This window comes from Mytilus californianus, unplaced genomic scaffold, assembly GCF_021869535.1.
Source record: "Mytilus californianus isolate M0D057914Y unplaced genomic scaffold, xbMytCali1.0.p SCAF_5, whole genome shotgun sequence".
NCBI classification, from domain to species: domain Eukaryota; kingdom Metazoa; phylum Mollusca; class Bivalvia; order Mytilida; family Mytilidae; genus Mytilus; species Mytilus californianus.
In genome coordinates, this window is record NW_026262701.1 from 37,089,450 (window position 1) to 37,206,826 (window position 117,377).

The following is a 117,377-nucleotide window of genomic DNA, read 5'->3' on the forward strand; positions in this document are numbered from 1 at the left end:
AATAATACAAAGGTTTGATACCAGCTTCAATACAAAAGAGACTCGGTCTTTATAATTCACCAACAGGAACGCTCTTAACATAAAAGCGTGAAATACCATCAACGTGTAAATATAGAAGAAGGTACAAATTGATACAGAAAAAAAAAATTACCTGTACAATCTACTCCAACAGCTTCATCGTTGCAAGTTTCCTTGTCTAGGTAAGCCTTGCAATATCCAATGTTATTTTCCTGTCCTTGACAACGTAAGGATCCTATCGAAATTGCAGACTTATTTCGTGGACTTGAAAAGGCTTTTCCCTCTGTGTGGCTAAGAAAAAAGATCAATTTAATTGTATTTCATTTTCATTGCATCATTTTTTTTTTTGGTATGAAGCTGGCCTAATTTCTCTGTTTTAATTGAGTAAACCCTGGACAACATTTTAAAAGAAAACCTTTGAAAAACAAAACGAAAATTAAAAGTATTTTATGCATCATGATCATATTTACTTAGAAAACTTCTTTTTCTTAATGTTCTCTTCAAACAAACAAACAGTTTGCTCAGTGACTTTATTGAAGCATATCCCATTTGCCTTACGGTTGAACTGTAGAAATATTTACACTTCTGCTGGTGTAAGGTATATACACAAAACTAATCGTTTGCTTAAAAACAAGAAGATGTTATTGCAAATGAGACAAATATCTACCAGACACCAAAAGGACGAGGATGTAAACTCTTTACCTGTATCTCAGCATTTGACACAACACCTTTGTATTTTGCTCATTCCATCGCCTCCAACAAAAAGATCCCCATCGATTATTATATTTTATTTCCAATTTGCCCATTCCTGGGTATTTACCATCAATAAGCCGAATATTTGAAAGATCTGAAAAGGAAGTTTGATTGCTTGAAGTAAACACCATTCAACAAATTCTAGTACCGTTAGAAGCGCAATTTTTGTGGAGAAATTGGGATACTTGTTGCTTGATTCAACGATTAAAAATATTCGAAATGTTAAATCACATGAATTTAAATTATTTTACAAAACAAACTTTTTCAATCAAACTGTGAAGCGATGCAAATGATGAACATGACACTTATATTAAAATTTCGCGTCCGAAGCGCTTTTCTGGATTAACCTTCAACAGGAACGCTTTAACCCAAACTATTTAAAAGCCATGAACGTATAAAAATGTAGACCCGTTGGGAGGTACATGACAAACATAGACCTAAAATAATAGCCAAACAAAGCTAATATCAACTTTGCCGGAGGGAGTTTGAACCTAATTTTTTTAGTATTTTTTTTTTTATTTATCAAGGGGGAATTTTGAATCAGAAAACTTTTTGACGATAGCGTTCAAAACAAGCGGAAACAGAAAAGGTACTTTGATTCATGGCATAATATTATACAAACAATCATAAACAAGATCCTCCTTGGTGGTTGTCTAATGTCATATTGAAATGCTCTTCAGATGTTGATCTATTGGAAGTGCCGGTTGGTTGTTTATGTCCGTGCGCGTTCTCCTTTCACTGAGTTCATTCCATCATATCATAATTAAGCATCGTTTAACTACCTTTTCATACAAATATAAACGTATGATTGATTTCACGAACAAACATTATTCCCCTGAATTGACAAAAGGGAAATTTACCTTATTCCAAACATATCGATTAGCATTATTAGTTTCAGATGTACTTGGATGAATCATAGAAATTATAAACAATGTATAGTGATATATGCCAGCTCATGTATTTCTATTTTCAATAAAGTTCTGGCTGCAGTTGGTTAACAATTGATTGACTGTATTCATCAATGATGAAGACAGAGTCCCATGAACTATTGTTATTTGATCCGGCTTTCAGTTACAGAGAACATATTTAGTATCTGCTATGAAAACTTCGACTACGATTTTAATAATCCATCCCTACTGAAAATGAAAGGACAAACCATTATATATTAGATTCAATAATATATTGATATATATTTCTATGTTAATATCAATAAAATTGAATCATAAATTGCAATATTTCAAGTAATCATTGCAAATATTTACCGATTGGCGTAGTAGTGCATTGTATACCAGCATCATGGGCATGGGAACATGTTTGTTCATTCCATGTCTTGCCTAGTGGACAAAAGGATATTTTAGTTTCGATTCCTGCACATTGTGGTCTTAAGTCCCGAGAAGTTCCGTTTCCAGTTCCAAACCATGAACTTGAAAACGAACGTGCAGTTGACGACCTATAATGAACAAAATCTGTACAAATTATGCTATTTATATGTGCTTCGCAATGAACTTAATTTCTTTCTAATAGTTTCATCGCTCCATGAAAGAATATATCTTGTATACGTCAACATTTGATGAATAATATTGTTTTCCTTCATCATCAACCGATGATTTTCTACTAAGGACGTGACATTTTAGAGTTAGAGTAATATTTTTGGTCGGCACGCAGTCAGTAAAATATGTCCGGGTACAAGGATTTCATATCTTTTAAAATTATATTCACGTTTTGAATCTAAAAATAAAACTTTAAATTCAAAACTTCATCGGAAAATTTCAAGTTAGAAGGAAGCAGTATCAGTCCAGGTAAAATCAATTATAATAAAGTAAAACAAGCACTGTATTTGAAGAATTGCCATTGTGAATTCGGGATTTAATGGCCGCAAATGCAGGTTTACATGTACTGGTGACGCAGAGCTGAGTCGGTAAAACGGAAATTGGCGACCGTCAAATTCAAAATTGACGATGACAACTTTATCACAAATATACCAGATTTTATACCTATCTTAAGGAAATTCTATTTAACAATATATAAATTGTTTTGTCCGAAGTGGTGTCTTAACTGTACTTAAAAATATTGAATTGAACTCGATTGACTAAAAATGTAAGTAAAAGTAGGGACAATACCTTACCGAATCTTAAACTGTAATCGAACTAGTCTTAGTTGTACCTCACCAGATCTTAATCGTGCAAGTTTTGAACGTACTCTGTCTAGATTGTAATTTACTATAACTTTAATCAGATAGAAAATAGAACAATATATGGATTTGGTCTAATATTGGTCTAGTACAGTCAAAATTGGTCTAACAGTTCACATTAGACTGCAGTACAACTTATTACTGTAAGGTTTGAAGAGACATAGGTCGAGACAAAGTGAATAAAATACAGACTTTTTGTTAAAACTTGTCAAATACAATAAAGTAGAACTAAATGCAATATTGTCCAGGTTCTTCCTGTTCTTTTTTTTTTTTTACTTCAAATGACATAAACATACCAGTATCCTAGTTCCCTGCAGATAACTCGTGCTTCTTCATTTCCAAATTCAGTATCACAGAGAGTATCCCAGTTTCCATTCACGTTGACACTCACTGTTCCGGCTGTTATATTGTTTGGACCAGATAATTTAACCTGTTCGTTCACTAAAGCGAGAGAAAAAAACAAGTCTAAATACACATATGATTCGTTCAAATTCATGGCTATAGGAGACCCAATCATTTTAAACGATGAATAAATACAAATTACACATATTTGATATACGACACACACAAAAAAAAAGAAATCAAATAAAGAAAAATTAGGATACAAATAAATGAAAAAGAAGAAACTTAATTTTTGGACGCTACTTTAAAAAAAAAAAGTTTATATCATATAAGATACCTTTTGTCAATTTTAGATACGTATTATCTGATGATGATTATCCTTATAATTTGTAGTGTTAAGGGTGGTGGTCGAGGGTTTGTTTTTAGAAATTGTAATGAACTTTGTGGAAATTGTAATTAACTGATTTTTTTTAGCAGAAATCATCTGTCGACGTGAACCGTACCTACATTATGCCAAGGGGACATTCAAAATTCTAACAGCAAAGGGGAACTGACACCTCCATAGCAAAACAATCCAAAAGACGATAAAAAAAAATAAACAAGTTCACAAAAAACTATATAGCACAAAACAATGAGCAACACGAACCCAATCAAGTTGGAGACAGTACTCAAAATCAAGTAAAGTTTCTGATTTTAAAGATGTAAGCCTATATAGGACAACGATTTATATTTGAGATCTCTTTTAATTTTAGGGTTCAGCCTGTAAGGAGGGACACATATCATTATATAAAATTGAGGAGGTTTAATTTCCTCAATAATCAAGTCTAAATCTCAATAATAAAACAACGTCCAATATATAAAAAAGAGGTGCGCATATGAACAAAAGTCTTCAACCTTAAAGTTGAAAAAAGATATCATTCTCGATTTTGTGTGCTTTCCCTGAAATTATGCGTAATTCCCCTTTGGATTTTAACCAAAACTTGAATAATTGTTTATTATTGTATACAAATACTTAAAACGGTATTTCTAGGTGACCAGAGAGAGAGAGAGAGAGAGAGAGAGAGAGAGAGAGAGAGAGAGATTTCAAAATGGACAGACTTGACTAAGAAAGATAAGCAAGCATCAAGATTCCCGATTTGGAATATATACAATATTTGTACAGTGTAGGAAAATATAAAATGTACCTGACTAGCTTTAGAAACAGAGACAAAAGCGAGGATTACCGGGCTTTACTCCAGTTTCGTAGCGAGTACAAATAAATTTCATATTTTTCTACTTTGTAAGAATAATGTTTTGGTCCTGCAATTTAGCATTGATATTAAACATATAGTTGTTTTTTCCATCCAATTCGTTGAATTTGTTTTTAAATAAAATCGGCAAGACTAAAACGCGGACCGCGATGAAGACCAAAAATCGAACTGTTATGTAAACAGTAATATGACCATAACCGTTCGCTTGCAACAGAAGCAAGATACCAAGAGACTATAAACGTACACTATACGTTTATCATTTCATGCTATCTGTCAACCTGTATTTGTATAGTAGGGAGGTCGATTCCAGTATAAATACGCATAAAGAAGGGTTGCAAGTACTCAGCCTTCCACATATAATCTATATCACTGACATATCAACAGGCACAGATGAAAACTTAAAAAAATGACTTGAAAAGGCAACTTAAAAGTCTTTAATTTTATTTATATATTGTTTTTTTTTAAGATAAAATTGTATTTTACGTTAAAAACCATGGTCTACATCAATAAATATTTGTAATTGTGATAAACGGTTTACTGATAAATTGATGGCCATGTCACTCACTCGGGATAAGCTTACCCCGCGCCATTATGACTTGGATTAAAGTTGCAGAAAAACTGCATCAAACATAACCACGAATATAATCCATCTGTCTTATCAGCGATCATATCTTTTTTTCTATAAGTTACTAAAAGCAAATTTTACTTATCACAACATGTACTTGACTTGAGCAATATGACATGCTCCATAAGTGTAAAAAGAATTTATATAACGCCCGAGTTCATCGTTATAGTATTTGATGGTTTTTGTGTTTTGATTTTGCTCTCAACTATAATTTCGAGTTTTCTGTTTCTGTTTGCCTTTTCATATTTTATTTTGAATTTTAAATGCTTACTTGGCAACTTCTAACCTCTTAGTCATATTTTCAGTAATGAATATCTACCCTCAATAACGTACCGGTATACGCTGTGTTTGAAAAGACGTGCACGTAAAGCTAACTTCGACTGCCTTAGTTAAAAAATGACTTACAGATACATGACGCTCCTGCTTCATTCGAATGATCACAAGTTGGAATCGTGACTTCTTTGAGTGAACAGTGCATCACATCAATTTCTGTTCCATTACACTTAACTCGAGAGTATGCAATTTTTCCATGTCCAGGACCAAAGAAGCTGTTGCGAAAGGCTTTACCAGTGACACTCCTATACGAACATATAAACTAATTTCAATTCAGAGATCAATCGACGCACTGTTAAGAATGTATTTATATTTTTGTTCGAGAAGATCAAACTACAATTTTGATATGATTATATTACGATTTTTCCTAAAATTTAGTTAAAATACACAATCAAAAACTGTAATTGGTATTATTTTATTTCTTCCAGTAAGAAACCTTTAACAATAAAACATGCATTTTTGGTAATTTATTAAACAGTGATTTTATGAAAAATTATTTTGCATGAGACAGTTGACTACAAACTACTAAGTCAATAATAGTAATCAGTAATCGCTATAAATAGTAACGAGAAGCTTGATGCACATAACTGTATGTGCAGTAGCTTTCGCTGAAATTCATAACTTTTTCGTAAAGGCAATTGGACAGGCTTTACGCCGATAACATAAAATATAGAACGGCCAATTTGAATGAAAAAATAAAAAGTTACCAAGGATACAACGTTCGGATGTAACTGGGTTGTAGGACATATTCTTACCTACCTGTCAAAAGGATATCCTGCAAGAGTTTTGCACACTACAGTTGCTTCTATATTATCCCAGTCATCATCGCATATAGCAGACCACATGCCATTTACCAGAAGTTCTACTCTTCCTTCCATATTATGACTTCCTCCAGTTAAACGAAGATTCGATTCACCTAAAAAATCGAACGTTTAAGACCGTTATTCGGATATGTTGGATGGACCAACAAATAATTTGTAGCAAATTTGAAAACAGCTAACACAGTACATTTACAATCATAAACTTTTAGGCAAACAAGTTGATTTGTGAGCTATGATGACTCACTACTAATACACCCACTATAAGCTTCCAGTTAATAGGATGTAAATGATTAATGTATTTCAAAACTTACCACACGGTAAAGCATGGTCATAAGGTACCGTTCAATATTTACAGATGGATGGGCCGGTGCAAAATGCGGCTGGGCAAGCACTTATTTTGTGGAAATATTTGGATGGGCGAGAACTTTTTTTTTACATGTATAGTGGATGGGCCAGAACTTATTTTATAGGAAACATTTTGCTATCAATTTTATCGGTGTGTAGGAAATTTCTTTTGCAGGCACACAAAACATAAAAGGCATGGTCTCAACAAACTGGTAGCTTGGTTCATTTCTGTCAATTTTAATGATTTAATTAAAGAATACAAAAGCTAGAACTTTCTATTCAGACTAATTTCAGATAGTCACTTTTAAAAGTTTATATAAATTTTCAAAACTACTTGGATTTTCATATCAATTGCATTTTGACCTTATAGAATACCAGGTTGTTTGATAGTTTGGTGTATTGCTGTCAAATTTATGGATTTTATTAATAAGTAAGAAAAAAAAAGCTAAAATTTTCAGTTTGGGCTAAATTCAGATAGTCACCTTTAAATTTTTTTATACTTTTTCAATTCAACTTGGATTTTCATAAAACTCTACATCTATCTCATTCATATATTGATCTTACAGAATGCCAGGTTGTTTAGGAGTTTAGTGTATTGCTGTCATTTTTATGGATTTAATAAATAGGTTAAAAAAAAGCTTAAATTTTCAGTTTAGGTTAATACTAGATAGTCATCTTTAAAAAATTTTATAACATTTTCAAATCAACTTGGATTTTCATATAACTCTACTGCTATTTCATTAACATATTGATCTTACAGAATGCTAGGTTGTTTGGTACTTTGGTTTATTGCTGTCATTTTTTATGGATTTAGTTAATAGGTTAAAAAAGCTACAATTTTCAGTTTAGGCTAAATTCAGATAGTCACCTTTAAATTTTTATATAACTTTTTCAAATCAACTTAGATTCTCATATAACTCTACAGCTATCTCATTTATATGTTGATCTTACAGAATGCCAGGTTGTTTGGTAGTTTTGGTGTATTGCTGTCATTTTTATAGATTTAATAAATAGGTTAAAAAAAGCTTAAATGTTAAATTTAGACTAAATTCAGATAGTCATCTTTACAAATTGGTATAAAGTTTTCAAATCAACTTGGATTTTTATATAGCTCTACAACTGTCTCATTAACATATTGATCTTACAGAATACCAGGTTGTTTGTTACTTTGGTTTATTGTTCAATTTGTTGTCATTTTTATGGATTTAGTTAATAGGTAAAAGAAGCTACAATTTTCAGCTTAGGCTAAATTCAGATAGTCATCTTTAAAAATTGGTGTAACGGTTCCATATCAACTTTGATTTTCATAAAACTCTACAGCAATCTCATTTATATATTGATCATACAGAATGCCAAGTTGTTTGGTAGTTTGGTGTACATGTATTGCTGACAAATTTAGGGATTCAGTGGCGGATCCAGAAATTTTCATAAGAGGGGCCCACTGACTGCCTAAGAGGGGGCCCGCTCCAGTCATGCTTCAGTGAATTCCTATATAAGCAACTCAATTTTTCCCACAAAAAGGGGGGCCCGGGCCCCCTGCCCCCTCCCCCTAAATCCGTCTTTGGGATTTAATTAATAGGTAAAAAAAGCTGCACCAAAGTCAAAAACATGTCTGCCTAAATTACTTTAAAAAGACCATAATTTCTTTCTTGAAAAGTAGAATAGATAAAGGGACATTGTATATTTGAAATATAAGCATGCTCTTTGATGTACAGTAGTTGTCGTCTGTTTATGTAGTTCATACGTGTTTCTCGTTTCTCGTTTTTATATAGATTAGACCGTTGGTTTTCCCGTTTAAATGGTTTTACACTAGTAAATTTTGGGGCCCTTTATAGCTTGCTGTTCGGTGTGAGCCAATTCTCCGTGATGAAGGCCGTACCTTGACCTATAATGGTTTACTTTTATAAATTGTTACTTGGATGGAGAGTTGTCTTATTGGCACTCATACCACATCTTCCTATATCTATCTATTATTAAGACAATAATTGGTAATTCAGCATATGGTAATATGTTTACTAGTCTAAGAGTAATTGTCCCTTAATTTAGATTATTCCCTTTATTTTAAATTAATATGGTATTTTGAAAATTGTATACAAATTGGATAGTTAGTTTTTTTTTTATTGTTAACAATAGTTTGAAAAAATCTTTATGTCCTATGGTCACAAAAGGGGAAAAAAGTGGTGACCCTCAATTAATTGATAGAGCAAAGACGTAAGAAGAGATACATTAAACTGTTTTATATTTAAGATGACCTCAGATTTCAGAAAAATATAAACTAAGTACATTTAATAGTATGGTTAATATTTCTTCATATGTTTTATGACTTGCATGAATATTGTTAGCACTTCTTAAGCCTCTATGAAAGGATGGCTGATATAGTATGCTTTTATTTATGTCTGCACATATAAAATCAAATCTATAAATGTATATTCATACTGGTTTTAAAATTAATAAACTGTGTGTTTCTGATATACACATAAATATATATATATATATGTAGAATTAGCTAGCACATTTTGAATTTTGTATTTATACACCAAAGTCTATTCTTTGATTTTCAGACATAAACAGGCAAATATTAAGATAGAAAAAGAACCTAAATCATTTTTGATTGTCTTTAAGTTATAGAGGGGCAAGGACTCTTTTTATAGTTTTTTTTAGATGGGCAAGGACTTTTTTGCAGAATTTAAAAGGATGGGCATTCACTTTTTAATGAAATAATATTTAGAATGCACCGGCCCATTCATCGGTAAATATTGAACGGTCCCTCATTCGAAATTTCAGAAATGGTTGATTTGATGTTTCTGAGAAAAATGCGACGACAATTTCATACATAGCCATTACGTGTAAAACTATACAAGTATTCGTTAGAAAGGTAGTCAGTGATGCGCGTTGAATCTGACAATACATCAACCAGTTTATCATGGACACCTGAAGATTGTTACCAAATTTAAGGAAGTTCTGATTTATAGGTCTTCAGAAAAAACTTATGGGACAGGCGAACGGACTGACGGAAACCACTTTAACTCTCTTTTGGAGAGGGGTATAAATATCAAGTTATCATTGTATTCAGTAACTGCAAAATATGTTATGAAACATATTCTGTTACACTTTTCCTCAATTTATATAGTTCGTTTGAATATATTCTTAATCTGTTTATGTGTTCCATTTAGGAGGATTATTCATCTTTAAACCTTATAAGAAGTTGTAAAAACTTTAAAACATCATATCATCGTTACCTTTTACCTTTCTTACACGTATCTCGAACTGAATTGCGAGGTCATCCCAGTACTGGAGAACATTATAAGGACAAACGTCATCTTGGACACAATTCGTGGCTAACCACAGAGTGAGTTAATTTTATAACATTGTATCGGAAGCCTTCTAATTGCTCTTCATATATTTGAACCTTTTCACCGTGAAATACTGGAAATTTAACATTTTCTCGCATTCAACATACTGAGCTGTCAATTAAATTTGACATTTTGTTCATCTTAACATCTATTCTACACATTGTAAATTTGTATTTTATTTTGTATTTCAGCTTTTTACCATATGTCAGATTGGTTCATAATTAAAGTATCAGCACCTGATAGTCTTTTCAGCTTGAGCCCAATCGTCGGTTATACTTAATTGTCAGGAAATTTCAGTAAAAAGTCTACAACTTGCCTGTTGTGTCTCACAGATAACGCCACTCCACGTCAGTTCTACAGCTACAACCTGGCTGTTGAGCCTTGCAAGAACGCGTCATCCCTTGACGTACAGTAAATTGACGACAACCTGTCTATACATATCCAGACAAGGAACTACAACGTAGCATCGTTTCCAACTGTTAGGACGACATAACGCAACACAGCTTGTGTGTACCAGGCAGCAAACCACCAACATTGGCAACAGTTTATTTTAATCTTACTATCTGTTAGTTGATTAGAAAACATGGATTCTGATCACGCAGAACGTCAAGATGACCCCGAGCGTCAAGAAACAGAACTCCAAACAGAAGCGGAACTGAAAATAGATGCAGGATAGCCAGTGGACAATCCGTCGAATGTAGAGGAAAATCTCGAGACTAGGCGAGTACGTGACTTCAAGGAAAAAGGCCAGGGAACATTCACAGAAAAACGTGTCAAGTTCTGTCGTGAACTAGAGGCCCTCTGGTCTGATATAGAATCCCAGTTATTGGAAGTCACCACGCCACCTAACGAGCTCCATGGCCAGCAACTCTAAACAGCACAGGACAAACTTGTAAAAGTATGTACTAACTATCGCAGGCTCACAGATGAATACCTGAACTTTCAGAAAAGGACCAGAACATTGGACAGTCTAAAGGACATAGACGCATGTAATCTCACGTTGGATATTCGACTGTCCAAAGTGGACCTGGCAATAGAAACATTGCACGAACATCGCCTCGCCCTGACAAAGGCTAAATCCACTAAAACAAAGACCTCAAAGGGTTAGAAAACCTCACACAGCGGTCGCTCTAACGTGTCTGACATGCCAAGCGTAGTACAGAGGAAGCGTGCCAAAGCAGAGGCTGCCTAGTCTAAAAAAGCCTTTGTCGAACAACATGCCCTGATCCGTCAACAGGAGAGAATGTTAGAGGAACAAGCTCTGTTCAGACAAGCTGAAATGGAACAGGAAGCCACACTGAAAAGGGCTGAAATGAAACAGGAAGCCACACGTAAAAAGGTGGAAATGGAGCAAGAAATTGCTCAACGTAAACCTGACAAGACAGAATACCCATTCCAACGGGTGCGAGATTTCGTAAACAAACCTCCTGTACCAACCGCCGTACAGGAAGTGACAGGTCCTCTAAAGAAAAAAAAACTCCTGTAAAGCTAAGGCATGAAGCACCTGAGTTTGTACCATCCGTGGCATTGAACTTTCGGTCACAGACACCTGCTGTCTTGCCTACACATGCTTATTCACCAGAAGTTAATGTAAATCCAGATCTGGGAACTGTAACTGGCATAGGAAAACAGGGCGTTTCAGCAGAGAGCCCTGTTTCATATCAAAAACAAGGCGTTATAGAAGAGACCCCTTCTGCACACATGCAACAAATCAATCCCACATCGGAGATAACCAGATTTCTTCTACGCAAGGACCTGCTGTTCTCCCGGCTAACAAGCTTTAACGACCAGGCAGAATCCTTCCATACATGGAAAGCCAGCTTTAAAAACGTCAAAGACGAATTACAAGTTTCAGACTCGGAACAGAGACCTACTTATTAAATGGCTTGTCCCAGAGTCTGCCAAACATGCCATGAGTATAAGGGCATCAAATGCAAACAACCCAACAAGAGGCCTACAGAGACTATGGGAGAGACTAAACGACCGATATGGTGCTCCAGAAATGTTGGAGGCGTCTCTCGTCAACAAACTTGTCAACTTTCCAACACTGACGAACAAAGACAGCGCACTTCTTTACGACTTGTCTGATATTCTATCAAAAATAGAGTATCACAAGGAAAATCCAAACCTGGGATGTTTGCTAGCTTATTTAGACTCTTTGTCCGGGATAAATCCTATTGTGGAAAAAATGCCATGCGGAATCCAAGAAAAGTGGATAAAAAGGGCTTCAAGATACAAGTCTAAATACGAAGTTGCCTTTTCGCCTTTCACAGAATTCTCTGCCTTCATCAGGGAAATTAGCAAAATTAAGAACGATGAGATATTGGGTTCATCTTTGGGTCAAAAGTCACACCAAATACAAAAGGTGCTGCGCCAAAGTTCACACCTCAGACGTATTCTAAAGTCAACGTCCATAAGACAGCATTTGAACAGCGACCTGGAGACAGCAGTGAACAACAAAGTCTTTGCATTTTGCATAATACAAAACACCCCTTAAACGAATGCCGAGCGTTCCGAGCAAAATCTATCGAGGAACGCAAGGAACTGTTAAGACAGAACAATGTTTGCTACAAGTGCTGTGAGTCAACCACACACATAAGTCGTGATTGCAACACGAGCATCAGTTGTAAGGAGTGTGGAAGACAACGACACACCTCCGCACTGCACATAACAAGGGTGCAACCACACACCATTTCTCAAGATAATTCGCCTGGAACAATCTACAGCGGGGAGCCAACAGAATCGGCTGAAATCAAGTTAACCTCTGTGAGTTCAACCTGCACAGAGATCCACAAGGATCCTAAGAGTGAGAAATCTTGTGCCAAGATAGTACCTGTAGATGTGTACCACAAGGACAGGACAGACAAAATTATCCGGATGTACGCCATCATTGACGACCAAAGCAACAGGTCTCTTGCCTCGCCTGAATTCTTCAGTCTGTTCAACTTTCGAGAAAACCCTGAAAACTACTCTCTTGCAACAGGCTCCGGCAGAGTAGCTACTTCCGGGAAGAGAGGAAACAAATCTGTACATTGGGACGTACAATTTGATCTGTCTACATTAATTGAATGTAATAATATTCCCAATAATTGAGACGAAATTCCTACTCCTGAAGTCGCAATGCATCATCCTCATCTAAAAGAACTCAGAGGAAGCATTCCACCAATAGAGGAACATTGTCAAATTCTTCTCTTAATTGAAAGAAACCTAATAGAGGCACACCACGTCCTTGAACAACGCCTAGGACCATTCAGAACTATATTTGCCCAAAATTTGAAACTTGGTTGGGTCATAATTGGAAATACATACATTGACAAGCAAACTGTTCCGCTTGAAGTCAACACGAAGATAACTAACGTTTCAATCACGGAACCAGAACAACGTCTTGCCTCAAGACCGGAAATAGCCTTCAAGGACAAGAATCTAATTGTTGTTCAGGATAACGACCAATACTTTAATTCGAATACCAAGGTTGCAAAATCGCATTCCATACAATTCCTTGAGTGTACTGGACCTAGTACCAAGCCTGGTAAACTTACGAATTTCTCTAAAGGGACAGCACTCGTGTCACTAAAAGCAAATTCTGTGACTTTATATAAAATTCTATGGATAAAGAAAATGTCATTCCGAAATCAACAAGACCTGAAGTTCATGGAGAGGAAATCAGTCGAATTCACACACCTATTCCGAAAGAAGGACCGATTGCCAATCTCAATCTGCCTTTGAACAATCAACTCCTACTCCGAGTAGGAAGCACTATCGTCAAGTCTGACTTCAATATTAGTGAAAAGGAACTGGTGGTCTTATCTGGACATCATCACAAAGTAACACCTTTTGTTGGACATTACTACGACAAAATCAAACATCGAGGACGCCACTTTACAGATGGAGCGACTAGATCCGCAGGATGGAACGTTAGGACGAAACGCTTAATTTCGTCTGATACTCACAAAGATGTGATGTTTCGCCAAATCGGTCGAGGACCAAATACTAACTCCCGTCATACTTACCGGAGGATATCGCCGTTTTACAACGTTGGAGAAATAAGTTCCTATTATCGATACACAAGTAATGGGACATTCTACAGAACACAACAATATCATCTGAGACATCCTTCTTCTAAAGGACACAAAAATGTGCCAAACCCAGTTTCCCGTGGAATGAATTTATTCAGGAAACTTTATAGTGAAAAGTCGTAAGTTGAGACCTGATATTTCTCACACGACCAATAGTGGAAATTTCATCTGTACATATTCAATTTATGTTGGGATTGATTTATTTATCTTATATTCATATGCGATTAATTTATTCTTAATCTGTTTATTTGTTCCAGTCTAGGAGGAGGATTCATCTTTAAACCTTATAAGAAATTGTAAGAATTTTAAAACATCGTATCATCGTTACCTTTTCCCTTTCTTACACGTATCTCGAACTGAATTGCAAGGTCATCCCAGTACTGGAGAACATTCTAAGGACAAACGTCATCTTGGACACAATTCGTGGCTAACCGCAGAGTGAGTTAATTCTATATCATTGTATCTGAAGCCTTCTAATTGCTCTTCATATATTTGAACCTTTTCACCGTAATATACTGGAAATTTAACCGTTCTTGAAGGTACAACATTTTCTCGCATTCAACGGACTGTGCTGTCAATTATATTTGACATTTCGTTCATCTTAACATTTATTCTACACATTGTAAATTTGTTTTTTATTTTGTATTTCAGCTTTTTACCATATGTCAGATTGGTTCATAATTAACGTATCACCACCTGATAGTCTTTCTGCTTGAGCCCAATCGTCGGTTATACTTAATGGTGAGGCCATTACAAAACAACCATTCTCAAAATTCAAAGTCTTATCAGTTGTATACTTGAGTTTGTTTATAAACATGAATTGACTGCCTGGCAGATAAGAAAATAGCTTGTGTGTTTTCGGCCACCCAGCTTTGTACTTTAATACGATTTTATGAATTTCAGTTTACAAAATTGTGACATGTGTAGAATTTTCCTTTTTCATGATGTGAAAGTCCTGTCTATAAATAATTTGTATAATAAATTTATAAACTGAACTTTGTGCAATTTTTTACTTAACAAAACAAGAAAATATATGCATACTACAATCTACACCAGCTTCATGAGACCTGTCGCATGTATTTGATGCCCAAACACCTTGGATGCATGCGTGGACGTCCAGCTCTGTTCCAGAACATGACATCATGCTTAGACGGGCAGGTGCATTACTTGATCCAAACAGAGAGGACAATTTTGCTCGTGGACTAGTATATCTGAAATTAAGTTAGACACATTAATTTATGTTGTTACAAAGGGTTTCCGTAACGATTTTTTTTAATTCGACTTGTTTAGTCAGTGGTCAGCCGGTTTGTTTTTATGCATGTATTGTAATGAACAACTTTTAAATCTTTTTGGATAAAAATGTAGGAGAATATAGCAAATAATCAGTTTTATACTACAGATATTAAATTGTGATACGCTAAAATTGTAATAAATAAAATGAGTTTTCTCTTCACAACATAGACATATTTTAAGTAAAACTACAGTGTTAGTCTAACATAGAAATGATTGAATATAATGATAAACTGATAAAAAAAATATTTATCAAGTTTGAATTCATTTCATTAGGTATAAGGTACAATTGTATGTGCAACTAACACGCAAAATGTGTATGCTAATGTTTAAAACTCATAAATCTATTTCAATATACAAGTACAGGGAATCACATGAACTCCCAAAGACCGATACCGGGTGCGTCGTCGACAGGGCATGCTTCTCCTGCTTTACCCTTATAAAAGTCCCCATTTTACTCTTTAAACTACGAAACGTTTACTATGTGCTATATTTTCAACTTACAGTTCTTTAAACCCGAGCATTTTACAAATAACAGATGCTTCAGCAACGCCGAATGAGTCGTCACACAATGTACTCCAATCACCGTTTCGCAGTATTTCTACTCGACCTTCCCATGGTCCAGCACCATTTACAAGTCGAACAGGAGTAGAAACTACAAGATAAAAATTGGAATGAAAGACCTATGTATATACGATATGTCAAGCTCTCAATCGGCCCGAGTCTAGAACAATTGTGTAGAAATTGGAAAACTCTTAAGCTTGTTTCAGTCGCTTTATTTTTTTTTATTATTCACTGCGCAACACAGCACAATTTCCATATATTTTCTTTCATAAATGTAGTCCAGAATGATAGAATGTGAGGTCGTTGGCTCAATATGCAGTGAACTATAAGATGTAACCGTTCCCGATCATATCACGATTCCCAATTCTCAGTATATATATTAAGTACATGTATATTATATGATTAGAAGTTAGAACTATTTAAAAGTCATACTGATGAAAAGGCCTCTAATGTATTGACAACATAATATTTAGTCATTGAATACTTACCACAAGTGAGTCCAATATTGGCATCATCATTACATGCTCTGGATGTCCAAGTAAATCTACAGGCGGCGATATCATTTTCAAATCCACTGCATACCACATTATCAATCAACGGTGCTTCGGTCGATTTTCCAAACTTACTATTTCGGAAAAACTGTGCTCTTCTAATTAAACAAAAAGTTAACTTTGCTAGTATTAAAATTCAAATACTATTCGTTTACTTTTATGTTTAGTGACAGTTTTTTCTGTTTATCTTTTTATGGTTTTAAAAGTAATTTAGCGCCAATGTACTCCTACTGGGATATGATAAATTATAAAAGGTACCCGTAAATAGTATTTGTGAGTATAGTATATGTCGATGCATTACACGCACTGTTAAACCTTAATTTATGAGGTTAAATATATTATGTTTGATGAACATTGGCAGAAATGCTTTTTAAAATGTGCTCTAAAAATACATACGAATAAAAAGATATGTGGGATCTACGTCACAAGACAGCAACTCAACATCACACAGAAAACATGTATTCGACAACATGCGGTCTCTATTTACAGATAAGTGTGTCTATGCAATGTGTCAGGCGCTAAATCATTCCTACCCTAGACAATATGAAAAAAAAGATGAGAAACATACGTCAATGGGGCAACAACTATGAGAAACCAAAAAAAAAAAAAACAATACTAGATATCTAAAGATATTAAATCATAGCATACTCTGGTTTAAATCCTAACATGCGGCACATTACTTCTGCTGCCTTTGAGTCAAATGAGTGACCACACACAGATCCCCATCTTCCACCATGATACACTTCCACTCTACCAGATGATGGCAAAGATGAACTAATTAGACGAATGTCAGTTCTTGCTACAATTGCATCAATATATATTTCATCAAGACTATCAAATTTGATGTTCGTTTGTTTTTTGGAAACAACTGATTTCTAGAAATGATTTAATAAACGAATAAAAATAACAGGAACTAATAGCTAGAATTAATTAAGAAACACTTTTTAAAGTTTTTTTTCAAACAAGAATCGTATAATAATAATATATATCCTTGATAATAGTTCAAATGGAAAATTGAAGACTGCAAACTACATGTAAGTGTTCTTTTTCAAAAAAATAACATTATTTTTTAACTAACACGATTCGTCATTAAATCAGTGTTATCAATAATTGAAAGTAAAACAAATGCTTCGTTTCAGCCCTTTTCGTAGGAAAAGCTTTTATGCAATCTAACTTCACATCTCTATAACAATTAATTCTGAAAACTATAAAATACCTTGTTAAAGAGAACAAATAACTTCAAAAGAAAATAATAATTGAATATTGTTAATTTCAATGGTTATTTAACCTTTTAACAGTTGGAAAGCAGGTAACGGTTTGACCCCAAGTCTATCAGCAAAAATAGAGTCACGTGACCGTGAAAATTCAGTAAAACTACGGATGAGACAAACCTCATTTTTACTCACTAAAATACTACTGTCATGATAAAAACTTATTAATCAAAATAATCTTGAATATACATAGTTTTAACTCGTCAAAACTTACACATCAACTCAAAATCCTTTTATCTTCATTTTATCTTCAAACTTGAAGTTTGTGTGAAAATTGTCAATTCTCTGATCGAAAAATCTAAATATTTTCGAGGAAACTAAAAATGATGGGCTGAATTTAAATTTGATAAGGCATCTTATTAAGACAAACACTCGTTATGAATATCTAGGCAATAGAGTTTTGGATACGCAAACGTTAAGTTATTTTCAACACGAAGCGGTGGTTTTTTTTGCCGATTTGTGCAAGTGGTTATCTCCACTTGATATCACAAGTCAAAAATAAAAACCCAGCAAAATGAATAAAAAGGAGTATACTTTACAAAAATCAAGAAGAAAATAAATGAAATTCGATTTACAACTATGCCATTATAATATTAAAAAAAGATACTTCCCTCCTTTTCAGAGAAGGATAAGAGGTAAAAATTAAAAGCCAAAAAATTGGTAAAAATTAAGAAATGTCACCATGTCACCTAGAAAACCTAACCTTAGCTGAATTGATAAAAATTAGCTCTGGCTGATGAAATTTACTTTGTAATCTTTATAATGGGATATGGGATCACTCCTAGTAGAAATTTTTTTAAATCTTAGTATTTCTAACAATGTTTAATGCAATAAAACATACTTTATACAATTTAAATAATCTTTCTGAAATAAAAATAATAAATAATCATTTATATTTTATATTCTAAAAAGTGGGCCAAAGAGTCACCATAGTTTCTTCAGAATAAAAAAGCCTTTTAGCTCAAGCCTATGTTTCTTAGTTGAACAGTACAGTACTGCCTAGAAAATATCCTATAGAAAAAAGGATAAGTTTACCAAAAAATATTGACAGAAATTCTGAAAAAAAATAAAACTTAAAATTATAAGTGATATAATTTTGAATTTTAATATCATTATTATTGTAAAATTCAATTATTAGATTAGCTTGCACAGCTAGTAGCCCTTTCCAAATTGTTCAGGGTATTTTAAAGATTATGGAAGTAAACCTTTTGAAAAAAAAACAAAATGCCTTAAACGGGTTCTAGGCTTCTACTTTTCAGGTTGCCGTATCAACTAGTATACATATTTATAAAGAAAGTATTGTATATTTTACCTTAATAATTGGATATTTATATCACCAATGAAAGTTGGTGGGACAAATCTTGTGCCTTTTAGTAAATGATCAATATATTGTTAAATTTTACAAGAATTTGCCATTTGAATAAATTCAATTTTGTAAGAAACATCTCTATGAATTAAATTTCTTGTTTGACTTGATAAACTAGTTATTGCTCCTGTTACCGTAGCTTATTTAGTAAAGAGATAATCAAATAAGCAAGGTGTTTTAATTTATATTATAATATAAGTATAATTAACTGACCTTCATTTCCTCTTTCATAAGTTTTTTCCTCAAGAAATTTTCATTACAAGGGATTTTCTCTTTCTATTTTTTGTGTTTTTGTCCCTCCATAAGCTATTATTAATTTGTCATATTCGTTTCCAGTATGAATGAGATTTTCAAAGACGTACAGTTTCAAACGCAATAAAGATGATCGTTGTTTCACTTTTTCAAATGTGTAAATTTTCACTATGCACATGACCCTGACACATATTTTGTTAACGTTATATGACGTATGTTGAAAAAAGAAAACAATGTCACCGTCAATTTGTGTAGGGGATCAAGACAGTTGGAAAGCAAGTCCTTGGAAACGTCCGTTGTCGTCAAGCTCTATCAGCAACAATAGCAGGGGGAATTAATTAGGTGGCGCTACAGTAGTCGGTGACGTTAAAAAGTCCGCGAAATCAATCGGCTAAATAATCGACTTTTTAACTACTAGTATTTTTTTCAACTTGTCATGCTTTTATTATAATTGATTTTTAAAATTTGTAGGTTTTGTGAGCGATATAGTTTCAATACGACACAGAGACATTGTCGAAAATAATTTTTATTTGCTATTTCTTTATCTTGTCCGTTCTAAAAATTATCAGCCATCTTTTTTGTTGGCCAAAAAAATCGAACTTAAATAACTTGACGTTTGCGTATCCAAATACGGAAAAGAATGGTAAAAAACTTAAAAGAAACCGGATAACCTATTTCAAATTTCTACACAATTATGAAGCCATCAATACAACAATTTTAGTGACCACCAGTCATGTCAATTTGTAGCTGGTTTTGACTGCGTTTCTATTTAAAACAGGGAATGTTCAACTTCTTTTCATTGAACCTGTTTCGAAAGTACTCTAAAATACTGATTTTATTAGATATATGAATGAAATTGTGATTAGAAATTGTTATTTTTCACAATTCCATCCGATACCTCCATTTCAAAGTAACTAAAACCTTTCCAGTTGGAAAGCAGGTCACGGTTTGACCCCAAGTCTATCAGCAATAAAGCTTGACGACAACGGACGTGTCCAAGGGCTTGCTTTCCAACTGTTAACGTTTGTTGTACAACAAATCATTAAGGCGAAAGTGAGAAAAACAATCGAGTTAAGATGACCAATAATAATCTGTTTATCGCTATTTTGCCTAAGACGACGTTGATGTTTTCATTGACAACGGCACGTGCGCCCTTAGTTTCTATTGATAATTTTTCATATCAGTTTACTCTGAGAAATATACAATATATGTACATTGTCGGAAATAAAGGCAACAGTAGTATACCGCTGTTCGAAACTCATAAATCGATAGAGATAAAAACAAATCCGGGTTACAAACTAAAACTGAGGGAAACGCATCAAATATAAGAGGAGAACAACGACACAACAAAAACACAACATTAAAATGTAACACACACAGAAACGAACTATAATATAACAATGGCCATATTCCTGACTTGGTACAGGACATTTAAAGAAAAAAATGGTGGGTAGAACCTGGTTTTGTGGCATATAAAATTTATTTGTATGAGTTTTCGAAACAGGACGAAAAGCGAGGCTAGCCGAATTTTTCTCCTGTTTTGCAGCGAGTACAAATAAATTTTATATTTTCCGACAATGTACATATATTGTTTTTATCCTGAAATTTACACCCAACACTTGAAACTTTAGTTGTTAAAATCGTAATCATTATCTCTAATTTTTCAAAGAAATCGACATAGTTTGAACGCGGACCGCGAAGAGGACCCCAAAATGAACTGGTACGCAAAAAAAAAAATCCACATTACCGCTTGCTCAACATGGAAGAGGGATAGCAGGAGACTTTATTCACAAATAAAGCAAAAAAATATTTGTGTACCTGTTATTTGTACAATAGTTGGCTGATTGCAGGATAAAGAAAATTACCAGTCAGTAAGATCAAAGGAAAATTTCGTAAAATAGCGATAACAGACATAATTGCAAAATATTTCATCAGTGTAATTTGTTATATATGTATTGATACGTACGACATTTAATGCCAACGAAATCTCCAGAAGAGCACGCAGGGTTTGTGATGTTTATATCACATATTGCAACATCTATCTCGCCACCAGTACAATGAATGTTGTATGCATCTGCGGAAACTTTGTTGCTAAACTCGCTCGAGGCAACAACTGAAGGGTCATTTTCACTAAATGATAATTCGAATATTATATTATTATTTAATATATGTCGATGAAACGGTTAATCTATTTGTCCAATTTTGTTGTTTATTTCTGTTTGCTCGACTTTCAAACGATAGATTAATAGCAATATCTGTGGTTTTAAAAAGAAATACTGTTTTGTCATAAATCGAGCTCCGTTTTAATAGTTTCACATTTCGTCGTATCGGGGCCTTTTATACCTTACTATACGGGATGGGTTTTGTTCATTCCTGAAGGCCGTAATTTAGTTGCTTAAATCCACGTTTTTAGACACTGGCGGAAAGTTGTCTCATTGGCATACACTCCATATCTCTTTATTTCTTGTATTTCATTGACACAATAGTTAAAAAAACTGCCCGAAAACTTTTCCAGATGCACAAGTCTGTCTGTAATCAGAGTACATTTTGATGTGAAAATAATTTTTGCCTAAAGTAAAGAATCTTTTAAAGATTATTTTCAACATTTTTTTAACAAAATTATGTCGACCGATTTTCGAAAAATTGCAATTCAAAGTGAAAAAATGTATATTTTTTCGCCCCTTTTTACGTACATTCTATAAATATACAGACTTATGTCTCAAGTTTTCAATTGATTGTATGTTTGAAATATTGTATATTTTTTTTTTGATAATCAGATGCAGTAAAAAGAGTTCTAAATGCATACCAAATTTCATAAACATCCGAAATACCGCCTATATACGTATACTCTGTCTTCATTTATATTATAATACCTCACAGGGTATCCGAAATGTTTGCATACTACTTTGGCAGAATCCATTGTGAAACCATTTCTGCATACAGGTAACCAGGAAATCCCGTCTGATATTTCTAATCGTCCCTCATAAGCACCTCGACCACCACTTAAACGGACTTTAATATGATTACCTTCAAAAATACAATTAACGAACACTTGAGGTCCCGTGTATTTAATTTTACACTGTTTTATAAAAAAATAGTATGCAAATGAAAGTTTATACTTCCAATTAAAATATATCCGAACACAAAGAGATTTTAACCATCACTTAGTGTTATGGGAGTAATCAAATAAAATAACAATGCAAGGAAACTTCGGTATCTTCAGACATAACGTACGGTATAATTTACGAAGGAAATTATTTTTCTCACGTAGATAGAGAAGAAAATCACACATTTAAAGTATTTGGTTTTAGCAATTTTAATATAAAAAAAACGGGATATCACATCTGATTTTTAACGGTGATGTTTTTTTTATAGAGGTATTCACTACAGATTCGACCAATGTAAATGATTAATCATTTGAATTTACTTATTCAAAAGGGTTATCACTTTAACATTAAGACTGTAGAAAGATGTACGACGATTGTAGCTTTCGGTACATTGATTTTGTTTTTAATCAATAAATCTTAACTAAATATGTATTGTTATATAGCTATTAAAACTATTTCCCTACGTCCTGTCGATACCTATATGTTGGCATTGTAAAAGGTTATGGTGTCGTCAGACTGTCTATGACGTCTTTAAACTGAATCTCTTGGATGTCACTGGACCATGTCCTAGGGAGCAGGGCTCAAAATAGTCGTCAAACTGATATGTACTGACAGTAATGCAACTTTATATTAAATATCAATGATCTATCACAAGTAGATCCTATCAAACTAACTTAAGCAGAAAAATTTACATTGAAAATTGGTAATTAATTCAAAGTCACTGTAAAATGTCCTAGGAGGCAAGGCCTTGAAATAGTAGTCAAACTGATATGTACTGATACTAATGCGACTTCATGCAAAATATAATTGATCTATCACAAGTAGATCCTATCAAACTAACTTAAGCAGAAATCTTAACATTGAAAATTGGTAATTAATTCAAAGTCACTGGACCATGTCCTAGGGGGCAGGGCCTCAAAATAGTCGTCAAACTGATGGGTACTGATAGTAATGTAACTTTGTATTAAATATCAATGATCTATCACAAGAAGTTTCTATCAAACTAATAAATGTTGACGCCGTCGTCGGAAAAGCAATCTCTATGTCTCGCGAGACAAAAATATTAAAATGCTTACCACAAGAAATTGCAACATCTTGTGAATGTGTACAATTGCCAGATTTATCCCATCCATTAAATTTACAAAGTGCTATATCAACTTCTCGCCCACTGCACATAAGATTATCCATCCAAATTGATCCAAATCCAGATTTTAATTTCGATATTGGAATAACTACTGGGTTACTATAAAATAATGATTAATTACGATGTCAAGCGTTCCTTATTTGCAAATTATTATTTTATTTCAAAGTAACAACTTTGCTTGGTAAGAAAAGATAGGCGAAAAAAACCATGGGTATTCAAACTCATACGTCGAAAATAAACTGATAATGCCACGGCAGAAAAAAACGAAAAACGACGAAAAGCAGTACACAAAACTCAACATAGAAAACTAAATTTGAGCAATACGAGCCCAACCAAAAAAAAAGAGGGAGATATCATGTACTCAGGAAGGGTAAACAGATATTGCCCAACATGTGGCACCCGTCGTGTTGCTCATGTAAGCACAAAACCGGTGTCTAATGAAAACAAGATATGGTGCAAAAAAAGTAAAACAAAAATACCGAACTCTAAGGCAAATTCAAAGAGGGGAAGTCCATAAAAATTGAGAAATTCAAACGCTATCAATCGATGAAACAAAAGAAAAAAAAACTGCTATATATGCCACAATGGAAATGGTGCACCTGTTGTCTTGTGAAGCATTTCTAGTATGATGTCAAGGTCATTTTGACGTCGTGTTTTATAATTGCATTGCTTTAGTCATTTTGTTTGTTTTCGTCAATGACGATTCAATTCAAAAAAGTACTGCAAAGGTATTTAATTTCACTTTCAGATATACTGATGATGTCCTGTCACTCATTAATCCATATTTAAGTGAGTGTATCATATAGCACGGTAAACCTGAGATAAAGGATATAACCGAAGCTAGAAGGTCTGGTTCAAATTTTAATCTTTCCTTCATATTGACACCGATGGACAACTTCGAGCTAGAATTTTTTTCAATTGTCATTTTTCTATTTCTAATCAGCAACACACCCTCTGCTCTATCGTGTGGCATTTATATATTTCAACTGACACGACACGCTCGTACATGTTCATAATATACGGACGTTATTAGCAGTGGCACTACATCAGGAATTGGTTGACCGTCTCACTAGCGACATGTTTTTGCACTCTAAGGTTTTTATATATCACTATAATCGTCTTATATGTAATTTAACCGGTTATGTCCTTTTACCAATTGTGACATTTTGACTGAGTACGGAATCGCATGGCAGGTAATTCATCCATAACAGGAAAAACTTACTCTCTCGACGCCCCCGGTCTCGCTCCGTTTGGAGTTATTGCGATTTCCTAAGTTTTTGTTTGAAATCTTGATTTCTCTTCTTAATCGATTTGTGAGATTTGAACATTAGTAAACACTGTTGTCCTGTTTTGTAAGGTCGCGTTTGTGGGGAAGACACTATTTCACAATCACCTTCTATATACTGATCGTGCTTGTTGATCTTATTGCGTTGCAAATTTTGTCACAAAGTTAAAAAAAAAAGAAATTGATGAGAAGAATATTGTTTTAGTTTTCAACATTTATATGTGCCCATGCCTTCGATAACATTTAATTTTATCTACAGTTTACATATATTAAAACGTCAACAACTTGTAGACAACCGCTATAATAAAATAAAAAAAAAATTTAAACAGTTGACGACAAAAAACAACTTCACCTTTTTCTTTTTATCTCTTACCTTTAATTTTGTTACTTTGTGTTTTTGTTTATATTGTCATACAATTTAACTCACATGTGTTTGTAACCCAACATTCTACAAAATACACCTGCTTCTGTTGAATCAAATCCATTGGAACAAACAGTTCCCCATTCACCATTATGGAAGACTTCAACTCTGCCTTCAAACGGCCCAGTTCCACCAACTAACCGTACATCCGTTGCTTCAAAACATATTGTGTACAGTATTCAGTGTTTCAGTTGATTTAATGTGGAACAGGATTTGCTTACCTTCCCGTGCTTCTGATATCATCCACGGTTTTGGTAGGGTTCTTGTTGCTCAGCTTTATGTTTTCTATGTTGTGTTTTTAAACTGTTGGTCTTCAGGTCGTTTTTCATTTTATGCCATGACATGGTCAGATTGTTTTTTACTTATGAGTTTGAATATCCCTTAGGCATCTTTCGCTTCTTTCATAAGAACGAGTAACGCAGACCGTTGAATTGTTGTCTTTTCATGTTCGTTCAAAGTAACTTCGCTCTACTCGTTACGCAATGAGCCTCGGCTGTTTGTCTTTTATATAAATATTTTTTTGAAATATTTTGTATTGTAGATTATTTTCTTGCACTTCTTATAATATAAAATAGTAAAATCTCAAAAATACTAAACTCCAAGGCAAATTCAAAACGAAAAGCCTTATCAAATGGCAAAATCAAAAGCTAAACCACATCAAACGAACAGAAAACAACTGTCATATTCCTGACTTGGTACAGGCATTTCCTAATGTAGGAAATGGTGGATTAAACCTGGTTTTATAGCTAGCTAAATCTCTCTCTTGTATGACAGTCGCATAGAATTTCATTGTATTGACAACAACGTGTGAGCAAAACAAACAGACATAATAGGTAAAATGTCAAAAAATTGGAGTACAGCTGTCAACATTGTGTTATAATCTCATAATCACTATAAAAACAAACAACTATATAAACAAAGAAAAACTAAATGGCATATAGACTTTCTAAAGACAAAGCATATAAACCAAAATATAAGAATACAAAAAATGACCATAGCACAAAACAACAATGGCGGGATATATAAATACCGAGCTACAACAAAAAGATATTCCCAAAATGGACTAAACAGTAAACGTTTAAAATACACAAAGCCAAAAAAAAGAACACTATAACACTAAATTAAGATGATAAACAACGTGAGTACCTAGAATCTATACTTTAGGACCAACATGTATTATTTGTGAAGTTGATACTGAATATTTATCGACAAGGTTTTGGTTTCTTCCGATGAACTTTTTTAGACGTTCTTTGACATAACCCTGGGTCATGAACTTTCTACTCAGAAACTGATGACGTTTTATAAAGTCTGAGTAGTAGCTGCAAGCTCTTGAATACTGAATGAGTTGGGAAATGTATATCCCATATGCAGGTGAAGTTGGTACATTGCTGTTAAGGTAGGGGATTTATAATTTCATAATTAAAATCGTCTCGTTTGTCATAGATTCTGGTACTGAGATGGTCGCTTTTGTCAAACTCGAGGTATAAATCTAAAAATGAGGTGGCGGGAGCCGTGTTTGTTGTTTCTTTAATTTCTAGTTCTGGAGGATATATTAATGGAACCCAATCAGAAAAGTTTGCGCATTATTTTTCATTGGACATAAAACAACTGCTTAATTCGCAAAGGGCAAAACTGGTTGTAAGATGTGCCAAAACAATGAAAATGAATGTATGGAAACTCACAGCAATCAATTCCAACGTCCTCCGCATGTTGACAATCTGTAACTCCCCATTTTGAGTGAGAACATTCCTCAATATCACTTTCACTTCCCCTGCATACAACATTCTTCAGAAATATTGGACCACTTCCATAGGCAAACTGTGGCGCAAGAAGTACTTGTGGATTTCTACGACAAACAAATGTCAAGACGATGAACGTGGTCATTTAAAAACTGCTACATGTATATTCAACCCTTGTGTACTTTTTGAAACTTTGAAAATTATAATAATGGGCATTGTGGAATGAATTTTTAAAATAAAGTGATGAGATTATTTGCATAAAAATCAAATGATTACGAAAATTAGAAAAAAAACTATCAGATACAACCGCGTAGTATAGGCAAATTTAGATTTTAATGATAATATGTATCTATTTTCAATTTTAAATGTAACAGGTTAATAACTTTGTACAGGAGACACGAACGTTTCGTTTACATGAGACTCATCAATGACGCTCGATTAAAATTAGTTGAAAACCTAAATCACATATAAAGCTGAAGAGCATTAAAAAAGGAAATGACAGTTGAACACAACTTTTCTTTCGAAAAAATCATTTTCAGCAAGAAGTTCATTGTATGTTGTAGAATAGACATCTCTGTTATCATATTTCACAGCAATAAATATGACCCAAGTAGTAACTAAATCTTGATGAAGTGTAAAGTTCTGAATACATTTTTATATGTGTTAATAAACGAAAAACTCGACATGAAATTGGAGACCTATTTCTTATTTCATTTCAAAGTAACATCTTCCTGGCAAATAAAATATGTTTTACAAACAAGGTATAAAGCTTTACAGATGGTTCTGGATTCCTCAAAAAATTCTTAAGTTTATTGAATGTTTTAATGTAGCATTTTTATGTATAATTTATATTGCTCCTGGAAAAAAACGTTAAACTGATTTTAAACGTTATTCATTATGGTAACTTTTCTCAAAATCTATATTTTCGAAATTTTTCATCATGGTTCGTCTCTCCATTTTGTGGTCTACTGTTGCCTTATAGGAGAATTTGATTCTGATATATTTCTTTCTCACGGCCGCTCTCAACTTTAGAAAAACTGTATTAGGTTTTTTTTTCTTTTTTACCATCATTTTTAAATACAAATTAACCAGATCTTTTTCACAGGGTCATATGCATTTTACATTTAAAAACAAATGTTTGGTTGAAATTCCAAAGGATAGCTGAAGATATTTTGCTACTAGGCTTTGACAATATAAATATATATATCTTCAAAATTATTAATAACAAAAAAAAAAAACCACTTGGACCGTGAGATTGAGAGTACCAATTCATTTCTATCTTACATACCTTAGCCTCTTAACAAAGAATGTAATATGGAGAGATGTAATGAAACCAATACGTTGTAACACCAGTAAATGTATTTCTTTCTTAATACACATTGTTCAGCCCTATACGATTTTCATTAATATTGCAATCTTTTTAAATTAGACCGATCCATGCAATTGAACAACTTTTAGCTAAAACTTTACCTATGTTTTATCGAAGAATGTAATGTATGTAATGATATTTCTAATGACTAATTATAAATTTTAGTTGCATATATTCTTTGTTATTTTAAAAGTGTCTCATAATCAACGAACTTGGCTGAGTACCAATACTTGAAGTCTCATATTAAATATTTCATTGCATATTAAGTATTTATGTATTCCTTCCAAAGGTCGGTGATTCTCTTTGGGCACTACGGCTTCCTCCAACCGTAAAAACTAGCATCCACATAAAAGCCAATCTTGCTTAAAATGGCGTTAATACACCAAAAATCAATCAATCAATGTTTTATTTTGGTATGTGATAATATGATAAATTGTTCTGATTCTGATGCTGATTTGATTTGGTGAATTTTGTGTAGCCAAAATATATTTTATGGTTATTTTTTAGATTACCAATAAATAAAACAAAAACGAAGTAAATATTTTGACTTACAGAAATCTTTATAACAACATATAAAACTTACGAATTATTATAACCCAACATCGTACAAATAACAGCAGCATCTGGAACAGTGAATCCATCATCACAAATTGTTCCCCATTGACCATTATGTAATAATTCGACACGACCACTGGAACTATCCAGTCCCTCTACCAGTCGTGCAAAGGAATCTACATTAACACACATTAAGTCGTTAACGTTAATCACTTAAGTTGCCATTTTATAAAGGACTTTCCGTTTTGAATTTCCCTTGGAGTTCGGTATTTTTGTTATCTTATTTTTTTCAAAGGCACGTTATCTTTAAAATAATGATATCTGAAGAATTAGCAGATGAAATAAAATGTCACATAGTATAGTTTATTTGACTATTTATGTCATTCAAAGTCTTGAAAATATTTCGTATTTAATATTTATTCTTAATGATCTGTCATCTCAACAGGTGAAACACAAAGTACTATATTCTGCTGTTATATTAACCCTATTGCAGACGACTATTAAAAACAAAATGATTCTTTGGCTATGTTTAAAAGAAGGAGGCGGAAAATACATAGAAGACAACACAAAATTCAAAAGAAACTGACAATGCCATAGCAAAAATCGAAAGACGTCAAATAGATAAACAAATTTACAATCACTCTATATAGACTAGAGGCTCTCAAAAGCCTGTGTCGCTCACCTGTATTTACTGTGGTTTTGGAAATCATGTAAAATAAGGTTAAAATCACAATAAATAGTATTAGATACCATAATAATGATTGAGGCCAAGTTTGGTTTAATTTCGCCCAGTAGTTAAATTTAAAGCAGGTCATCCCATTGTAGTCTTACAATAGTTACTGAAGACCCCTTATCACTGTTTTAATTAGTTTTCAAGTTGTGACCATTTTAAATTGTTTTTTTACAATTTTCCCGTAGACTTCTATAGTAAATCCCTATGTTTTATTTTTAGCCATGGCAGCCTTGTCGGTTGGATGACAGGGTCATCGGATACATTTTGCAATTAAGATACCCTATTGAAAATTGTGGCTAAGTTTAATTCTATTTTGCCCAGTAGATTAGGTGGAGAAGATTTTTGTAAAAGATTACAAAAATTTACGAAAAATTGTTAAAAATTTACTATAAAGGGTAATAACTTCTTAAGAGGGTCAATTGACAATTTTGGTCATATTGACTTATTTGTAGATCGTACTTTGTTGTTTACAGTTTATCTCTATCTATAATAATATTCAAGATAATAACCAAAAACTGCAAAATTTCCTTAAAATTACCTATTTAGGGGCAGCAACCCAAACAAAGGGGTGTCTGATTCGTCTGAAAATATCAGGGCGGATAGATCTCAACCTGGTAAACATTTTTACCCCACGTCAGATTTGCTCTTAATGCTTTAGTTACAGAGATATAAACCAAAAACTGCATTTTACCACTATGTTCTATTTTTAGTCATGTCGGCCATGTTGGTTGGCAGGCGGTGTCATCGGATACATTTGTTTAAACTAGATACCCTTATGAAGATTGTGGCCAAGTTTGGTTAAATTTGGCCCAGTAGTTTAAGAGGAGAAGATTTTTGTAAAAGATTAAAAAAATTTACGAAATATTGTTAAAAATTGACTATAAAGGGCAATAACTCCTTAAGGGGTCAACTGACAATTTTGGTCATATTGACTTTTTTGTTGATCCTACTTTGCTGAACATTATTGCCGTTTACAGTTTATCTCTATCTATAATAATATTCTCGATAATAACCAAAAAATGCAAAATTTCCTTAAAATTACCAATTCAGGGGCAGCAACCCAACAACGGGTTGTCTGATTCGTCTGAAAATTTCAGAGCAGATAGATCTAAACCTGATGAACATATTTTACCGCACGTCAGATTTGCTCTAAATGCTTTAGTTTCAGAGATATAAGCCAAAAACTGCATTTTAATCTTATGTTATATGTTTAGCAAAGTCGGCCATCTTTGTTGGCAGGCGGTGTCATTGGACATATTTTTTAAACTAGATACCCAAATGATGGTTGTGGCCAAGTTTGGTTAAATTTGTCCCGGTAGTTTCAGAGGAGAAGAATTTTGTAAAAGATCACAAAAATTTACGAAAAACTGTTAAAAATTGACTATAAAGGGCAATTACTCCTTTAGGGGTCAACTGACAATTTTGGTCATTTAGATTATTTGTAGATCTTACTTTGCTGAACATTATTGCTGTTTACAGTTTATCTCTATCTATTATTATATGCAAGATAATAACCAAAAACTGCAAAATTTCCTTAAAATTACCAATTCAGGGGCAGCAACCCAACACCAGATTGTCTGATTCGTCTGAAAATTTCAGTGCAGGTAGATCTGAACCTGATGAACATATTTCCCTTCATGTCAGATTTGCTCTAAATGCTTCAGTTTCAGAGATATAAGCCAAAAACTACATTTTACCCCTATGTTCTATTTTTAGCCATGTCGGCCATTTTGGTTAGCAGGCGGGGTCATTGGACACATTTTTCAAACAAGATACCCTAATGATGATTGTGGCCAAGTTTGGTTAAATTTGGCCCAGTAGTTTTAGAGGAGAAGATTTTTGTAAAAGTTAACGGACGACGACGGATGACGACGGACGACGGACGCCAAGTGATGAGAAAAGCTCACCTAGCCCATTGGGCCAGGTGAGCTAAAAACTAATACTGACCAACAAGAACCCAATACAACATTGGGGGTGATGGCAGGTAATCTGTCAGGGTAAGCATATCCTGCTCTACTTGTAGCACCCGTAGTGTTACTCATGGTAAGTAAATATTTGGTGATGAGTCTCATTCAGTGATGCAACAAGCGAGACAAAAAGGACTGGATTGTGTTTACGAAAATACTAACATGTCCGTGGTCATCTGTGACATGGATATTTCATAACGGTCAACAAATTCGTGACGGAGTCCGTAAAACATGCGAAGGGATGACTACAGTTTTATTACTTGTAATCCTCGGATCAAAAGCTTCATTCTAAGCAGCAGCCCTCTCTCAAGGAAATCATGACAGGATATCGTGTTAACCGGGAGATATAAACAACAAACATGTATACACGCACTACTGAAATGTTGCTACGTAGAAATGGAAAACTTCACAAATGGAAAGCTGAAATCATCGCTTTTGACGTAAGCTTTTGCTCTCAAGCGACCTACATTGTCAATTTTTAGTTGTAAATCAAGATATGAGAAAGAATAATCTGTATTTGTGCTATATTTTATTTCAAATTTGTCAAGGATAAATACGATCAACATAGATGCCAAATTTTTAATTATATAGTGAGTGGACATCACCTATCTAGCGGAACTTGAAGTTGAAGGATAATGCTATCTTCTTTTCAGTTTTTTTTCAGAAGCTCCTCTCTGAAGTCTGCCTTATGTGTCGAAAGGAACAAGTCGACAAGAAGAGCAATTTGTTCCCGTAGAAACGACGATTGATTGTTAACAACACGTCATCCAAACGTAACAAATATGTTGTCAATAAAACAATTAAAAATCTTGTCGATGTAAGTCTCAGAGAATATTTCGCTCCCATCAGATATATATTTTACAAGTTTGGGAATATTTGTGTAAAGTGTGGATAATTAATTTGTTTAAAACTGTTTCATGAGGAAAGAAACTTTACTCGTATTTAATATAATAGATCTTTGGAATATCCATATCTTACTCACACCAACCCTAGAGTAAGCAGTTTCATAGTAAATCTTAATCCCGTTTCTGTAATAGCCCTGTTGTAGATTTTAGATCAGCTGTGTGTCTTTCGACTCTTCGAGTCTCGGGGCCAAAACAGCTAACCTAATCTTTAACAGGGTCAACACAGAAACAGCCAATTCATAACATTTTCATTAAAAGATTATAATTCTTCGATTAATCTATGAAACCGTAAAGAAGTTACAGGAATTCGTATTTGAATTTTTCTTTTCGCTGCCACGATGCTTTTTTGACAACATTGATGAAATTTCTCGACCAAGTACTTAATTTTTGCTAATTCGAATAATTTTATCTAGCAAATATAAGGTAGCTGGGAAGAATAAATCAACATTTGAACTATTCTACCCTTAAATCGTCTGTGTTCTGATGATTGATCAACGCAAATTTAACAGTGATAATACTCAAAAGTTTTATTGGGAAAGGCTATGTAATATTTCCGTTTCAAATCATTACAAAACACGAATCATCATTTAAACCTTTTTTATGTTATTTCAAGCTACACAATATGATGAAAATGTATCTCATGCATAATGATACGTCCAGTATCAACTAATGTTTATATCAACAGGGCGACGTCATCAGTATTGCACAAGCTGATTTATCCGTATTACGGCTGATTTGATCATATCATACAATAATAAAAAATATAGGAAAAACATATTGGAAATTTATTTTTCTTTACGGTAGCAACGACAAGAAAACGAATTATAACTAAATTTTAGTTTCCAGTGTATAAAATATTATCAAATTTAGAAAAATAAGTAAATTTCAAATATTTGGATTTAACGTTCCTGATGACGGTAAATTGCGAAAAGAGTTTAAGACGCACAACATTTATAAAGGCAGTTATGTACATTCCATCATAGAATTTAGATTAATGTAATGACTAACAAGCTAAAAAGTTAAAGTACACACCGCATAAAAGCGAAACATCCTGATCGTGACTACAATCTGAATGTCCCCATCCATTAGATGCACAGGATGCGATGTCAGTTTCTGTTCCTTCGCAGTCGATGTTCTCCAATAATATCATTCCATTACCTGGACCAAAATGTGGTCTTGGCAAAACATACGGAAATCTATAATGATTAAAATATAATGTTATGTATCTTGATGTTCATCAAACCAGCAAAACGAGTTAAACAAATAAAAGGAATATGAAGACCGAATTAATACATTATACAATGAAAAGCCACTCAACTACCAGTTATAACTGAAATCAATTAACGATAGTTGGTGTCAAGTAAATGATAATTCTCCCGAGTTGATCAACTTATTTCTCTATTGAATAACATTTAATTTCTTATGTCGTTGCAAAACTGCAAACAATGAAGAAAACAATACGTGTACTTTCTCTCCTGAAGTTGAATAAAATAAAAAGTGAAATATCGTTTTTCAATTATTCTACCATAAGTCCAAGTAGTAAAGTTGAAGTAATTCCTTCGAAAGTTTTACGGATGCAATAACGACTTTTTTACCTCTGTGGAATATGTTCAAATTGTAGTTATCACTTTTTTAGATTATGACATCGTCGAATGTGTACTTAAGAAGAGTAACACGACAGGTGCCAAGAGTGGTGAATGATCTGCTTACTATTCTGGAATACCTGAGTTGAGCTCGCGGTTTTGATAGGGTTAGCATTCGTTTTCAATGTAGTGGATTGAGAAGTTATTTGTTTATTCGTTGTCTTTCGTTTTTTGCCATGGCAGTTTCTCTTGGATTTACGAGCTTTCAATGTCCCTTTAATCTGCCGCTTCTGTTATAAAATGATATTATCATTAAAATACGTTACCATATCGCAGTGAAGAATGAATTCAGTAGTGAAATGAAAGCAAGCTCAAAGTTCTTAACGTATACTCAAGTCATCAGTACTTTTGAATATCTTTCTCCGACTTATTGATTTTGTTAGCCATTTTGTTATCCCCTTCTTACACAACATTATTGTACTACAATAATCGTTTAAGACATAATAAAATCTTTAAAGGAATTTTGCAGTTTATATGTATCATTACTATATAAATAGTGTTCATGGAAATTTGATCCTATGTGTTTTTTTTGCCTATTTGTGTTAAATAAGAGCAATACAAATCTGGTCCGAATGACAACTCATTTATATTTATCAATTAGACGATTCACGTTTACTTGATTAAATTCAAACTTTTAAACTATACTTACTTTGTTTTAAACCCCATGCTTCTACAAACAACAGCTGCATCTTTTTCATCAAAATTTTTATTACATACTGTACCCCACATGTTATTATGGTAAATTTCCAGTCGTCCTGACGTTATACGGGTTCCATTAACAAGCCTTAAGGGCGTTCGACCTTCAATAAAAAGAGTTTTATCCTAGAACTTTGTATATTCTAATACAAGGTGAAACTTCCAAAACTATGACGTTACAAAAACAGAAGTCAGATTATAAGATACATCAACCCAATACAATAGAACAGCTGCGCTTTATATCTGCTATGCATCCAAAATATTAAGTAGATGTTTTATCGTTGCGCAAAAACTTAAACATAACTGAAGTTAAATACGGTCCATAGCAATAGTTCTAGCGGAAATCTAAGCTTTGTATTAAGGATTCACATAAAAGCTTAGACATACCAACACATTACTGAATACAAACGTTGGATTGAACATGATATGTTGTGTTTAACTCAGAAAAGTGTTCTGTGTTTTCCTGGCCAAAACTGGCAAATGTTGATCATGATTATATAAGTAATTTCATTGTACAGATCATTACAATAACATTTTGATAACTATTGGGAACATCAAAATATTTGTTTTAAACTACGGATAAAAACAAACTCAGAAGAAATAATTGGGATGGACTGCAGACCATTTTCTAATTATTAAAAAGAAATTAATTGAATACAACACGTTAAGAGAATTGCTTGATCATACTTGTCTGTTGAAGTTTTGTTCAGTGCAATTATTGTTTCAACATCTAAACTCAACAATCTGTGATACGTACTCTGGGTATAAATTCCCATTCGACTCACTCGGTCCCGCTCCCTTTCGAGTGCATGTGATTATCTGTTATTTATTTGTTACCTTGACTTGTGTTCTTCATGGATTTATGAGATTTGAGCATTGACAAACTACTGGTGCATTTGTTGACATATATGGGGAAATAGTATCCGCCATTTATCATTTTCCCAAGGTTTTTGGATTCTAGTTACTATATTAAAAGAGAGGCGAAGGATACCAAAGGGAAATTCAAACTCATAAGTCGAAAATAAACTGACAACGCAATGGCTAAAAACGAAATAGACAAACAGACAACAGATTGGACCGTTGGTTTTCCTGTTTTAATTGTTTGACACAAGTCATTTTGGGGCCCTTTATAGCTTGCTGTTCGGTGTGAGCCAATGCCCCGTGTTGAAGGCCGTACTTTGACCTATAATTGTTTACTTTTTACACATTGTGACTGAGATGGATAGTTGTCTCATTGACACTCATACCACATCTTCTTATTTATATAAACAACAGTACACAAAACACAACATGGAAAACCACAGACTGAACAACACAAACCCCATCAAAAACTGGGGGTGATCCCAGGTGCTCCGGAAGGGTAAGCAGATCCTGCTTCATATGTGGCATCCGTTGTGTTTGTCATGTTAGTACAAACGCGGTGATAAGTCTAATTCGGTTAATCACATTTGGAGAAAAGGGGACGGGATTGTCGTTACGACAATTGGAACATATCGGTTGTCATCTGTAAAACGGATATTCCATAACGGTTAACCAATTCGTGATGACGTTCTTAAAATTTACAAAGGGACTATTTCAACTTCAACACATGGACATCTTGGTTTGATAGCTTTCTTTTGAGCAGCAACCCTCTTTCAAGGAAATCATGATAGGAAATACAAGCTCTGGAGTATCGTATCAACTGGGAGAAATATACTCCGTATGCAGGCGCTGCTGTAATGTTGCTACATAGAAATGGAAAGTTCACAATTGGTAAGCTGAAATTATCTCTTTTTGTCGTAAAGTTTTGTTTTAAACCGACCATCATTGTCAATGTATAGATGTAAGTCAATGTATGAGGCATACTTAATTGTATCTGTTGTATCCTTTATCTCAAGTTCGATGGGAAAGATGCGTTCAATATAGTCACCAAATTCTGAATTGTTTAGTGAGAGAACAATTGCACGTTTTATGTACAGAAAAATGCTTATCAATCTAATCTCAATGTTTTTATATAACCATTTATAGTAATTACTTAGCTTTTATTGGACCCCGTCTCAATGTAGTGTCCCTGCAGTATATCTAAATCAAATGTAAAACAAATTGCTTACCGCATGAAATACTAACATCTTCACTATGTTGACAGTTATGTTTTCCCCATCCCGAAAAGTTGCAGGCTGCAATGTGAGTTTCTTCTCCAGTACATCGTATATCGTCCATCATGATTTTTAAAGTACTTGTACCAAAGTAGGAGGCAGGGTTTATTGTCACATTTCTGTATAGTAATATGTAACAGATCTGACTTAATGAGGGAAACAACCTTTGTAGTAATTTGGAACAACAGTTAATGACAAATTATTTGAATAATGCCCTAATATTATTTCTGTACATTAAAAGTAAAGCAAATAGGAAACTTTAAATGTGTGCCAAAAACTGTTAATGGTCAAAATAACCTAAAAAAAATCAAACATATGCAGCAATATGAAGTATAATTGATAACAGCAACGATTGAGGATTCATTGCTGATAATCCATAGGTTTTCCTTATGGCATAAGCATTACCATAACTGTACGGGCTAAATATACCAACCTCCGAGCAATCGGTTAAAATTGAATGTTAGTTACAGGGACTTTGTTTTAAAATATAGTTTTAAAGTTGTGGAATTCTTTTTAGTTTTTAGATTAATGGCAACATATGTTAAGTTTGTTTTATAAATGATGTGTGAATTTAAACATGACCTTGAACACTTTTCTGAGTTAAAAACAACATATCATGTTCAATCCAACGTTTCCACACCTGTGTTTAATTGTTACATCATAATTACTTTACTTGTCAAATTAGAAACCTTAATTTCAAGGCTTCCTTTCTATTTTTTAAATTTCATTATAAACAATCAAATTTGGGTTTTACACAAGTTTTTAGGTAATAGAGGTAACCAAAAGCGACTTCACACCAAATTTGAATCACCATGATCCGCACGACTGGTTCAACTAATGGAGCAGGATCTGCTTTCATTAGAAAGCACCTGAGATCGACCCAGGATTTTTTTTTAATAAAGATTTTTTTTATTTGCGCAGGAAAATAATAGTTAATTACATTTGACATGTTTGATACATAATATTTCAGTTTTTTTTTACAAGGAATAAGATTATGCATCAGTTAAATTTCGAGTAGAGCAGAATACGATTGCAAGACTAAGGTTATCTTTGGAAAGCTAATACATATCTAAAATGTATACAAAATATCATGTCTGTTGTTAAATTGTTGTTATGACAAGAAACATGGGTTTCAGCAGTTCTCACCCTTATTGAGTTTTTAATTTTTATGAACGATATTTTTCTATTAACAATTTTTTCTTTTATATTCGAGTTAGGGCTATCATATTGGTTTGTTCCAGTGATAATTTGCTTCTATAAATATAGAATTGTGTTAACAGAATTATTAAGTTTCTTTTGTCATTTTATTCGGTTTTCGTTAGAAAACCAAATACCAAAATTATTGTGGAGACTTGTTGTTCAGCATTTAGATTTCTATGAAGAAAATAGATACATAGTTGTTTTAGACATCAGGAGCTTTCCCCAACTACGATTGATTTACATAAATATGAGTTTCTAACCAATTTTCAGCATTAACTAAGAGTGACAGTATGTCTTATTTTAATTGAAAAGCATCTGCATATATTGTAAGGTTGTATGTTTAGTACCTTATGATAGAATGTTTTATAGAGAATAAGTATGCTGTTGGTCAAGAAATGTTGTCGGCAGTAATTATATCGTCAATAAATGCCTTTTTGAAAATCTTCTACTGGTTTAATAAGTTAGTACTCTTGTTACAAATGTATTTCATGACTGCTTATTTTAGGTAAACTGTGATTTAGATAAGTGTACAGATGCCTAGATGATTTATATAAACTGGGAGATGTGGTATGATTCCCAAGTGACACCTATTCTCAAAAGACTAAAATACAATCATGTGAACAACAACCGGTCATTTTCATGGCTTAATAAATGAGCAAAAATCGTATCGTTTAGTTTTGTAATCAGTTACGGGGGTAGACCTGGGATATGGGAGACAACTCTTACAAATGTATTGGAAGTCATTTGTGCGTTTTAACTTAGCAGTAATTGAAACAGTGATCAAGCATTTATGCTGTTTACATTTGGCTGTGAGAATGATACAGGAAGATATAGAAAAAATGAATAAGTTAGATACCACCAAGCATTAAATCAAGGAACTACATCTTTTCAAAGCTTCAATACTCACGCAGCGATGTTAAGGCAATTTCGATAAGATTTTGTCAGGGGCAGATAACCCCGTAAGGACCTCATTATGTATTCATATATTCATTAATGGCGAAGATTCCATAAGCTGCGTCTATCGATGAAACTGTATGAAATCAAATTACATACATGCCTGTTTACTAAAAACGGGTATACATATGATGTAATTTGTTTATCAAAACACGAATATTGTATGTTTGTGCTTTAATTATTATGGAAAACAGTTGCAATAGCTGTTTTTGTTGACGATATTGTCGGCTCGTGGACCCCGCCTCCTTTTGCAGATTAACCAATCAGTAGACGATCGCCGTCAAATAGATGTTTGTAGTTTGCAGAATGGAAAGAACCTTGCAGCGAAAATTATTTTCACTTCTCTGTGAAAATCTAACCAGAAAAGTAAGTGTGAGCCTCCAAATATGTATTATTTATGAAACATACGTTGCTTGTTTTGTTAATCATTCGCTTCAGAAATAAAAAAACTGTATACTTATAGATAAAAACGAGTTCAGTTGTTGGCAAGCATGTTATACACGTGGTCATGGTGGTCAAAATGAAACTAGACTGTAACAAATATCTGAAATTTGAATAATTTATCGAATCCCGTCAATAAATGAACAGAATATCGAATGAATCAAGATCCCTCCATTATACCGAGAGCCCATTATCAACATTTACCCTGAAATTCGTTTCTAATTTTCGTTAAGCAGGAACCTGCCATTCGGGGAAAGAAAGGGGGGGGGGGGTCCACCGTTCACTTCTCTCCGGCACCCACATTGCTGGAGCCATGACCCATACTTTCAAAGCATGGAGATCTTAATTTGTAACACAGGGCACACAAACTTGCTCAAAAGGAAGCCTTGCAAGACGTCATAATTATTTGGACTACCCCCTCTCTTTCCAACTTCTACTCCCACCATTTAATCAGTGTGAAGTCCATACTATATTATTTTCTGCTTAGTGGTGTTGGTATTAATCAACTTTGAATTTAAAAGGGCGGTAAAGGGTTAATTTTATGCAATGTTTTCTATTTACCCAGTGTTTATATTTTATTTCACTTGTTTTCGTGTTTTGACGTTTGACCTCTCAATTCATGTATCTCGTGTTTGGTTCGATGTGCGTGCTACAAGTTTCCCCTTATTTATTTCCATGTTTCCTGTCGTACAATTTATTTCTCATGCTTGTCAAAAAGTTTTGCAATTCTATTGAATATTTATGGTTCAAAAATTGTATCATTGTATGTGATAAAGAACTTCAAATTTAAACGTACTATAAATAATAATTTTTTGAAATCGGATGCCACTTAAGCTTTTAAGGAAGTTAAAAGGTGACAGCAACATGATTACATCTTTATGTCCATTAAAAATTACTGCAGAAGGCTGAGTATCTGGGTAATTATTTGGAAATATCCTGGACAGTATGTCTTTCTCTGGAAAAAGCCTGTGCACCTTGAATAAATTATCTTATTATCTGTGAACCAGTTTTTTGCAAATCATTACCAAGTCAGAAATATAGATATAACCAATTGCAAGTTTATGTACTTAAATTGCTGGCTAAATAGAACAATTTTTTACATTTTTAATACATAGTCAAAATAATATTATAATTTCTTGAAAGGTTTTGTTAATGATTAACTGGGACGCCTTCCTCATGTTCCTATGACCGTCATTATTAGGAAGGAATCGCAGCAAACAATTGAAGAAGCTTTTCAGGACACAATAATATTGTACTAATTAATATGTAGTTTGCTCATCAAGACTGCCCACTTTGACATAATCTTTTTATATATATGTATGAATCTAAAGTGCGATGGTCATGCTAAGGTGCAATGATCTACGCTAAGTGCGATCAGATGACACGCTAAAGTGCGATGGTGTAACGGGAATAGGATTAAGGCGATGGTTTTTGTTTTTTGCTGTGTTCATATTAGTTTTTCGTTTATTGTATTGTTTCTAAATCATGTCGTTGTTATTCTCCTTTGAATTGTTTTACACAAGTCATTTTGTGATTCTGTATAGCTTTCTGTGTGACGTAAGCCAAGGCTCCACATTGAAGGTCATAACGTTATTAGGTGCATACATCAAGGATATTTGGTCTTTGGTGGATATTTGTTCGTTGACAATTACACCACATCTTCTTATCTGTTTTTTTGTTTATTGTTTATTTTGTATATTAATCAGTCCGTTATCTTTCTCGTTTGAATTGTTATACACTGGTCGTTTTGATACTCTTTGGTCGTTAAAAATACTAGCCATACGGTATTCTAAAGTTAATTACATTAATGACATTAGCATTGGATAGCGACTTGTCGCATTGGCAATCATATTATGATACTGCACCTCTGGTCGTTATGTTACTGTCTTGTTGACGAGTATCCATCTCTTTTACAGACATGACGAACCATATTTTAAAAAATTGTTTTTACAAAATTATTCAATTAGAAAGTTAAAAAGTAGCTTTTATTTCACGCAAGTAAAAAATTGAAAACAAAACGTTTAATAATTTCATGCGTCCGAAGTGCTTTTCTGGATTTACCTTCATCAGGAACACTCAAAGCCAAACATTTGAAATCCAAGGATGTATAAGTACCGAAACAGTTGAAGAGCTATAATATGCTTTTCCAGTAAATGACATGGGACGAATTAAATACTTTGACACTTGGTGTATTTTGCCATTTTTGCTCTCTTTTATGGTATATACCTTCCCTTTACTAACGTCAGTTTCAGTCTATGTTAATGAAAAGTAATTTTTTTCCAGTATACTGACAGAATCATGTTTGACCCGGCCGACACAGCGTTTGTTTGTACAAACGGCTTGTTGCGTCATAATGCGATTTTACGTTGCAAACGTCAATACTTTTGCTAACAAACGCACTTTAGCGTATCGCGGCATCAGACTTTAGCGTGTTCCATTAAATAGCACAGACTATCGCACTTTAGCATATCAAACCATCTCACTTAAGCGTGACCATCGCGTTTCAGTGTCCCCATCTCACTTTAGAGACCTATATATAAGTAAAACAGTATTTAAATTGAATAGAACACTGCATGCATCATCGTTCTAAAAATAGAGTATTACATAAAATATCTGAACTGTATCCCTGTTGGCAGGAATTAAATCCATTACTCGAAGATATATCCCCGGTAAACAGAAGGGACCCATTTATAAAATTTTCTTTGGGAGAGCACTTAAGTCAGAGAGGCAGTAAAAAGCCCCATTTGTAATAAAGTCGTTTATTCTGTGACAACAGACCAGTTTGTGGAATCACTAAAGTACGCAAATCACATAATCAATTTATAAAAGGAAAAGGCCACAGCTCTGTAGGAACCCAAAGATTAAGGGGGTCTCATATTTCTTATTGCTCTCAAAGTAAGTCTACCACCAACTGCTGAGAAAAAAAAATTACGACATGTACAAGTGTTATGGACCAACTAGCGTAAGGGTTAAAATGAACCAGACACCATGAACACAAATTAAACAAAAATTGATAATCATAAATTAAATAACAGCTATCACACATATTTGAAAGAAATATATTTTTATTTGGAGCAATGCCTTGCTGATGAATCATTCAGATGATAACTCAAAACAGCTTTCACCAATCTTCATGAAACTTTGGTGAATTGTTTAAATTTATCGAAATAAGTTTCCTTTCCATTTCTATTAGATATTTTTGATACCTGGTTTTGGAGTATAGGGACTTTATTCATAATAACGGGTCGAAATTATCGCGTTTTTTGGACAATGTCTCAAAAACGCTTAAACACATTTTCATGAAACTTGCTGAAATGTAACGTAAGCTCCCTTACAATTTTTAATATATTTTAAATTATACTTATTCCAGTTATGGGATTTTATTCATAAGAATTATTCATGAATTGTGCCACTGTGCGCGAGTTTTTTTTTTTTTTTTTAATTTTTATACCCCCACTTTTAGTCTTTAAAAAAGTGGGGGTGGGTATACTGTTTTACTTTTGTCTGTACATCCTCAAGTCAGTCAGTCTGTCCGTCCCATGAATATTTTTCTTTGCATCTTTCTCAGGAACATTACAAGGATTTCTGAAATTTGGTTTCAGGGTTTATATGTGTCAGCTATACCCGATAATACCGTGTGATGCTTTTTCAGATTCATCACTCAACAACCTTTGTTTACCTTTTACTTTAAGGGTATGGGGGTATATTAGTAGCTCACAGATTCACTTGTTTGTTTTAGATTTTTTTGGGGGGGGGGGGGGGGGGTGGGAGGGCTGGTTTTTTTTTAGCACAGCTCTTTATTTAGCATAGGATGCAGCAATTCTAGAAATCCAAGAAAAAATAGGCATTTATATATCTATGGAGGAAATCCTGATATCAAATTAGGGTTGTGTGGCAGACGTAATTTCTTTATTTTAAAAATTATATGAATCATTATACATATGTACATATGTTTATGCTCCTTATTTTAAAAAAAGTACCTATATGTAATTAAATAATTACTTTCTCTTATTTTTTTTAGCTCCCCTGTCAATTACAAGATACAGTATGCCATTCCAGCTTTGATGAAATAAAGTAATGGTTTGATTTGGAGAGCTTTATTATTATAGACAGGTAAATTGTTTTATCCTGATATCAGCTAACTATTGTACAATGAGACAACTCTCCCCAAGAGTCCAAATGACACAGACATTAAAAACTATGGGTCTTTGAATGGCCTTCTACAATGAGTAAAGCCCATTCTGCATATTTGGCTATTAAAGGCCCCAAAATCACAAATGTAAAACATTTCAAAGGAGAAAATTAATGGTCTAATTTATGTAAACAAAAATGAATGAAAAAGAAATATGTAACACAGCAGCAAACGACAACCACTGAATTCCAGGAACATACATTGTACATACAGAACATGCAGAATGTGGATGGGTTAAACATGTTAGCGAGCCTGGCTTCTCTTTCTGTTTTATAATTTGTGCAAATAAATTTCTGTTCTTACATCATGTACATTGTAAGAATATTGTATGATGTAAACTCAGAAATTATTGCAATGTTTTTATGAGGCAACTTTGAATATCGCAATAAAAGGAACTCACATTCTGAAATCTATACATATAACTGTACAAGTATTCAGATTTTTCTGAAATTGCAATTATAAATCTCACATTTTTGTCCATTCTTCAAAAATTGCAAAAATAAATGTACCCAATAATCATGATAATTTCTTAATTTAATCAATGTTAATGAAGTATCTGTACCAGCAATAAAATTTATTTACACAGACATGACAGATATTAATACAATAATATACTGAACTTGCTAGCAAAATTTGTTTAGCTGTGGATTACTGATATTGATATTGAAGTATTCCTGTCGGAAAAGGAGATACAAAACAAAGTAAATTAAGATAAATACATCAATTTAAATATTTATTACATAATACATCTTATAGGCACATCTTGGTTTTTGTCTCGCCTTGACGGAGTCAAAAAGCGAGACATAGGTATGCTGTTTCTGGCGACGGCGGTGTCAACAATGTATTAGTTTGTGATTTAAGGTCTAGTTCATGGTGAACCACAAGTGGTAGGTCAATGATATTTGGTATGCAGTTGTATAAGCATTGGCATATCTCATTTCCATGGAGATTATTTGGCTCCGCCCCCGTTGTCATGGTCTAGACTTTGAAAATTTTGCTAAGTTAACATGTATTAGTTTGTGATTAGGTCAGTTCAAGGGGAACCATTAGTGATAGGCCAATGTTAATTGGTGTTCAGTTGTATAAGCATTAGCACATCTTATTTCCATGGAGAATAATTGGATCCGCCCCTCAGTCATGGTCTATTTACTTTGAAACTTTTGCTTAGTTTACATGTATTAGTTTGTTATTAGATCAGTTTAAGGTGAACTGCTAATGTTAAGTCAATTATATTTGGTATGCAAATTTATTGGCATTTGCAAGTATCTTTTCCATGGAGATTATATAGCCCCACCCCTGATCATGGTTCATTGACTTTGAAACTTTAACATAGTTTACAAGTTAATGTTTGTGTTTAAGTTTGTTTAAAGGGAACAACTTATAATAAGTTAATGGTATTTGGTATGCAGTTGTATTAGCATTGGCACATCTCATTCCATGGAGATTTTTTAGCCATGTACCTTCAGTCATGGTTCATTGACTTTGAATATTTGCATAACTTACATGTTAAGTATTGCTATTTTAATTTCAACATTTGCATTATCATGATTATCAAAATTACAAAAAGACGAGACATATCTCTGTGATAACAGTTTATTTTTCATTTAACTTTAAAGTTTTATAAAAGTACATGTAGTGCACCTTATTAAAATTTGTCTGGAAAATTAAATCCTTGTTCAAATGATGAATGAAGACATTATTAAATAAGGACAGGGAAATTATTTTGTTAGCATTTTAACAGTAACTTCTTGAAGAAATATGTTTGCACTAACTTTTGATTACTTTTCACATGTTGAAAATTTCATTTAATATATATTATATTTGCATTTTCATATTTCAGGGATGATGACCTGCAGTAGAAAGTTCCTTATAACTCATCATGGCCATTACGGAAGATCTGATTAAAATTTGTTTAGAAAGCCACTAAATATGTCCATGAAAAGTAGAAAAAAGACAGCAATTCTATATAATTTACATATATGTACTAAGCAGAAGCATTGACTGTTTCAAGACCAAATGAATTGGAATTTAGTGTTTTGATGCTGAGAGACAGAGGAAAATTATCTAGACAATTTAGCTTCTTTTTCATCATCAATTGTATCACTGAAGTTGATGTTTACAATCTTAAAGAGCTTTTACCTCAGTTAAAATGAATTCTAAATACGGACAGTTTGGAGATTTGTGAATTTTCTTACAATTGGAGTTTCAAAAAAGGATTTCATTTAACAAAATTATATTTCATGGATGTAATTTGTCGTTTCTTTCATGAAATATTTGAAAAATCTGCAATACATTTGTATCTGACCAAGTGAGAGATCTACAAATAGACATATGATATTCAGTTGAGCTGTAAAGAAGGAGATATTCATTTATAAGACTTATATGAGTGTTTTGTTATTTTTATGGCAATTACGGGGAAAAGATAGTAATTGATTTTAACATTAATCCTACCTAGATATACATGAGATATACTATCATATACATGTAGGCATACAATTCACTGATGCACCACTAATGGAGTTACATGTAATTATAAAACTAAGAATATGACATATGATTGCCAATAAATTAACAACTCTTCATCAGAGAACAAATAGTCATATTATATATTGTCCACCAGCATGACCAGAGAACAAGAAGATCATATTATATCATGATTTACATTTCAATTTCATTTCATTTCATAACAGTTAACACAGAATAAAGGTATACAAAAAGTTCATAAGTATAAAAAAGTGTTTTAATTGCAGTTGTTGTTCATCTTAAAGTGACTTAGTCATATTGATGTTGGCCTTCAATACTGAGCAAGACCTCTGTAACAGCCACAGAATGTTTGAACAAAAATATTATCTATACTTATATATTTGTCTATACTTAGAAATCAGAATTTTTTTCATTTCTTGTCTAAATTAAAATTGGTTATACAATTGTATACGTTTGGCAAAAAAAAATATAAATTTATTTAAATGATGGTATTATTTGTATCCAGGATTTTCTGAAACTGCAATAATTAATCTCGCATTTTTAATTGTCCTTACATTGTTCAATAATTAAAATTATCTTGGGAATAAATTTACTCAAAAAATTCTGAGTCTTTTTGAAGGATATATAGACTTGGAAACTTGTACATGTGATGGAATATTTTCACAGTTACTGTTTTAGAGATTCTTATATCTAGCATGTTTAGCAAAAGATGTTAGGTATACATGTATGGCAATGAGACAGCATCCCCAAAACAGACAGAAATTGCTTTGTTCTCAGTTTGAAATTGCACACATATTTTTGTATTACAGCAAGAATTTGATATAAAAAAGGATGATCTGGTATAATTGCCAATGAAGTTTTGATTTACAATTAAGTAATTTTTTTACTCTTGTGATTGGTTCAGGTAAACATGGTAAATATTAACCACTGATTGTACCCTTGTCAATGATATTTGTAGGCAGTAGTTTTATAAGCATTTACACATCATTTTAATTTCCATGCGGACTAGTTTGTCCTGTCTGCTATGTCATGATTAATTCACCTGACACTTCCTGAAACTTTTGGATTGTGTATATATGTATTAATTGTGATTGAGTTAGTCATTTCTGTGTATTTATATTATATATATGGTACATAGAATTTCTTTTATTCTGACAGAAAAGAAATACCATTCAGTTGCCTCCAATCTCAGCAAGTGATGGGAAATAAGTTTTCTGATTTTGACATGTTTGAGATGAACCTTAAAATATTATGGCACTTGATAATGAAAAAACAATTGATTAATTGTGGTGAATGTCATGTAAGCACTTTTGGCTATTTCTTGGCTGTCCATTTGTATTCGTGAACACTGGTAGGCAGGGAGTTAATATGAAATGAGCAGCAGAAAAAAATAGGTCACTATTTCCAACTTCATGGTATAAATGTAAACTATAAGGTTGAGAAATTGAGATGATATATATGACAAGGTTGTTGATTGAATCATAGGTACATGTACATGTATCAGAAACTAATTGGATGTGGGTTTTTTTCACAGATGCGATTAAAATTAGTCGTGTATATATATGCATCCGATATTTTTCGAACTGGTTATCGCTTTATGATATAGTGTAAGCATAAGTAATGAGAGCTCAAGGTACATGTTTTTGAAGTATGGGGTACTCAATGACGTAGCTTTTTTATAAAAAAAAGCAAGCCAATCAAAATACTGGCCTGGTAACTGGTGAAAATTCATATTCATTCATAGGCAAACAAATTACCCTACCCCACCAGAATAAAATTCAAAAAGACCTCCCAATCATGATTTACAAATTGATACCAGTCACACTTGAGATTCAGGAGATATTCAACTAGTAAAATGTGAATATTTATATGCAGGTAGGAGTTAATATTTATGATTTAAACACTGTCAATGACAAAGAGCAAACAAAAAAATCATGAATTTTGGTATAAAGTTCTGTATGAAAATGCAACTTTTTTCATTAAAATTTTAATGGTTCACAATATACAAGCTCTAGAAGAGACTTTATAATATACTATTAATTATATAATGAACTTGCATTTGCAAAAATGAGAACTGCACTATGACCCCAGATGCGGATTCCGGATTTTGACAAAAAAGGGGGGCTGCGTGTCCCAACACTAATCGAAGTTATGGACATATAAGTGTATACATTAACCATAAATTGGTTGGTACACAAGGGTTCAGAGCCCACATGAATCCGCCTCTGCAATTTCAGCCGTTTGCTGTGATATACACAAGAGATGGAATATGCAAGAAGATGTAAATATTCTATTTTATGAAAGTCCAGCCTGTCACAATGAAAATTCCCTGAAAAAAAACCCAATACTGAATAGGAAGCTTCAATAAATTAAGCAAGCAATAAGAGAATATTTGTTTATTCGCTCCAACATGACGTTATTATATGAAATGCTTCACGGTGAGTACAAAAAATACACCGAGTTTTTCCGTCAGCCGATCCGACTACTGCAGGGTCATTCAAACGTTTTTCTCTCGCATTTCAAGGCGATAATGCTACTTCATGCTAAATTAATTGAAAAGGGCAGGTGCAAGAGCTATACCAACCCACTTGATTCTGGTATTGGTAGAAAGGCCACATTTCAAATTTTTCAAAAAGTGCTGTGCCTAGTTATATAGCGTTCGTGTAAAAGAAATTTCACAACCCGAAGTGCCAAAAAGTCGATAAATCGAAAAAATTCTCCACGTTTTATTGTTTTTTATTTACAACACCTCTATTAAATACTAGGCACAGCACTTTTCCAGTAAAATAAGTTATCCTGATTACAGGGAGCCAAAAACCAGGGCGATCGGATTTCATCTTGCACCTGCCCTTTTGACTTTTTTAGGAAATGTCCTTACTTTCAGTTTGAAGTCACGTGACACTAGTGTATTTATATTTTTCTATAAATAAAAGTTTGGAATGTGATTCAGAATAGACCCTTTTCCCTCTGTTTACGCTTTTGACGTGCATTTTAACCTTTAAGCAAAGAAAACTAACTTTGAGTTCAATATGATTTTTTTTGTGTATAAAAATGGGATATTTCTAGAAACGCCCTTAACGTCCCTGCGCAAAAGCTGAAAAAGGTAGAAAGTTACCATTCATACATGGAATGCTTTAAAAAAACAACTATGTACTAAGGAGTTTTTTGAAACAACTGTAGTGTCTTGTGACATATATTAGATAAAATCTTGGAAGGTTTGGGAAAATTAAACTGGAAAAAAATGAATTGAATTATGAAGTTATAAGTATTAATCCTAAGCTATTGGTAAACAGGCTCTACTTAACTGCATGTCTTTGGTTTTTAAATATAAACGGCACTATTCTAGAAGATATCATCTGAACATCCATTCCAGTGCAAGCTAATACTAACATATAATCTATTTTAGCACAAAGATAGTACTTATATATTGACAGACTGTCAAAACAGTGAATCTTGATAGCGACTGCTTCTGATGACAGGGGGATTTTGTAGTCTTGGGAGAGAAACCGATATATAATGTTGATATGACAATTCGTCCCATGGGTACTCGTCCTATTCTGAATAATGCTGTTTTTCCTTATAAACTTGACTTGGCTAGAATTTTCGCCTTGTCAATAGTTTTAAACTATTCATTTACATTCAAGATACAAATATTACTCTGATATTTCAGATTTACTTAAAATATGATTCTTCTTTGCAATGTAACAGTCATGGTTATTCCTAATGAGAACATGTGTAAAAACATACAATAATAAATGCCTACTAGTGTTTTCGGTCGTTTTTTTATGGTACCCAAAAAACTGGTCATATTCAATTACTCTGAACATAAAATTAAATGGTGAATTCAACAATACTTTGGAAGATGATGCATGGACCCCTGCTTCTTCAATTATGTGAATATAAGAAAAATTAAGCAAGAGGACAATTTTGGGATTACCATGGCTACCCCCTTAAACGCCACAGGAGAACAAAATGTAAGCCAAACGAAAGAGAAAAATATTTACTGGATTTATACCAAACACTTAAAAGAACAAACCATTTTTTTTTCAGACAACAACTAACATTAACCACTTAATAATACGCTCCTCTGCTAGTGATTGAGCGTAAGATTTTAATTTTTAATCATTTTTGAGATCATTGAAAAAGTATCAAGCAACGATGAATCTTGTTTAAGTTTTAAGTTATTTTTCAGATATTTTCTCCTTGTAAATTCAGTACTGTTCAGATTTTTCGTTTAAATTAAATACAGCACTGGTCAGTAGTTTTTCAAACAATTTAATACTTTCATTGTTGAGTTCTACAGGTTAACAACAAATATTCAGCAGTCTGAAAAATAAATTGAAACTGATCTTAATGTACTGCATGCGAAGTATCTGAGCAGTACTGAAAATACAGCTGCGGATAAGTCTGAAAATTGAATGGAAGACTGAACATGAATTATAAATTAACTGTTCAGTCTTTTCAGATCAAAACAGCCGTTTCAATTCAAAATCGATTTTCTATAAAAATAAGAAGATGTGGTATGATTGCCAATGAGACAACTCTCCATAAGAGACCAAATGACTTAGAAATTAACAACTATAGGTCACCGTACGGCCTTCAACAATGAGCAAAACCCATACCGCATAGTCAGCTATAAAAGGCTTCGAAATAACAAATGTAAATCAATCAAAAAGGGAAAACGAACGGTCTGATTTATGTTTAAAATATGAACGAAAAACAAATAGGATATACAGCAACAAACGACAACCACTGAATTACAGGCTCCTAACTTGGGACAGGAACATGCAAAATGCGGCGGGGTTTAACTAGTTTGAACGCGTCAACCCTCCCATTACCTGGGACAGTTGTGTAACAGTACAACATAAGAACAAACTATTAAAAGCAGTTAAAAAAGGCTGAACTCATCAGATGGATACAAAGCAGAAATACATCTGACAAAAACACAGACCGGACGTGGTAGGGTATATATTAAACATTATATGTATATTTAGATATGAAAATCCCATACAATTGAGAAGAGGTTTTGCAATTATTGAAATTTGAATCGTTCATCTGTGTCCCGATTTCAAGGGGGATATTTCGATATGTAGCAGACTTTCTAGTTGGTAATAATCCTAAAAGTCAAGATCACTGTGCAATTTAAAAAGCACTTGCTAAAATGACGCATTCAAATTATAAGCCTCGTATCTTTTATGACTTTTTATTTCATTAATGACGATATCAATACTTGTTATTTAACTGTTTCGTCTAAAATGTTTAATGAAAAACAAGATTACGATTATCTAACATTTACACCTGTTATAACTTCTATTTAAATATTTTGTGAGAACGCTGATCGTTGTATTCGCTATGATGACTTATTCGACTAGATAGAAACTTCAACAGTTATAGTTCCAACACCATGGTAAGTAATGCATCCCCAGATCATCAAACTGAACTTGCGCTGAGACAGAGGACAATCACTCCTTACGACCTTTCTCCAGATACTGACACGGAAATTATACCCAATGACTACCTTGCATTCATCGCTGAAAATTACGTCACTCCATTGCGCATTACCAGTTTAATTTAAATTTCCTCTGCACCATGCCACTCGTTTTTTCTTGTTTACCCCTTGGATACGATTTTTTTCCCTTTACTGACCGTTTTTGTAACCCCTCAGATAGCAATTTACGCTCAACTATTATTCTTACGAAAGGTCAATCAATGCTACTATCTATAGTATTAGTAATTTTAGTTAAAGATTTACGACGATTTTGTTTTACATAACGGGAACATTTTTTCATGTCCCGATCATGAAAGAATTTTGGTCTGTCTGGGCTCCGAATATTTTCAATAGCACCCCGATGTTCATACCTCTTCTAACAACTGTATACGGTTTAATGCCTGTCCATTTGGCAATGCCACTTGTTATGTTACCTGTATCATCTAATGCAGCGAGACAACTTTTCTGATCAGATTTAATTTTTTTCCTTGCAACCCATTTTGTTTACATTATCCTCACTGTAAATGCAGACGACAATGACGTCAACACGCACGTGTCACAAGACAAGCATATTTTGTTCTACAGAACTACCTATATACAGGTTCATTGTCATTGCGATTGTACCATGGAGACGACGGTTAAACTTGTTTACCTAACCGTGACGTGACCACCATTGTTAGTTTACGAATATTTATGGCGGAGTACTGTAGCTAAAATGTCCTAGTGATGATGACACTGCTGAAGTCGATATCAAAATATCAGACTTTATACAAAACACATAAGAACAACAATCTTTTTCCCATCCCGTACAGATTTGATATGTTTTAGATAAAAACAACGGCATCATCTATTTCAACTTATATACTATCTTTTAAGATTTAGACTCACTATTCCTTAATTTATTCAATATGATTTTGTTTCTTAATACCAATATCACAATATTATACATAAAGACCTAAAGAAAGTATACAAACTTTGTTTCGAAACCAAGCATTCTACAGATGACTCGAGCATCATTCACAGTAAATCCATCATCACACATTGTGCCCCACTGCCCCTGATGATATACCTCGACTCTTCCTTCGTTTGGAACAGTACCACCTTCTAGGCGTACTCCAATCCCTGTAATAGGACCGCATGCAGTAATTTTTTAAAACTATCAAAGTTTTCCAAATCTTATTATTGTTGTATAAATTTATAAAATCATTTAACAAAAAATAAAAAAAAAAACAAGAAGAAAAGAAGTGTTGGAATAGCTGCTCCTTAAAATGTGTGTATTATCTCACTAATCTTACAGAAGTTATAAAGTGAGTCCTTGCTTTTTACAATGTTAAATCAAGCAATTATAAATCAAATTTTTACCGCGACCGATTGGGCAAAAATCAAGATAGTTAAATGTTACACTCCCAATGAAACAGGTTTTAAATTCATTCTATACTTGTGTCAACACAAAACAATACCATCCTTTCCGCCCCATGTTATTGATCCTAATGTCAAGTTAAAAGTATCGTTCTTGCTGTGCTCATCTTTATAGTCTAGTCGGCTATAAAAGGCCCTGACATGAAAAGTATGAAACAATTCAAATGATAAGTTCTTTTCTGAAATTTCTTACCGCAACCAACGTTAACATATTTTGAAGACTGGCAGCCACCCTTGCCCCATCCAGGAAAAGAACAAGAGGCTATATCATCTTCAGTACCATAACAATTAAGTTTGCTCATCCAGGCACTACCAGAACCGCCCGTATAATTTCTTGTCCATATACGAGGATTTCTAAAAAATAAGTACAGAAGTATCATTGAACTTGATATAGTGTCAGATTATTTGAAAGCACATAAGACTTTATATAAGTTGATAATGATGAAATAATATTTTCATAAAATGTTCAGAAATAATAATGATAACGAACCAGCACTTTGTGTCGTTTTTTATCTTGACAATACACGAATTACAAATTATCGACTTTTGTCTCCGGAGTATATAATTTTTTGACAGGTTACCTACGCTGTGGTTGGACATTATGGTACTCAATCAATCAAATGAAACTAAATGGGGTAAAATCAAGCTTACAATCGGTACAGTTTTAGGGGAAATTAACTATTGAAGTTTTCTATACTCGACAAAATCATCGGGAAACAGTCAATCCACCCACTTGCACCGATTGTTAGGATGATTTTATATATTTTAGTTGCTTTTACTTGACCTAGTAACCAAATTATCCTACCACTACGGAAGAGTACTATGTTTTAATTGCGATGATGACATCTGTTCTGAAGCTCATAACATTAAAACTCTTTGATAAGTCACAAGATTTAGCACTTTTAAATTGTATTTCATATTTAAAATTAGATACAATTTATATTTTGCCTGTATTATTTGCCATATTTGCCTTTTTTTGTAGATATCTTATATATGAAATATAACTCATTTTCATTCTGCAAGATTATTTACATTCTGAATAACATTGTTATTGTATTTATGTAAAAGAAACGAATCATATGTAATTAGAAAGTTCTAATAATCGGATGATGGAACTCACGTTGTGTTATATCCTAGCATAGAACACACTACACTACCATCTGCCTGATCAAAATCATCACTGCACACGGTTCCCCATATTTGATTGTGATTTACTTCTAATCTACCTTCTGATGGATTATCACCACCAAAAAGTCTTATCCGCGTTTCTAAAATATACATTTCTAGTTTGGTATGTGGTATGCATTCAATTCTAGTAATGAAAGCGAGTTTAGTTTACATACAATAAAAATAAAGTGTGATCTCATATACCTTAAAGAATGTGCAAAATATAAAATAGTCTTTTTCATCCTTGTTGTGTTCATGCGATTCCCTCAGATTTTGTAAGATACTTCAGGAATGACTGTAATATTTTTTTTTCTGTCTATGAAGAAATAACATCTTGAGGTTATTTCGAAAAGACAGAAAAAGAATTACAGTCAGTCCTTATAATTTAATTCTAAATTCCAATTTTGAAAAAAAGTTGATGACATCACGGTCACATGACGAAATTATGTTTATGAACTGATGGACAGAAAACTTTTTGCCAATCAGAAGAGGTGTTACATCCAAAATTAACTTATTTTTATATGTCTCTCTTGATCGGTTTTGAGCGTCGGTAAACTACTTTTGCCTTAATCTATTGTGAAGGCAGGACTGACCGACAGACGATCGGTTCTCTTACAGGAACCAACTCTTCAAGCCTACATTGTAGCTGACGTATTCTTTTGCTAGTATAATAGAGATTGCACCAGCAAAAATTCTATTTAATAATGAAAAGAAGCAAGAAATATTCTTCAATTTCATAGTTCGGTATGATGATATCCTGCGAAGTTGATAACTCTGTTGATTTTATATATCGAATCTAAATAAGAATAATGAATACCACAAAACCGTAACTTTTTATACCTGTATTAGGAAATAGAAAGTGATGCTCGATTGAGAGCCTAGCTTAAAGTTGAGATGATTTTAATTTTCTTATCTTTCATTTTCAATCTAAGTTCATAAAATATTCCAGATCTTACGTTTCCTATAAGAATATCTATTACAGATGCTTCTGCTGAATATAAAGCTTCTTAACCAAAGGTTCCTAATATTTAAGTTGAAGTCATCCCATTGAAAATTTTACGGATGCCATCATTACGGGAAAAGGTTATCTTATGACCACGTGTATGTTCTTTCGTTTATATAAACATCCCCTTTATAATTTTGTTCTCGTTAAGATTTTTACTAGATGCAACATGTCAACAGATTGTTACTTGTTGTTGGAATCATGATGGTTTTTACAAGTGGAGCATGAACTGATTATCCTTCGAAAAACCTTCGTGAGCTTTTTGTTGGGTTCGTGTTGCTCAATCTTAAGTTTTTCTTTTCGTCATTTGTCTTTTGACCAGAGTGCTTTTGTACATCTTTCACTAATGTTTCCCTTATCATCCTTGCTGTCTTCATATATTTTCAATCAATGTGTTAACAAATTATTGACATTTGAGTGATTAGTCATAGCAATATAATAGAGGTTGAAATATTGACACTAAAAAACTCGTCATAACACGCATTTCTGTATTAGTAAATTCCGTATCAAGAAAGGGAAACAGGTTTTACATACGACAGAAAACACCAGCATCACCGCCACTTTTACAGTTACCATTATACCAGCCTGATGATGAACAGTTAGTAATATCATTTTCATTTCCAGTACAATTCAGGTCAGTCAAATGCATCGAGCGATTTTTGTTTCCAAAGCATGAATCGCAAATTTCTGGAAAACTTTAAAAGAGATACAACTGTAATAGAACACATGTACCGGTTATATTATAAATAATAGGCAAGATATATGTGTTAGTTTTGCAACAACTGTCTCAATTAGCGGATATATTCAAGACAAGATAACAAAATGAAGTAGTTAATTCTATGTGGTGAGATGAATTCAATATTATTTGTATAATGTTTTTTTTTATATAAATGAAAATGTGCTATTAGAAAGTAGTAACATGAGTGAACTTCAACTGGAGGCTATAAAGAGCGTAAAAGGACGTGAACATAAAAAACAATAACTCCAATGACGAGTCAACTTACGCTTGCAGCCATAAGACGTATTTGTATATCTTTTCTTGCTGATTATGTTTGTTATTCTAAGTGTCAATTTCTCTATTTTAGTTTTTGAGATCATAGGCAAAACACAAACAATTTGTACAAATCGTCATTCAAGGGCAAGAACTCCAAAAAGAAGTTGACTTACAATTCAACTATTAGACTTATTTGTAAACCTAATATTGCTGATCATGTTTGATATTTGATGTTTGAAGTTTTTTTTTTTTTATCTATCATAGTTTTGAAGATTAGCAAAATCCCTAGTTAAAATCGCCATCATAGGGCAATAACTCCCATTACGAGTCAACTGACGATGTTGGCATTTACAATTGAATGTAGATCTGGTCTTGCTGATCCTTTTTCAATTTAAAGTTTCTATCTATCTATTCTATTTCTAAAGTTAGTAAGCAAAAATTCAAAAGATAGTAAAAACTGTCATTTAAGGGCAAAGACTGCGATATGAAGTCGTCTGATAGTTTGATGTAAATGGACAGTAGGTAAATCTCAACATTCTGAACATGTTTCACCCTTTCAGATTTGTTCTATTCATAACGGTTTATCTTTACAGACACAACGTCCATTTTACCCCTATGTTTTATTTATAGCAATGTTGTCCATCTTGGTTGACATGTGCGATCATCGGACGCATGTTTTAAACAGGATACCGCGATGCTTATTGTGACCAAGTTTGGTTAAATTTGGCCTAGTAGTTTCAGAAGAGAAGATTTGTGAAAAGAGTTTTAACAGAAAGACGGACAACAGACGCCAAACTATAAGAAAAGTTCAAATGTCCCTTTCGGGCCAGGTGAGCTTAAATGTAATGATTTATAATGGAATCGAGCATCAGTGAAGAGACAATATTTGTCAAAATTTGCAATCTGGTGGTGTAAAATGTGTCTTGTACAATATTATTCTATTCACATAGATTTCTACTGCACACAAAAATGACTTAAAGGAAATACTATGTTGGTTCGACGGAATTGTGCTCTCATGATATATTCATCTTGTTTTTTTAGGCTAACAATTCGAAAAACCAAAATGCAAGGTAAAAATTCTGTTGCATGTTGGTACCTTTTTTTCCGTTACATAGAGCGATTTTTTGTTTTGTAGTGATAATTGATCATTTTAAGACAATGCTGATATCTCTCTTCATCATTAAGTACGAGCGTAAGGGGAGTTCTTATTATATCATGCTCTTACAAACTTAGAATACAAGTATGATAAAGTGCCAAAGGCTCAAATGACTTCAGAGATGGATTTTAAATTAAACAAAAGAAACTGTTTAATGGTCAGTGCGATGTTTAGAACTAATGATTGATTGATTGTTGGTTGCTTAACGTCAAGTGGCAAATATTTCATGCATATTCAGGACGAGAAAATATTAACAATAAATACAATAGGTAGGTTCTGTAAGAGGGGCGTCTGGGATTAAGGTCGGAGAAATTTAGACTGCCACGGGAAATGAGGGTATATTGGATATGGACAGAAATTAAGCCTTGCAACAGATCACCTACGGACCCCTCAAAGAGTTGTTGCAAGGGTTCTTAACGTGCAAAGAGCGTGGCATTCTCTTTACACGAGGCATCGGATTTAACGTCCCCATTCTGACCGGACGTGGCTGTTAATTTGTACATCCCGCACAGCCAAACGGACGCCCCACTTTAGCAAGGGTTTTACTGCCGGTCGGAGGAAGACCAATGGTGACCATACTTCTATTCCCCAGTCACCCTTGGGGGCCAGAACTAATGAATGGCGTCCCTTCTATGTATTTCATTTATGAATCAGTGGGTTCTTATTACAGTGCACCAGTTAAATTCAACTTTTTTTATTTTTATTCTTTTGGTTTTGTTTCATATTCAAATTTTAATCAGTTAAAATCATATGAAATCCTATCAAGCTGATAAATGTGCTTCCTGACTGTTGTAACTCATTTATAGAAATTCTTAAGATCATCGACAGATGATCACAGATGGCGAAAAAATTTGAATAAATGATGAAGGTCAGATGCTGATGAGCTGTATATATTTTGTGTCATTGTTTACTCAAAAGTATGTTGAATCAATGCTAAAAGAAGAACTGGTTTTAAGTATAATCTCTAGCGTTCACTTGTTCTTCTTGTAACACTCATAAACACCATATCGGTCATACAAACAAATTGAACTTGACTTTTTACTCTTTCAATGCTCAGCAGTATTTAGTATGAACGTGTTTTACACATAACATGCTATGGTTTACGTATCAAATATCTTTTCTCCAAGATATTTTTAAAGTGTTTAGCAGACTATTATACCTTACATTCCTCTTTTGTGACAAAACCAAAATGCAACTTATCGTGACCAACTCAGCGGGGTGTAAAGTAGTGCAGTTATTACATATCCTTATAGAGAACCTAATTTAATCTCAAAAGTGTTTGTTTAATCTTGTAGGCTTTCTTTTGTGTTTTCTAGAATGGTGTCTGATTTTACTTGTTGGCGTGGTAATGGAATTGTCTGTATTTTCATGGCTTAATGTTTTCTGATTATTTGGAATGTAATATAAGGTATGGGAAAAATAAATTGTGAAACAGATTTGAAAAAAAAGACCTTACAGAAAAACAAGAATGCTGCAGACAGATGTTAAATCCCTATTTGTCAGCAGCTTACAATTATATTTTAAATGATTTATGTTAAAATAACTTACGGATTATTATAGCCAAGCATAGAACAAAATACCCTAGCATCAACCATGTCAAAGTTTGATGAACAAACAGTGCCAAAGGTATTGCTGTGCTTGATTTCCACACGGCCTTCGTGGGGAGAATTTCCATTTGACAGTTGAACATTAGTCCCTTTAAAAAAGGCAAAGTATCCCTACATTATATATTGGTTTTATGTTTACATTTGTTTTTTTGTTTTGTTCTTTGTAGAGATATAACGACAGAACATGTAACAAAGAAAGACGAATTAACCAGCTACTGTTCAACAACACGATTATTCATATTGCAAACAAGGAATTATTAAAAAGGTCTCATATCTTAAGAATATAAATTCGCAAAAATAATACCATGTCCTAGAACGGAATAATTGAATGATATTCTCGTTCTTATGACCTTATAAATCGCAAATATTAAAATAATGTTTGCATATTAACGGAACCTTATAAAAAAGGAAGGATTCGTCCAAAATTGCTGTTGTCAGTGTAACATGTGTAAAAGTGTAATGTTGACTATTCAAACGAAATCAATTTATCAGTATTGTATGGGTAAAATAAAAAATAAACCCACTTTTTCGTCAGACGCTTTTTCTTGATCTTGAAGAAGCTTTTGTCAAAGCTTCATAATATTTCATGAAGGTTGAATAAAGTTATTGATGTCTTACAGATTTAATCCCAAACTGTATGTAAATGTTAACTGCAAAAAAAGTAAGTTTATCTGTTTGTTAAATTCTTTATATTATATTAATATAACTACAAATATTTTCAATTATGCCTCAGGGAGTTGCCACCTTTATTTTAGTACAATTACATAAACGAAATGGAATTGTACAATAGCATTTATTTCAAACCATTAACAAAGTCCTATCTCACTAGAGGAGTGAACCCTCGGCACTGATAGTTGTATACAGATTATTTTCGGGACGACACTTTTTCTTGAATGTGTATACTTTTTTTTTTTGTTTAAGTGAAAAAAATCATCCAGTTTTTTGCTTACTACATATTAGTCCAACATCTTTCCCATGTCCACAGTTATATTGTTTTCCATTAATGAATGCACAATCACTCAAGCTGTGCTCTGTTCCAGTACAGCCTAGACGTGCCATCATTACACTACCAATACCTTGGTCATACTTGTTTGTAATTTCCGGTTGACTTTAATAAAGTATACATTTAAATTAAGAGATCTTGAATTGCAGACATATATCTCTACCATATTTGAAACTCTACATCATCTCGTTTTTAGACAAGTTGTGGACACATATTTGAAATGAATAATCTGCAGAAAACCACCGTAACGTACAAAGAAGAGCCATACGATTAAGATCAGTTTAATAGATGAATATATCTTATCGGATTTTGAGACGACATACACCTAGTAGAAGTTCAGCGACAGAATGTCATATAATAAAACCCCACCCCACATTAAGCACATAAAGCATTGTTAAAGTCTATAAAATTTCCTACAAAACTATTCGGATCTAAAAACAAAATAAAAGTTGCACAATGACATTATATAGTCACAATTCTTAGAATTTTTTAATAAGTTCTTATAAAAAAATTTAACAGAGTTGTGAATACAAATGCAATCACCGAAAGAGGAATGGCACAAACAATGATTTGCTAAGGGAAACCCCAAAATAATTCGGAACATTATGCAAATTAGAAGGTTAAAGTGGCAATTTACGGTGGTGATAATAAGACTTTCATTAAATTCTAATAAGGAGTTAAGAAAGAAAAAGCGTATACAAAAGTGTCCATGACATGCCAAAATAAATCCAGAAAACTCATTCCGATGAAGAAATGAAATAGAAGGTACATTATGTAAGCAAGATTATAAGGATGTTTCACAAAATCATAAAACCAAAAACTTGCTCTGCTTTTTACAAAATGTACATAATTTGTTGATTTTTTTTTAGATAGGTTTATAATTTCACAAAGTCTTTTAAAATTATGTATTTATCATGTTTGATAAAGTTTATTCGTCCTCTAGAATGTTAGACGAAAACATGTAAAATGGCTAACAATAAGGATACCAGCATTCAGTTACCAATGTAAATAACGTATGAATAATCATTGTTAAGATTATAAAGTGGTGCCTCAGTGTGTTTTTGACACCTTTAAATCATGAGCACGTATCTTGGAAGATAGTTTTTAACCGCTGGACCTATGTGGAGGTTTTTTCCACGAACCTTTCACCTGCCCAGTAGTCAGAAATATCATATGATATATCTTTTTTTTTTTGTAAATTCACTCTTTATAAAATGTTGAAATTTTTATAACACGAAAATGCGGAAGTAAACAAACTGTTGCTATGGAGAAAAATTATTCATTCGCAACTAATGCTTATCATTACTTACCTAACAAACAGTCTATGAAAATGGACCATTGTATGGTAGACTTACCAAATAATGCATATGGAGTACCACTTATCCATATCGCGCGCTGTTTTATAAGATACGAGGAATATCATGTCTAGCGGATACTACGTATAGGCCAGAACAATAACAAAAATATAATGATATTATTATACACTTACGCAATATCATATCCCAAGGATTTACAGATAACACGTGCGTCATTTATATCAAATCCATCACTACATACAGTTCCCCATTGCTCCTCGAAACGAACTTCAAGCCTTCCTTCACTAGCTGTGTTACCTCCGACGAGGCGAACTGGAATTCCTGAAATAACAGAGAAAATAATTATTTGCAGGAATGCTGTCAATTTTAAATGGAATATGCAGACAAGAATGTGAAGGATTTTGAAAATAGGAAAACCCCCGTGTCGACATTAAAAAGTTTTACAGAAGGAATGTGTTGACTGTTTTAACTTTGTTTTAAATTTAGTTCAATAACTCTTTTATATATTGCTTATACATGAATGCATTTGCAAGGATTACAAAAGATAAAAAAATGTATTTTTTTAAGAAGGCTTTTTGCTGTCAATTTACCTGATCTTATTTTCGTTTGTTTATACAAGTACATCTTCTTACTACTTATAGATTTAGTTGGTTTATTGATTTCCTGATAGTTTTTAATTTGCTTAAAACCCAATGGCAAATACATAATGCATATGCTAGAACAGAATTTTAAACGGAGGGGGGCTGCAAAAATGGTTGACCGATATGAAGGGTGACAGTTTCAGGTGAAACTTGAAAATGAGTTTGATGGAAAGAAGTAGGCAATTTATACCCCTCAAAGAAAATTTGCAAAGGTTCATAAACGTGCGAGTGAGTTTGGCGCATTCCATTCATAAAACATCAGGTTTAGCGTCTCAATGCAGAACATATTTAGCTGCATACATCTAGCAATCATACGAACACTGCTGTCTAGTATTGATTTTCCAGTACTGCAGGACGACAGAACACCAGTTATGGTCATATTTTGTTACCATAGTCGAACATTAATGGTGAACGTATGTATGATCATAAAAATGATACACTTCAGGAAATATAGGATATGTCACATATCAATCTTTTATTTTAATATTACTATCAATTAAACAGACTATTAAGAAATATATTCTGATCTGTTGTCATATTTTTTTAGTATCTTAGTTTGAAGGATTTTATTTGGGGAATGTGATTATATCGATTTAGTTGAAAAAGAAGTGACTACTTTTAGCAAATTCTTTACTTAGTGGGAGTTTTGACGACATATTCATGATGATCTTTTTTATATATATGATTAAACAAGCGCGTCATATAATCTTAAATTTTTACAATACAAAATAACCATTACCATTTACTTAAATTAAACAGTGTTTAACAATCGTTTCATCTTATTTGACATCACCGAATAAGATATCACCAAATTTGTACATTGAGAAACATAATTCTTGCACATGGGGATATGATCTTCTTATCTTTCCGGAACACATGAGATCAACCCCGTTTTTTGTAGGTTTCATCTTGCTCAGTCTTTACTTTTGTATATTGTGTTTTGTTGACTGTTTTTTTTTTCTTTTCGTCGTTTTTGTTTTGTTTTTTGCCATGGCGTTGTCATCTTGCCGTCAACTTATGAGTTAAGATATTCCTTTGGTATCTTTCACCTCTCTTTTAAAAACTCATAATTTTCAAATTCAGAGATTAAATGAAAAAAATGACAGGCAAGTCTAAACAGATCCATTTTTATATCATTTTTAAAGGTTTCAAGCGTCTATTCATTCATTCTATTGCTCCAGAAAGTTTCGGTCGCTTTGTCTAATCGACTATTCCCAATGAGTCTCAGTGTGTAAACCTGGTGGTCGTATACGGAAAACGTTCACTGACCGTAGAGATCGTGATAGCTAATATACACTGACGGCATGTTGTGTTATTACCTATGTACCCTGGTCAGTCTAGAATATCTCTATATATATACATAAATATAGGTGTTAGCTCTGTATAACTACGGGTTATCCGATGGAGAATGTCTCTCATAAAGTTGTCACATGTTTAGACGTGCATATATGTATGATAATAAAAATAAATTCATAATTTGATGTGACGACACGGTAATTACATTATTATCCTTTACGACGGACACATCATCCTAATTGCTAATATACATAATGTACTGTGTTACAGCCCTAGATAAAGCCGACGAGGAAAGGCATTATTCGGCTAAAGATGCTATATTTTTATAACGCCTAGTTGGTCGAGTGGTCTCGGGCGCTGGACACAGTGAAGGCCGAGTTGCCACGATGTCACAGAAGCAAGGGTTCAAATTCCTCTTAGGTAAGAAAAAGAAATTGCGTTCAGATCTAACATTGTTTGGCTAAATTTGAGACGAGTTATATATATATATTATGATGATAGCCCTGTTTAACTACGGGTTATCCGATGGAGGATGTCTGTCATAAAGTTGTCACATATTTAGACGTACATATATATTTAAAAATGTATACGTACATATATATTTAAAAATGTATACGTACATATATACAAACATACATATATACATACATATTAGTAATCTATGGTTTTCAAATGGAGGAAGTCTCTCTTGAAGTTGTCACACACATATATATATATATGTATACCCGTCACTATACCTTTCATATTTTATATGTGGCTATTTTCAATGTTCATTTTCGTTAATAAGATTTCAAGACAAACATTTCGAGAGAAAAAAAGAATACGCACTACAATCAACACCAACGTCATGGTAATGAGTGCAGTTAGTATTGTTCCATCCTCCAAAATTGCAATAGGAAATATCAGTCTCTGTCCCAACACATGACAGTTTGTCCATGAGAATGTTTGTAGATCCTTGTCCAAAATGTGCACCAGGTAACACTTTTGCATATCTAAAATTAATAATCATAAATTAGAATACTTTACTTTACAGAATAATATTTGCACGCTGTATTTGCGCATCTCCGCTCAATTCTTTACCACAGTTATTTACAATTCTTTCAAGCAATCATCTTGAAAAGGATGAAGTGACTCGCAAACTTAAATACAATAGCCATTATTCTTTTTCCTGTCGAATAGTAATTGTTTGCGGAAATGAAGGACAATTATTTTAAAAATAAATTGAATGAGAATTACAGATTTTATTATTATCCTTATTGTATAGGCCTCAAATAATTTCGCACACATATATCGAATTGATTATACAGCGGGAGATATGTGTTTATTGAAGTAATACATATTTCAATATTTCCTCCATACCATTTTTCTTGTTAAGTGATGAAAAAACATAATCAATTTCCACCAAAATGACATTTCCGCTAAATTCGTACTTTTCGGAATTACATTCTAGAAGGAGCTTTATTCCTGAAAACGACATTCATGGGTAAACAGGAACCTGTAGTTCAGTTGTTGTCGTTGGTTCATGTCTGTCATATTTGTTTTTCGTAATTTGTTTGTTATCAATTAGGCCGTTAGTTTTTTCAATTGAATTGTTTCATATCTTTCATGTCGGGGCTTTTTATACCCGACTATATGGTATGGCTTTTTCTCATAGTTGAAGGCCGTACGGTTGCCTATAATTGTTTACATCCACTTCATTTGAACTTGGGTTGATAGTTGTCTCATTGGCAATCATACCACATCTCCTTATTTTCATATAACACTGTTTGACTGACAAGGGTTGGATCATGTTATGTTTTCTAGTAACAAATTTTGCGTTATGTGAGTAAAAATACCCAAATGTATGCAAGGTTTTTTTTCTATAATGTGGAAAATCCAAAATTTCAAATGTTTTATTGTGAAGTCTTAAAATAGCTTATTTACCTGCAACTTCACAGAAATCTTTTCATAAAAGTGCCATGACCTCACATTTAATATCGATACTTAATTAGTGATATTATGGCACGTATGCATAAAATATATTAAATTGAGTATTCCATAAACTAAGATTTCACTTAGAACTACTTTAGATTAAATTGTGGCATATACAGTCGTATGCATATATTTACTTTAATTTGCACTTGATTGATGTAATCTTTGGAAGAATGTATTGAAAGCTTTTCTCGTTACCGTTTTAAGAATACGGGCCCTGTATATTATGTACGGATTTATTTTTATAACTATGTAAGCGGGAAAATAGATTTTTGCAAAATGTTTTCTGCTTACGAATCATCAAAGCCAAGCATGCGACAAACTACTGTGCCCTCTTTTGTATCAAAGGAGTCATCACAAATAGTTCCCCATTGTCCGTTATGGTGAATTTCTACTCTTCCCTGTGCTTCGCTTATTCCACCAACGAGTCGTATCTTAGCACCTTTTCAAGAATATAAGCACATGAAGTATATAATATAACATGTATAATGAAATATAAAAAGTCAATGATAAGCCTTGTTGACATTATTGACAATAATGTCCTATATTGTCTATGTGCATCTTTTGTGTTAGTTCAGCATTCGTTTTCATACCATTTTAATGACCATTTATCTTTTATGCATGCAGTAATCTAAGTTCTTAAACAATATTTTGTTTAGTTGGGTCGCTTTCTAATTGACATTTACTCAATTTTTCTATTAGAAAAGATAAACGGGAGATACCAAATTGATATTCACACTCATTAGTCGAAAACAAACTGACAATAATATGATCAAAAAGATAAACGAAAAACGACCACAAGACAAACAACAGTCCATAAAACAAAACATATAAAACAAACGACTGAGCAACGCGAACCCCCCAAAAATCCAAATTCCGGGGATGATCTTATGTGCTCCAGATGGGTAAACCGATCTTGCTCCAACTTGTGATGGCATCTGTGAAATGTTCAAATGTTAAAAAAAAATCGGAAATAAAAGTTCTGGAATATCGTATCAACTGGATCATATATAAATCATATGCAGGCGCTGCTGGAATGTTGATTTTTATCATGAACGTTTTTTTAAATTAAGGCTTATAATTGTGAACCTAGAGAAAATGTCCTTTACATGCTTGAAGTGTTACTATATTACTTGCTTTGATGAGTGATTTACCTTAAAGGTAGATCACTCACCAAAGCCAATATGTTTTATATAAAGCTCCTTTGTTGTTTTAACATCGTCGAAATTTAACACTCAAGACTGTTTGAAAATAAAATCATGATACTTCATATGTGCCAGTTTTTGTTTGCAAACTTGCATTGTCGATTTAACTGTCTTCGTCAGACTTTGAATAGACATGATGAAATATACAGAGCTTTTCTACAAAAATGAGAATCGTGGATACAAATTTCGTGTTTTATATCATGGACAATCTTTGTTTACATTAACATAAACTCATCAAAGATATAAGGATTTAAAAGTTTGTAAGCCAAACGCGCGTTTTGTCTACAAAAGACTCAATAGTGAAGATCGAATTAAAAAAGTGAAAGGGCTAAATAGGATACGAAATTGCAGAGCATTGAAGACCTTGATTTTTCTTCTTTAACGATTTATGATATTTGAATTTAGGTAAAAGCTAGTGTTTCCAAAATTTATACCCGAGTTTACTTAACATTATACAATACTAGAACGCACCCGCGAAATCGCGGGCATTTTAGGGTGCGGTTGAAAGTATGTAAACTGTTGTAGGATGAACATTTGTAAAAGATTTTATGACTGGAGAATTTCAGGAAAGTTATCAAAAGTCAAAGGTACTTGAAGACAGGACAATTTTTTTAGTCCTCCCCTTTTTCCAAAGTCCGTTGTTTTTTGTTTTCTGTTTATTTCAGTTATTTTCGCGTTTTTCTGTACACTATGAACATACTGATACTATAAATAAAGCGTAATTGCTATTTACTATCAATTCCAAGTTTACTATCCACAGTGGTCACTGATATATTATATTCAGACTCTCTATATAATATATCAGTATCTGCCGTGGATAGTAAACTTGGAATTGATAGTAAATAGCAAACACACTTTATTTATAGTATACGTATGCAAGATCATATAAGTATAGTGTACATATACATGTATGATCATAGTATACATAAAAAAACGCGAAATAACTGTCCTGTCCCCAAGTAGTTATGAAAATTATGTGTAATTTTAAAACAATCCTACATGTAAACGGAAGTTTTGTCGTTGACTTAAAATTTCATCCAATGACGGAAACAATATCCGAGCGCCTTTATTTTCGTTTTTCTCCCCAAATAACCCAAACTGAATAATCATAAGCAAGGATGACAAATGCGACTATGCATGATACCTATAGGACATAATTTTAAAACAATCCTACATGTAAACGGAAGTTTTGTCTATGACTTAAAAGTTCATCCGATGACAGAAACAATATCCGAGCGCCTTTATTTTCGTTTTTCTCCCCAAATAACCCAAACTGAATAATCATAAGCAAGGATGACAAATGCGACTATGCATGATACCTATAGGACATAATTTTAAAACAATCCTACATGTAAACGGAAGTTTTGTCTATGACTTAAAAGTTCATCCGATGACGGAAACAATATCCGAGCGCCTTTATTTTCGTTTTTCTCCCAAAATAACCCAAACTGAATAATCATAAGCAAGGATGACAAATGCGACTTTGCATGATACCTATAGGACACAGAGGCATGATGATTAATTTATTGTGGAAGGAAGAGAAGCGACACACAAAATGAGGTCTCCTCATTTAATTATACAATATCGTGTGATGATTTATATGTAGTTTAGTATAATTTTACAAATGTTGGCACGTGCTTATATTACCAACAGTTTATTGAAGTTAACATCCCGAAAAAATAATAATAACAGCGATAAAAACACAAAATAATAATAACAACAATTTAAATAAAATAATATTAAGTAATAATTTAATAATACTAGTATCTGGTATATTCTGTCATAATTCTGAAATCATTTCTTGCAATAAATTCATGAGAATTCATAACTTGAGTTAATATTCAGTATATGAAAAAGAGCAAAGTAAATATGTTATTTGGAGATGTCTTAGGGTTAGATAAGAGTCAATTACCAATTCACTATTTTGTAATGCCTTATCACTTGATACTTATCTCCGTATTTTATAGGAGTAACACAACGGTTGTCGCATGTGGAGCAGGATCTGTTTACCCTTTGGGGTTCGTGTTGCTCAGTCTTTGGTTTTTCTATGTTGTGTTGTGTGTACTGTTGTTTGTCTGTTTGTCTTTTTCGTCTTTAGCCATTGAGTTGTCAGTTTATTTTCGACTTATGAGTTCGAGTGTCCCTTTGGTATCTTTCTTCTTTCTTTTATTTGAAAAAGAAATCAAGTTTGTTTGTGAAATAATTAGATTTTACTAAAACGGCTCGTCATATTAATTTAAAAAAACGTAAAAAACAATCTCAAGACAAACAACAGTATACAAAACACAACATAGAAAACGAAGGACTGAGCAACACGAACCCCACCTAACACCTATGGTTATCACAGGTGCTTCGGAAGGGAAAGCAGATCCTGCTCCACATGTGCAACCGGTCGCCAGTCGTGATGCTCATGTCGGTAAAAATCCAGTAATATGACTTTTTAGACTGGTTCAGATGAGTACAAGACAGAACAGTTGAATATGGTTAATATTATTACTTTGGTGAGATTGTAAATCTAAACTTCCGCACGATTGTTCTAGGTGAGGGAGATTGATGTTTCGTCCAAGTGGCGTCAGCGGAGGGTCAGGCAGTTTCCGTATGAAGATTTTTTCATTTACTATGTACATTTGGTAATCTACCTGTACTACTGCTTTATGACATGGGATGTTGAGATGTAGAAAAGGCTGATAAAATTGTCAATATTTTAATTTTGCCTTAATACTTTTCTTTCATAAAATGGGATATTTTTATGTCAATACATATGTAAACTAAAGTTTTGCTTCAATATGATTTATTTATGAATGGACTCATGACGGGCGACAATAAGCAATGCACATTTTTTACCAGACCTTAAAAGAAGCTACATAGATATACAACTAAAAGAAGCCTTATATTTACTTAAACTGTTATCGAACTAACATTAAGAGGAATATTAAAAGAAAACCTCACCACATGATACACCAACATCTTTTGAATGTGCGCACTGACTGTTTCGCCATCCGTTAAACGGGCAGTCACCAATATCATTTTCATTACCAGTACACCTTACATTACTCATCATAACATGACCCGTGCCTTGGTCATATATAGCTCCACCAAATGCTTCTGCAAACCTATCGAAAATTTTATAAAAGTTATATCTCCTAATTTTGTTTCCCCTTGAGCAAAGGTATACAAATTATAATTATCTACCTTTGTTTTTATTACTAATCCACATTGTAAACTTAAAGTTAGTTTGAACCAATTAGTCCAAAATAACAATTAAGAGATCAATTATGATTAACAATAAGACAACTATCCATAAAGACCAACAAAAAGATATTTCAGCAATAATGAGCAAAAGCCATAATGTTTAGTAAGCTGTAAGGCTGTGTCATGTCGAAATGTTAAACATTTCAAAAGACAAAATCAAGCCCATTCTACAACAATAAACGAAAAACACAATTATGACAGACAGCAACCAACAAATATCACTGTATTACAGGCTTCTTGTTTGACACATGCACATAAAGAATGTAATGAGATTAAATATACTTGTGTAACAACACAATATAAGAAAAAACTTTATAAACTAATTCGAAAGGGTTGCACTTTTCAGATCGGTACGAGACAAAGAAAAAGAAAAAAGAAAAACGCAAAAGAACTCGCAGTTAGAGGGCTGTATTTTGTAACTTATAGGTTGCAATTCTGTAAATACTGACAATGCAATTTCCCATAGGAACTCCCTTTGCGGCTAAAATTGTGACACTTTTACTATGAAGTTTCGTGAAAAATAATATCCCAGAACGGAAAGTTTATATGCACTACTATTTTATTCAAAGGTCAAAATATAGGGCTGTGCGGCATATTTTCAACATTTATATGCCCTGAACTTCTAAGAGTTTAAACTTATACTAAAATTCTATACTACCCTTACCTCCATTTTTGGACCTCCTAAGAAATAAAATTTAGCCGCTACCATGTTTTTCAATACTGGTTACATTCCCAAGTGATGTCTCTATGAGATGAAACACAGAGATCATCAATGGGAACCAGTACGTTAACAAATTAACATACCTATGAATATTAAATATCTCCCCAAAAGAGGCGTGGTTTGAGAAACAGCTGTATTTACAAAGTGCAACCTATACAAACATTTATTCAAATAGAAAACTCTCTAAAAACACTTTTTCTCACAACAATACTTATTTATCAGAATTATAGCCTTAAAGAAATCACTGCATATACTCTAAGTTTCCTTTTACAGTAAATTTTATATCCCTACCCCTGTTTCAATTTTTTAAAGATTTGAAAACAAGACTCTAATTATTGCCAGCTTACCCTATGTGCATGTTATCTGACATGAACTGTCCAAAACCTGTTTGAAACTATTCTGATAACAAATTGAAAGCATTTTAGAATACTATAAATGTATTGTTTAGTAGTTAAGCATTCCAACATTCAAGATTATACAAAGTATCCAATCCTGCCTGTGTCTCCAGTCCACATCTTACTGTATGCCTATTTGTCAAAGAAAGTTCACAATTTCTGCCTCAAATGGTCAGTTTAGAATTCTTGTCACAACAGTATCATCCCTAACCATATATCTAACATAAGTTAGTTAATATATGAACTAGAAGTGTTTAAACAAAGCCATATTTGCAAAAGTTGTATTTATGAAGATATCAGTCTCGTGCATAAATTCACTAAAAGTTTGATTGAAATGACTGCTTACATCTGATTTTTGCATAACTTCCTAGCACAGTTATTGTTTACTTTACCAAAGACCTTTAAAATAAACAAATCATAGCATTTACAAGTTAAATTATCTGTTTTATGACTCAGGGGTAGGCATTTTTCTCTGTTTTTTGCCCCTGGGGCCTCACATTTCCTAATTTTTTTTCCTGTTTCTAGCAATGTGGAATATTTACTACATATTTAGGATAGAACACACTATTGTAAGTTTTATTGAGGTCTTTTTGTAATTCTACTTGTACTTTTTTATGCCGCGGTCACAAAAAAGCACATTTAGGCGTTACGGCTTAATTTTGGGTTATCGACAGGACAAAACACCCCACCCAAAATATTTAGGAAAGATCAATGAGTTGCAATTACTGCGAAGAGTAAATATAAGCACTTCTAAACAATTTAAATTACAAATAGGCATATATTATGAATTTATTTTGAATTCAGGGCTTTAAGTAAACCATGCATACTGTAAACTGTGAATTTATGCTGAGTCATCATAGTTAAGGCCCAGGATTTTCTCAATCTTCATGAAATATTTATAAAACTTCATATTTGAGTTAAATTCTTTAAAATCTCTGAGATAAACCAGATTTTGTGAAATTCTTAATGTTCTATTTTTTGACCCTATATAGGTTGCAATTCTGTAAATACTGACAATGCAATTTCCCATAGGAACTCCCTTTGCGGCTAAAATTGTGACACTTTTACTATGAAGTTTCGTGAAAAATAATATCCCAGAACGGAAAGTTTATATGCACTACTATTTTATTCAAAGGTCAAAATATAGGGCTGTGCGGCATATTTTCAACATTTATATGCCCTGAACTTCTAAGAGTTTAAACTTATACTAAAATTCTATACTACCCTTACCTCCATTTTTGGACCTCCTAAGAAATAAAATTTAGCCGCTACCATGTTTTTCAATACTGGTTACATTCCCAAGTGATGTCTCTATGAGATGAAACACAGAGATCATCAATGGGAACCAGTACGTTAACAAATTAACATACCTATGAATATTAAATATCTCCCCAAAAGAGGCGTGGTTTGAGAAACAGCTGTATTTACAAAGTGCAACCTATAAGGCCAAGGTAAATATGAATATCCTGTTTTATGAAGGTAGAATTGATGCTTTGAAAAAAAACATTCTAAAATGTCCTCTTACTGACTGATTCGTAGCCTGGTTACTATGTTGATAGCATCTATGCGATTGCAAATAAATGATACCGCAATTACTTATAATTCTCGTTCATATCTTCACTTATAATTGAGAATTTTAAAATCTACGACAAAACAGATGATTTCAATTTACAAATTGGAAAATTTATATTTTTGTTTAACAACATTTCAGCAGAACGGCGTATATTGTTTAAATTTCAACATTGACACGATATTATAGGGCTGGTGTTCTGATCTATGATTCTTTTGACAGAGGGTTGTCGCTAAAACGGAAGCTATTAAACCAATGGTTAAATCTAAGTCACACTTCAAACGTTTTACGGACGCCAACAGTACTTGGTAGATAAAGGCAACAGTAGTATACCGCTGTTCAATAGTCACAAATCGATTTAACTGAAACAAATCCGGGTCACAAACCAAACCCGAGGGAAACACATCAACTATAAGAGGAAAACAACGGAACAACATAAACACTGAACTGCTACAAAAACAAACGCCAACTTACAAAGAAACGGACTATTTGATAACAACTGCCATATTCCTAACTTGGTACAGGACATTTTAAGAAACATGGTGGGTTGAACCTGGTTTTATGGCTAGCCAAACCTCCCACTTATATGGCAATGTTAAAAATACCGCTAAAATGACAACATTACGTTACAAGAATACATTACAACTAAACGCAAGAACACTCAGAACAGAGACATCCATTCATAAATAATATAATAGTACATTACAATATGTAAATCACAGAATAACAACGGACACCTCCCATTTACACCACAATAGAATTATGAACTGTACGTCACACGAATGTATCAACGCCACAAAAAGTGACGTCACAGGTAATTTTTGAAAAATAGAATATAAAATTGAGATTAAGTTTGTAATGGTGTTATTTTAGGTATTTTCTAACCTTTACAAGAATATTAATATAGAATTGTGTTAGTAATGGTGTAATTATTTGTATTTTCTAACCAGTTTTTCTTCTAAATCAAAACTTAAATTCATATAAATGAACTAGCTGATTAATTATCTTAACTTTTACATAGACCGTTACTGGAAATCTTAGTCACAGATGATCATGAATATGTTACTGTTGCTGCAGATATACTCCCGTCCTCTTTTTATCGAATGTGAGCTCGCGAATCTCGGTGGCCGATTGGTCTAAGTAGTCGAACTACTGTATGACTAGCTTGTCAAAGCTGGTGTTGTGAGTTTGAATCCTGCAGTGGCATGTGAACTCGACTCCAGTCTTAATTGACTAGTATTGTTAGTTTTCCTACCGAAGGTAGGTGGTTCTCTCCGGGCTTCCGCCAACAATAAAAACTGACCGGCGCGAATTATCACAATAGTGTTGAATGTGGCGGTAATCACCAAGCAATCAATCAATCGAATGTGACATCAACAAGTATTTATTTCTGATCTTTAACTTGCCATTAGCAGCATGATATGTGCAACCAGTAACTGTTCGTTGCACTATCATCGGCCCCTGTTTTCTTTGTAGTGTTTGAACTGTCTTCCAATCGTTTTAATCAACCTTGAATTTATGTGTTCAAAGTCATTACAGATACAAGGCTTATATTTTTACGCCAGACGCACGTGTCGTCTACATAGGATTCATCAATGGCGCTCGGATTAAAATATTGGAAGGCAAAATCAAATACGAAGTTTAAGGGCATTGAAAACCGAAAATACCGAAATTTGTGCAAATAATAAGGTCATCTATGCAATAAGAACTTTAGTGTTTCGAATGATTCAAAATTTGTCAAATGTTTACAAAAACAATTAATGTGCTTAGTCTTAATATGATTTATAGAAAAGAAAGTAATTATAAAAATGATTTGTGAATAAAGCACCAATATACCAAGTTATCAATCATAAGCTTAGGCTTTAAAAAAAAAGTTCACAACGAAACCATAAGAAAAAGGTGGAAATGACAAACAACAATCGTTAACACACTACACAATTAAAAAGACAAATAACAATAGGAAATTCCCCTTATATGATATTAAATAGGGTGGTCCAGATTGGTTAACAGTTCTTGCTTCAATAGTAGAATCCGTTGTGCTTTTAACTAGGACAAAATTAATGGAAAGGTCACAAATGTGACAAAGATAGTATGTATAACAGTGATCCTTATCGTGATATCGGCCGATGAAATAACTTTAACTAAGTTTTCTGATAATCAATAACCGTATAAGAAGAACAATCATGATAGGAAACGCTAAGTCCTTAAATACCAAAATAGCTTCACGTGGGAGAAACATTCTCCTTATCCATTTATACAGAGATGTTGCTATATAAAATGGAAAGATCACAACCTGAAAGTTTGATTCAATCCTCTTGTCCTCAACTTGTTTCAATTTGTTCTCACAAACAACTTCTAGATGTATAGTATTATATGATATCATTTAATTCAAGTAAAATTGGACAGGTATGATGAAGATAATCACTAAACTTTGAATTGTTAGATAGGAAACAGCATATTTAATGCGGAATTCCAATTTTAAAGTCACTACCATCTTCCTTTTATTCTTCTTTGCTATGATACTTACATTGTGTCATATCCAAGCATTTTGCAAACAACTTTGGCATCGTTTGCATCAAAAGAATCGTCACATATAGTACCCCATTGGTTATTATGAAAAACTTCTACTCTACCTTCCGTCTGTGTCCTTCCATTTACCAATCGTATCTGTGTCTCTTAAAATAAAATGTATTAACGGTGAAAAGCATTATCTGCTGGTTGATATACAGTTTAATACCAAATTGTATCAATCGGCATGAACATATAAGGAAATATACTCACTGGACGTTAAGCAAATACAATTTATTAATAAAAAAAATTCAACTAATAAGAAAAACAAATGTTCTTAAACAGCTTATTTAGTTAACGCATTTAATCATTTCAAACAGGTTACAGAGTTGAAAGATTATCAAATTGAGATGAAATAACCAATCGGAACTCTCAAACCTAAACATTTGAAAGCCATTGATGCGTAAATACGCTGAAACATTAGGAGCTATATGACCAGTAGGGACCTGAACAGAAGAGCCAAATTCATGTAAAGTCAACTTTCCATGAGGGAGTTGGAACCTAAGATTCTTAATAATATCTTACTTTACGAACTGAAAACTTTCAGTCTAAAGCATATATTGTTATGGTTAAATCAGAATAGATTGATGATTCATTTTACATCATCATAATCATACTGATGAAGGATATCTGTTATCCGAAATATTTATAGATACTTATATCTAATGTTTCCTTTTTTTTAATATTGGTGTTGTTTTGTACACTTTTTAGGCGTATATTTATATATATATAAATTATGTCAGTACCGAAACACTGACTACTGAGTTGAGAATACCCTCGGGAACTTATGGTCCACCAGCAGAGGTATCGACCCAGTACTAGTGAGTGATATAAATAGTTTATAAATTTCTTGTATCCAGAGCGCTTTTTTTTTCTGGATTTACTTTCATCGGGAACGCTTAAACCTACTCATTTGAATGCCAGGGATACGTAAAAACGCTGAATGATTAGGACCTATATGACAAAAAAAACCACATAAACAAAACACCAAAGTTCATCTTAGGTTATTTTTGTCTGAATGTTGGAACCTTAAGTTCATTTTAATCTTTAGTTAAAGAACGGGGAATTTCAAGTATATGTTATAAATCTTGGCTATCCCGAAACTTTGACTACTAACGATCCATCAGCAGAGATAACGACCAAGTCTTTATACATTATACATGATCGGATAATTTACGTGCTCCGTTCACGGGTACAGCTACTATAAAACAAACTAATTAAGGTCAGTATGTTAGGAAAATGTTCGCAGATCAACATTTAAAACTAATTTGATACAAAAGTCCTATAGCCTAGTGTTCCCATCGTTTGCTACATTAACAGGCAATTCATAACATTATATGATAACTTTCTTATTGCCATTTTTTCATTAGCTTTTAAAAACGTGTTTTCTAGCAAACTTACTATCAAAATTTTCCTGGTGTGGATCCCTAAACATTGAAAATTTCGATTTGCAAATGCAATAATTTTTCTCTCTAATTTTCACAATGCAAGCACAGCAGTAACCGACGAAAATAATGTTAATCATCTTTTAATTTATGCGGACACGGAAGTTAAAATTCAATAACACCCATTGGTGTCTGCAACGGTGTACGGCAATTTGTATGTGAAATCCAAACAAAGTAAACCGTCATCATTGCAGCTACCGTAGGGTGAAACTTATTTGTAGTTTGTTTTCAATAAAATCACCGAAACATCACCTAGCGTAAATGTTATGCTTTAAGCCAAAAAAGACCAAAGATCAAAACCACGGACTAGAAAAAGTGCAAATAAACCTCCCTCATTTCTTCCACTACGCGGTTTTATGTGATTGCTTGGTATCTTTACCATTTCCACGGCCACAGGCTTACGCGTTAAAAGCTGATAACTTAATTTAAGTATGCGTTTATTGTTACAATTTGCTCGTGTTGGTACAAAAAAAATACTTTAGAGTTACAGCTTTTAATCGACTTCCAAACAAGTTTGATACCAAATATCCATTTATAAAAGTTTCGAGTAATACATATCACATCAACTTTCTGCATTGTTTCAACTCCGTTATAGCACAGTTTATCATTAGGACCTGAAATGAAATTTTTAAAATCTTTTTAAAGTAAACTCACTACATGTAATCGATACATCCTCATTGTGACCGCAATTATGATGACCCCATTCTGAACTAATTCTATGTCTTGACACTTTCCTGTAATGTGAATGTCTTGCAAACCATGTTTGAGTGTAGTAATGGTATCGTGTGTAGTAGGTTTCTACGTATATCCCCACACATGAGTTAAAGTCAAATTCATTTCCGCTACAAGTTACTTTGTCTATCCAAATATCTCCACTACCCGGTCCAAAATGTGCATTGCTATAAACTAAAGGGTGTCTGAAAAAATAAAATGTATATATAACAAGTGGTTGAAGTTATTGTAACGTAATTTATCCAACCGATGCCATTAATGTTTCAATTTTGTAATGTAATTCCAATGAAGAAGGCCGTAATGGCCGAAACGTTTGGAAACTTGTGTAAAACTTTTTATTATACAATCAATCAGAGACTTTGTATATATATATACATGTAATCGCCATGGCCGTCAGCAGGGTTTAAAATCATCTGTTGTTCTACCTGCTAGTTAAATGCGTTTTGTTAAAATATACTTTTTCACTTTTTTTGGTCTTTTGGAAAATGTTGTTTGTGCTGTATTTAGACCCCTCTACCAAGAAATTTGTTTTGCATGCATACGTATAAAAATTGCGGTTTTTATCCAACGCAATCATAGGTTTGAACGTTGTTTTCAATTTAGACTTGTATATATACATGCATATATAATTACTCTAAATATCAGCACAAAAATGTTAAATCTGCAAATTTGCGGAAGCAAATTTTTGTTCTTCCCTCGCCGGGATTCGAACTCATGCTATTAGGATATTGTGACAACACCGCCTGCACTGTGTCCAGCGATCTAGATATATATCTTTGAAAGTTACACCATCTACTTGCCACTATACATCATGTTCTGTGTTACAACCCTAGATAAAGCCGACGAGGAAAGACATTACATCGACTACCGAAAGCTATATTTTAATGTTGCCTAGGCGGTCGAGTTTTCTTTGGCGCTGGACACGGTGCAGGTGGTGTTGCCACGATGTCACAGAAGCAAGGGTTCGAATCCCGCTGAGGAATGAACAAAAGTTTGCTAACGCAAATTTGAAGATCTAACATTGTTGGGCTAAATTTGAGAAGAATTACATAATATATTATGGTGTTAGCCTTGTATAATCACGTGTTATCCGATCGAGAATGTCTTTCATAAAGTTGTCACATGTTTAGACGTGTATGGTAAAATTCAAAATTGATGTGGCGGCATGGTGATTAGTAAAAACAATAATTATTGCGCCGACAGAAAACAAAAAACCACAAAAAACTACATAGAAAACTAAATATTGAGCAACATGAACGAACCTCACCAAAAACCAGGGGTGAACTCGGGTTCTCCGGAAGGGTTAGCAGTCTTTGCTCCACTATTGCCATCGGTTGTGTTACTCATTTGAACAAAACTTTGATGATGTGAGAATCATAGAAAGGATAACGGGATTACGGTTACGACAAATGGAACATATTTTATGTCACATGTGAAGCAGATAACGGTCAGTAATATATGTTTGCGAAGTTATGAATAACTAACGCTTGCACACTTAATCTGAATCATTTTTGTTTTATTATTTTCATTTTTGAAAACCTATGAGTTACTTTGGTCATGTGTTTTTGAATTTCATTATCAAGAAATAAATCGTTCGAAAACGCCGTTTAGGGAAGCAGGTCGTACATGTTGCACATCTAGTAGAGTACTAAATACATACTTCGCATACAACATACAACATATACTTATCTTATATTCGTATGAGATTAAAACCAACCATGTCAGATGGCATACAAAATTATAAGCCTGCTTTTTCGAAGATTTGTTTTCTATACATCATGTACATAAGGGTGTATATGAAATACTGTTTTCAAGAAGATCATACAATTTTTTGATTTGTATGATGAGGAAAGAAATAATTCTCTCTTGTATTATTTAAAAGCCATATTTGTAAGTCATATTGCATTTTTTTAGCATTGAGAACACACTGGTAGTCAGAACCTAACCGTAGTTTAGATGCGACTTTATAATAATCTAATTTGTTCAATCATTTAGTTTAATCTTATTTTCCTGTTTTTCATATATTCAACGCGTTCTGTCATAGAAATGTCTCGAAGTTCATTAGTTGACAGCAACTGTTTCCATTATATTCTTACGTCGAGTTACGTAAGTGCCTAATTTCATTCAAAATGTCTAATACGCAAATTAGTAAAAATCCACAAAATGCAAAACCCAACGATTGGACCGTGACAACATAATCAGGAAATGTGTTATTAAGTTTATTCTGTCAAATAGAATGACACAGATCCTATCTCTCAACCATGTTTGCTTTATTATAAATGTAATCAAAAATTATTGAATATGACTCTGATCATATTGTTTGTTTGTGGTAATTCTGAATTTTCATCACAAAAAAAGGTTCTGGTATTCATTTTCATCGTTATACGTTACCTGTGCATTTACAAAATACACTGTCCATTAAATCTAACAAACAGTATATCACATAAACATAAGACAAATTCAAATGAATGAAAGGAGAGATGGATTTTACCTAAACGCAATACCAATCCAATAACACAAAAAAACGAAAGACATATAAAGGCCAAACTACAACCTGAAACAATAGAAATGTTTACATGTATTACAAAATCATTATACGGAGATCAATACCATTATTTCGATCATTTTCTTACATTCTTTCATATCCCATAATCTTGCAAACCACCCTAGCTTCTGTTTCGCCGAAGTCATCGTCACACACAGTTCCCCATCTACCACTATGAAAGACTTCCACTCTCCCTTCTAAATCAGTATTACCATTTTGTAATCTGAATGCAGTTCCTGAAATGAAAACACACATAAAACATAAATAGAATAAAAATATCTAATATGAAAACCAACAATTATTTTTTTACAATAGGGTTATATAAATAAGATGTGGTATGAGTGCCAATGAAACAACTATCCATCCAAGTCACAAAGTGTAAAAAGTAAACAATTATAGGTCAAAGTACTGCCTTCAACACGGAGCATTGGCTCACACCGAACAGCAAGCTATAAAGGGCCCCAAAAAGGTGTCACTCTTTTTGTATCCTCAGTTTTAAATAATTCAGATAGAACATTTTGATCTGTGTAAGAAATATAATATCGCTTAACTATTGTCAAGAATGTACACATGTAATTAGTAGATGACACCTATATCTCAACATTTTGCATCATGAAGTGTTATTAAAACCAGGACGTTTTTATAGTGCTCCGGAAATGTAACATGTCCTAACTTTAGAATCGATGAATAAAAGGCCTATTATTTGCATAAGATCTATTCATATGCATGTAGACATTTGTAACGTTACACGCACTGTCCCTTGTGGTTTCTGTCTCACTGACGCATATTCCTCATGTTTTTTTCCTCTGTAAATATTGTAAAGACCTATCAATATTCCGAAAGACAAATGATGTTTGTTTTAGATCTAATACAAAACAAAATTCATACAAAAATTGAAACGGTACGTTCTCGGTACGTTAAAGAATCTTTGGAATATATTTGTTTCGTATACATGTTGGCTTTACAAGGCAACATATCTGCAATTTTTGAAAGACCCTCTTATTCCAGTTGCATTTTTTCTAACCAGTGGAACAATTTTGTACAACCTACCAATTGTATTTTAATGAAATTATTATTGCCTTGAATGTGAATGAAATATTGGCTATCGGACGTGTAGCAAAAAAGGAAGGAATCAAAGACCATAACCTATAAGTTAAAGAAAGATAGACAAAGATACGATAAAAAAAACCCGACCAAAAGACAATTCATTTTTAAAAAACAAAAGGTGATCCAACTTGAACTTACTTCCTAAATAACATATTTGTCTGTTGGAAAATGTTCTCTTCTGTTCTTAATGCAATACTTAATTAAAAAACCAATTGTTCAGAGAAAAATTGAATGTCTTGCAATATACAAATGCACAAATTCAGAGAACAATTGCATATAAAAATAAGAAGATGTGGTATGTTTGTTGTAATAAATTCAGCTATTTCTTTTATTTTTGATAATTTTTTTGTTTTCACATAGGGCTATATTTTATGTTAGGGCTGATCTTCACTAACACAGGACTATATAGTCAAGCATACCTTTCATGTATATCACGTGGTTGGGTACCTATTATAATTTCACATGTGTGTCAAATCAGTCGACACATGGCCATTGAGTTAGGCACACACTTGTGCAGAGTTGGAGAGATTTGTTAATGCAGTTAGGTATCATAATTGTCATGGATATCCCAAGGCTAAGTATAACAATACTCGGGTAAGACTTTTATTCTTATTTATATAGCACATTGAGACCTATTTTACTGTCGAGATGATATTTTTTGCTCGCGGTCTAAAATGTCCGAATAATTGCTATATTATGCAAATATATAGATAACGTAAGTGATTTATACTTTCAATATTTATTTTGCAAGGGTTTTTAGGTCCTGTTTTTGTGTGCGTTTAGCACGTTGTAAATACCGTCGACTGGTCGGTGATGTATGTTGTCATTGGTTATATGTTAACAACGTTATTTTGCTGGTATAATTTACAACGCCAGAAGTCAGTGAAAATATCCGTTAGTAATATGTGTCAAAGGAATAATCAAGAAGTCCGTGCAGTATTATGTAGGATGGGGAAGATCCTCATAAATGGGTACTGTCCGCGTTTATGGGTATTATACCCAAAATCGGAAATCAATTTACAATGATAATATGTTTTTATTTTATCATGATAGCGGTCATGGCGAAAAAATTTATATGAATGGCCAAAATTTTTCCTTTAAGACAATAGTTTAAATGAAAACTGAATACAAAGATAATGGACTCCAAAAATCCTCCTTTTTGAAGGCTGTTAACTTTTATTCTGATTTTAGTAATGGTTTTGACTTGGATGGAGAGTTGTCTCATTTGCACTCATACCACATCTTCTTATATCTATTTAGGCAAAATGTTGTCCTTTGCTCGAATTTTTTTTTTTTATATTTTTATCACTGAATTTTGATACCCGTTTTGGGGTATAATACCCATAGAAAAATGATAGTGCGAGTGGGGCATCCGTGTACTATGGACACATTCTTGTTTTGTTTATTAAATTAGTATTTAAATTTAGTTATGTTTAAAATTGGTCAATTGACAATCCAAAGAACTTAAGTCTTTACAATTGCCAATAAGACAACTCTCCATCACAGAATAAATTTAGTAGAAGTTAACCGTACGGCCTTTAACAAAATGAGCAGAACCAATACCGCATAGTAAGCTACATCTTCTTTAGCCAAGGAATACGATCCCGTCCCCTCTTCTCCACCCTTGGCTGATTAAGCCACCATTTGTGATTATAATGCTGCGCCATCTAGCCATGCCGTCTACATAATTCTTGACCATTGGCTGCAATTGAACTCTCTGCAGTGTATATAGAGGTGTGAAAATGGTTGTGTCTTGTGTTTACAAATTTCGTGAAGCAGGAACCGAAAATATACGTTGACATTCCAATATTTGCTCGAGAAATATACCTAGGAACTCCAATAAGTTGATTAAGAATTTTAAATTATCACTAAATATCGTTCTATGTTTTCGTGTTAAAGACTTGTTGCACAGTCAGCACGTGGCAATTGTTTATTTACAGTTTTTACATTTACACGTGATCATCTTAAAGGCGCTGTGTGATTGGATGCAGCCAGTTACAACTGCGACCAATGGATAAAATTACTTTGTGGTTCTGAAATTCTATCATAATCCGCCAAGGGTGGAGAGGAGGGGACCAGATCGTTACCCTTTGCTAGCAAAGATGAGTAAGCTATAAAAAAAACCCGAACTGAAATTGTCCTAATTTATGTACAAAACAATAAACGAAAAATAAAATAAGATATTTAGTAACAAATGACAACCACTAACTTACAGGCTCATAATGCGGGACAGGCACATACAGAATGTTGCGGGGGTGTCTTTTTACCGAAAATGCACACTTGTTGATCATGAAACTTGAAATGATACTTATTATTATTCTATTTATTTATAAAAAGTGAAGAAATATATTAGGTATAAAAGGTTATAATAGGCATTAATAAATGTTATTTAACATTTCTATGTATATAGGGAGATAATCAGTTACTTTCCGGTTAAATTCAATAATAGTTTACTTTAAAATGGTTCTACAAATATAAAGTTTCTTTGCGTGTTTAGTCGGAAAAAGAAGCATAATTTGTTACTTCAAGTTCTAAAAAGTCCCTTTCCGTGTAATATGATAACCTGTTTCAAACATTTTCCAAATTTGCTTTATATAGGAAAAATACTTTCAGTTTACAAAAGAGACATTCGGAGTCAAAATAAAGCTAACAAAACTGATTGATTCCAAAAAAATATTGTTTCTATGTATTCATCCTGAAATAAGGAAGATAATTTGCTACTGTCGTTTTTAAAAAGATACTCTAGGCATTAATATATGTTGTCTCATTGGCAATCATACCACATCTTCTTATTTTTATACTCTAAGTGTCAAATAATAGCTTACTCCACACCATTAGAAAAACAAATGTTTTCACTATAAGTTTGTTTAAAAAGAGAAAACTAGTTATTCTGGTTTACACTATGTCACTTCCAGTGTCATATGCATATGATTGGTTACTTTATACTGATGAAAACAATTTATGGTTTTGAAGTACTTTTCCGGTTGAATTTTTCAAGGTCATATATCCCTTAAATAAAACAAATGAGCCCATGGATTTATCATATACCAGTATAAAGCTATAACAAATAATCAAAATGTGTATTATCAAAAAGACAATAACACCTATAAATGGTACCGGATTGGTTTGTCTTGATGTATGAATGTCTAAAAGATTTTGCTCCATTTATTTGCTTGTCTAACTCTTTCAGATTAAGCGGAATAGCAAAATCGAGAACGTCGAAATGGCCTTTGATCTCGACCTAAATACAAAATTTGCAGAGCTGGTCTTTGGGATGCTTGTCATTATATATGTGATTATAAAAATAATATAGAAAAAGATTCAATGGAGAGTATATGGAACATTTCAAAAAGTAAAATTTGGAAAAGGTGCATAGTATATTTGATAATTTAAACCTTGTAATGAAAGGTTGTTGTCTAGATAATCAATTTTATTCAAAAGATAGAAAAGTTGATGATAGAAAATAAAAGTAAACAAGTGTGATATCTAATATCTTGAAATATGATTAGGATAGTTCATTATGTTATATTTTGGGGGTAAAATATGCTCCTTTTTAGCAGGCTTCTGCGGCGATTATTTATTCTCTAATAAATTATGAAACTATAAAATGTTCAATTTGTTTCTCTGAATTAAATTCATTGCAGGTTTGTTTTCTATTAAATTTACACTAAGTCGCTTAATAATTTAACTGTACGACAAAAGAGATTCGTCAATTTTCCAAGTGTGAACTTTTTAATTCTCATACCAGAAGCGAATGAACATGGAGTATATATATCTCAGTTTATATTTTTCTGTTTAGTAATAGATTTATTATAAGATCCATTTTGTTACATCTTGTGATCCGTTTATTTGGCAATCGCCAATGGCAGTCAGCAGGATTTAAGAACATCAGTTGTTCGACCTGCTAGTCAAATGTGTTTTGTTAAAATATACTTTTTCACTTTTATGGTCTTTTGGAATATGTTGTTTATGCTGTATTTAGACCCCTCTACCAAGAAATTTGTTTTGCATGCACACGTATAAAATTTGCGGTTTTTATCCAACGCAATCATAGGTTTGAACGTTGTTTTCAATTTAGACTTTCTTATATTTTTTCGTTTGGGCTTGTGTTATATTTGCCTTCTGGTTTATATGATCCGTTCATCCAATTTCGACTCTTTCAAAATTCATGAGTCTATCCTAAATTGAGGTAAATTATATGGCCTTTCAAATACCGTTTCGATTCCTAACATCACTGAAGAGACATTAATTGTCGAAATCCGGATATGGTGTACAAGTTTTTGCACCTCATGTTTGCGGTATACCATCTTTTCCGCAAGTTTATTGTTTTCTGTTTCTGTTTCTTCTACCATCAAAATTAGTTTTGCATGCACACGTATAAAAATTGCGGTTTTTATCCAACGCAATCATAGGTTTGAACGTCTTAACACAAAATCCATTGGATGTTTACTGGTTGATACTTTAGCCTTGGAAAATATGATTTATTTATTAGTTGTAATTGCCTTTGATAAAGCTTTTAGTAACTGCGATTTCTCTTATTCCGTTGCTTTGTGTCCATTGTATTTTTTATTAGTTGTTTCTGTGCCTCGTACCTATCTTAAGCCAATAAGTTTTACATTCCAAACATCTGCCATTTTTAAAATAGTCAGCACGACAGGTGTATATATGCAGTTGAGAATTTCGGCGTTCAAATAGGAAGCTCGGGTTCCTGAAATTTTTAACCTTAAATATAGGACAGACCTGACTAAATTAATTAACACTGATGAACGCGCATTATGAATGATTGATTGTTGTTTCTTAGTGTCCAATGGCAAACATTTCATGCCTGTTCCGGAAGCAAACAAATTACCAATAAATACAATATGTATGTCTTATACTAAGGGTTGGTCAAGATGGATTTTTGGGGGGTTGGGGTTGGACTGCCATTAGAGAAAGAAATTTAGCCTTGCAAAATGCCACTAATGGACCCTTCAAAGAGTTGTTGCAAGTGTTTTTACCGTTCAAAGAGCGTGGCACTGTCTTATCGAGACATCGGATTTAACGTCTCAATTCTGGGAATTTATACATCCCAAACAGCCAAACAAACGCCCCACTTCGATTAGTGTGTTACTGCTGTTCAAAATAAGACCAAGGGATGAACATTTTTCTATAACCCAGTCAACCTTTTTGGTTTGCACGTGCATTATGTTAACACAAATAATTTCATGGGAAATGAAATTTAAATCAATTTTGTAAACCATGGGTTACCATTTGCATTGTTCCTGCCTTCATGGCCTTTATTATCAAAGAAAACTGAAACGTTTTGCAAGTTAATCCTATAATCAACCTAAGACGATGGTGTAAAAACACAAGATTAGAATAAATAGACTATAAAACAGTTGGAAAGGACTTGACTCGTCATCTAATGCATTTGGCAAACAGTGTTCAACGATATCATCTGGTCGTTTTTGATTAGGCGAACTTGGGCCAACATCTGCACATGTCACCCGCATAGTCCAAGACTGGTTCTTTTCCTTAAAAGAAGGAGTGAGACTAAGTATTCATCGTCTGAAAGAGGCATTCTTGGAAAGGTTTCAAAGGCGAAACCTTGAATATAGCCTTCAGAACATCAAACAACAAACCTCCGAAGCGGTCGATGACTACATAAATCGGATCCTCGCCCAAACTGCTGATAGTAAAGTACCGGAACCCAATAGTGGAGAAAGCTGTGCAAATGACGACAGCCAAACCAATAGAAAATTTAACAATCCAGGTAGCAAACATAGTAAGCATGGCGGACAGAATGTCGGCCATGTTAACGGAGAAATTAAGTAATAGTATTACAGAAATGTCCGCTCTACAGATTAAAAGCCAGTCTAATAGACCATACCAGAGTCAGAGACAGCCATTCCATCAAAAACCACAAACCAATTTTAGGCAACAACAAAACTACCAGCGTCCACCGGTTTCATCGTGTCAAGGATGTGGTAGGTACTGTTTAAATAGACAATCATGCCCTGCACAAAATTCAATTTGTCGGTTTTGTATAGTAAGGGGTCATTTTGAACAGGTGTGTAGAAAAGCTAAGAGGTACAATCAATATCAACAAAATCAATACCCACAACATAAAAATCAACAAAATCAATATCCGCAAAATCAAAATTCTCGAAGATAGGAATTCGCGACTGTCCAAGGCTTCCCCAAGGATAGGCACAATGGAAAGTCGGTTAAAATCAACTTAACGACAATATTACATAAGAACACAACTCGTGTTTCCGTAAATAGTGTACCAACAAATGCTTTGGTCTACACCGGTGCAGATATATCTTGCATATCACAGTCATTTTTAAACAAAATTTTCATTGGTTAACCAAATTTAAACAAAACACACGTGTACTTAGTTTTAGGTATAGACAACAAAGATTGAGAGTGCTAGGAAAAGTATTTTTTTTTTTTTTTACTATGATAATTGATTTATTGGTCTAAAGCTGTTACAATAACCTTATTGCTACAGCTTTCACAAACAAGGTACCCTGGTATATTAATATCTTTAAGAACAGGGTGTCTTAAAGATAAGTTTTACTTTATAATTGTTAGCTAATTACAAATACAAATATACTATAATATAAACATATGTAATTGCAAATGATTTAAATTTGTATTTACGTATTTTTTGTTCCGGATTTGACCTTTACTTTTCCATCCTTATACAATCTACTAGACACCTATTTTACTCCTTTAGAAAAATCGTGCGTGTGTCCAGTGTGATCAAATAATCGTAACCTGACATGATTGAAGGATAATATAGTGCATGTGTTAATCTTATTGATTTTGGATTATAATCAAAAGGTAAGGTATTATATGTTTCTTGTTATCGAAATAGAATTTTTATTGTCTTTCATAATATTTCGTGAATTTTGTATTATGATTTAAAGTTTTAAAATAAGTGTAATTTAAGGTTTTTCTTAACGGACGCAGAGGTGTCAATTTTAAATTTGCACGTGTAGTATCTCATTTTATAGATACATTAGTTATTATTCTATACATTATGCTTCACAACTATATATGTATTTATATATATATATTTTAATCTAGCACATTTTACAGAAATTTTTGAAATTTGCGAATTAGATTACTTTTGCGTTCTTTCACATGTCTGTTTACTTCAAAGTATAATTCAAATTCGTTTTTAAAGATATTGTATATATCAGCGGATTTTGTTCTTTGTTCCGATGTGTAAAATGATTTGTAAATTGAGAAACCTATCAAAGTTATAATAAGGTTTATGTCATTATAATGTCGGTCTCCGATTTTATATCCAAAGACTATATCTATTAGGGTTATTTTCTTACAAAAGTTTATGTTTTTCATTTTTTCTGTTATTTTATTCCAAAAGTCTTTTACAAATCTACAGTCGTTAAAAAAATGTTGATAGTTATCTGTGCATTTACATAAAGCACACTCTGGGGTATTTGATATCTTCCATTTGAAAAGATTTTCTTGGTTCGGTAATATATAGCTAAATAATTTCCATTTATAAACTTTAAGTTTGTTTATGTATATTTCATTGTTCGTAAAGGATAAGGATTGTCTAATTTGTAATTGTTTTAGGTCTAATATTCTTTGCCATTTTATTATTCCAATGTTAGGAGTTATTTTGTTTTTTTATAAAATGTTGATATACGGTTTTATTGTCTAGGTCTGATAAATTTATTTCTGTTTAATTCATTCTAATTAATTTTTCGTTAATATTAACTCGGGTTTTAAGAGTTATTTGATTTTAGGATATCTGTCCAACTTCTTGATATAGCTTTTTTTAGTATTGATATTTCGGCTATCCAGTTGTGTTTTATTTCTAACTTTCGCAGTATTGTCTTTTCATCGATTTGACCGTTTTCGTCAATAAGTTCATTAATATAGATTATGTTGCTTTTGATCCAGCTAAACATCAATAATGTTTTTTTTTTTATTTTTATGTTTGTATTACCCCATATTATTTCTTTGCGTATATCTCTAAAGTTAGTGGGCGATTTAGTTTGACCTCCACCTTTAAGTATCCAGCATTTTACAATATCTAGATAAAATTCTGGTAATCTAGTTGTAATTTTAAGTGGTTTAAGATTATTAATTTCTAAATTCATTTTAAAGAAAAGGAAGTTTTCACCATATTTATCAAAAAAGAATCTTGGAATAATTGACCAATTCTCATGTTTTGACTCTATTAATCTTGATACCCATTTAATTTTAAGTGTGTTAAAGTAACTGTCGATATCAATCATATTGAGTCCTCCTTTGCTGTAATCTGATATAAGAGTTGATCGTTTTACTTTATCTTGTTTTCCGTCCCAAATGAAATTAAAAATTTCTCTTTCTAAATTGCAAATATACGTTTTATTTATGACTGTCATACTTGCTAAATATGTGAATTGTGGAATTATAAGTGATTTGATTATTAAAATTTTACCGATGAGAGTAAGATGTCTTTTTCCCATGATTTCATTAGTTTTTTTGCTTTTTCAAACTTGTTTTCCCAATTTAGTTTTGCGCATTCTATTTTATTTGTACCGAAATACAAGCCTAACACCTTGACGGGTTTATCTGTGAACTTTATATCATCTACTTTTTCTTTACAATTTTTTAGTTTTCCTATCCAAATGCCTTCCGTTTTATTTTTATTTAATTTAAGACCAGAAAATGTGCCAAATATTTCAATAACGTTTAATGCTGCTATAATTTCATTTTTTGATTTGAGAAACAAAGTGGTGTCATCTGCTAACTGGGAAATTTTCAAATTATGTTTTGAATGGTCAAGTTTTTTTTCAATGCCTTTAATGTTATTATCATTTCTTAATTTACATGCCATGATTTCTACTGCGATCACGAAGATCATGGAAGAACAAGGACATCCCTGACGTACCCCCCTTTTTAGACTAATTAGTGCAGAAATCCATCCATTATTGAACACTGAGCTATTTATATCAGAATATAACGTCTTGATCCAGTTAATAAATGAACTATTAAAGCCGAAATGTTCGAGAGTTTGGTACATAAAGGACCATTTTAAAGTATCAAATGCTTTTGAAAAATCTAGAAACAAAATTGCACCTTCAACATTAAATTTGTCGGCGTAATCTATGATATCTTGTATTTGTCTGAGATTGAAACCAATATATCTTTTTTTTATATACCCTGTTTGGTCTGCGTTTATAATTAGATTTAATGCATTTTTTATTCTTTGAGCTAACGTGTATGATAATATTTTATAGTCTGAATTTAATAAGGAAATTGGCCTATAATTTGAAAGATCTAATGGATCATTCTTTTTGTATATTAGATTAAGAATACTTTGTCTTTGGGAAAATGGTAGCTTTTGCCTGTCATAGCTTGTATTATAAATGTTAACAAGGATTGGGCCTAATGATTGCCAAAACTTTTTATAAAAATTTGTCGTGATACCATCTTTACCTGGGCTTTTATTGGGTTTTAAATTATTAACTGCTAGTGTTAATTCTTCTATTGTAACATATCCGTCGCACGTCTGACTTTCATGTTTTGATAATTTATTTTTTATTTCAGTGCTGTTAATATATTCCCATGATTGGGCAATATCTTCGTTTTCATTTGAATATAGTTTTTCGTAAAATTTCTTTTCAATTTCAAGTATTTCGCTTTGATCTGTAACAATATTTCCTTGGTGATCTTTTAGTTTTATAATTGTTTTTTTTTTTTATTTTTTTTTTTTTTTTTTTCTAAGCCTAAAAAGTATGCTGTTTTTTTTTTTGCCTTTTTCTACTCAGTCTTGTTTCGATCTTAATTGGGCGCCTTTTGCTTTATACTCATAGTGCTTTTCTAACTGATTTTCAATTTGATTTATTTTTTGCAGTACATCATTGTTTTCATTTTTCTGATATTTTTCAGTTAAAATGGTTAAATTTTTTTCCAATTGTTTTATTTCATTTTTTTTATTGTATGCTCTACTTTTGCAATAGTTTATGGTAAACAGTTTAATATCAAGTTTTATCGCATCCCAAAGAAGATGCAAATCCATAATTGTGTCTTGCATGATAGTCTTATATTTTGCAATTATTATTTCTATTTCTTTACAATATTCATTTTCTTCTAGAATAGAATTGTTTAATTTCCAGTATCCCGGGCCTTTACTTTCGGCAGTTACGCTTTGTAATTTGAGAGATACGCCTTGGTGGTCTGTACTTTTTATTAATGCGGGTCTAATATCACTTGATTTTGTATTAAGAACAAAGTCTTTATTTATTAAAAAGTAATCAATTCGACTTGCTTGACTGAAATTTTGTCTTTTCCAGGTGAACTGAATTTTTTGGGGGTTTAAATATCGCCAAATATCAATAAGATTGTGCGTTTGAATTAAAGTTTTTAAACTATTCACTGGTTTTATATTTTTACGTTTATCGCTAGTGAGTTTTCTGTCAAAGTTTGACAGTGCATCATTCATATCACCTCCTATTATTACAGTTCCAATTGCATAATTACTTATGAAATCAGATTTTTATAGAACTTGTTTCTTTCAGTTTCTATGTTTGGTGCATAGATGTTAATGAGCGAATAAATTATATTTTCTATTTCTATGTTTAACATTAGTATTCTGCCGTCTTTGTCTTTGTTTTCATTGATTATTTTGCATTCTAGTCTATTATCAATTATAATAGCTACACCTTTACTTTGGGTTGTACCATGACTAAAATAGAAATGGTTACTAGTTTCAGTATATAATTTTTGTTCTATATTTTCGTCAAAATGACTTTCTTGTATAAAAGTTATAAGACTTTTTTGATTTATTATCCACTGATAAAATCTTGCTCTTTTCTCTTTATCTCTGAGTCCTTTGACGTTAAGCGTACAAATATGGATGTCTTTTATCATATTGATTAATGTTTTGATTGTTCTTAAATTTTTTATTTACTTTATTTAAAGTACGCTTGACTGGCTTGTAATTACTTTCTTTGTTGATAAATTCGAAAGGTGTAATACGTGACAACCTGATGATAAAGGTGTTTGGAGTTGTCGAATTACTTATATTGCCATTCATAAAAATTTTGATTTTAATCTTATGTGGTTTAGGTATTCGTTCCTTCCTAAGCACACTTTTACTTTTAAAAAGTATGGATACAAATAAACGTTGTTCTTTTTTCACACATACACACTTGTTATTTGTATAGTTATATTTTTCTGGGACTTTAAGTTTAGATTTTTTTATATCATTTGCTTTTTTTTGAAAGGTAACTAATTTAGTTGAAGTCCCCGGGTGCCGTTTATGGTAGTTTAACGTGTTTGTTCTTACTTTACATATAAACTTCATGATGTTTTCTGATCTTATACATGTTATAAGAGTTTTACATACTGGACAATGTATACAATATATAAATACGAGTATATAGCAATAGCGCAGGCAGACAATCCATGCGCGTACAAAGTATGTGTCATACAATCTGTAACACATGTTTGATAAAAACAGAGAATACCTATACGATGTTAAATAGTCTTTTGGTTTCTCTGTTGTGTTCTCGTAACAAATGGTATACAACAAATTACATACTAACCAATGTCTATATAGCTGTAAATGTACACACTGCGTAATAGTAATACAACAAGTTCTAAAACATAAAGTCATTCGTTTACTACCCGATTTCATTACCGTGTTACATAACTTTTGTTTGTGTACCTTAATACATCTATCTACAAACAGTATCGTCATGTAATAATAATATGAAAACTTATTTATATAAATATGTATTTCTTCAGTTACTTTAATTGAAAGAATTTCAGGTTTATTAGAACAGATTAGACAAGCGGTACTTGTCAGAACAGCTAATGTAAGTATAGCCGTTGTTTTCATTTCTTTAAATACTTTTTGTTGTGATTTTATTACGTTATACTTGTTGCGAATAATGTTTGTTTTGTTACTAAAAATAGTTATGGGAAAACCCATTTTTGAAAGTGTATTTGAGTTACATTTCTTTAAGGTAAATGTGTTGATAAAATACAAAAGTACTGGTATTATTAATGTTAACATTTTTAGAGTTAAATAATTGAGATAGCATTTACTTTTATGTTGATACTGAGTGTATGACATATAAAATACACTTGTGTTATTACGCTTTTGTAATAAATGATAAATGACAATCAAAAAGACTATATACAATATATACAATGACATATTTTTTTTCTTCATTTTTATGTTAAGATAAAAGATATGTTTTAATTATTTGATTAAGTTTTTGAAGACTTGTTTTCTCTATCTTGGTCTGGTGGAGTTCTTCCTTTCAGGGTTTCTTGTCTCCTATTTCGAGTAGTAAATCTGTTAATGTCCAATTGTTTCTGACTTGTTCTTTCCTTTGCTGGTTTATCAGTATTTTTAGTTTTTGAGTCTACACTGTGCGAAATGTTTTCATTTTTTTCTGGCATGTTTTTCTTCTTTTTTTCTTTTTTCATTTCTTGGGCTTGATCTTTTTTGTCGTTTGTGGTTACTTTCCTGTTCTGTTCCAAAATTGCACTTGGTTGTTTAGAAGGATCTGTACATTCATCTGTTGTGTCGCATTCTTGGTTGCTTTGAATTGTAATTTCTTCTATGTGCTCATTTTGTTCTGTTTCTTGTCTTGTAGAGTCATGTACAATAATTTGGTTTTCCTTTTCTTGTTGGTCTTTTGTTTCTTTTTGCTTCATTCTTTCCAAAAAGATGGGACATTCTAAAAATTTGTGGCCTGACTTGTTGCAGCCCCTACACACCCATTCATTGGGACAGTCACTTGTAAAGTGGCCTTTCTGGAGGCATTTACTACAAATAAATAGAGTGTTTTCATCTATCTGTCCAAAGTGTGAAACCCTTGCTAGGTATTTCCCGAATTGCATTGTTTTGGGTAATTGTTTTTCAAATTTCTCACAAAAAAATACTCTGTCTCCTGTCTGGCAGTTTGTCATTTTATTGTCAACTCTCAACCTTTCTCTGTATAATGAAATTACTTTTATGTTTCTCATCTCTAATTCTCTCTGTATCTGGCCATCATCAGCAGACAATGGCACATTCTTTACTCTGACTTTTCTTAGGTTGCTTTTGTAGTTTGGATTGTTTGGGTTGTGGGGAAGAAGGGGGATAGTTTTTCCTCTGAGAACTACTCCTTCACCTAGGAGTTTAAGTCTGTCTTCTTCTGTATCTAGGTATAATCTCCACATTTTGCCTATTCTCTGAATTCCCTTTATGTGTTCTCTTTTTATTGACATTGCCATCCCTTTGAATATTTCTGTGTGGGAAAGCCAGAGTTCTTTGGCTGGGTTTGAGGCTCCAAATACGTCTGTTTCTTTAATGAATATTTGTTTGACACCGTTTGTATCGTTTGTATCATTTGTATCTGTATTAATTGTTAAGTTACCAGCAGTAACTTTTGCATATGTAGGCGCCATGTTGTTTACATTGTCAGTTGAGTCGGATATATTTTGACTGGTTTTTAAGTGTTTATCATCGTAGTATGGGTTGGTTTGCAAAGATTGCCTACTACATATGTCACTTTCCCATTCATTCTCCCAATCTTTAGACATTGTTTTGTTTTGTTTTCACAAAAATTCAATTTTTATATTAGAGTTCTCACCACAAGAGACCTTGGTATCAGGGGCGATAATCAATCAATCCGGAAAAGTATTTTTAACTATTCAGATAAAAGAAAAATGTTTTGATTTTGATTTTCATGTCATTGACACATTTCCACATTCACTCATTATAGGTGTAGATTTTTTTAGAAACAAGCAATGTTACTATTAATTTATCTAGGAAATCTATGGAAAGATCAGATAAATGTGCTAAAATTTGTTCACTTGATATTAATTCAGGTTTAGCTAGATGTATTAAATCTTGTGCATTGCCTGCCAATTCCGAGATAGTTCTAACAGTGCATGTGTCAAGAAGAATCCAAGGTGAGCAAGTACTATTAGAACCCACTCCAAATCTTGAAAAGAAGCAGCTAATGAGTGCATGATGTATAGTTACAGTCAACCAAGGTAAGTCAGTATTTAGAATCATTAATCCAACAAATAAAACCGTACACTTACCAAGACGCTATGTACTTGCAAATGCAAGTAATGTTGATGAACAGTTCATGCAGTCGTTAGATAATGCCAAAGTTAAAAGCATAAACACAATAGAGATTAAGCCGAAAAACACAAATAGAGACAATTTAGAATTCGATTTATCTAAAGCGGAGTTGACGTTAAAGCAAAAGTCGAAACTTCGGACGTTCCTTTGCGAAAACAAGAATGTTTTTTGCAACGAATCTGAAAGAGTTAGGCCAAGCTACATCATTTAAGCATAAGATCGAAACACACGATTCACGGTAAAAATGCCATTTTATCGTCAACCACCACATTTACAGAGGGAAATAGACAGACAAGTACAAGAAATGCAAGACAACAACATTATTGTTCCTTCGACATCTGACTGGTTTTCTCCAGTATTTCTAGTACGCAAGGGCGATGGGTTATATCGATTCGCAATCGATTATCGTAAAGTAAATAGAAAGACGAAATCTATTTATTTTCTGTTGCCAAGGCTTGAGTGTGCCTTCGATGCGATAGGCGCTGCCACAAAGCAACCATGTTCTCAGTACTTGATTTAGCTTCCGGGTATTGGCAAATTCCAAGACCCAGAGACAAGACACAAAGCAGCCTTTATAACACAAAAAGGAATTTACGAATGGCTAAGACTACCATTTGCGTCTTTTTCAATGGTTATGGCGCAAGTTTTAAGGGGAATCAATTGGAAATTTGTCCTATGTTATGTCGACGATATCCTAGATTTCAGCGAAAATTTTGAAACTCATCTAGATCATTTACAGCAACTTTTCAACTGTCTCTCAAGAGCCAACTTAACAATAAAACATTCCAAATGTAATTTTGCAGTTACAGAAGTAAAATATCTCGGTCATTTCATCTCCAAAGAAGGTGTCAAAGTGGACCCAGAGAAAACTTCAGCAGTTGCAACCTTTCCTGAGCCAAAAACGCAAAAGGACGTACGCAGTTTCCTAGGTATGTGCAATTACTATAGAAAATTCGTTCAATCATATTCATAAAATCACTACACCTCTAACCGAATTATTGAAAAGAATTTTTAATTTTGTTGGACACCGCAATGTCGAATTGCATTTGACGATCTAAAGACAAGGCTTACATCATCACAAATACTCGCAAATGCCGACATGAACAAACCTTTTGAAATTATATGTGATACATCAGATTATGCAATAGGACATATGTTAATACAAAAAGACGACCAAAACAGATCAAGAGTAATAGCATACGGAGGACGATCGCTAGGTGCAGCTGAGAGAAAAGAAAATACCATACAACCGAAAAAGAGTATTTAGCTATTGTCAACGCAATCAAAAACCATGAAACATATCTATCCAACAATCGGTTTATAATACATACCGATCACCAAGCCCTTTGCTGGCTCCAAGACACAAAACATAAATCGGGAAGACTCTTACGATAGGCAATAGCGTTACAACATTATATTTTTGATATTAAACATATAAAGGACAAAGACAACACATGTTGCTGATGCATTAGGTAGGCGAACATATCCAGATACACATCCAGATCAAGATCAAATGGAAGATGGTCCGACATCAGCAGACATTTTCACACTGGATAACACAAAAAGAGAAATAAGAAAATTACATTTCTTTTATGACCACGATCCAGATACAGTCATAGCAGCTGTACAAGATGATAACTCGACAGTACAAATAGAACAAAAGGAAGATATAGCTACTTTACAACGCAAATGTCCTGACTTTGAGGACCTCTATGCATACTTGAATGATGGAACTCTCCCAGAAAATAACAAGTTAGCTCGTAAAGTCAACATAGAATCACAACAATATAGTTTACTGAATGTCATTCTTTATCATTGGTACCAAAGACGAACAAAGAAACCAGATGAGCAAGCAAGACAACATCAACAACTGGCACTTCCAAGGGAACTTAGGAATGATGCATTATTAGCTTATCATGATAGTCAAAGTGGAGGCGCACATTTAACAACAAAGCGAGTTTACGAAGCACATAAACTAAAATAGTATTGGCCAAGCATACACCAACAGGTAGATGATTATGTTAGATCATGTGACCGATGTCAAAGGATAAAAACTAGAAACCAAAATCATAAACCACTGACACCTATACCTTTAGCAGACTCATTTAAAAGATAGCACAAATACATTTTAGAGCTCACACAGACAAAAGACGGAGATAGGTACGTTTAACATGTCGTTGATAGTTTTACCAGATGGTGTGAAGCTTTCGCGCTTAAATCACAAAACGCCAACGCCATAGCAAAAGTTGTATATGCAGAGATATTTTGTAGATTTGGTTGTCCAAACCTTTTGCTGAGTGATACGTCGAAACTTGTCAGCGAGCTTAGTGAAACATTTCATGTTAAACGTCAGTACACGTCTTCATATCATCCACAAACAAACTCGACAGTCGAAAGACAAAATTCAACATTAGCGCAATGTTTAAGAGCATATTGTAGTAAAGATCATCATAACAGGTCAAAAATACTACCAGGAATCATGATGGCTTTTAGAATGTCACCAGCAACAGAATCAACTGAATACTCATCATATTACCTACTGTTTGGTAAAGAAATGAACCTACCATTTGATGTAGACATACAACCAAAAGATAACATGGGCAAATAGGCAAATGAACATATCCAATAGGTAATCGAAAAATTAAAAATAGCTAAAGAGATAGCTACAGATAATGTAAATCGTCGTCAAGAAAAGAATAAAGAGCATTATGACAAAAAGGCAAAAGAAACAGATTTTAGGGTTGGGCAAAACGTGTTAATTCGAGTGTACAAAGTTCCCCCAGGACTTTCTCGTAAGTTACCAGACGGACTTTATTTGATAACACAATTGGGACCAAATCACAACTATCCGTTTTATGAATTGCAAAACACGCAAAGTAATGATATCATTGATCAATGCTCAACATTTACTTATTTATCATGACCCGCGTTTATTTAGACGTCAAGATGACATTATAGTCACACCACAGAACAATGATGAAGAAAACGATGATCATCAACCAAATGCAAATAACGCACAAACGGTTAATAATGAAATTGACAAAGAAATCGTAGACGAAACAATGTATGAAGTTGAATGTTTACTCGAAAAGAAAATAATGAACGGAGTTGTTCATTACAAATGCAAATGGAAAGATGGATCAACTCCAATCTTGGAACCAATTAATAACATTGCAGAAAATCTTATCGAAGATTATCATATTAAGTAAACTCAACAAGGTAATCGACGTAAACGAAAAGGTAATCAGACTTATCGTTATCTCAATCAATCCCAGGAGTAAACAAAACTAATTAAGGTAAGTGTCATAATTGCCTCTAAAGCCTTGATGGCAGACTAATGCAGGTAAGTGCAGAATAGTATAGAACATTTACGATTTACATGTGCACCTGGTTGGACTCGATTAGTTCATAAGCGACGTCGCGAATTTTATTTGGCAGTATTTTTTTTTTCTCAAAATTCATTTTTCAAAATTCAGTGTCTGTCAAATATTTAGGTGTCTGATCTACACTTATGTGACTAGCACTATTTTTTTTTCTTTTTATAGGAAATGTAACCAGTCGATTTAGCCTAATGCTAATGTTTATCGTTATGGTCATACTACCACTCAGCATCGTCGGGGAACACATGACAGTGCAAGCAAGCAATGCAGATGAAGATATACACCGACTAAATTATGGTGTACTTTTTCAAAAACAACCATCATTATATTTATCATGCGAATATTGGCTTCACACTTTTGAAGTAGAATTACCTAGCATTTCAATTCAACACATTCCTTAATGCACTTTTGCTGTATAAACTTGTTATTTATTTAACTCAATAATTTTTCATGTTAATGTATTAAAGGAAAACACAATGACATTTACTCATCGAACACTTATGGAAATTTTTGACATGGTCCCAGAAACAAATTTAACCCCACAAAAATGTAAATCTCGTGCTTTACTGCCTTTCATTGGTTCATTCAGTAAAAGTTTCTTTGGAACAGCAACCATGGACGATGTCAACCTTTTGGCTAATCACATAAATAAATTGATAAAAAGAGATAGACAAATGAGTCACGCTTGGAGCAACATGGTTCACACATATCTTCTTTTATGAAAGTAGTAAATCATTGATTTGACAAGTTAAAGGAAGGCATGCAACTAAATCACGAATTGGTAAATCAAATATTGTTTTCAAATAAAAATTTTGAAATCTTGATGACAAATATGTCCATGGTAGCATTCGGACAAATCAGTAAAGCCAATGAAATTCAAGTTCAATTAGTAAATACTCTTTCTTCAATTCAGTCTCTCATAAATGGTAAAATCACACCTCACTTGATCCCAGAACATGTTTTGAAGAAAACAATAAACGGTATTATTAACATCTTGCAAAAAGATTATCCTTAATTTCATTTACTTCAAAACACACCCCTCTATGTATTATCAAAATGCCAAATTCGTTTTAACAAGACATCATTCAAGATTGTATATCACAATGAAATTTCCAATTTCATTATTTTCATCGGCTCTAACATTGTACAAGAATTTGTCTTTTCCTCATCCTATCAGTCAACAGAATACAACAAAGGCTTCTCAAATACTTGATTTACCAAATTATATTGCAATACAGCCTAATCATTGTCATTTTACAACATTTTATTACGAAACCTTGTACAATTGTGATTTTGATAGGATATATATATATACGAGGGAAAAAATTGTCACCCAAGACGAAGTCGCGGATGATAATATTTTCATCGAGTGTGTTAATCACTCGAACACCTTCATCCAAGGGCAGTATGTTTTTTTTGTTATACTGAATGCCTTTGTGACTCAAGTGTGCACTAAGTTATTAGAAGGATGATTGTAAAAAGATAAAAGTAATAAATTAAAATGGTTTACTAATAACAACAACAAAACGACGGAAATGATGAAGAAATAAGAATCGGTAAACCTCGGCCGGAGCGGGTGTTAATTGTTCCGGATCGGCAAACTTTGGGCTCAGCGGGTTTTAATTTTAGGCATTATCAACCGTTGCTAATATTATTACATGTTGCTATGAGTGGGCGGGGCTTATGAAAGGTAAGTGAAAATTAACAAATGCAATGTGTCTAATGAAATGAATGGATAATATAAGAAATTTGCATAAAGTATAAAAATACGAATGAACAGTGTCATGCAAGTTCACGAAACTACATTAACACCTTCTTAAATTCAACTACAATAGATCTGACACATACCACAGTCGATTCCAGCATCTTCAGTGTGACCACAATCTTCTTTACCCCATCCAGGAAATGAGCATGATCCAATATCATTTTCTGCACCTGAGCAGAGTAAATCATCTATCCACATCGGACCTGAACGACTTCCATAATGAGCTTGAGAATATGCTGTAGGATTTCTGTAATAATAACATAGTATTTGTTTGCATTTTATAATTTCATAATCATATTACTTGTCGGTGCTACAAAAACCAAATACAGTACACTGAACTGCAGCCAAGTTTAGCGTTTGGTTCTTCATTGATAACATTTTGGCCTATCACAATCAAACATTTTGTAACGTCCCGTTTCAGTGGCCGAAAGATACAAATACAACAACAATCGTATTGTGCACGTGAATCGACACAGGTGACCGACAATGGAATGTACTATGTTATTACTAAAGTAAAACGAAATGAAAGAATATTTGTTTAATACTGTATCGTCGCCTGATTTTTAAAGAGAGGGGTCGAAATATTATAGGTGTCAGACCACCAATTCACTCCCTCCAATTTTGAACGTATGTAAAAATAGCCCGACTCTGACACAAAATAGTCCTTTTGATGTTATTGTTTACTTAAACTAACCAACAAATTTGCAGAAATGAATCTTTTGGTAAAAGAGAAATATATTGAGACCATTTTGAGCCAAAATTTACTTGTCTATGAGGTTGCATTAATAAGTGAGGATTAATGCGCTCCATAGTATACTAATTTCAGATTTCCAGTAAACCAGGTGTAATTTTTAGTAGTACTTGTCTTCCGAAATGCAGTTCTTTCTTACAAGACTTTAAACAAGGGTTGAAAATTGGCATGTAGAAAGGTGATATATGTACGATTCAGGATATACATGGTTTCTATGAAGTTAAACTTAAGGTAAAATATAAAGAAAGCTGTGAAAATTGCCAAATTTGGTTGAATAAATAGGGATTTTGAATTGGTGTTCTGACACCTTTAAAGCGAAAAGCGGTGAAACCAAAAAATAGGAAAACAATTGATTTTTTTGTCTTAACTGATCATTTAAAATGCAAGTAGCCACATTTAAATTATTTATTTTGTTAAAAGGTCACATTGCAAAATTAGAGCCTTCAACCTAAATTTGTGCTATTTGTAGCTTTTATCACCCTTCCAATACGCATTCATATAGAAAAATTTCTGAAATTGTTATGAATGCACAGATAGTTGTTTCTGTGGTATTAAACATTAAAACATAGGTCGTTTACTACCAAAAAAAAATTGTCGCCATGAAGATATTATAAATTTATTTGATTTTTATCCGTTATATCATTGCGTCATTCCATGTATTTTGCAGATAGCATAGCCTAATGTAAACACTGCATAAACTCAACCCAATCCCATGAATTGTCTAAAATGAAAGTTTTGTTCCTTAAATTTTATTGACTGATAGTAAATAAAAATCGTTTCATAACTGCATTATTGATCAATTAATAGTCTATTACTGACACCTGATGAAAAAAAGGGGGGGGTCAATATTCGTTGACACTTCAATACCTTTGATATTTTACTAAACTCATTGTAAAAGTTGTGCAACGTCTTTAAAGCAGTAGGACAAACAAGGAACAATCAACCAAAATTAATCTTAGTATTGAAAGTTTATGTTCTTGTAATCTGAAATTAAATTTCAAGTATTTTCTATTAAAGGTATACATTACAGTCAGTTTAAATTGAGCTGTGCATTTTGCAATATAGATCGCATTATGCTCAGATAGGATTTTTTTTTTACTACAAATTGACCAAGGATTAAGAATAAGGCAAAACAAAAGACCTCTGATAAACGTTTATGTCTCTTGAGGTGTCAGACCACCAATTCACTCCCTCCAATTTAGAACGTATGTAAAAGTAGGCCTACTCTGACACAAAAATAGTACTTATGAAGTCATTGTTTACTTAAACTAACAAATTGGTCCGAGTACACAGTTATTTCGTAGTGCATTTCTTTTAGACAATAAATGAAAATTAAAAAAATCCCACCTGCGCTTTCTCAATAATATTTTTACAGTGTGTTGTACTACTTTTGGGACAAATTATATTAAAATTATAGAAAACTTCATTGGCTCTAATTCAAAATATGGACAATTTTATGTTAAGGGGGTCTTGAAATCTTTTGACATCTTCTGAAGTGCTTATTTTTAACCTTTTTAAGCTGGACCAAATCACTACTTTACTTTAAAATTCATGACCCAAATTTTTTTACAGTGTAATTTCATCCCCCTACTTGCTATTTGAAGCATAAAACATGGAGAAATAAATTTGGAAGGGGTAATAAAAAAATTGGCAAGTAACACACTGTCCACACTAGGGACTATATTTGTGGACAACGAAAATCAAAGGACGATAACTGTGTACTCGGACCTAATAGGATAGAAAAAATTGTCCAATCTTAATAAAACTTGGTATGACCAAAGCTTAATAAATTATGAGACTGCTTACAAAGTTTCATGGCAATAAGATATATTCTATAGACAATATGATAAATTCTATATTCAACTTTGCGTGTTAAATTTTGACGTTAAAGTTGAAAAATTTCAACTATCAACATTTGAGGCTTTTTAAATTAAAATATTGCAACAAAATACTTTTAAAATGCCTTAATATATAATATATCATGTATTAAAAGCAATAGAGTACTCATTTGATATATCAGACTTAGCATAATTATTAAAATGTCAAATTTATATGAGCCTGTGCCTAAAAATGGAGGTTTTCCAATGAAGGGTGGTCTTACATGAAGATGTAATATTTTCCAGCAATTTTAAATTTTTGAAGCTTTTTGGTTATAAATAATCCTTACATATGTATTTAATGTACTTTAAATGGAAAGAAAACTTACAAATAACATATCATATTAGTTTAAAAGGGTCTTAGGCCAAGTAAGACTGAAAATAATGTAGGGTCAATTTAGGCCGTAGCACATATTTACATTTAAAAATGCATATTAAAGCTATAGGAAATAAAAATGTGTGTCTTTTCTATCATTTCTATACTCAGGTGACATGATACAATAAATCTGAGCACAAAAAGACTCTTGCATTCAACTTTTTTGCAGACAGTCTGGTCTGATACAAAGATTTTTCACTTTTTAGTGAAAAACTTGCAGGCAATTTTAGTCTCAACAGGCTTATATTTGAACCACTTGCTATCCTACAGAAGAAAAGAAAGATATTATGTGAAATGAAACAGGTACAAAAGACATTGTTAAGTGCTTTTTATACAAATTTAGTGAGGTCTTTATTATGGACTTCAATTTTTATGTACCAAGCTCCTCACATTTAACTTGATCCAAACAGGGCGTTAGACGAGGGTCATTTATACAACACATTTTGCACATATTGTCTTAGATAATCATCTTTTCTGTAGATTCAGAGTTCACAAATGAGTAATACAACTGGATTAAAGCATAGAAACACAAATATTGACACATGAAAACCTGTCAGATAGAAAGTCAGAATGCCACTTATGCATCAAAATTGAAAAAGCTATGAAATGCTTATTTTGACCATATAATGCCAAAATTGGTCATTTTTGCAGAAATTCTATCAAATAAAAGTTTAAATCCTTTAGTTTCATGCTATTTGACAAATTGACACCATCAAATCATTCAGGAAAGTTGACAAAGTACAGATTCTATATTTCCTGATTTCACCTCTTAGGTCCGAGTACACAGTTATTTCGTAGTGCATTTCTTTTTGACAATAAATGAAAATTAAAAAAATCCCACCTGCGCTTTCTCAATAATAATTTTACAGTGTGTTGTACTACTTTTGGGACAAATTATATCAAAAATATAGAAAACTTCATCGGCTCTAACTCAAAATATGGACAATTTTATGTTAAGGGGGTCTTGAAATCTTTTGACATCTTCTGAAGTGCTTATTTTTAACCTTTTTCAGCTGGACCAAATCACTACTTTACTTTAAAATTCATGACCCAAATTTTTTTACAGTGTAATTTCATCCCCCTACTTGCTATTTGAGGCATAAAACATGGAGAAATAAATTTGGAAGGGGTAATAAAAAAATTGGCAAGTAACACATTGTCCACACTAAGGACTATATTTGTGGACAACGAAAATCAAAGGACGATAACTGTGTACTCGGACCAATTTGCAGAAATGAAACTTTTGGTGATAGAAAAATATATTTAGACCATTTTGAGCTAAAATTTACTTGTCTATGAGTTTGCATTAAAATTGAGGATTAGTGCGCTCCATAGTATACTAATATCAGATTTACAGAAAACCTGGAGTACATTTAGTAGTACTTGTCTTCCGAAAGGCAGTTCTTTCTTACAAGACTTTAAACATGTGTGGAAAATTGGCATGTAGAAAGGTGATACATGTACAATTCAGGATATACCTGGTTTCTGTGAAGTTAAACTTAAGGTAAAATATAAAGAAAGCTGTGAAAATAGCAAAATTTGGTTGAATGAAGAGATTTTGAATTGGTGGTCTGACACCAATAATTGCCAGTTGTCTGTAGTAATGTTCTTTATGCAACAACAAAATTATCATGTACCGGATTTTCAATAATATAAGGATAAATGTATGTATCAATTTTATACGGATAAATGCATGTACCACTATTAGTTTCCTTTCATACTGACGGGATACAATCAACTTCATATCCTAGGTTATTGTCTTGGTATGTCAAAAAAATTTAAAATGTCGTAATTATGTATATAATTAGGATATCATAACAATAATACATTATAGGTTGCACATTTCTCTTCTGTTTTCATTCTTTACAACGGACATACAGTTTCTTAGCGTTTGGTCGTTCATAAATAACATTTTTACTAATCACGAACAAAACAAATCGTAATGTACTATTCATTCACCGATAGATACAAGCAAAACAACAATATGAATATTTGTATTGTACAAGTGAATGATTACAATTACGGAAATAAAATGAATTGAATGCATATCTGTTTTAAAAAGGGTTGAAATGTTACACTGGCGGGAATGTTGCTTCTGCTTGTGTTGAACAAAAAAACAAAATATTTATTAGAAATGTCGTTGTTTATAGGAACAATATAAATATACTGTTTGAATTTGAATTGGATGCAAATTTGTCTTTTTATTTCAAACTACGATGAACCTAGAGCTTTGCAGAACATTTGCGAGCGTGTCTCTTTTTTTTTATATAGATGCATAATTGATAATGAATGAAATTGAAATATTTAAAAAAAATATCGCATTTTATTTCAAAAGTGAGGGCAATGCTAATGTCTGTAAGAAGTTATCCCCTTGTAATATGAAATTTCTCTTGGTTAAAATGCACAAGTCACAATGCAATCAATAATTATCAGCGGATTCAGATGTAGGGTACTTTTCCACAAACTAAGTACAAGTTCACAGAGAAACATACAATATCAATAAAAATACGATAAAATTGAAGTTAAACAAATGCAGTATGTTTTTTCTAAGATGAAGTATAAAATTATACAAGTATAATAAACTGTTAAACGACATATACAGACATTAAGGGTGACAAAAGACAAGTACAAGGGGGGACTAAACTTTTTATTTTAAAATACACTTACTGAATAAACACACTTTTTAAAACTGAATATTTACAATTACCAAACAGTGAGTTAATTGACATAATACTTGGTCTATGTAAATGTTTACAAAGATAATTTACGTTCCATTTTCAACAGAGAACAGCAAAACAAATATTACTTATAAATCCATCACCTATATCGTCGTAGTTACATAAAGTACAATTCCTTTCGCTGCGGTTAATGTTTGCCATCTCCATTTTTCTATAAACAAAGCATGATTACCTGCTCTGAAGTTACATAGAATAAAAATATGTTTGTAGTAACCCATCTTTCTCGAGATTTTTTTTCACAGTCAAGTAAACTGAATCAGAAAAAATTCACACCGTCCAAAGTCAAATCCATAAAATCCTAAGCTTCCCTGCTTTTAAAAATTACTGGATTATGCCATGATGCAACTTTTAGTTGTTCTTATAATTGGTCATGGTGGTTCCCTTTTTCTTAACAGTTTGTATATATGTAGTTTCATATTTTAAAAGAGTTAAGAATAATTGAGCCTAATTTAAATTTCTAGGAGAAGACTGTGATATAATGACGAGAGAATATGAAATATGAATGGTTATTTTTGTCGTTAATTACGGTCTCATTTACGTCTATCCAACATCACCGAGTCATTACATTCATATTTTATAATTTTGTCAAAATGCTAAACACAACATGATGTAACTTAGCAGATTGAACTGGTGCACAAGATTAATCCAGAACTATTTGAGAGAAGAAAGTTGGATTCGATATTTCGCCGTGAAAAAAAATTAAGAGCCCTTCTTATGAAATTCAAAAATATAAGACGAAGGACCTTTATATTGCACAAAATTTAAAATTTTAATATAAACAAATTTTACATGTACATGTATTTAGGTAGAATTGTCATTAGATAATCAAGTACGCAATCCTTTACGCAATCAACCCTTTCAATTTTTGGTCGTTTATAGTATGCGTGTTCTTTTTTCGCAGGTGTGCTTGGGCGGGGCTTGCCAGTTTATTCGAGGTGGAAGGTTTAAATTGACCAATGACAACGATCGTTCCTTTTTGAGTTGATCTAATAAAGTTTGTTTGACTGATTATGTCGCACGACCTTTCGCTAAGCTTGGCCTCAGTTTAGTGTTTTACATGAATTGCATACTGTTGTAATATTAAATTGATTAAAAGTAGTGTGGTGTAAACTTCAATGAGACAGCAACAAAATGACTCTATAGATAGGTTCTTTCCGGACAAAAGTATTCCTTTTCATTGAAATATTGTTTTAGCCATGAATGTTCTATTAAATTTGTTGGTGTTTTACTAAATATATTTTAAAGTTTGTTGATACTTAACAAACAATGTATGGCAATTATGACCATACGCATGGCAGTTTATAGAATGTATTTTCATCTTCGAAAAAGTATATTAACCGATAAGTGGACCTGAGTTCAGTATAGCTGAGAAAAGACCGAACGTTTCATAAACTACCATTGCATATGTTTCTACGATGTATATTATACATGACTGTATAAGTGTTTGAAAGAGACATGCGAATTTTATTTGAAACTGCGATATTTTCCTACATCATATCTTTGTTTCAATGTTTTATTCTAACATGACAAAATAATTTCAAATATTTAGAATAAAATACTTCTTCTATTTCGCACATGTATTGTATTGTTATAATGTGTTATATATATAATACATTGTCTACCTATCTACTAGAGTTTTCGATATCAATGCAAACACAAAAAAATAAGTCGAAATCGTAAAGAGAATAAATCTTATAAATTATATGATAATTTGAGTGAAAATGAAAAGAAGTTAGACATTGAAATGATAAGCATTATACCCTGCAAGATTTATTTAATTTTAGATTAGTTGCAAGATTCTTGACACTTTATTTAAGTTGTAAGATATAACACAATAACTCGCATTTTACCCTGATGTTTTTGTTTGCAATTACAGTCATATTGATTGATTGACCACAACGAGAAAACCAACTATCTGTTTAATAAATGATGATGATTTTGCCCATTTTTGATTGAAATTTGTCCTGTGTTTCAGATGAAAAAGTTTAGAAACACAGACGTTAACTTGAGACAATAGCAGATTTGACCCATTGGCGAGTTAAAAGTTAAGCCAAAGAAAACATAAGACTTCGCAGCAGTCATGTGCAAAACGTAAATTGCTTATAACTTTATTATCGTCCATGTATATAGAATCAAAAACTCATAAATTTATTGATGCTACTTACAGACTGTGATGCCCAATCATTTTACAAACTACTTTTGCGTCATTCACATCAAAATTATCGTCGCAAATAGTACCCCATTGGTTTTCGTGGTAAACTTGAATAGTTCCTTGTCCTGCGTTAGATCCACCACTAAGTGAAATTCGAGAGTCTGATGTGATAAAAAAAAAGACAGACGTAAGAATTTCCGTAAGTTTAGACGGTCATTATGAATATATCAACGAGGGAAATCAGGCTTCCTTATACATAATGTAAAATTTGCATATTTATAACTTGTTCTCAACGATTGATGGTATATAAAGTTATATTCGGACAATATAATTTCATATATTTGCTGATACATACTTTCTCCATGTACTTGTGCCTAGTAGGAAATCTTTGCATCGCTTATCTTTTCTTAAATCTTAAGTTTTGTCATCCATTAGTATAATATAAAACAATATTGTTTTTATATGCCAAAATTATTCTTTGGAATTTCTACATGTTGGTTACGTATTTGGAATTCACAGAAAACTGGCTATCCACTAATATCCTACTACCATTCACGAAAGACGAGACTGAAGAAAATCACAAATCCAACCTTCTTTTATATTAACATTAAAACAAAAAGGACGATGGAAATCTCTAGTCTTTTTAACGGATACCTAAACTTTACAAAAATCCATATAAAAATTTTTTTTATATAAAGCCGGGCCATCAAGATGTTTTACTTATCATTTTTCTTATCACTACCATTATTTCTACAATAAAAGATGGTCCTCAGAAATATTGTGATGAGGCAACTTCAACCAGCGATGTCAACCAGATTCTCATAAAAGTTCAAGGAACTACTTCAAAAAATATTTGATTTTTCTACGCTTGACACTACTATTCTACATGCTTATTTTGAAAGATCTACTACATCGTCTCATAAGACATATATTTTCTACAAAAAGAGGGATTAGATTTTTGCCATGGTACTGTCTGTTTTAATTGGTCCCTTGGTATCTTCTTTCTCCTTTTGAAAAATTTAAACGCTGGAATCGTTTAGTAATTGGTGAATTGATATCTTAACAGACAGTCGGTAATTAGATTGGTACTAATATTGCACTCTACTGACTGATTCATTTTTTTCATATGAAGCAGAATTCATACAGAAACTTCTCTAAGACAAAATGAAAAACCATCTTGCAAAGTTGTGAAATTTGTTTTTCAGGTGTATTTATAACGTTTTGTCCCTCAATAACTAACATAAATGGTTGCATCTCATTACTCAGTGAATTTGAAATTAAGGATACCACCGAATTAGAAGGTCTGCTTAATATTTTAATCTTTCCCCAACTATTGCCATAGATGGATAACTTCAAAACAAAATTTATTAGTACTTTCAAATTGTCAAAACATACCATTTCTCATCAGTAACATACCCTCTAAATCATCGTATGGCGTTTACATATCCCAACTAACGCTTGTGCATGTTTACACACACTATACGGACCACACTAACAGGGGTGTGATTCCTACTCAAACATGCTCAAACATAATTGCGAAGAAGAACGACTGAAATCGATACTATATAAGTTTTAGGCTTGGCCGATATAATGTGAGTATGCTTCCATAGTAAGTAAAAAATGTAAGGAAGTTATTTTCAACAGAAAAATGTTTAGATGCTCAATTTTCTTGGAAAACATAGAACATGGACTATCTTTAAAAATTCTGAATATGATAACTATGTTAAAGATGGAAGATTTTTTTATGACTTCTACAGGTGATCGTAAATTTTAATCCCTCACATACAACACGATTCTATCTCTTTAATTTATCACAGTAAAAAATGAATCAAAAATATTATTTTATTGCATGGACCGGATGCATTAAATAGACCTAGATCTTTCAATCGTCATGAAATTAAGAACAAAGTAAGTTAATATGTAAATACATATACTATGAGGAGGAATTTGTGGAAACATTTTGTCTGCAATATCTACGTAGGGGTCAAAATACCTGTTTGATATTCAACATATATTGTAAAAGACTACCGGGGCCGCTTAAACAACAATGAGACCTTCCTGATCTTTCAATATCTATAAAATGCTGGTTACAGCTAGGCTAGGCCTATATATTAGTACTTTAAAAAAATATTTCTGAAAAATTTCATTTTCGATATGAACGGTGGACTTAACAATAAAAAATCAACTAAAATCGGCGGAAAAGTGCCAGGTGCGTTTGATAGAACTGTTTAATCTGTTAGTTGTAATAAAATTTCTCTTGATGTCATTAGTTTCTATATATTACTTATGTATCCCGTCATATTTTGAACCACACAATTATTTTATTTATTAATATTACTTTTACTGTTAAGTCTGTTTTTTGTGATATCCATTTTACGTGACTCTGTACTTATGTATCCCGTCATACTTTGAACGACAAAATTATTTTATGTCTACCTGTGAGAATTTCAAACGCGCGGTTGTACGCCAGTACTTAAAGGTTACAAGGAAGTAATTATTTACATAGGCGACAATGGTAGCCTTTTTTGGTCCTGCGTTTTCACTATCAAAGATCCATAGAAAAAAATGTCGAATTCTGAATTATCAACATCTTTGGGTGTAATTGAAACTGCAAAACACATATGGTGCCGCAGCTTTTTTGATAGAAAAATTGCATTTTTTAAGGGTACTCAACGGTTCCGGAATTTTCGAAATAGTATAAACGAAGAACACCCCTTGCTAAATTTGGCACAGAAAATGTTGCTCGTCACAGAGAGTTTTCTCTAAATTTCTCGCTATTTCTACACCAATGGCCAACACTCATTTCTCACTATTTCAATTTTGATTTCTAAGTACAAGGGCAGCAGAAAATAAATTTACTTCTACCTATTATCTTGGATGTAAAATCTAGGTGGCGCCAGTTATCTTTATTTACTTCCTTTTAACCTAAAACCTTCCATCCTTTATGGGTGGATTTTACATAGATAAATAAAATTTTATGTAGATAAATAAAATCGTATACTAATAAAAAAGCAAAATGAGGATGTTAAATTTGATGTATGCCTTTTTGTGCTTCTTCGTTACATTTTTTTCTTTTTAAAGTGATTAAGATGATAACGCAATGTTGACTGCTGTACTCCTATTTTTGACATTTTTTCCTATTGTGTCTGTTTGTTTCGTTCACGCATCGTTGTCAATATAATGGAATTTGATGCGACTGTCATACAATTGAGAGGTTTCGCTAGCTATACAACCAGGTTCAATCCACCATTTTCTACATAAGAAAATGCCTGTACCAAGTCAGGAATATGACAGTTGTTATCCATTCGTTTGATGTGGTTGAGCTTTTGATTTTGCCATTTGATTAGGGACTTTTCCTTTTTGAATTTTCCTCGGAGTTCAGTATTTTTGTGATTTTACCTTTTAGCTAACTCCATGCATATGCATGATGATTGAATGATCAGGAAGGTCTTGGCATTAAACTGGGCCCTTTTACCTGAATTTTCGACGATTTGATATTAAAAAGGGACACTTTAAGCTTTTTTGACAAATTAAGATACTACTAGCATCTGTATCTATATCTAATATTTAAATTGAGAATGGAAACGCGGAATGTGTCAAAGTGACAACAACCCGACGAAAAAGCCGGAAACAGCTTAAGGCTATCAATGGGTCTTCAACACAGCGAGAAATTTTCGCACCCGGAGGCGGGCTTTAGCTGGCCCCTTAACAGTAATGTACACTAGTTTAGAGAAAATGGACGTCATTCTAAACTCCGAAACATATAAATGAACCAAAACTTTAAACACTTACAAGACTAACAAAAGACAGAGGTTCCTGACTTGGGACAGGCGCAAAAATGTGGCGGGGTTAAAAATAGTTTGTGAGATCTCAACCCTCCCCCTATACATCTAGGCAATGTAGAATTAACAAACACCCAGCACTACGTACAGTAAAATGCAGTTCAAAAGAAGTCCGAGTCCGATGTTAGTATAGAAGACACTAAGCAAAATGACAATGATCAACATAAATAAACAAACGACTACCAGCAGTTACTGACATGCTAGCTCCAGACCTCAATTAAACTGATTGAAAGATTATATCTTAATCATAAAAAAATCAAACACAATCCCTCCGATGCAAAGACACTATGAGTGAATCAATATTAATTGCAAAAAATACCATCTTTAACGACCTGACAACAGTATCGTAACTATATCCCTTCTGAACAAGTCTAGTCTAGTCTAGTTATTAGCCAAATGTTATTGATATCGAAAGACCATGAAAGTCTTACGGTCATTTTTTCGGTCTCGCTTGGTCTTTTGTGATATATTTAAAATGTCAAACTGGCACTTTCAGTACGGAAGTTTCATATCGAAGACAAAAAGTTTTGAAAATGTTCTTTTTATGTTTTCCATAGTTTATCTATTTACATTTTTCATATGTTTTTATAGATTCCTTTCTTTTTGTAAATTGGGAATATCATGTTTTGAAAGTAAATCTGCGATTGCATTTTTTGATAAAAAAATCTTTCAATAACTATAAAGAGAAAATTGTGATTTACGCTAGCTGCCGGTTTGATATTGAATATCTAATAACGATTAACGGACCGGTCGCTAACTTCATTCATACTTATCCCATATATTTTACAAGTACACAAAATATATCCTATTCCATAGGGTTTAACGATGATTTAGCAAATACATTCCAACTCCGCAAAGGGCTAGCAAAAATTTTATAATTACATTCGCGGTATTAAATTTACTGCACCGGGTGCGTCTTTCGGCAATTAATGCTCGAGGCTAAAATATATATCGAAATCCGAATACTAATACAAACGTTGAAGAAACGTTGGAAAAAAAACAAAAAAGTGCGATTAAAGGTAAGGCCAAACCCGGACATGTAATAAGAGCAATGCATGAGGGGGATATTTCCTTAATTCAAAAGATTGATTAATCATTAATTTTCAATAATCAATTATCTATTTTCTCTCGCACATCAAATTCAAAGCTTATAAATGATTTAGATTTTTTAGTTTCTTATTATACTACTACAAATGATAACAGTAATGATTTATACAATACATTACCACAATCAACACCAACATCCTGGCCATGGCCGCAGTTTGTTTTTCCCCATCCAGCAAATTTACAGTCGCCCAAATCGTTTTCAGTTCCGTCACATGCTAAATCATCCATCCAAATTTTACCTGTTCCCAGGTGATATCCTGCAGAATTGTGGATGCGATAATTTCTAAAAGTATTAAATAAAAGATATTTTCACAAATATTCCAAAAAAATATTTTTACACTTTTATAGTAGAGTATGTCATCTAAACACTTTATAAAAGCATAGCTTAGACAATGAGATTTTCGGAAGACGACGGAACTATCCATTAAGCTAAATATAGACTGAACTGACACGATTTATATTTTACATCAAACTTAGACTTTCAATGTTTAAAATATCAAACACAAAACAGAAATTGTATTTTCATCGTCTATCTTAAATAATCTGAATCATGCTAATGCCTCAGCAAAAACACACATTTAAAAAAGCTAAAATAGAAAATGGTTTGTGCCGAGAGACATATAAGATAGAAAAGCATTCTTCTAATCTTGAGATATCTAATGATTTTTGGCATTTCACTAAATAAAATTTAAAATTATTTAATTGTCTTTCCAAAAGTTCTCTAATACCTGACACAAAACTTTTACATACTATTGGACCCTGTGGAGGACTATGTCAGACTCTAGATCTTATACCGTTCATTCATAGAATTTAGATAGTAACGCTCATGCTATATCTTCTCCTCAGAGACTCTAATGTTGATAGGCATGTGTCCTTCATCCTTGATGTAATGTGTTGTTAACCCTGAGACAAAGCCCCAAACAATATCGTTTTCGTCTGTGAATAATATTATATACACTGAATAACAACCAAAGGTAGCGAACGGGGACCAGCCTTCACTGCATTGGATGCCCAAATTACAGAGGTGACCATACAAATTCAGATTATCAGGTGGGTAAAAACCTCAAAAGACTCTTTCCAATTTTATTGATGATGTTATGTTAGTAAACATTTCAGTGTTTATTGACTATGTTAAACGCATATATCCAATCGAATTTGAAATAAAAAAAATAGCACTTTTAATTCTGCTTCATATCTTGAATTACATCAAGAAATTGATCGGAAGAGAAGTAATAAGCAGTTCGTTTTTATTTTATTTTTGCTCAAATTTTATTAATATTTAGCTATTAGAAAAACCTTAAATTGCCGAGAAAAGCAACTTAGAGATTTATCAAAGAAACCCATTTTCAAGGGAAATTCAAAGGAGAAAAATTCCTATTACACCATATATAATCATTGGACAAAGTATTCATTTTATCTCATGTACATTCTTTTTACATAAACTACATTTTGTAGCTGTATTTTCAACAATACAAGATTGATAGAAGTGTCGGTCATTACACGAATTTGACCATGCTAAATTGTTGAAAGGCCTTACTGTGACTTTGAGATGAGGAACAGCAATAAAAGTGCTGTTCCTTTGCTTTTCGTGTGTGTGTGTTTTTTTTTATGAGCATGAACTGATTTTGTGTCATGGATGGATACCCCATATCCTTTTTTTTCTATTAAATACATGTTATCAACCAAAGGTATCAATCATAAAAATGAAGGCTTCATTGTTCGTCTTTCGTTTAACAGATTTGAATAAAAAAAATCCATTTCATTGTTTATGATATATTTTGTTTTCCATACAATCTATTATGTAATAAAACGCACCGTATCTAAAAGTTTAAAATTAATACCTGCATAAATGATGCCTGAAATAGTAAGTGTTTCTGATTTTCATTTTTGTACAAAATTCCCGGTTTCTAAAATATTTCTTGCCATACTTCTTCCACAAGTTTACAGTGTTGAAAATATTAAACAATGATTCTTCCTCATCACAAAAATATAAATTTCTGTTTCAACTATTCGTTGTTGTTGAAATATATATCTTTTGTGTCTTTAAATATAATGTTATTTCAAAATCAGTTTATCGATGTGCAACACTGGAAAATCAATTTGTAAATAATAATACAACTAAAAGATAAATACATTACGAAATCGCGTGAAATCTAAACAGAAAAAGACCCAGTCCGTCGACAGGGTAGGCACCCCTACATACCCATCATGCGAATCCATACTCAGTCACATAGAGAGTAAGCCACAATCGGTCAATTTTCCTATTTAATAAATGATATGCTTGATTAATCTTTTCAATTCAATTCCTTCCTTAGTAAAAGCAATCACGGAGCACATGAGATCACTCTCATTTTTGGTGGACTTCATATTGCTTCGTCTTCAGTTTTAGACATTGTCAATTTCTCTGGATTTTCAGTTTTAAATATTCCTTTCGTATCTTCCGCCTCTTTTTTTAAACCACTAATTTCCTGCTTTATAATATTTATGCTCGTTTTCTATATAAATCATAACTTCAAGTATTTGGTTGGTATTCCTATGTAGACTATTTACGCCTTTCTTTTGTCAGATCAATTGTTTTATTTTTATGTATTCACTCGGGGTTTTTTTATACCTTGATTTGTATCTTCTTAATTGATTTATGATATTTAAACATCGGTAAATTACTGTTCGCTCTAATGAATCACGGTCCATCACTGATCTTTTCAAAGAACCAATGAAACACCACTCGAAAACTATATTGTGCAATACGTGCACATAATAGAATTATACATTTTAGTACCAAGTAAAATAACAAAACTACCGAACTCCAAGAAAAATTCAAGACGGAAATCCCTTATTAAATAGCGAAATCAAAAATTCAAACACATCAAACGAGTGGAAAACCACTGTCATATTCCTGATATAGTACAGTCATTTCCTTGTGTAGAAATTTGTGGATTAAACATTAAATTATGACTTTCTTCAAACGCTCTGAGCACACACCCATAATAAAATACAAATACATTGCATGTCAGCTGATAGGCAACGTCATGATTTATTTGGGCTTTTCCATGTCGTATGCGCTTTATGGATGAGTTGCCAGTTGTCAATCGGTGTAAATGGCGTCATTGAATGATGACGTGAAAATAAAAGCTTTCAACGGGAAAATGTACGAATTTGAAACTGAAAGTCATTAAAACATGAGAACATAAACATACGATGATAGGAATTGAACGAAATCCATTTTCGTAAATACTAATGTAAAATAATCATGTAACGTTGTCCATACCTGCCGAAGAAGGTTAACTAATTCAGATTTCCTGGTCTTTTAAGACAATAGAAATAGTATGTTTAATTAAGGGAACAGTAAATATTTGCCTTAACCTAGAGCGTTCTGATCCAAACAAATAAAAATAATTCATAGGGCTTTAATTTATATTGATTTTATACAGGTTGGACCTTAATGCTCACCATCGGTCGTGATACAATATTTAGCAATTAGCTCCAACCCTTGCAAAAATCAATATAAATTCAAGCTCCCATGAACTGTTTCATAATTATCTCCTAATAACTGACAGCTGAATGTAGCAATTGTGCCGATTAACATTTAGCGAATAAAAGCAAACATTTCGGACAAAATTGAATGAGCATACACCTAGATACACATGGCTGTACGTCAGATATAACATAGAGTTTTGGAAAACCTTTTCCTACAGTAACATTGGTTCTCAACGCTCTCTAACTGCGTACTCAACTTGGCCTTGATAACTTTTTGATCCGAGGGTCACTGGTGAGTCTTTGTAGACAAAACGCGCGCCTGGCGTAGAAAATTGAAATGAGTTTATTTACAACTACTGGATGTCACTTCCGGTGGAGGCTTATCCCCAAGGGTATCACTAGCCCCGAAGTCAGCACTTCTGTGTAGACTTGAATTTTCATTGAAATAGTCATTTCAATTGATATTTTATAGTGTGTCTTTCTATGTTGTGATGTTACACTTTTGTTTCAGGTAGGGTGAAGGTTGGCGCCTTTTAAAACGCTTAACCCCGCCATATTCTATATGTGCCTGTCCCAAGTCAGAAGCCTGTAATTGAGGGGTTGTCTTTGTTGCTATTTCTCATATTTGTTTTTCGTTTATTGTTTTGCATAGTTTGTTCTTATGTTTTACCGTTACATCACTGTCCTAGGTTAGTGGGAGGGTTTGGCGCCAAAAACCTAGTTCAAACCCGCTGCATTTGTTTGCACCTGTCCTAAGTCAGGAACCTGATGTTCAGTGGTTGTCGTGTGTTTATGTGGTTCATAAGTGTTTCTCGTTTCTCGTTTTTTATATAGATTAGACC

General features: G+C 32.8%; 1 protein-coding gene and 1 long non-coding RNA gene across 2 annotated transcripts; one reads left to right on the forward strand and one right to left on the reverse strand.

The window, feature by feature from the left end:
- Positions 1-39,491: 39,491 nt before the first annotated feature.
- LOC127701811 (uncharacterized) lies at positions 39,492-46,605 on the forward strand. Its single transcript, XR_007982228.1, has 3 exons — positions 39,492-39,620; positions 43,717-43,808; positions 45,728-46,605. It is a non-coding gene; the product is annotated as an uncharacterized LOC127701811 (long non-coding RNA).
- A 4,867-nt stretch (positions 46,606-51,472) lies between these two features.
- Positions 51,473-113,286, reverse strand: LOC127701965 (scavenger receptor cysteine-rich domain superfamily protein-like). Its single transcript, XM_052205941.1, has 9 exons — positions 113,178-113,286; positions 65,727-65,874; positions 64,290-64,453; positions 61,698-61,845; positions 60,156-60,313; positions 54,399-54,546; positions 53,472-53,632; positions 52,834-52,981; positions 51,473-51,488 (listed from the first exon to the last, which is right to left on the reverse strand). The coding sequence occupies exons 1-9, from the start codon at positions 113,284-113,286 to the stop codon at positions 51,473-51,475; spliced, it is 1,200 nt and encodes a 399-aa protein (XP_052061901.1).
- Between the last annotated feature and the right edge of the window lie 4,091 nt (positions 113,287-117,377).

What these genes read in the sequence shown, in the direction of transcription:
- LOC127701965 (XM_052205941.1), bottom strand. Translation starts at nt 113,286, where the DNA reads ATGGATGATTTAGCATGTGACGGAACTGAAAACGATTTGGGCGACTGT. An exon ending in GGATGTTGGTGTTGATTGTG is followed by an intron (nt 65,875 to 113,177) that starts GTAATGTATTGT and finishes ATTCTTGAAAAG; the next exon opens with GTGCTAAGATACGACTCGTT. An exon ending in TCCTTGGGATATGATATTGC is followed by an intron (nt 60,314 to 61,697) that starts GTAAGTGTATAA and finishes ACTTTATTAAAG; the next exon opens with TCAACCGGAAATTACAAACA.